This window comes from Phaethon aethereus, assembly GCF_964289735.1.
Source record: "Phaethon aethereus genome assembly, chromosome: 1".
Lineage (NCBI taxonomy): Eukaryota > Metazoa > Chordata > Aves > Phaethontiformes > Phaethontidae > Phaethon > Phaethon aethereus.
Window position 1 is genome coordinate 64,902,189 of NC_138575.1, and position 138,452 is coordinate 65,040,640.

At 41.5% G+C, this 138,452-nt stretch overlaps 4 protein-coding genes across 6 annotated transcripts; 2 read left to right on the forward strand and 2 right to left on the reverse strand.

Moving 5' to 3' along the window:
• Positions 1-2,632: 2,632 nt before the first annotated feature.
• Positions 2,633-12,632, forward strand: ADCK2 (aarF domain containing kinase 2; the record flags this gene model as incomplete). Its single annotated transcript, XM_081999163.1, has 8 exons — positions 2,633-3,630; positions 4,363-4,509; positions 6,040-6,168; positions 6,827-6,922; positions 8,949-9,200; positions 10,561-10,689; positions 11,210-11,263; positions 12,489-12,632. The coding sequence occupies exons 1-8, from the start codon at positions 2,731-2,733 to the stop codon at positions 12,630-12,632; spliced, it is 1,851 nt and encodes a 616-aa protein (XP_081855289.1). The 5' UTR covers positions 2,633-2,730.
• A 16,582-nt stretch (positions 12,633-29,214) lies between these two features.
• NDUFB2 (NADH:ubiquinone oxidoreductase subunit B2) lies at positions 29,215-30,597 on the forward strand. The gene is made up of 4 exons (XM_082006893.1): positions 29,215-29,393; positions 29,500-29,644; positions 29,720-29,814; positions 30,511-30,597. Exons 1-3 carry the CDS (start codon positions 29,323-29,325, stop codon positions 29,792-29,794), a joined length of 291 nt encoding a protein of 96 aa, XP_081863019.1. The 5' UTR covers positions 29,215-29,322; the 3' UTR covers positions 29,795-29,814; positions 30,511-30,597.
• Positions 30,598-35,879: 5,282 nt separating this feature from the next.
• BRAF (B-Raf proto-oncogene, serine/threonine kinase) lies at positions 35,880-119,289 on the reverse strand (the record flags this gene model as incomplete). Of its 3 annotated transcripts, none has more annotated exons than XM_082012920.1 (19): positions 35,880-36,112; positions 45,706-45,859; positions 46,719-46,853; positions 49,490-49,621; positions 50,400-50,518; positions 51,062-51,108; positions 52,597-52,773; positions 55,117-55,201; positions 55,942-56,059; positions 56,772-56,908; positions 61,153-61,189; positions 62,774-62,933; positions 71,138-71,257; positions 72,375-72,523; positions 73,822-73,924; positions 74,682-74,785; positions 92,596-92,859; positions 102,061-102,162; positions 119,146-119,289. In XM_082012920.1, the coding sequence occupies 19 exons, from the start codon at positions 119,287-119,289 to the stop codon at positions 36,060-36,062; spliced, it is 2,340 nt and encodes a 779-aa protein (XP_081869046.1). The 3 variants fall into 3 exon arrangements, with proteins under 3 accessions (XP_081869046.1, XP_081869045.1, XP_081869047.1); XM_082012919.1 differs by lacking the exon at positions 35,880-36,112 and adding an exon at positions 59,630-59,749 and having other exon boundaries at positions 45,686-45,859; XM_082012921.1 differs by lacking the exon at positions 35,880-36,112 and having other exon boundaries at positions 45,686-45,859; positions 56,772-56,842.
• A 13,866-nt stretch (positions 119,290-133,155) lies between these two features.
• Positions 133,156-135,466, reverse strand: MRPS33 (mitochondrial ribosomal protein S33; the record flags this gene model as incomplete). Its single annotated transcript, XM_082004100.1, has 2 exons — positions 133,156-133,491; positions 135,252-135,466. The coding sequence occupies 2 exons, from the start codon at positions 135,464-135,466 to the stop codon at positions 133,386-133,388; spliced, it is 321 nt and encodes a 106-aa protein (XP_081860226.1). The 3' UTR covers positions 133,156-133,385.
• Positions 135,467-138,452: the final 2,986 nt, after the last annotated feature.

Sequence of the window (138,452 nt, forward strand, 5' to 3'; positions counted from 1 at the left end):
CCGCGCCGCGTCCCACCGGCACCGGGCGGGAATGGAGGCAGCAGCACCGCTCCCCATCCCGGCGGGAAAGCGGCGGTGCCCTTTAGCGGCCAGGAGGGTGGGGGGTTTCGGCTCACGCCCCCCGGATTCCGTCTCTGCAGACCAACACGTTGCCGGGGAAGAAAAAGCCAGTTTGGGGGTGAATGGAAAAAAAGAACTAGCGATTTTTTTTGGAGCGGCACCGATTCCCCGCGCCCCGACCGCCGCCCCGACAGACGAGCGGTCTGCAGACGGCGGGGGCTGCCTCCCGACACCTCTGCCCGCTCTACCCTCGGTAACGCCCGCCGGCTGCCCCGGGCCCCTCCGCGCCCCCTTACCTTCCTCGGCGGGGGTGGGGGGCCATGCCCCGGCATGGCGGCGTGCGGACGCACGGCTGGGGGCTCCCCGCCCGCCGCGCCATGCAGGGCCGCGCAGCTACCACCGCCCCCCGCCCCGGCCCCGGCCGCTCTCCGGCGGGAGCCCCGCCCCGCCCCGCCCCCATGGCAGCCGCCCCGCCCCTCCATTCGGGGGAGTACGGCGTCCCCGCAGGGCCGGGGGCGCACGAAAGGGAGTGGGATGCGGGTGGCGAGGGCAGAAATTTAAAAAAAAGGGGATGAGGTGGGCAGGACGCCTTTCTGGTCGCAGAGAGAAATAGCCGAGGGAAGGCAGAAAGTCCATTCTTGCTATCGAAACGGCGCCCGTTACCCCCAACAGCTTCCCGCTGCGGAGGGCGCCTGTCGCGGCATCCAGTCAGCTCACAGAGACGGCAGGAGGCGGTGGCTGGCCGGGGGAGCCTCCCTGCCTGCCAAGCCGCCTCCGCCAGCTGGGCCGCTCACCTGCGCGGGGCCGAAATCGCGCTCCCGGCTGGCACAAGATTTCCGCTCGGTCGGACCGGAGCTACCCGTTAAAAGCGAGGGAGGGGTCTGAATTGGAAAGTGGATTAATTTTTCGTGCGGGTTTACGGTTCCCAGAGTACATTAAAAGTGGTGGGAAGGGGATTTTTTCCTCCAACTAGAAGTAAGCAGTAATGTACACTCAACACCAGGAACCAACCAATCTCCCAAGGGAAAGGCCACAGCTCTCAGCCCAAAGCCTCCCTGCACGAGGCAGTGGCTCTGCTGAACGACCATGGTGGCAACACGAGTTGCAGCATTGCCTCTGCGGTGGCCACCCCCTAAAACACACTCTTTGACGGGTCATGATCACATACGCAAAAGCTCCCGAGCGGGAGAGATGGATGATGTCGCTGCCAGTGGGCTCATTAGTTTCGATTTATAAAAGGCACATGTCCTTTGCGAAGGAAATGAGCAATCCTGTGTAGCCATGTAATTACAAATGAGGTTAATACGTTGCCAGTTCACTCGGGAACAAGCGGGAGACCCAGCACCGTTTAGAGCAAGCCTGGAAGATGAAACAACTTGGTAGCTCTACTGAAATACCATCATCCATCACCTCAGCAGGCTTTTCCTTTAATTTTAATTTCTTTTACCAACAGTCATGTGCCCTCAGATACTTCTATTACTCAAAGCACTGACTGTTTCATTAATACCCTGCTAAGGAAATCACTAGTAATCAACTGCCACAGGCAGGCTACCACTAGCAAGTCTCAGCTTTTACTTAAAAATAGCATGACCTGCTTCTCTCATCATGGGAAAAAAAGGAGAGGCAGCTGCCACCTTGCAATGGCTGAAGTACCCCCTGCACATGTCAGTCCCCTCATTTCACCTGTAGCTTGATCCACTGCACTGGTCCAAACCAAAGTAGGCCAAAACCAAGATAGCAAGAGCTCACCTCAACTATCAAAATGAATGGAGATGTGAAGGGTCCCAGCCCAAGCATGGGCCCCTTCACTCTTTCACCAGGTACCCACAGGGATGCATCCATGTCCCTGCAGGTGCCTGGTGACAAGAGGGAAGGGGGCCACTCGTCCTTTTCTAGTATAGCCTGAACCTGAGGGGACACCCCCACTCAGGAGGCTACAGCTCAGACACAGGTCTCAGGTGCCACCTGTAAGGCACGAACAATCACAGAATCATTAAGGTTGGAAAAGACCTTTAAGTTCATCAAGCCCAACCATCAACCCAACACCACCATGCCCACTAAACCATGTCCAGAAGTGCCACGTCCACATGTTTTTTGAACATCTCCAGTGATGGTGACTCCACCACCTCCCTGGGCAGCCTGTTCCAATGCTTGACCACTCTCTCAGTAAAGACATTTTTCCTAATATCTAGTCTAAACCTCCCCTGGTGCAACTTGAGGCCAATTTCTCTCATCCTATCGCTAGTCACTTGGGAGAAGAAACCAACACCCACATCGCCACAACCCCCTTTCAGGTAGTTGTAGAGAGTGATAAGGTCTCCCCTCAGCCTTTTCTTCTCCAGGCTGAACAACCGCAGTTCCCTTAGTCACTCCTCACAAGACTTGTTCTCTAGACCCCTCACCAGTCTCATTGCCCTTCTCTGGACACGCTCCAGCACCTCAATGTTCTTCTTGTAGTAAGAAGCCGCAAATTGTACACAGTATTCGAGGTATAACCTCACCAGTAGTGAGTACAGAAGTACAACCACCTCACAGTCCTTCCAGGCTCTCGCTCCTGTCCCTTTAAGGGGCGGGCCGCCACAGCCCGCTGGCGCTGATTGGCTGACTCCGCCCCCTTCCCCCCGCCCCCCGCCGTGGGCGGCCGTTAGCTGCTGTTAACGGCGGCGGGCGATGGTGGCGGTTGGCGCCGTGCGGTTGTTGCCGCTCCCGCGCCCCCTCCTCGGGCGGGCCGCTGGGGCGAGGGGGCTGCTGGCTGGGTGGGCGGTCGCGGGGCGCGGCGGGCTGTGTGCCGGGCGCTGGGTCGCGGTGGCCTTGGCGGTGCCCGCTGGGACCGTCTGGAAGGAGAGGCCGGGGCAGCGGGGGCCGGTGTGGGTAGGGGAGCGGAGCCCGGAGCGGCCGCCCCGGGGACTGCTGCGTCGTTTGGGTCTGGTGCTCCGATTGGGTCTGCGGGCCTGCGGGTTACTGCTGCGCTTCGGCCCCTTGCTGTTGCTCTACCCGCTGAGCCGCCTGTGGCCTGGCCTGGGCACCCTGTGGCTGCGGCTGCTGCGGAGGGCAGCCGAGGCTGCTGGCCCCACCTGCGTCAAGCTGGGCCAGTGGGCTAGCACCCGGAGGGACCTCTTCTCCGAGGCCTTCTGTGATGAGTTTTCCAAGCTGCACGTCGAGGTGAGCCCGCACCCGTGGGGCCACACCGATGAGCTCCTAAGGAAGGCCTTTGGTGAGGACTGGACGGGCATCCTCAAGTTCCAAAGCCGGGAGCCGGTTGGCTCAGGCTGCGTCGCCCAGGTGTATAAAGCCTATGCTGACCTCACAGCTATCGCTGGCTCCCAGGCCAAGGAGCTAGCGCGACGCTCGGAGTTACGGTCCGCTTTTGAAGCGTGGGAAGTGTCAGGCTTCAGAGGCCTCCTCAGGTGGCTGAGGAGAAGGAAAAGCGAGGAGATGTGGGATGAGAGGACCAGGGAGGATCTGAACCCAGCAGACTGCTGCCAGGGAAGTCCAGTGAGTGGACTGGCCAAACCACTCCTGAATGCAAATCCTTCATCAGCCAGACATCTCACGCCTGTAGCCATTAAAGTAAGTCATATATCTGGCTGGTAGATGTGTGAAAATGGTGTGTGCTGGACAAGGCTGGTCAGATTTTGATTCCCATGGAGGTGAGTGGCTGGCTAGGGCCAGGTAGAGCAAGAGAAGTGATGCTCGTCTCCCTCGGTGTCTTTTCTCAGCACTTTGGTTCCAGCCAGCTGCAATCCAGGCTTGTGGTGGCCCTAGCTTTTCCCAGTCCAGAGAGCTCCAATACGCATACTGCCTATGGCACCTTTGACGTGGCATGTGGATACCAGAAATGCCTGCAAGGGTCCAGTTTATATAAAAATAATATTAAGCTTGGTTTCACCTTTCAGAAAATGAAGCCCCGTCTCCCCTCACATGAATAAATCTGTAACAGATAAGTTCTTTCCAGCAAAAGTTTATTTAAACAAATCTTACATTTGAGCTGTTCCAAATACTAGTCAGTACTGCATGTCATGGAGAGGGCGGGAGTGCAAAAGCAGTGGAAAATGGTATTGGGTGAGACTATAGGTTCCAGCACAGATATATTCCATTTGAAGATTATAATGTGTTTCTTTGTAGTTTAATCCATGGCAGAATGTGAATTCTTCTGAGGACTAGCTGGGGAAGCCTTGTTAGCTCACAGTTTTATAGTCTGGGTTCTGTCTACTTGGAATGCATCACTTTAGCTGATCGAAATGGACCATCCTCTTTATAGCGTTTGGGGAGTTGATCTTTCCATCGGTCATTCTTGCGCAGGTCTTGCACCCTGGGCTAGTCCACCAAGTCCAGATGGATCTGTTTCTCATGAAGATGGGTAGCCACATCATTGGACTTCTTCCTGGATTCAAGTGGCTCAGTTTGACAGAGATTGTGGAGGAGTTTGAGAAGCTTATGATTCAGCAGGTGTGTGCCATGCCATGGTCCCCAAGTACTGAAACAAAAATGCCCTTTGTCTTGCTACTGGCTGGCTCAAACTCTGTTCATGCTGCTACTTTTTAAAAGGTTAGATGAAGGCTTGCTTGTTCTTTATTCTGATCAGTCACATAACGTTACTACAGGAAAGCTTACATGTTCTCAGAGTGAAAAAGCAAAGCAATGAAAAAAATTTAATGATCTTTATTAGATTTAAAAATCATTTATAGACTTTGAGTACATTTCCAGGTTTTCTAGTGAACAGCCTGAGCAGCTAGCCAGCCATAGTCACAGTCCTTTTTGCAGCATTGTGAAAGATGAATGCTGGTGAGAGATCTCTCCTTAGGAGAAGAATCTCTCCAAACAAGTGCTGACATGTATATTTTCACATTAATCCTACACATGTGTTTGCAATCTGTACTCACTGGTCATGTTTGTTAGCACTGAGGTACACAATGGCATAACTAATATACTTTCACATAAGTTAATAATACATTCTATATTGTATTGTCATCAGACTAACGGTATTGGTAAAGCTAAGCTTTGCAAATAGATCCTGATGTCCTGATTCACTAATGTCTTCTAAAGACACGGTCCTGAAACATCCTTACTACCAAACATATAAAGATTTCACTAGAGGCTTAACTAGGCTTGTGTTTCTATTAAAATGAACCATTATCTGCTACTTTCATTTCTGTGTCTAGATTGCAGAGTCTGAAGTCTGTTCTAAGTTTTTGAAAGACTTAATTCTTTTCTACTGTTGCGAAAAATCTACATGGTAAATCCATGTTGTAAACAGTTGACTGTATTCAGATGTGACTCGAAGTCATTAGTACCAGTTTAGTCTGGCAGAGCTTTGGGTGGATGCGCTGAAGACTGAGGATTAGGAGAGCATCCGATAGGCTTGTAATTTCCTTTAATTTCTCTTTGAAAGAACAAGAAGTATTCCTGGGATATTTCCCATTGCCAGATGAGGGAGGTGGGGTGAGGTTATCTTGTCTCCTCGAGTAGCAGCAGTGGGCAGGAGATAATGCCCTTGTGTCAAGGCAGTGAAGAAGTAGGGCCAGGACTTTGCATAGTGGATTATCTTGTATGTGTTACATTAAATTTCTTCCTGCTGTGGCTGCCTATCTGTAAAGTGAGGCTAGGCCTGCCATTCTTTTACCATGTCTGCGTGCCTTGCTATTTGGATGGTAAGCTTTGGTTCAGGATATGTCTTACCCTTGAAAATAATGCAGTCCTGGTCTTCTTTGGGACGCCATGCCTATATTAAGGGTAACCCATATTTCAAAGGTGCTGGGTTGTGGGCCATCTGTTACCCAGGCTGTTACTCTACTCTTCCATCAGAAAAGCTGTAAGCATGTAAGAAGCACCACTCTATTTTATTTTCATTCTGGCTTTCTGACTAGTTTTGTTGGTACTGCATATTGCACCATACAGTCATATCCTCATACAGGATCCTGAAGATCTAATTCTAATTTAAACTAATTTCCAACCTGCTTTTTCTTTTTCTCCCTTGAGATTGACTTACGTTACGAAGCCAGAAATCTGGAGCGCTTCCGACAAAATTTCTTGGATGTTGATTTTGTGAAGTTCCCAACTCCCCTTCGGCCTTTGGTAACAACAGATGTTCTAGTGGAAACGTTTGAGGTAAGAATTGCAGGGTCTGGGAGCGGTGGTAGCAGTGAGAAGGCCCTTAGGAGAACATGCCAAGGAGGTGTTTTTTTGAGAAGGAGCCATCAGAGGCAGAAGGATGCTTTTCTCTTATTTGCTTAGAGATTGGTGTCCTTCCTCAGTGTCTCTTCCACTCTCTTTGTTTGTAAACAGTGTATCCCAGAAGACAGGTGGCAGACAGCTCCATGTAGAAGTGAACACTTGGCCTGAAACCAAGCAGACCAGCAGTGTGTCCAGCTACCATGTGCTTGCCTGTGCTTTGCAAACCAACACCACGCTTCAGCTCTTCTCTGTGGTGGGTCAAAGCAAGGAGCTCAGCAATCTGACACTTTCTGATGCTTGCCTCACTTCCCTTGTGGATGTTTGGGTCACAGACCAAAGCTACTCTCAGCCTTAGTTTTTGTGCATGTGATCCTGGCAAGAATATTTCTGTCCCAGGCTATATCAAACCCTCTTTCCAAAGAACAAACCCTTGCTTCTCTCATGTTCTCCATCACATTAAGTACAGCCTCTCTTGAGCAGGTCCTTTCTAGGGTATTGTTATCACATTCCCTCAACTCTGGGCACCTAGGTAAGGGTGTGGTTGAAGATGGGACACAGGGTGTGTTTGACTCCAGTTCCATCTTTATTTCAGGAGAGCGAGCCTATTTCGCACTACCTGCACGCGGAGATTGCCACAGAGCTGAGGCAAAGACTTGCAAAGATGGGCATGGACATGCTGCTAAAGATGGTAGGCACTTGGCTGAGGCTGGAAGTGAAGGTTGTTTTCCTGCAGAAGCTATTCAGCTGGGGTAATGAGACAATATGGCTAAAGAGAGAACCTGTTTCCTTCCCACATCTCCTACCTTTCTCCCCATGGACTCAGAGCTGTGCCTTTTGGAGCCAGCTGGTGGATGCCAGGTATCTCGCAGTAACCCAGGACTGCTAGGGTGCTGTGTGGCTCCTTAGCAGGCAGAGGGAGGGTCTGTACCTCATGTGCAATGTAACACAAGGTCTGTGTAAAGCCTGGGCTAGATACACCACTGCTGTAGACTTCGACATGGAGCTTCTGCTGCTGCAGAAGGGCAATCTGCTTGTGCACAGTGGGGTCCTCCTATGCAACTTGATCAGTGCATTGCCTAGGAAACCCACTAATCCATTTAATGAATATTCACATATTGCCCAAATGCTATAAAGTGCAATGTAATTAGCAAATATCATGCTCTTGATGTGACTCACAGGGAACACAGCTAGCTAGTTTCTTCATTTATTGACCCCTCTCCAAAACTGCCTTTTTAAAGGAAGAACTAAACATGGAGTGAACAAAACAAACCTGGCCAGATTCAGCTGATGATTCAGCTTCTGGCTGTCTAGTTCTTTTGTGGTTGAAATAATAACAAATGATTTGGAAAGGAGTGTTGAGAGGTGACACAATTGGCTCGTGAGGAGCCATGAGAACTAGTGGGGAAGAGTTGCAAAAGAACCTCACAGTACTGAGTGTGTGGGCAGTAAGTGTCAGATGAGGTTCAGTTGATAGCTGCAACATCATGCTAGGGCGATGGCCAGGCCTGTAGTTCTGACTCCGTGTAGTATGACAGGCTCTGCAATCATTTTTTACCACCCAGAAGAGCAGTGGTAGAACTATAATAGATTTATGCTAACATGGGATTCAATGGTTAGAAGCAAAGCAAAAACCCCAAATTTTAGGAGTAGAAAGGAATTAAAGAGCAAAAAAACCAACATTATGGCTGTAAGTAAAACAAATACCTGTTTCTTGAATGCTCTGTGCAGTTCTAGTTCCTTGCTCTCCAGGACCTTCCATTTCAAGGGCTGTAATAGAACTAGAAGAGGTGCAGAAGGCAGCAGTCAGGGTGATTACTGGTGTGGAATGGCTTCCATACAGGAATGGTGAGATAATTTGGAATTTTAACTCTGGAAAGCAGAGAAATGAGTAGCTTGTGACAGAGATACATGCAGTCAGGAGTGCATGAGGGTGAATATGGATCTATTGTGTGTCGTTTCTCAAAACAGAACAATGAGGAGGGCATAACATTATCAGAGGTAATTTTTTTTCAGGCAACACCTAAAAAATTTCCTTTTCTCACACAGCTCTAATTATTTGTGTGGCAATTGGACAAATTTGTAGGAGAAATCCACGAAATACAAAGATAATCTCCTTGGGGCAGGAAGCCCTGCAGTCCCACACGGTCAGGAGGGTTAGTGGGGAAGTACTACCTTGCTCATGCCCTCTCGCTAGTACTTTCTGCTACGAACTGCTAGCAGAGGCAGAGAAGTGTTGCATACATTTATTTCCTCTTAACTTGTTTTCCTTACTTTTCAACACAGTTGTAAGGTGGGTTGATGTCCCATACTAGGCAGACTTAACCATTCACTAAAACCCATGCCACTGAACAGCAAATGGCCTATCCTTACTGCGTTACTCTGCCAAGGCCCACCAGTGTGCCTCCAGTTTAGGGTTAATTGCCAACGAGCACTACTGTTCCCTGCTGGGACTCCTGATTGTCCTACCTAACCTCTACCAAACACAGAGGACTGCTTCACACAGCACTGCTGACTCCCCTAGAGTGAGTAGCACCCATGACATTTTCAGCACAGCTTGTCTCCATCAGAAGCCATTTGCTGTGTTGCTGCCTAGAGTGATGAACATTAGTAATGACAGCGAACGAGCAGAAACAAACCTCAGCTATTTGCCTGGGAGTTTTGATGTGGGCAGGCTTGGTTGGAATGAGCTGCTCTAAGACTTGCCCGTCCTCTAGGTCTTTATTGACAACTTTGTTCATGCTGACCTGCACCCTGGGAACATCCTGGTTCAAGGCCCAGCCTATGGCAGCACTAGCTGCAAGGAGCAGACGGCCATCGTGGACCTGTGTGACACACTCGTGGTGGAAGTGCAGCCGCCCTTCAGGCGGCTCTGCCTGGTGCTGCTGGATGCTGGGATCGTGGCAGAGCTGCAGAGCGCTGACATGCAGAACTTCCGGGCAGTTTTCACAGCTGTGGTCCAAGGCCAGGTGAGGCCTCTGTCATGCGGCTGGGGATGGGAGACAGCTGGAGGGTCTGATGGCCGAAGTGATGGTTTTCTCTCTACTTCCCCTTACAATCCTCCCTAAGAGGGGAGAGGAGACTTGCTAGTGTGGAAGCTATACCAGACAAAGGGACAGCTAAAGCAGGGAGGCTGCCAGAGTGGAGCCATTTCACTGGCCCAGGAAACAGAAGGTGTCAAATGGGAAGCACTGATTGCCACTCCCTGGTTAGGAGCACTTCTGATGCGAGATAGGAGTGCCTGGGAGCCACTTGCATTTCAGAGACTGTTTCAGATTCTGCCAGATTTTACTAGAGAAGAGGAGGGAATGGATTAACTTCTTGGTCTTCCACACGTGTTGCCTTCTGCAGCCTTGCTGCTGGAAAGCCATTGTCCATTTGGCTGTTGTGTCAGTGTCTGTAGAGAAGAAGCAGCAAAACATGTGTGGGTGAGGGTGTCTGACCTCTGCCAGGCTCCTCTGTATAAGGGAAACTACTTTATCCTCCTGCCCACTTATTTTAAATATGCTCTTAGATGGATTAGAGAATCCAGTGCTGATGTCTCCTGTTTGTTCTGAGAACAAGGGTCTGTGCCCAAACTTGCTGTTTCTCAGCTGTGGGTTGGATGGCTTGCCAGCATATCTCAAGAGGGACATGTTTTAGCTTGGTCTGTTTAATCTGAAGCATACCAAGGAGTCAGCATTAAACCATATATTCAGGCCCATCCTGTGCTGCCAGACTTAATTCTCAACTACTAAGCAAAAACTGCAAACATTTGATTGCAAGTCCTTCATGGCTCAGGCTGGGTGTAATTCAATTCATGATCTACAGGTGAAAAACTTCTACACTTTCTCATTGCCAAATCTGGGGCCTCTGGCTCTGTACACTGCTGTCAGACGTGTCTTCCAAGAAGACCTTTAAAGCTTCTCTCAAGTCCAGCTTGGGTATGGCTCCCCCCCTTTCTCTTCAAGCATCTGCTGGTGTAGAATCAGCTTACAAATGGAAGGCTGGACTAAGCCCATAAGGATATGAGATATCTTTGTTGTGTTCTACCCTACAAGACCTGCAAGAAAAATAAGCAGGGTTTTACCAGATACCAGCTAAGACTTTTGGATCAGTTCTGCTCTTCCTGCACCTGCTTCTGTTGATCCGTTGGACCTCTGTTGCTGGAATGGGTAATGCATGGCCCTGGGGGTAGAATGGGTAAAGCATTCGGCATTCTCCCTGCTGTATGCCTCCTCCAGGGATTTTTGCAGCAGCGGCCTTCCAGGGACAACAACGTGCAGCTCCCTGTAGGCCTGCTGGCACCAGTGATCAAGTTCTGATTCTCCTTTTCAACTTCTTTCACAGGGGGAGAGAGTGGCAGAACTGATCCTTCATCATGCCCGTGCTAACCAGTGCCAGGATATTGAGCGATTCAAAGCTGAGATGGCAGAACTAGTGACCAAGGTCCGGGGGAACACCATTGCCCTTGGAAAGGCAAGTGCACAATGTCCCACCCTCACTCACGTAATTCAGTGCAGCTTGGCTTTCAGAATGATGCATGTGGAAAGGCCAGCTCTGATCTTATCAGCACCACCAACCAGTACCGGGTGCTTTTAGTCTCACAGGTGCAGCAAAAGTGCATAAAATTCTTTCTTATTTCCTTCTAATTAAAAAAGCGTGTGGTGGGTTGTTTGGTTTTTAATCTCTAACGTCTGCGGTTCCCCGTGAGGAGTTGCTGAGCTTAACTCCTGTTAGCTAAGGCCAGCCTGGGCACTTCAGAGAGTTTAGTATGGTGCTATTGAGGAAATTAATGCATGTTGTGTTCTGCTATCCCAGGCAGGGTGGGGAGGATCACACCTTGATGTTGGCTGTTGTCAGCCCAATAATCTTGTCCCACCACCAGAACCAAATGCTAACAAACACTTAGAAGAATCCTGCCTGTCACTCATGCAGCTCAGTCATCTTGACCACAGGTGTTTTTGATCAGTTGTTAACTTGTCCTTTTGTATTCCAGCTTCAGGTGGGAAGTCTCCTCTCGAATGTCTTTAAGCTATTGATGACCCATAAGGTAAGGCCCGGTCACTGCCTTCAACAGCTGGAAATTCATTTGGGGAGGGAGAACTGCTGAAGGGCTGACAAGGAGGGGGACTGACTTCTGAAATGAACTGCTAGGAGGGGACTGCAGGAATGCATCCAAGTGTTGCAGGCATGCTGTTTCTCAGGTCTTGATCCACACCCTACCAAGACCAATTTCTGTTTTGTTGGGTTTTGTCTTAATATGGCATTTAATGGTTGATATTATTTACTAAAATGGATGTTTCTGTAACACACAGCTTTTCCTATCTTTTTTGGTAGTCTGTTAGAAGCAGAAAATGAAATCTTATACATCACTGCATGGTTTCTTCCCTGAACCTCTTTCTGTATGTGGAGTGGTTATGTAACAGCACTAGGCCATTTTACCAGTTTGTGAGAGGCCTCAAAAGTGAGAAGTTTTTCACAGAACAGAGATTCCTTCTTGTAACTGATAGTGTTTGGGGGACAAGTTTCCATGGTTGCAAGCAACTTTGGAAATCAACAGAGATATGGTGGCTTGAACTAGAGGAGAGGAGACGGCTGTCAACCACAGGGCTGCCCAGCCTGCAAAGGGTCCCTCTAAACATTCTGTATTTAGAGGTTTTTGTTATTAAGCCTCATTAAGTTGGTTTCTAATAACATGGTATGTAATTTATGCTATTACAAATCAAGTCCCCCTCAACTCTAGGAATTCTTAATGCCCTGGTATGCCCTGAAACAATTCTGGTGCCTGGCTGGGAATTGGGGCGTGGTTTGTTCATGTGCAGAGCAGAGGATTGTTTCCTCTGTGATCTGTGGGGCTCTTTTGTGGCTGTTCAGAAGGTGAGCCCTCCCTTACACAAGTGCATGTGTTCAAGTATGTTGGATACTACCGCAGCTTATAACTACATTAGCAGTGGTGAGCACTCCTAAGCTCTTGCTATTCTGGTATGGAAGAAAAAAAAATCCCCTTCCCCTTCTTGGAACTGAAAAACACTTTCTGATTCCCTTAGGGCACACACTTACTCTGAAACTGTTGCTTTATTTTTGGGCCTGCTGCTGGATTTCAGTAAGTTCTGAAACTCCAGGTGATGGAGTTGCAGTATAGTTTCAGGTGTGCCTATGTTCTCCCCAGCCTCTTTCCTTCCCTCTCAGCTTAGCCAGTGTTGGTACCTCTGTGGAATGGACTCAGGAATTGAAAATAAGGTCTGCTGAGTCCATTTAGTCTCTTGTGGTTCTAGGTGAAGCTCGAGAGCAATTTTGCTTCCATCATCTTTGCCATCATGGTTCTGGAAGGTCTTGGTCGTTCACTGGACCCTGAACTGGACATCCTTGAGGCAGCTAAACCACTGCTCATCAGAACTGCAGCTTCTGTCCTTGAATAGACTCTTGTGGCTGCTGCCCTCTCCCTGTGCAGGGTCACTTACGCCATCCATGAGCAGACAGAGAAAGAAGCTGAAGGGGAGAAGTCGTGTATCGTGGGGCCATGCCATGCAGTGGTCACTCTCCATTAAAGTTGCCTTCAGTTGTTTCAGCCAAGCACCAGGCATGGGATGATTAGAAAGTCTATTCCAGAAACCAGGAAGACTTTGCACAATTGGAGAGTTCTGACTCATTATGCAGTTCTGTGAGCTAATATGCTCTGGTAGTTTTTAAACTGACATATCATGTAGTTTAGGTGCACAAGATCTCTGCAGCCTGATGAGAAAAGCAGTCTTACATGTCTAAAAGTCTTTAAAAAGATGTTCATTGATCAAGTCTCTCTTGAAATGTATCAGGTTAAATATTTAGTTTACTGACTTACCTGTTGCTGTAGTATGAGAAATTATATTCTAACACCTCCTAAGCAACTCAGTCAGGCTTAACAAAGCCAATAAGCCTATTTGTCTTTTGTACTTTTAACTCCTACTTTTATTGTAGAAGCGCCCTGAGTTTCTGCATGGAGTGGTCTTTTCTTAATCATTTTGGGTGGTAAAAACAGACCAGTCAATGTGTTCTGTTTGTTTTTAAACTTCTGTACCTGTAGCACTATACTGTAGGAGTCTGGATTATAAACAGCAAAAGAAAATATTTGCCTAGGCAGAAAATCCAATTCCATAATAAAAAACAACTTTTGGGAATATTTGTACTTGTCTCTTTTTTTTACTGAAGCCTAAAAAAAAGTCTTTTGTTTCTGTGTGCTTCCTTCCTACTACCTTCCCCATTGCTCCCTTGTCAACTCTCAAGCTTAACTAATATGCAAATTCTTGGGTTTTTTTTCTAGTAATTTGCAAAACCAGGAGTCCAATGGAAAACACATCGTGAATGTTTAAAATAAAATAAAGCCAGCAAAAAAAGCTAGGTCATACATGGCTTTTACAGTCAGTTATTTTAATAATGGTATTAAAATTATTTTATGGCTATACTTTAGTAGTGAGAAACACAGTTTATGAATTATTGGAAATGCCATAATACTAAATATATTCCCAGATATACCATATGTGAAATTGCAGTAGCACAGGGTGGCTGCAGTGGTGTGTTTTTGGAGAAAGTACATAAGCAGACAATCTGCTGGTTTATGGTGATTGTAAAGTAATGATTAATTGATATATAAATGAAGTCTGAAAAATAAGTTTAGACTCTGATCAACATATTTCATATACTTTAATCATTATGTATTCCATTTCCAAATGCTTAAGGATAAAAGCAGCAGAGTTTAACATCTTTTAAGTTTTAGACTTGTTTCAGTAAGTCCAGTTAGACTTGAACTCAATACTAGCTACAGTGTTATCTTAACTAGCACATAATTTTGCATAAAAGAGAACTCAAAAAAAGAAAAGCAAGCAAGCCTCAAACTTTGTGTTAAAGTTATGCTGCCAGCAGCCCTTTTCCCTCAGTAGTGTATATGCACCCTCCTACTCTCACCCAGCTGATGGGGTCGAGGTGCCAGGCACAGCACTCTGCAGTGTGAGGGGGCTGGGCAAATCTACCAGTTATGCAGGCCTTGGGCACAGCCACCCATGTTCTCGCTGAGCAAATTTCAGCCAACTTTTCCAGATGCTAAACAGAGCTTAAACCAAATGATAGAATCCCATGTCTAAAATGCAAAACTCTGCTTCACATCTCGTTTCCATATATGCAGAAAGTTATAATTTCTTTCAGGCCTTGATTTAAACAAAATGTCAAAGCCTTTACCTTATATATAGGTTGATCTTTCCTTTTCCCTGTTTTCAAAAACAAAACTCAGAATGGTTCATGCATATTATGAATCCTAAAATTAAAAATACCCGTTTTAGCTACTAAGGTCTTAAAGTCTCTCATCCAGATGTTCACAAACCATTCTGTCTTTTTGAGGGGAAGCAAAGCTGAAGGCATAGCCTCTTGGTTATCTCTGGAGGAACAGAGTCTGATACTTAATGCTAAGAAACTGCTGGCCATTCAAAAAATTTGGCAGAATTTCAAAGGGCCTCCCTTTTACAAGTTTTCTTCATTTTTGTTTGTTCGTTGAGTTTTTTTTTTAGAAGATGCTGCTATCACTGGTGCTGTGTTCCTGTGAAAGGGGTGAATTTTTGTAATACTTAGGCTTTTGCTGAGTGATGTACCAGAAAATGTGTAACATGGTTCTAAGCGTGCACAGAACGTCAGGCAACAACTTTTAAATTTTGTATCTAGTTTTGCTCTAGATATTAGTTAAGACAAGGTATTACAAATATTATATATATTTTAGCATAATTTTGTGTAAAATAAGAACATCTTTTGATATAGCTCTGAGTGTTCCAGCAAATAAATTGTGCCATGTCCATTCTCCTTTTCTAAATACCCACATGAAAAGAACAGTTGCATTTCTGGCTACCCAAAGCTGATAATAGCATTCTCTGTGACACAACTGCTGCATTTTGTGCCTCTGATGGTATGAGGAAGCGGGACACTTCAGGATGTGACAACCCTGACCTCCTCCTCTTCCTCACATTTGTGAATGAAGGCACCTCCACTCATTGGCCTATAATGCTTTAAAAAACCTCTTCTCTCCTGTTGCAGAAAACTGTCTTTTGATGTGCCTCAGTGTTTCCTTTCAGGGGAGGAGCCAGTAGCTTGCCAACGGGAGTGGCTGACACCGCATGCTTGGCTAAGGAAAGTCAGTAATGCACCTAGAATATCAGGGGAATCATGAGCAAGCTGCACTGTGGACTCCAGCTGGTAACTCCGTTTTAACCTATAGCCTGAATGGGGAACTTTTCTCCTCCTATAGCACTACTGGCTACCTTGGTTTCTTACCCAATTTGTTAAAACTATCAATTACCAATTCTTTTGTCATTGTAGCATTCTCCTCATTTATTCATGGTGAACAAGAAGTCTGTTTATTCTGAGCGGGCAACCTATCTGCAAAGATATCTGAGTAGGTTTCTGACATAAAATGTCCTGCTTTTGGAGACTGCTAGCATGAAAGTAAGATCGTAGGCAGAACAAACTCCCAAGCCCACCACTGGCTTTGGTGATCATCTAAAGACAGGTATGTCAGAGAACAGACATTTTTCTCATCACAATGCCTAGAAAAGGTGGCTTGTCACCAAAAAAAAAATCTTCCTTTTTTCATTTTGGATGTCTAAGAAGTCATTCCTCCTCTAGGATAGTGGCCTACGTATTCCAAGCAGTACATATGCCCCAACAGTAGAAGATCTACACTTAGCTGAAGCCCAAGCTGGAGGGTTCCAAGTTGTCTTACAAGGTTTTCTGAAGCACCTCTCATGTCACTGGATCCCTGCCCTGCACCCTACTATGGTTTTGTCAGGAAGTAGCACAAGTCATGTTTATGCGGACTTCTTCCCGATGGATGTCTGCAACTCACGTGCAATGGGACACTTGCAAGAGTCAGTTGTTAATAATGGAAACTGCAGGGGATAATTTACATTGTATTTTAGCATGTACATTTTCATTGCTGCTGTTTGGGTTTGTTTAACATCCAGCTGGTCTCTAGCTCTCCTTCTCCGTATTTCACGTAATGTAAACATAGCAAGGTAAGTCATATGATGACAGCATCGCATAACTACCCTTCCTATTTTATGTGGTCCCTGACCTTTAAGAAATATGCTCTTCTGGCGCTGCTCTGGAAGAAACACAGCAGGGCAGACAGAAAGTTCCGAGAATTCAGCAGTGGAAGCCTTTTCAGTCCTGTATTTAATTTCCCTGCAGGCTTGTATTAGCAGGGCGTAAGCTGCGCCTGTGCTTCCACCACTTCACTTGAGGGACTCATTCCCAGGGCCCTTCTCCTGACTTTCATTCTTGTTCTTCACCTCCTATTCTATTGTACAGCCCATGCCCTCCCTTAACTAATTCCTTTCTCTGTCATTGGCATCTCAAAAGCAGCTACAACCTGATGCCTCTCTGCCAGGCTCTAGGTCTTGTGCGCTTTGAATCACTTTTGTAACTCCCAGGTCCTCTGTTGCTCCACTCTAGATTGCCCCGCGACACTTTCACCAGCCTCAGACCACAACACTCAGCACTACAGGCACTGATTCCTTGAAGTCCTGCAGAAAAAGGCAGCCCCCTTCAGATGCCTTTGGGACAGAAACTCGGCACTATGGCTATGTTCCATATTAAATACCAAGGTAGCTCTTGGTTGCAAAGTCTGTCAGCAGGGTCACTGCACATGCGTAAGACAGAAGAACAGTTTGATAGAGATGGACTAGAGTAGCAACTCCAGAAAGAAAGGCATGTAAAGGACGGAGCAGTGAAAAATGCACTCTGCCTGCTATGGAGGGAGATTAAAGACTTCTCCAGGAATCATAATTCCACTTGTCACAACTACACTCAAGCACCCAAGCTCCAGCACACAGGCTCGCACCCACAAGATAGATACAGATTAGGTCTGTGAACTGCCCAAGGGCCTGCTTACCTGCTCTGCAGCTTCCTTATGCTATCAGTGATGCCCGGAGCACCAAAAGATTCTGTTCTCTGAGGTACTGCTGGAGGTCACAGAGCTTTTGGCCTTCTTTTTTCATCTTCTGGCGTGAACGGTCTCTGCTCTGGAATACTCTCCCTTTGGCAGCCTGCTGCTGTTTTTGTTGCCTGTCCTGCTCCTGTGATTCTTGTTTCAACGTTTCCTGCTGTGACTGCATTCTGCTCCTGAGAAAATTCTACTTAAAAATAAAGACATCTACAATTGTACTGCCAGCTTTCATACTGAATTTCATACACAGTTACCACTGGCAGAAGTCAGAAATGGGTATAAGCTATGGAAATTCATTCCTTGCATGCAGAAAGACTCCTTCTGCCACAGAGATGGAGAATTTTACTTCCCATCTTTCATCTTTTATACATGTGTTTAAAAAAAAGTTACCCTTAATTTATTAATCTCTAAATGATATAATTACATTGGATATAAAACAGGTGAAAGACAACTATTCTGGATATTGCCACTGCTGGAAACACGGTAGTACAGGAAAAACATTTCTGAAACTGCCCTTACCAGCCTGCTTTTCTCTTGTTCAGAGCTCCTTTCATTGCGTTCTGCCTGCAACTCTCTCTGCAAACGCTGCGTCTTTAAGAACTGCAGCCTCGGACTTGCCTTTCTCTTCTCCTCTGGCAAGAAGGATTCCTTCCTGCTCCTCTCTGCCCCAGCAGCCTGGAGCAGTGCCATGTGCTGCAAAGCTCTGTCTCTGTGCTCCAGCTGTTTCCCCAACCCTTGCAATGTTCTCTGATGCAACTGCTGCCTGTTTCCAAAATAAAATTTCTCAAATTTCTCAGAAAGAAGGACCAATAAAAGAACAAGTGCATAAAACACAAGGCAGGTATTCTGGCAATCTGTGCTCAGTTAATATTCCAGGACTCTTTGTTAGGTTATGAGGGTTAAACCTGTGTCCTAACAGGAGGTGGCAAAACCCCCAAATGGTGCCTGATGTTGTCAGCTAACTGCAGTCATCTGTTCACCAGACTACACAACCTGATGTGGCTATGTGTTCTTGGCCCTGAAGACCAGGAACCAAGGAAATGGATTGTGCGGACAGGGCTGTAGGACTAACCTGGCCAACTGGGTGGCCATGTGTATTGGTGGTGGAGCCACAGGGGCAACAGAAGAGGTGGAAGGAGGTGGGTCATGAGGGCAAGGACCTGCTAAGCTTAACTGGTGGGGCCAGGGACAAGGAACAGGGCTTTGGGAGGCAAAAGGACTTTGGGTCTGAGGATGAGATTGAAGGGGATTTGCCCTTGGAGGCAACGCTAAAAACGATGAGTCCATGCATACCCACTCGCCCGTACCTCAAGCATCGATTCATTCCCATTACTAAACCACCATGACCACTCTGCAGCAACTAGCGTAAGGCACAATGTGTGATGTTCACAGGCTGAACAAGAGCACCAGGGAGTGGACGTTACCAACCTTCCGACATTTACTACAAAAAACAGTTAGCTGCTAGGCTGTCCTCCATTACCTCTGGCTCTCCCTGCGCAGCTGGCGTCGGATGCCATCTGCCTCTTGCTGCTGTTCCCTCTTCAGCTGCTTCTGTTCCGCTTGCCACCTTTTGTGCCCAGTCTTGGCTGTGTCAAAGTCCATCTCTTTCCATCTCTTCTGAGATGCACTGTTAAGGGTTGATTTCTAAGAGAAAAAACCCAAAACAAACCCTTAACCTCATCAGTATATGTTTCTAATGCAAACTGTAAACCCACAAAGCCAGAGCAGCTTAGTCTTCTAATGTCACTTCCGAGCTCCGGAAGCTACACTGGCTCATTAATACTATAGTGCCACTTCCCATCCACAAAAACACAGAGTACGATGCTAAAACCCTAACAAAAGATTAGGCTTAACCAACAAAGGGGTGCCTGAAAAATCCAATTTTAAGAGTTCTTCATAGATCAGTAGGCTGTGCTGTTCTGGTTGTTCTGTTGCTGAGCCAATGCTTAAAACCGCCTAGTCTTGTGTGTCAGCTTCTGGATTGGTTGGCAAATACAGGTTCTGACCACAAATTGTGTTATAGATTATCAGATTTTATTAGAAAGAGAAATATCTGCCTCCCTCTGACCAAACACAAAATCTTCCTGGAGTTCCATGCAGGTTTACTGACTCTTCCCTTCCTCTTGCCTGAGATTTCTATCGGTGGTCAAACAGTCTTTGTGTTTTCTTCAGTAGCAGCTGCATTTCAATGCTGGACAGTGTTCCTAATTCGCATTTTTAAATGCACTGTGTGCTGTAAAGAGATGAAGTAGCACCTACAAGGCTTCCTTTCACAGGCATAGTGCAATATTTATTTCTTTTGTACTCCTTACAGAGCCCTGTATGAGGGAAGGAAACATCACCAAAACTTAGGCATGCATTCCAGTTTACCATTGCTAGAGCTATTTAGGGCTGGAACAGAGTTTCCACAAAGTATTTTCCTCTCTCAAATGCATTCTCCCTTCTCCTGTTCCCAGCTGCAATTAGCACATTCCTGCCATAAGCTGCTCCTCTGCAAACAGAACGTCTCCTTCCATTCTTTCCTGAGGACAACTCTAGTACCACAAGCTGGAAAACGCTACAGGACCTTCAAATAATGTCCCTGCCAGTGTCATGTAGCATTTTGACTGATTTCTCTTAACACATTGATCTGCATGTCTTCCTAGGGGCAGTAAACAACTTTTTGTTCTCCGGTGTATTGCTATTCTTTGCAAAAACTGTACCTTGTGGGTTGTTTGTGTTTAATGACAGACAGAGGAAGAGATCAAAGAAAGAATCAAAGGTGTTTTATAGGTGGGAGGTCAACAAATGGTGTTATCTAGCAGGTAAAGGCCTAAGGATTAGGAGACTTGAAGTTCCATCCCAGCCCTGACATGCACTCCCTGCTATGGGATTCAGCTGGCTACCTAGGCTTTCTTCTTTTTTGCTTTCAGTATCTGTAAAAGAGGAATTTTTTTGTTGTTGTTGTCTAGTAGAGCCGGCTGACAGGTTTATTTAGAAAAGATTAGATCTGAAATAAATGCGGAGTAAAAATACCAGAAGTGCCCTGTTCCTGTACAGCACTGATTCCCAAGTGGAAACCTTATGTTTCTATTTATGCATAGCCATTATTCTACACAGGCATAATTTTTGTTGCAGCAAAAACCTTTGAGAAAGGGATCAAAGAAGAGTATATTCTCACATGACATAAACAAATCACTTGATCCTAGTAGCTAAGTCTAGTTTGGACCAAGTACTTACTGTAAGGCTTTTGTCTTGTAGAAGAGTTAGAAGATTTGTGGATCTCCTAGCCCACACATTGAAGGAATGGTGTGGTCTCTGTACGCATAGAGCTGATTTGATGGTCAGGCTGTCTTTCTCTACTGATTGATTCACTCGGTCAAAGAAGCTTTGGCACCTGAAAGGAACCAAAGCACTGGTTCCTAGGGAACTGCTCCTTTGCAAATGCTGGATTGGAGCTTCTGCCACTCTGGACTCAGAAAGACCTTTCAAATAAATTACAGAATCACAGAATCACTAAGGTTGGAAAGGACCTTCAAGATCATCAAGTCCAATCATTAATCAAGCGCCACCATGTCCCCTAAACCATGTCCTGAAGCGCCACATCCACACGTTTTTTGAACACTTCTAGAGATGGTCACTCCACCACCTCCCTGGGCAGCCTGTTCCAATGCCTGACCACCCTCTCAGTGAAGAAATTTTTCCTCATATCCAGTCTAAACCTCCCCTGGTGCAACTTAAGGCCATTTCCTCTCGTCCTATCACTAGTTACTTGGAAGAAGAGACCAACACCAATTAGGGCAGGGACATATGAGGTTATAGGCAGCTTATAAAAAGAAAGCAATTTAAAAAAATTTAAAAAAGGAAGGTATTCTCATATAAAATATATTCAAGCAAGACTTTATAACTTAGTACCAACATTTTCCTCTGAGGAAGTAGGACTTTTTTTAGTCTCCACAAAACGGGTCCCAGCTTTCAGAAAAGAAGTTTGCCATTTAAATCAAGCAAGAGTTTTGCCTGGTAGCACAAGATCACTCACTGTACTTACAGCAACTCAGGCTAAGGGATTATTTACATGGTATTTTGCAGACAGGCATGAGCTGCTTCTGCCAATGCTCAGAGACAAGGAAAAATTATAAATTTCTTGATAGGGCAAAGCCTGAGCTATACATCCTGCTGAAAGACAGGAGAAATTAGCTTGGGCAACGCACTGTGCTAACACAGCTTTTGGGCAACTGAGAACATGAGCAGAGTTTGCTTGCACCTTTCTGCTAAAGACAGCGTGGACCTGAGTGGCAGTTGTTGCATGGAACGATGCTGGAACACCAGCTGGGAGGAAGTGTGTGCTCCTGTTTGACTTGTCATTCTCCTTCTAACTGCAGTGACAGAGAGCAAAGCAATAACACTTGGAGAAAGCTTTAGGCTTTCAGAATCCTCACTTAAATGCCTGCAGTTGTCACAAAACTAGCTTAAATGGGAACGGCAACAATTTGATTAAAATCATGATCCAGCCCCTTTTGGATGATAAGGGAAAAAAGTTTACTCAATAACATTATAAAGCAATCATTCTCAGCACAAATAAGAGGAGGAGGGTTTCCTGCAGAACAGACCTAAATAAATCTTTTTGCTATAGGCAGTCATAGTTAATGTTACAGATTAATTTTTGAAGTAAGGAATTTTTATGATAAACAATATTTATAGTGAGCATTATGATAAAAGTTAAGAAAACCCAAAAGCTCTTACTGCAGTATCTGTAAAAGCCCAAACCCCTCAACTTCCATCTGAGAATACTTTCACCTTGAGAAGTTTCTCAAGCCATACTACCATTAATACCTACATGATACTATGTTATGGTGGCTATAGTCAGCATGGCATTATGGCATTTTCTTTTGAAACATCAAGAACTATGGCAACAGATCTTAGACATGATGGCCTGCTGCACTGATACTGTGTGGCAAGTCTTATGTTTGGATAAAATGGCTACATTTCAATACCATGTTTGTGTTTAACATTAGACTCAGTTTCAGCATTCTGCTGTCTGCTGTCTGCTTCCTCCTTGTAGACTGTCTCCATTAACCATCTGTCTGTGTTGACAGCAGTATCAACCATAGCATGAACCAGCTCCCTCTGAGGACTCTAGAAATAACAAGAAATGCAATCATAATCCAAACCTGATAAGGAAAAGAATAGGTTAGTTTCATGAACTTACAGCGTAAGATCTTAAGTTGCAACTGAAGTTTGAGAAAGAATAAAAAAAAATACTGGGGGAGTTCTTTAGTAAGAAACAAAGTACTCTCAAGTAGAGTAATTTCTGATCACTTTGTGGGTTTCTCTACATCTTCAAATGACCTGAAAACTGGCAGTGCTTCTGCCTAGAAGGGTTCAAACTGGTACCATATAGATCAGGCCAGAGGAGTTCTGGCTGAAAAACAGCTGTGTTTCTGGCACATGCCAGAAATCAGGATTCTAACCCTTGCAAAGCAATGGAGAAAAGCTTGGCAGCAGCTGGTGGACATTAACCTTCTCCTTACTGATCCTCATCCAGTGCCCTGCTCACAAGTACCAAATCAACTACCCAGGGTCACAAAATTCTCTTTTGGTCTTTGACTGAGAGAGGTGATGCCTCTACCGTGGGTGGAGCAGTATCTTAATAGCATTATGGCAGGGACTGCCTTGGTATGGAGCAATCCTTACTGTTATCATTATCCAGTGTAATCCCTTCTGCTTGACACTTTTTCTTGCCTTTACCTCCTTCAGGCAGAGGCAGGATGTAGAGGAACTGGGCTATGTGATACTTTTCATATTCTGCATCCGTGGAAGAGATTCTAGGCGTCTGCTCCAGCCAGTGACAATGACAGCTTCTTGCTCTTTCCCAGGTTAAAGGATCAGGAAGATAGTGCAGAGCAAAGTCTCTCTGTTCTTTAGAGGGCATACATAAGGGCCAGGCCTAAAACCTCTAGTGATTTTTTGGTATCAAGAGCAGAAAACTTGATGTAACAAAGCAGATATTATACACATAGCAGACGACATGTTAACAGAAGAGCCAGAGTGAAGCATTTTTTACCTTCTTAGGTTCTATGACCCCATTGTCCTCTTCTAAACAAAACTGAACATCTTTTGGAATGTTTTCTTTCTTCAATCTCTTCTTTTCCTTTTTCTCTTCCTCTCTGGAAACACTTTCTGAAGATGAAATCCTCACTTCAGACAGTTGCTCTTCAATTTTCTTGCTGAGCTCTTCTTTAGTCAAGCTTGTTCCTGGGATGAAGGTGTCTTCCTGCTGTGCTTTGCACCCTGTAGGCTCTGTGGGTTCCCAGGCTGCAAGGCAGCAATGGGGAAGCAAGGTACACCTATAGCTGCACTTAGCACATGGCTGAGTCAAGTACAGACCCCTTGGCCAGTAGTCCAGGTCTGAGTGACCCTGCCTGTAATAGCCTGAGGCTCTATAACCCGGTGTCACAATGTATGGGTAATCCACGCTCGAATCCACCACCATCTGCCTGGCTGCTAAAGGCATCTGCAGTTCTAGGATGATGCGTTCACTTAAAGGCAGAGGGATCCGCAGAGCTTGGTCAGCAGACACCTCCTTAGTCTGCCCATTCCAGAAATTCACAAGCACTCCCCTTCTGTTGTGTGCTGTGCATATTAAAAAAAAAAAAACAAAAAAAACCAAAAAAAAAAGCAAAAAGCAAGGAAACAATGTTAGAAGCATGTCAACCTGTGCGATTTATCTCTTAGAATGCAGGAGGTAAAAGTAACAGCTTGTGTTTTAGGCAATTTTGTAACAAATTCCACTATATTGTCTTTATAGGTTTAAAATTTGACCTTCTTTTGAACTTCCTGTGAAGAAACAGCAGATAGCAAAATTCTCACTCATCACAGTGAGCCAGGATTTTATCCTGCAAAAGTTGGAAACTAGACTAACAGATGATCAGGTGAATACTCATGAGGGCCAGGAACATTTTTCTCCTTGTGTTGGAAGGGCATGCCCCCTACCTCCCAGGATTTAAGAAAGTTTCAACTCACAGAACAAAGCAAAGGCTAATTCTGGGAGCTGCATTAATCTTGGGGTGGAAAAAGAACAGGCTGCTTAGTGCCAACAACAACAACAAAGATAATGAAGAGAAACCAAGCAGCAAGTGGTGAATTCTCCATGGTTGAGACCATTCGCTTTTCTGTAGAGTGCCCAGCAACCATGGCAAGTTGAGCACTTTTAAGAAAGCCAATACCCCATACCTAAATGTGCCTCCTTGTTCTCCATAACCTTTAGCACAGTGCCTGGGCCAAAACGTCCAGTTCTAGCCTCCCATGGTGCCAAGACCCTGTCTCCTGGAGCAAGAGGCTGTTGCCTGGCATCTTCGTAGTGGAGAATGTCGTAGAGAGGCGTTTCCTGTATGCGAAGCTGTACCTTGCCTTTCAGAGCGAAACTTTTGTCAAACTCAATTAAAAAGCGTTCCCTGGACCCCTACAAGAGTAAAACATGCAGTTTGCAAGACAGACATCTGGGTCCAATTAACAGCCAAACATAAGTGCTAAGAGGGAAGTGGCAGAAATCCTAGGAAGTGAAACATGTGAACGTAGCTTTCCTATTCTACCAGGTTTTTGGGTTTTTTTACTTTTTTTTTTTTAATGTACTGTGTCCATATTGGACTGTAAAAGTAATTAAATAGCTGGGGCTTAATAGGCTGACAGCCTTTCTCTTCCTTTCATTTTAGACTTAGATTTTAGTAGGCTAATCTGGCTCAGAAGAGCACAATTAGCTTGCTAAGGCAGAACTTTACCAGGAAAACCTCCCATCAGAATAAGATTAGCCAAAAGAAACTGCTGTGTGTGATGCAGTTCATTACATAGTAATGAAAAGGATGACAAACCAGTGAAATGTCATAACTGTCATAAATCTAAATGCTTTAATGTAAGCCTTCAGCAGTGGGCGTGGGGAAGATCTATTACCAAAATCTCAGCCTCCTCTGCAGATCTGTGCGTTATTACACATATAATGCTGTCAGCTCCTACTCCAGCTAACGTCACTTGTGCCTTTAGCTGTCCCCATCTGTTCCACCCCACACGAGCTTACAGCCATCCTCCGCTATGCTAGCATCACTGTTTATTTAATTAACCTGTGAACTGAGAAATGAACCAGAATTTTAATGAAAGTGTGCAGGAGACATTTTCTCTCTGGCATCCAAAATCATCTCACAAATACCAGAAACACAGGAGGAAGAGAAGGATGAAAGCTCTCAGTTCAGTAGGGAGGAGGTGGTCCCTGGAGGCTGACATTTTGGATTACTAATACTAATGCTGTTTAGCTAATTGACTCTGCTCCTAGACTGGGTGGAAGCAAGCGATAGGGCTAAGGAACCTGTTCTGTTTGATTGTCTCTGAATAACAACTTATAACTACTATTTCCAGGCTGCTTTTCCTTGCAGGACTCCTCACAGTAAACAGCCAGTCACCATCAGAAAACAGATGAAAACAGGATGTGGGGAGAGAAAAGTGGTTATGAAGTGCACTGTATGACAGGAGAGCCGCCCCACAGCAAGGGCACGGGAAGAACAGGGAAAAGACACAGAGCTCCTCTCACGGCATAGGTCCCAATCTACCTTCACCTCTTGGGCAATGTGGCCCAGGTAGTAATAGCCATCAGCTTCTCTCCTTGCCAACACACGTGCCCCTCTCATGAAACTGGAAGCCTCTGGGGATGAATCAAGGAAATTCCTTTTTGCTGAAGATATCAAGGGCATACAAAGGGAACCTGGGTTCCATGCACAAAAAGGAAAGCTGTAGAAAACAAAAATACAAGAAGTAATGAAGACCTTGGCAACGGAACTTCTGCAACTTGCTGTAATGAAAAGTAACTAAATCCACATGGGACACCCACTCCACAATAACTCTGTTTCCTAGTTTTTTTCTTCTCTGCATTTCCAGTGACAAATCTATAGATTTTGAACTTACTATGTTACTGGACATCTTGGCAGCGGAGAGCCACAGGGATCTTTATTAGCTGTGTTACAACACTGGACGTGTGAGATGGGCATGGAGCTTACCTAGAGGGGAGAAGGAGGAGATGGAAGCAGAGAATGTAGGCATGATTTTTGAACACTTGAATCCTTAAACAGGAATATTATTTATAAAGCTGAAATTTACTTTCCAGTATATTACTTCTCTCTTTAATTGTTCCATCATATATTGTGGTGCTATTGTGTAAGCTCATCGCAAACAGCTTTAATTTTAAGAAATCAAGCTTGGAAAGAAGAAATATAAAAAAATAAAATGTAAGAACCATATGATAAAAAACCCTGGTGTTTCACCTGCCTTCTATTTAGCTGCTAGGTATGTAACAGGTGTATCAGTCTTCAATCATGATGAGATGTGTTCTTCAAAGCACAAAGTGTAATTTCAAGTACTCGCAAAGCTATAGTAGATATCCATCTTGGCCCATCTCAGATCCTATCATCATTTTATACTACTGTGAAGGAAGCACTAAGCGTACGATTTTAAAATCAGAACAGTTTTCATTTCTTACTAATTCTTATGCCTTTTAGTTAATTGATTTTAGTAAAGAGCTTTGAACCTGGAAAATACACTCATTTCTCAGGACAAGGCACAGCTTGGAGACAAGTGGCAGAACGGATGCAGGGTGGGGGTTCTGGAGCTGCCTCTCCCATTCCCAGGAGCAACGCAGGCCTATCAACCCTGCTGGCTTCCTCCCAGTTTGTCTGCCCCTGGCTCTCAAACAGTAGCTTACGGGCTGCCAGCAGTCACGTGTGCATTGCCTCCTCTTGTACCCTGCTTCTCATGCAGCTATCCAAGCAAGGAAGAGCTGTAAGGTCAATGGAAGAAGCTGAAGTCAAGGAAGAATAAAGAAGGTGGGGATTGAAACTAGGAGACAAAGTTGCCTTTGCAGGTCAGAGCCAGCGGTGGAGCCATTTGGTCTGAGCACGATGGAAAACATTAAACATTTGAGAACAATGACACATGGAACAATATGCCAGGGACTACGAGAAGGGAGAAAGACAAAATGCAAGGGAGTTGGGAGGTGGAGTTGACAACAAAACTATGAACCTTATATTAAATAATTCATCTTTTATGGAAAAAAAAGATAAACTCGTGTTGCATTAATCATGTGTTAAGTGAAAACAATGGTTTAATAGTCTTGCCCGCTATTCCCTGCAAACTGTTGCTGAAAATGCATTAGGGCTGTTAGGAGACTCAGAAGAGCAGGGAACTTAAAATGCCTTAACTAGAAGGACGTCCACAGCGTGGACATGCAAAACCTACACTGTTTCAGCTGAGGATGTCAGCTGTTTGGGATGTTAACAGATTTAGAAGATATCATTATTTATTTAAAATACAGTATTCAACCACCCCTGCCCAAGAGTAAAACAACACTGAAGTCTGTGAATCCTGATACCCTAGCTGTAGGCAAAGCTGTACAATCACCTAGCAAAGAAAATGTAAAATCAAAGCAAGGCATCTGTTCTTTCCTTCGGGATCTTCACCTTCACCTGCCAGAGACACCTCTTTTCAAGAGCTGGTCTGTAAAGTTCCTTGAAATCACTTTAAAGGGCAAGTCTTTCCCTGCAAAAGTAAATGGAACTAGACCAAGACATCCCCGAATTTGACTCTGTGCGTTGGCAACGATGCCTTTTGCTCAGGGGCTAAGTGAAGTGCTGTCTTTCCTCACAAGCAGAGATTTAAGGTACGAGTATTGTACAATTAGAAGGATGGATGTACCAGCTTGAGATGTCACATATGGCCTGCCACAGAGATGCCAAACCTCTTTTTTGTCCACCGACTGCTTTGTTCATAAGCTGCCAGGCAAAACAAGGTAACTCTTCCAGAAGGTCACAGAAGCTCCTCCCCAGTTCTACTTTGTGAAATGTCATCCAATAAATCTCCGGGAGGAACTAACTAGTATGCACTAATCTTATATTAGTGGCATACCTTTTCAGAAGCAGTAGCGGGGAGTCTGATCGCTTGAAAAGACCTCCCAGACTGTCTGGCTACTTTCCCCATGATTTTTTGCTTGCTCCTTTCACGATCATCTGAATCTCCCAGAAGGCACACAGCATGTACTGGATGCAACTTGTTCTCCATAAGAATCTAGCAGACTTCCTCTGACTCTTTGCTCAGCAAACAGACATGCCAACTGCCAGGCTGAGCCCTCAAATGATGTTCTCAAACTGTGGGGATCAAATCCAGGCTGCTGGTTCAGTGATGCTGCTGAGTAAACATCTGACTAGGCAGCTGCGCCATTTTAACACCTGTTAAAAAAGAAGAAAAAATAAGTAACAAAAGCCCACTCACACGGGCACGTCTTTGCTAACGTGGGACTGGCGCGAAATTCTTTATTGGGTATTTCTGTGCTGAGGCGCCCATAGCTCGCCCCTGCATTGCCGCCACAGCAGGCGGCCTACAGAGAGGGCCTTGCCTCGCCCTCGCCGCCTGCCCGCTCCCCGCCCGCCTCGCCGTGCTGGAGAACGCCACAACGTTGAAGAGGGCGCCGGTGGGGCCGCCGGCCAGCAGGAAGAGGCTCCGCGCCTGCCCCCGTCCCGGACACGGAGGCGAGAGACCCGAGGCCCAGCCCTGCCGCGGCTGAGAGGTGCAGCTGGAGCTGCCTGGCATCGCGCGCGTGTCCCGTTGCTACGCAACCGAACACCGTGGGCTGGATCACCTGGGCCACCTAGGGGGAAGAAGAGGGACGGGTTATTTCTTTAGCGCCTTCTTTAAAGAGCCGCAGCTGGCGTCGTTTTATTTCCCCTTCTCAGAGATGATGGTTTGGCTAGGGAGGTCACCCTGCTCCCTCTTCTGCGCCCTCTGTGGGAGACGGCAACTTTTGGGACTCACGAGGAACCCCCCTCTCCCATGCGTTGGTGCCGTCCCGCCGCTCCCAAGTGCTGGGGGAGGAGGGGAGACAGGGGTGCCTTCGCAGCCACAGCGGGCCCCCCGCGGGGAGGGGACAGCAGTGCAGAGACACCTCCGCACCACTGTGTCTCCGTAGCGCCGTGCACACGCCGCTGCTTGGGGCGGGGCGCTTTGCCTCGCTTCCGCCCCCTCTTCCCTCCGCGCCGGGAGTTGGTAGGCGCCGGGCGGCGGGGCGGGCCAATCGCCGCGGCTGTTGTTGGGACGCGGCAGGGGTGACATTGGGGGGGCGGGGCGGCGGAGCTGCCATCATGCTGGTGTCTCTGGGACGCTCGGCGGGGCGGCTGCTGCGTGCCGGGAGCGGCGCGACCGGGCTGCGGCAGTGAGTGGGGCGGGCGAGGGAAGCGGGGCGGGCGCGCCGGCGGGCGCGGTGCCCGCGGTGCGCCCGCGGGGCTGGGAGTGAGGCGGCGGCGGTGCGTTTGTTGCAGCGCGGGCGGCGAGGTGCACATCCCGCCGCGGTACCGGCAGTTCCCGGAGCTGACGCGGGCGCAGGTGATCCAGAGTGAGTTGCTCAGCGGCTTCATGTGGTTCTGGATCCTCTGGCACTTCTGGCACAGTTCGGACATGGTGCTGGTGAGGCCGGCGCGGCGGCGGGCGGGGACCGGGGACCGGGACCTCGACCGAGCTCTGACCGTACCTCTCTCCCAGGGCCACTTCCCGTACCCCGACCCTTCGGCTTGGACGGACGAGGAGCTCGGGATCCCTCCCGACGACGCAGAATAGGCGCTCCCGGCAGCACAGCGGTATGCTCTCCTGCCTCCCTGCCTCGCACAGGCCCGTTTATTGCTTCAACCGGCAATAAAGGCAGCCAGTAGTCCACACGCAGTCTGGGTTGTGCTTTAACTTCGCTTCAAAGCTCGCAGCTGTGATACAGTGCCAGGGCATTACGCCTGGCTCTACTTACTGGCCACCTTCTCGTGGTACTGCTAGAAGTACCATACTTGCAGCACTTCTGTGTGCACTTCCAAAGGTAAATGTGCCAAATCTCTTGCACAGAAGGCAGATGCTAGTTTGCACTGTTTTTTGCCTTCCCGCACTCTTCAGTACCTGAATGCTCATGTCCAGGTGGTCTAGTTTGGGCAATGTAAGCATGTAGTGTAACAACTGACCTTTTGACAAGTTGTAGCTTAACTGCTACCAGTTCAAAATCATTTTCTTTGCCATTCTGTAGACCCAGCATTGCCTAACCTTGAGGACGTGCTCTCTCTCTTTCTACAGAGAGACCTGTGCAATTCTCCCCTTAAAGGTTTGAGGCTTTTGCTTGTTTCTAGTTCTTTAATTATCTCTTAAGCTACTGTGTCACATTATGGCTCAAAAACTAACAGCTTCAACTACTGCTGAAGCAGTATGGGCACTGTCAAGGAGGTCCTTCCCCTGCTCTCAGCAGTGGGAAAAGGATGGGTGAAAAGGTTCTCAGGATTCTCTTTTGTTACTTGCAGGTCCCTGGAACTAGGGAGGCCCCTGGAACTAATGCTTTGGCTCCTCAGTCCTTATTTCAATAAAAGTTAACTGTAAACCACCTCTAAGCTGTACTGTACTGTAGTTTTGTGTGCTGTAGGATTTGTGGAGAACGAACATTACAGCTGTAGTGGCGGGGTCATTGAGTCGACATGAGCTTCTGTAATCTTTGCTCGATTATATGATGTGCTGCCCTCAAGAAATAAGGTGATATATCCAGAGTGATTTAAAACTTCCATGAATGCACAGTAGGTAAGAATCTTATGCTGAAAGCTCTGCCAAATAACTACTAAAAGGGTGGAGGGAAATAAAACTTGTCCCTGCTAGAACTGCAGAGAAGCTAACTTAAAGACATTTTCCTGAAATCTTGTCACCAAACAGCAGTTGCTGTAGAAGCAGGGGAGGTGACCCAGAAGAGAACCCCTGAAGAGAACCCAGACTGACTGGTGCCAAGCTTTCCCCAGGGTGAAAGGGGAATCACCCTTGGGTATTATCAAAGTGCAGAATAAACCTTGTGAAGTGAAACCCTCTACAAAGGTAAAAATGCCTTAGGGCTAAGCGCAGTCATCCAGCACAAGGAAGATCAAAGGAGTTGGGTTATTCTCTGTGTGCCCCTTGGTTGTTTTGTTTTTTTGTCCCCTCCAGATTTTACATTCTAAAGCAACATCAAAGCAGATTTTTCACTCCCCTTAAACCACCTCGGTTGCACCTCTGGAACTTCATGGAGAGGAAGAACTGTGCATTTCACGTTAAACCATCTCCTTCAGACTTTTCCATGCAGTCAATCTTTATTATAGCAGTATTCTCATATTCACATCAAGTACATAGAACTTTTTGCCTTTTATATAATACAGAGTTCTTTAAATAACTTTACACAGAAATAGTTTTCTTCAATCTGAATTCAGCTATCAAATTTTAATATGTTTTAAGTCTCCATGCTCTCTAACCAAACTGGACAATATTTCCCATTGTACAAATTTACATGAGAAAAACTCCAAAGTACAAATGAAGGGACAACAAAAGTAAAGTGGGAAGGAACAAACAAGAAAAATAAGTTGTATTGGCAATTACAGGGGAATCTTGAGAAGGAAAAAGAGGAGTTGCCATGACCTATGTAACAGGAAACTGAAAATAAACATTTTGTTACGATTTAAAAAATAAATACAAGTTTCAAAACAATTACTCCATTGTAGATTTTAAAAAGCAGCTATGGGAATCTACTAACACAATTGTTGTCTTTTTTAAAGTAACCAGACTGGACCTTCTACTTTGCAGTCATAAGCCCCCCACAAACCTCTGGTGGTCAAAAAAAAAAAACACAGCTGAAAGGAATGTTGTGTTAGCACAGAGTTTAAATCAGTGGGACATACATTTCATTGCACTAAGGAACACACAAAAAAATGAAATCTGTATACAAATTTCCCTTTCCTCTCCTTACTAGATACTTTGCCTCTCATAAACAAGCCTCTGTATTATGAGGTAATGCCATTGTCTTGACTACGTATAAAAATAATCAAGTTTAAAGGATATAGATCTGCTCATCTATAAACTTTAAACGAGCCAGTCCTCTCTTACTCCCCCATAGGGTCCAACTACTGAGTCCTACACCTTCTATCACGTTTTAATGAAACGTATGCATCATGCCTCTCATGGAAACCCCCCAAGAGACGGGTGCACCTTTCCTAATCTAGGAAAAGCAGCATGCGCTCAAGAAAGAAAGACAGACAGTGCAAGTAATGCACAACAGATTACAAACATGTATACCTGCTCCTTCAAAACAAGGCAGAGTCACAGAAGGCAACAGTGGCCAGCCTGCATGTGTGTTTTGACAAAGGGAAAAAGGGATCCAATTAGGCAGCTGATGACTGACTGATGACTTCCGCAGTTGCTTAAGAAAAAAAGTCGCCTGCCCAGCCCTACAGCTGGAACCAGCTGGGGAGGGAAGTTACAACTGAGGACAAGGGCCAGGAGGAGCAGCGTACTCACAGTCGGGTGGTGCGTGCTGCCCCAATCGCTGTAGACCCTGCTCTAGCAGAATGGGTCAGTGCTGGATCCCAAAGGGATTTCAAGGGTGGCGAGAAAGTAGGGGGCAAGATTTTCCCCAACCCCAACAGATGAGATCAGAAGAAAAGCAACATTAGTTTGGGTTTGCCAACACGTGCAAGTTGGACACTGTCAGGTTCTGTCAGCTGAGGAGAAGTGTGGAGAGGGGGGAGGAAGGGGAGGCAGGTAGGACACAAGGCTCAGGAAGGAATGATGTGCATTTTTTTTGTTGATTTTTTTTTTTTCTCCTAAAGGTTCACAGCTTTGAATAAAAAAGCACATTTATTGCACTTACATTTTATTGTAGACAGAGTTAATTTAAATTATGCCCACGGAACCCCCCACCATCCCAAAATAACCCAACACGCAAGTTTGGTCCATTTTGCCCCCTAGACCCAACATCCATACCCAGATGGTGGGCTTCATTTCTTCTCCTAACACTGAACTCCCAAACACACAGATTTTTCTTTTCAACTAGGGTGAATACACAAATGCAACACAATTACATTTATCAAAACAAAACCCAACCATTTCCAAACCCAAACAAAAAAGAAAACAGACTTGTTCTTTGTGTTTTACTTGCTTAAGAATAAATGTCACACAAGGCTTGTTCTAAAGCACAGCTGCTGCAGATGTGACAAACTAGGCAAAGTGACCCGACAGGCCACTGTTGGCTCTTAAGGAGGCTGGATGAGCTGAACACGCTGCTGCTGGGATAGGATGAAGTAAATGTCTAGGTAGTTTAGAAGTTTCTAATCACTCCCATCAGCTCCCTTCTCTTTGGGAAATAGTTTCTTTGTGGTTTTGCTTAAAAAAAAAAAAACACAAAACCAACAAAATGCCATCTTCTCACATGGACTTTCAGTGCAGAATTTGGAGTAGGTAGAACAATTCCAGATAGTTCCTAGAACATTAGTAAGACATTTTTACACTTTGCTTTCTAAAAGGAACAAAACCAAATTAAAATTGGTCTGATATTTCCTATGAACTGTGCATTTAGACAGAAGTTTCTAATTTACAATTATGGTCAAAGTCTTGCCCCAAAGAAGAAAAGGAAAAGATCTGAAAAAGCACTAATACCAAGCCCCATTATTTTGTCCTTTATGGACAAGTAGGTTAACTATGACACTGGTATGTAGGTACTGCCAGAAGTCTACGTAACTGGTTTGAAATTTGGACAAATCAAATTCAAACATACTGGTTGTTCCTCGGCTGACAAGACACCTACCATCTCCCACGGTTAATGTGCAGTAACAGTATGCAATCACTGGAGAGTAACTGCAAGAGGCCCGAGGAAGAACTAAGGAAACCTGCTGATATTCCAGAAAACAAAATGAATTGCACTTTCTGGGCCAGGGAATTGATTGCACGGCCTGATATATGTGGACTTTGATTACATGAGTATTAGCTATCAATGTCTCCTCATCTAGCTCTCATTTTTCATCTACTGTCTCATTCCAAGACACTAGGACAATGTAACTGGGCCTTTATGGAGCTTTATTACCCTTCTTTAACAAGATCTTTGTGTCTTTGGAGGAGGAGGATTTATTTACTTTTAAATTGATCTCATTTAACTTTCCATAGAGCAGATTTCAAGCAGCAGGCTTACTGTAACTGAATTAGGCATCCTTCGATTCCTAGCTTTGAAATGATCACATGTATTTTGGGGAATGCTCTCTGCCCTCCTTTACAGAAGTTCACCAACTCCAAATTACCTACCTATAGTAACAGCTATATACAAAACTGCTGCATCAGAAGTAAACCAAAGCCACTGCTCTGGTTACAAAGCACCTGGTTTACATTCTGTTGTACTTTTTAAGGTTGCGAAGGCACATGATCATTTGGCAAACTGCAAAGACTGTTTTGGGGGATCCGTATGTAAACCACTTAGCAGAAAGGGTCTTGGTAGCTCTTTTTTCTAAAGAAAAGAGATAAGCTAGTTTTTACCTGAATTCGCTCTTGGTGTACTCTATATTCTGCAGTTTCTAAAGTTTCCTCCTTCCACAGTTTTGTCGGTATTGACTGCTGTCATGGTGCCGACTTAGTAGCTTCTCTGCTAAGAAGAAGCTTGAACTTAAACATAAAGAAAAGGTTTTAACAACTTCGCTTTTCTGATAATTTTATTTTCTAGGTAAGAAGTAATGAAGCAATGAAGAAGTAACGAAGCAATTTAAAATGCCTGCCAAAACAAATATGAAGTGCAAACGGATATTAACAAGGCTGCAGTAAACAAAGTTTGTTTCATAAACCTCTGTGTAAAATGGTAACAGAAAACCAGAACACCCAGCACCTTCAAAGTGATGCCCTGACAGTCCACTCCTACAACTGCTTTTTAACTGAGCCTGACTCTGCCTGGAAGCTTTGCCTGTCGCATTATGCTACTGTTGATACTTTTTTCAACAGACAGCAGACATGTTGTCTGCGGTACTAGCAATAGTTTGTGCTGCACTCATAGCCAAAAAGGGAAGGAAATCTATAGGCTGCAAAGGTATGAAATGTCTACATGGTGCCTCCCTAAATTTAGCCCCTCCAACTATCAAAACTTCAACTTGTACTTGTTTGGGAGTTTCTGGGGATCCGGCTTCCCCAACTGTTCTGTAAAATGCTGGATGCATTTACATCACCAGGCAAACACAGAAGCAAACCTGTTTATGTGTGATCTTCAGTGTATTTTTTCCCCCCCAATATGGGCATTTGTAGAAAGATATGGTACTTCTCAACAGTCAGCATTTCATTCATTTTATGTCATGACAGCCAAATTCTGCCTCTGATGAGCACATACGAATCCAAGTGATGTTGAGAGGCCACGGTTAAGATGGCAGTACTTGGCCTCAAACATTCTGCAGCATCACCAGCTGCTAGAGCATTCAAGTACATGAAAATATGATTTTAGATAAACATAAAAAGCAGAAGCGGATTAATTTAATGGCCTGCATGAGTTTAGCAAAAAAGAAACGACCAGGCTAATTGTATCTAAGGTCATGTAGACTTAATTCATGCAGAAATTACTTTCAAAATATCCAGGTCTCTACATTCCTACCATATGGTTTAAGTTCCACTATAATGTTCCAGTTCCAGCAAATACGCCGCAGGAAACAATCACATACTGACAGGGAAGATGTAACAGGTATCAGGCCTCTTCTAACCATATAGAAAAGGAAAGGCAGAGGGGAAGGTGTATGCATGGTTAATAAAGATGTCAATAGTTGGGACTGGATACTGGTAGTTGTGAAAATAATATTAGATACTAGATGATGTAGAGCTAAAAGCAGTACGACTGTCTAGATGTTTGTCCCAACATGCGCACACAAAATATGCACTAACATTTCCGTACTATGTGCTCATGGTTGGGACACCACAGAGAAGCTTAAGAAATTTCATATAATGGACATGAATGTTATCGGTCATTTCAATTTACTTCCTTCATCCCACTGCTATACAGGGCACTCAATTCTCGTCTACTCTTACCTCCCCGTTCACTAAACATCTACAGGGCACCTTTAAGACTGATTCTGATGGCATGCAAGACATCTAGAAAAACTGAAGGAAAAGATGAAAAAAAATAATTCCCAATTATTTACAAACCAAACTTCTTCCAAAGTTTTGCATGAGTATTACATGGGGATTACATGGGACCTCTTACAGACAAACGCACATTACTACAGCTATCTGGAGGGAAACAAACAAACGTGAAAACCAGTAGAAATGCATCCTGAAAGGACTTCTCTAAACAGCAGCCAAACAACTTGCACATTCCTCAGGGAAAAAAAAAAACAACCCAAACCAGAAAAACAAAACTACAAACAAACCAACCCCAATAAAACCCCCCACAGATCACGTGTTACTTATAAAGTGCTTTGCATGGACAAGGATAGCAATTTTCCTTGTGCTTTTCCTACGGGCTCAAGAAGCATGTTGTAGACTAATGGGTAATGACTTCACAAAAAATAAGCTCATTTTAAGCAAAGATAGAATGAAATTCCTAACAGTTATATTTTAGCAGACAATCTTCTGCCAGCATGACCTGGTAGAAGGAAACTACAGCTTTTAACAAGCTCTGTGAAACAAATGACTGTTGAACCACCTGTACATACTCGCTCCGATAACAGTTTCTTTCGAGAGGATATTAAATTCCAGCATGCTCGACACGTACAAATTAGGCTGCAGCCGACAGAGGGGCTGGAGCAACGCACGGGGCGGAAGGAGAATGAGCAGCGACTACTTCACCCTCTGGGAGTCTGCACTGTAAATGCTCTCACCTGCCTGCTGGCCCCAGTGGCCCCAGGCTCCTTCCACCTCTTGGGTACTGACCTCAGATGATCACCAGGGAGCACACGGATTTCACTGTCTGCACACCACCGCTCACTCATTAGCTTCTCCATACTGGAAAGTGGCTATTGCTACTATTGAAATTCCTGCCAATCTCAATAAGGAAAAAAAAACCTTACGGCATCTGAAGAACCACAGCAGACAAGAAAAAAAATTGTGCTTTCTCTTTTTTTTGTGTTTTTTTTTTGTTTTGTTTTGTTTTTGTTTTTTAAAATGCATCCTGTACACAAAATCAATTCTATTCATGTACCAACATGAATCACTTCATTCTTGTAGTGACTATTAAGTCATTCACTATTGCTGTCTTGCTAATGTTTGTGGAATAAATATGAATACACAGTATTTCAGTTATAATTCCCACTTCAGATTGGTCCAGTCCCTATAACCCCAGTAAGTATTTGCTGACAACATAACAGATTACCAGCAACACTGCAGAACTCTGGGGTTTTAAAAGCACATTCCACCACTGATGTGCATTTCTCCCTTGCCTGGGAGCAACCTTCTGCAGACAGAAAACAGTCCAATTCTCCTAGGGAGAGAAGGACAATGTCCTCACCCAATAAACCCGTGTTTAGCACGGACACCACATTCATACACATTTAACTCCTTCATTTATTTGTCATGATTTTGTTTAACACCTCCCCCCGGCAAGAAACTCTCAGCCAGAGGGGGGAGTCAGTTCTCCTGCCTCACCTGGAGTGGTACAGGGCAGATAGGAATCAAATTCTGAAAATTCCTGTCTGAGCTTGAATTTCTTTCTAATGTGGTCTGACTTGCCTTCTGTACAAATAATTTACATGTAATACCACATACCAGAGAACTCTGCAAACAGATCACATCACAAGATATTCTACTAGAGGTAAACGATGTGCAGAACTTTATGAGTTGTTTTTTCCCTGACTAGGTAACTTGTCAAAAAGCTACCAACCATTTGAAAATCAGGATTGGAGGACAGGAAAACAAAGCACTCCAGTGGAGATAACCGCCACCTTCATCCTAGTTTGCAAAGTGTACAAAAGGGAATGACAAATGGAAGGGAAGAGATGACAGGGAAGAAAGCAATGAGAGGAGAAGTAGTCAGCGTGGATCCAGCAAGTACCGTTTTGTTTTGATCTAACAACTTGCCATTAGGACAAGATGCTCCACATTTACACACACACTTATCAGAGGACGTTTAGTTAACAGGATAAAAATCCTTTAAAAAAAGCTCCTGAAAGTACCAAAACATAATTTTCGGAATGTCTAATTCTAGGGGGTTCTGTATTTGTATTCAATTCAACCTGAGAACTTTTTTCCCCATTTATGAAAACATTACATATTGGTAAGGTACCTGGCATTAACCTGCACCCTAATTTAAAATAAAACTTTTAAAGTAGGTACATACACCATTCACCGTCTGTATCAGGAATTGTACAGACTCAGATGCTGTGGTAGCATCTTTGATAAATACATTGTATCACATGATACAAAAGAAAAAAATAAAAAAGAGGACAATCTCGCTACATTTTTTTTTTTTAAACTTCAGTTTGTTGCTGGACCAACAAAAGAAGGATCTACCTGATCCTTCTCAAAGACATTGTATATGCACACACCAAGAAAATACTGGAAAAGGTTAAGGTTGGTGGTTGTTTTTTGAAGAAGTGATAAAGTAAATCTGAAAAAAGGTGCAGCAGCATCCCCTTTTCCTTCAGGTTAACCTCTTTGCCTTTAGAGTAACATCTCCAGCTCCCATCACCCCCCACGTTTGATTTTACTGGAATAAAACCCAGTAATATAGACAGATTTAGGTGTTTGACATTGTAATACAGTGAAAAGGGGATACTGCATTGTCCATAAATCAGTGAGTACACCGGGAAAAAAAAGATCAGAACGGAGGATGATTCTCTTAAATTAGCACTCATCAGATATTCAGCGTCTGATGGTACGTTGTTAGAGGGAGAAAGCCGACCGGCAGACCATCCAAAGCAAGTCTCCTAAGTTGCAGCAGCAGTTCCATCCCCTCATGCCCGAGCACCACAGTCAAACCACGAGCGCTCTCTCCTCTCTCCTGGGAATGATGCCAATGGCACAGGCAGCCACTGCGGGTCTCCGAATGCACGTGGTGGTTTGTGTTGAAGGAGAAACACTGGCAGCAGAGGATTCTGGTTCCCAAAAAGGTACTTTTTCCCATTGTGTTGGACTGGCAGTTCCATTCTGCTCCACTTTTGAGCTTATGGATATCTTTTCTAAATTGCTTTAGGTTTTGCGGAGCAGAATAGAGTTTTGATGTTAAGAAACTGTAGGAACACAAGACTTAAATAACAGAGTGGGTGCTGCCATGGTGCTGTGGCTACTTGAACGCTGCAAATTCTCCTGTAGAGGGAGGACAAGAGCTTGGTTTAAATAGGTGATTTCAGTTACTAGGTAGTCAGATTTTCTCCAGACTAGTTGAACATTAGGCTGAATATAAAAGATGTTAAAAAATGCAAACTGTTAAAAATTAAAGCGCAAAAGAATATGTAGTGAAAGAACATTGAATACAGACCCAGCATATTTTACCGAAAAAGAATTTCTTGAAAGCAAGCTGTACCCATTCTTCCCAGGACAGAGGTCTAAAAGTTCAAGCAAAGTTTAATTCCATCATGCATTTGAAAATAAAATGCATCAGTTGAATTTCACTTTAAACTCCCTATTGCACATATATCCTCCTGAAAAACAACAATTGCAATAATGTGTCAGACTGCAAACTAATTTCTATTCTGCTGTAAAACTGGTTTAGTAATGAAGAACTACTTGACACACCCATTAACCTTTAAAGGCTATATACAGTAAAGTGCCTGAGTATTAAAACAGTATTAAAGAATGACAGAATCTGATTTAGAGACCAGCATGGCAACCTACTGTGAGAAAAATAAGAATAATGAGATTGTCTACTCACTCCCAGACCAGAAATTAGGCCTCGCTAATAAGGAGGACAACAAATAAAGTGACCCCATGCTTTCTTCAGAATTACTGAATAAACAATAATTCTATGCAGTGCTTTCACATGCAATGATCTCCTGAAATTCTGTCGGCATGCCACGAGGCAGACTGCTAGTCCCCTTTTTGCAGATGGTGAAACTGGCCCAGAGTAAAATCACTACCCAAAGTCTTAAGAAGTTTGCCAGAAAATTGAATAGAAGTTGAAACTAAGATACTCATCCTCTTAATCTTATACTTTAACCAAAAAAATCTCCCTGCCACCCACAAAGACATTGTATTCTACAGGATTTTTCAGGAGCGTCGTCCAACTATGCTTAACCAAAAGGACTCAGGAGCAAGAGAAAAAGAAATGTACATACATCTTCCCATTGTTGGTCTCCTCATGAATTTTGGGTTAGTTTCCTGAGAGCACTCCTCAGAGCTCTCCTAAAAATAAAGGACTGATAAGCAGACAGAAGAGACCTTTTGTTCTATTCAACAGGAGGGTGTGAATACCATTACATACAAACAATCGTTCCCTCTCTTGGTGTCCTTCCACCCTTTCAAAGACCAAGTATTCTGTTGGTTTTGGTTTTTCTTAAGATTCTTATTCTGAATATTGGAAACGAACCAGAAATATCCCTGTAAAAAGAATTTTAGGCCGATAGCATTAATTCCATGGAATGTCTTGCTCTGTAAAGAAGGGAACCAAGAAAATGATCAGCAGTCTGCATGGGGAGGGGGAAGAAAGGGCATCTACCAGGCCTGGTGGCAGCAGCTGACCTAAGGGAACATGAAGAACACAGGGAGAGGGGAGAGAGGGCTCTGTATGTCATAGGAAATGAGAAGGGAGTGCACCCAAGCGCTACAGTAAGGGTAGCTGGCACGGGGGCTATGACAGACCTCAAGCTCTATGTGTCCTGATAAGACTGCAGTGGCAGTTTTAAGTTGTAACAACAAAAGGATAAAAGCTTCACAAGGTATCTAATTGCCTGTTTACTGGTTCTACCAACAGATAAAACCGTCCCTCTAAAAGGCTCTGAATATTTGATAATTTTTCTTGCTTCTTTCTCTGGCACATTTCACTGATCTCCCACCTCTCTTCACAAGATCATCTAGAAACATCTCTATTTTTGTACTTTTCTCTCCCCCCAACTTTTTTTTCCTTTTAAGAGAAGGAGGACAAAAATGTCATCAAGTATTGCCGGTGAGGCTAATTTTTAAGAATGACATTCATGCTTAGCTACACTTTCAAAACATGCTCTACTAAATTTATTTTTCAGGCTGCTTTCCTAAACTGCTGATTAAAGATCAATTTATAAACAAGAGATTGCTCTCTCATTACTCATCTTGTCCTTCTGCCCATTTCTGGTAATAATTCAGCTTTTAATAGTTGTACAGGGATTTCAGAACATAAAAGATGAACCATTAATTGGGAAAGGGCAATGGAAAAACAGGATCAGAAGTCAAGAAGCATTTCAGATAGAATGGTAGCTATAAAAAGGTGATTTTCAGACTTTTCTGGCATTTAAATAAAACCTTAGCAAAGACATTTTCTTTGACAAGCTAATGCTAAATCTCCCCTTTCAAAATTCAGGTGTTAATCTGATCTCAAATCAATAGTAGACCAAAATAGGTAACATGTTCATCTAATAATGGGATTATGTCAATTGAATGCATTTAAAATGCGGTTACCAGTAACAGCTTTCCTTAGATGAAGAATGTAGATGGCTATACCTATCCATGTACAGGAATCCTCCATCCTGCTAGGTGTCGACAGGACTTTGAGGAGCAGCTAAAATGCTTTATGTCACTCTTTCTATTCTGAAGATATAAAATATCTGTAGTTGGTTCTTCTATCTTCTGAAAAAAACCCATCTGCAGGAGGAGAGAGAACACAGGCAACCTCCCCACTGAGACTCAGATGCATAGAGATAAATGGAGTAACCAGCACTGTGAATTCGCCATTTTCTAGCAGGACAGGAAGGTCTCGCCTGAGAGCAATGAATGGACAAAATGAAGACAGCTTTAGTAATTTGCCCTAATATGTCCTGCCCTGCAGGAACAGGATACTGATTCTGCCCTGCTAAGTCTCCGGATGCCATTCTGTAATGGCCCATGCTGATCTAAACTGGGACTACTGCAGTTCCACTCTCCCTCCTGATCTGAGCCGTAGAGCACTGACCTGCCCGTTGGGCCATACCGACACTATCTGGCCTTGAGGCAAGATGGCTCAAGGAGCTGACCTAGGAAATGCTAACTCAGGCTGTTGGGCAAGGAGAGTCTTCTAACCAGTTTTTGGAAGGCCGCTCTGTTGGTGGTGGGGGGAACCCACTAAACTGTGCAGAACAGACTGTGGATTAGAACATGTGCCAGTGCAAGGGTAAGGAGCTGGGCCATGGCTGCTCCACATGAGATCAGCTTACCATGAAGCTATGCAACCACATACTTAGCAATCTGGGATGTGAAAAAAAACCCAGACGTTTTTATTCACTGTGAGCCAGACATATGATGTGCTTTTTACCAAGCAGAACTTGAGATACTTGCTTTGACTGGTAACAAAGAAATTCCTTTCCAAAGGATGTAGAGCATTTGAAAATCTGCACTTCTCGCAGAGCCCCTGAGTCAGTTGCTACAGTCTTTTCATGCTCATCACATGCAAAGCAAGTGGAAACTATTATTTTAAATGCACGCTTTCAAAAATTCTGTACTAGAAAGATGATCAAGTTCTTCCATGTTGTGTCCAAATGATATATTGTAAGGGCACATTCTGAGCGAACCTGCTGCCCCTAATTCCTGGAAGGATTTAACATGCAGTTACCAATTTCCACTCTCACAAATTTATAAGTTATCTGAATTCATGAGGTTACAAAGGTATATGCACAATATCTTAACTGTATTCCTTATCGTGGGGTAGATGCCATGCTTCTCAGAAGAACTGTAAGGAGAAGAATGGGTCCCTTCCAGGCCTGTGCCAGCCTTGCCTACTGAAGTAGAGAGTAACTGACTTATCAAAGGGAAACACCAAAGTCCAACACCTTGCCTGGATTACATTCACAAAAAAGTACGACAAAGACACAGTTTTCTGTCGGATCTTGCACTGATCTTCTAGTATGGGTACCATCCACTGGCTAAATAAAAGTCTGGAACATACCCTGATGTAGATCATTAGTATCCGCAGAAGAATATACAGCAGCATGTATGAGGATCTGGTCCATCTAGAAGGTACCAAGACAGATTTTGTTTCTATACGGAGACACAGGAAGTAAAGCAAAAAGGAATCTCGCATCTCACTACCCATCCAAAAAGATCTTGTTTCCTACAAACCTATTTGCAGGACCTATAGGTATCTGTTTCTAAATATAGCCGAGTTGCATCTTTGAGAACACCAACCCACATCCACAACTGTATTTTGGCATCTTCATCCTACATAAGTTCACAAATCTTATTGGACCAGCAACTACAAACTACAGAAGTTAAACCCCTAAATGCCTTTACGTCAGATGAAGTTAATGATCCTCAAAAAACAGCCTCCTTTTAGTCTTCATAAAATGTTTAGTGAGAAGCTGAGATCACATTATGGCCATGGATCCCAAACCATGCTGCACATGTAAGAACAGGTGACACAGGAAGAATTCTAACACACTGACCATACAGCAGGAAACAGGGCCAAATATGTCTAGAGATGGCAGCATTTTGTCCCCCCCTACAGTTCCTATAGCACAGAAGAACAATCGTAACAAGGAGAATAACACTACTCCGAGGAATAACTTGTTGAACTGCTCTGGCAGACCTGAAAGAGAATGAGCCTGGGCAGGGCTGTGATGGTGGTTGTGCACTCTCTGTAACTCCCTGTGTGGTTAAGCCTTTTCTGCGTGGGATGCCACATTTCTAGATTCTGCAGGAGTCCCAGCAACATCCTCTTGCTCTTACTGAGATGGGCACTGTAGCCTGCACTGAATACCATACTCCAAAGCTTAAGAAGCATTCCTCCTCACTGTGTAGAATTAAAAAAAAAAAAAAAAGGAGGGTGGGACATCACTTAAATCCTGTTTTCATTTTAAGATAAGCCTGCCAAAATGAGGTGAACCTAGAGAAAGATAGGAAACAGATTTTCTAAAACAATAACAACTTCTGTCCTCCATAACTATTTCCATAGAGATAGATTTCAACAGCTGAATTTTCTTGACTAACAAAATGAGAAAAGCTAGTTCCCAAACTGTTGTAACAGCAGAAGCCAAAAAGACCATTAGAATCCAGACAGAAAATGTAGAAATTGCCTACATCTGGTCAAGCTCTCTAACTCCGCCTCCTGTTTTAAAAGGCTTAGCTGCCAGAGAGCAGAAAAGAAAACCTTTTTTGAATTCCTGATCTATTTCAAAAACCTATTGCTAGCAACATGCAAACTTCTCTAAATCAGAAGCCATTAAGAACAGTCCTGGCCCTTGAAGTCCTAACAAGAGCAGCAATAGCTTGTTTCCGATGCAGAAGAATCTGAAAATTAATAGCTTAGCAGTTTAAAACAAACAAAACTACATAACTCATTTCAACATATGCAAGAACACAGTCAATAACATTACTGTTTTCATATCTGACATCAAAGACTGATATAACCTGAACCACTACTCTGATTCACCTGTTCTAGAGGAATGCTCCAGAGAAAAATACAATCTTTAAAGTGAGCTGACAGGATCCTGGTAAGATGTCCAGCTTTCTCAGTTAGATATCTAGCCTAACTGATTCACTTCTAGTCAAACTAGCAGCTTTTCTACGGAAATTAAAAAAAACAATTTGTCACTGAACAGAAGCATGTTTAGTGGTATTCTTAACAATATTAAAGTAATTAAAACCTTTCATCTTAACAGAATTCACGGTATAATACTGATTTCCATGAAAACAGCTGCTTTTTCAAATCCTCTTTTCCTATTATGGGTGTTAGCAGCCTTTTTCTCTTAAAGTATTTGGTTATGCTCGAGATTTAAAGTGGTGGTGTTTTTTTTTAGATTTTGAAATCCGTGCTAATTGAAGGATACAGGCACCATTACCAGTAATATTTTTGCAGTTCAGCAAAAGCAGATTCAGAATTTTTTCCATGTTGCATTGTAGTAGAACATTTTCAGATGGTCTAAACTATAGCAGGTCAGAGTATTTAGGCAAAAATAAAAAGTAAAAAAAAACCTACACCACCACTCCTCTGCATGAAGAGATGTTTTCTAAACAGCACTATTTTAACCTTCAACTTTCAAAATAAGAGTCACAGGTCACTAAGGTCTTCCTTTGGATTCTGTGTTGTATCTGCTCACTTCTGCTGACCACAAGAAGTTTTGACTGTGCTCAGCCTTGAAGCTAAGTTTATTTTTCCAACTGAATTGTTTCCCACATATGAGTAGCATTACTGAGGAATCTAAAGCCTACTGCTCAAATATAACGACCTCAACTGAAGTGAAAAAAAACCCCAACAAAACACAAAACCCCAAAACCACCATAGTTTGAGTAGATTAAAATCAAATACACTCCTGAGTAACTAATTCCAATCAGTGAACTAGGCAAAAATTACACAAGCAAGCAAAAACAACACCCAATGACCTTAAGAGAATTGTTGCTTGTTTTGAAGTGACTTTTCCCATTTCTCTTATGTGACCTTATAATCCTTCTTGTGCCAGCTGTTCCCAGAGCATTCCTTGCCAACACAGACTTTGTGCTTGGGACATTCAATGCCCAGTGTTAGGAAGTGAGTCTTCATTCCCTCAGTAAACCTCAAAAACATAGCTGGTAGGCACTGAGAACATGTGTTGCACGCCCAGGAACACACCAGCACACAGACACACGCTTTCACATTTCTTTTCAGTGTACTGGAAACCCACCGTATCCCCCTGCTTGGATGGGTGTTTTTGGAGAAGCACAAGCATATAGACTAAAATCCTCTGTCTGGAAGCCAGCCCGGTTTAATGAGGGCTCAGATGCACTGCGGTGAATTTTTGGCAATGACCGGGCCAGAAGCTCAATGGAGGCAAGAATCTAAAACAAGTAGAAAATAAGTGATCAAATCTGTTGTTCCAAGGTTGTAACAGTCTCTTAAAACCAAAGGCAGAACATCAATTAACTAGAGAAAAATATTTATACACAAATTTAAACAGAAACTTTTAAAAATAGATGACTGCATTGCACTCTGATGTTTATATCCTCAAGAAGCTGAAAAGGATATTTTGGGAAGAAACTGTCTCATTTTCCCCTTTAACAGGGCATACTGATCTCCCTCTGCAAGCATAATGAATATAGTTGCCTTTTATTTGTCCCCTTGTTTATGCAGTAGTACCTATACCTACCATCGCTGCAAATAAACACAGCTTTGGCAGCAGTTTCATTAATACCATTTAGCATAATGCCAGCAGGGGGAGCTCCTTATTTTTTGAAAACGCTGTGGCTACATTCAAAACAAAAAAATAAGGTTTCCCTCCTGAAGCTTTTAGAATCCAAACCTTCCTCAGCAGGCATGATAAATCAGGTTTTGTGACAAAGCTCTCAGTTTCCCTTCATAAAGCCTGGGGAAGAGCAAGGAGGGGGGTAACAAAGATTCTGAGAACATACATGGCAAGTTCTAATTTATGTGTCTAATTGTGATTATTAATTTCAGTTGAAACTTTCTCCAACACATAAATGCTTTTCCAAACTATACAAATCATTCTAATACCTGCTTTTTGAATTGAAAGTGAGCATTTCTAATTAAACAGCACTAACCAGGTACTGAACCAGTACTCTTACGTGCTATAGCACTAAACAAAAAAATGTTGAACCGGCCAGTGAGTTCATAACTGATCTTTATTTTTAATATTTGAATTGTCAAGTCTACTGAGAACTGAAGAGGAACATTTCTCACCTGTGGAAAAAGGGGTCTCTCATCTCTCTTCTTTTTTAAGCATTCTGCCATTAGTCTCTTCATAGCTTTTGGACAATTGCTCCGTACTTTGCTGAGGTCTGGTGATAGGTATCCTCGTCCCACCATAAAAATTATCTTTAATTAAGGGGAAAAAAGATGAAAGGGGAAGAAGATGAGTCCATAGAACAAACAGTAACAAAAGATGAACGTTTTGCTAGACCATTTTTAGTACCAGCAGCAAGTTTTCTGCTCCTAGGAAACATTATGTGGTACTGAAATTGCCAAGATTATTATAGTAATGCTTGCTAATCTATTCAGTACAGAGAAAAAAAAATTAGATTTTTCCTCCTCCTCCTAAGAGAGATTTCTGCAAAATGTGAACACTAGTAAATGGTTACCATTTATAGAAATAACCACCTAAGGAACGTTTCTTCGGTGTCCAAAACTGTTACAAAAACAAGAATAAGCAACCCTGTGGCAGGAACAGAATGCTTAAAAATAAATATTCTGTTTTATAAGTCAACAGCAAGTTCACACTGAAAGGTATTTTAAGAAACGTGGACTTCAGATATTAAATACTCTTACCTTTTGAGCATAAATTCCTTCATATACTTTTCCACCACAGAAGCTTATTCTTGATATCTGACCACCTTCCCCACCCCTCAAAAAAAAACAAACCCAAAAAGAGAAACTGCCTCTACTCTGTAGGACACAGACAGACTTTGTATTTTTACAGTAATTCCTTTAACATGGAAGCCTTATATTTCACCTAAGGATAAAAATTAAGCATAAAACAAAGTAAACTAATAGAAGGCAGGAAAGCAAAGCATAACTATGGTTAATGTTCTCTTGGATACATAAAAAATATCAAACATCATCACGTCAAGCCAAGGTCAAATGCAGTGTGGTTTGAGTACTGCAGTTGCACTGACACTAAAAAGCTCTCTCAAACTATCTAATCAAAGATCCATTCATGCTGCAACAGATCATCACTACCTTTTCTGAATACTCAGACGGACCCTGCAGGTGTATCATATCTTGTATTTAATGAAGTATAACTATTTCATATCTTGACACTGGCAAAAAAAAAAAACCAACAGAAAAACCCCACATCTCAAGCAAGCTATACATGTTATTTATACTAACACAATCCTGGTCCTCTTTCAACTTTCTGCTTCAGTCGCATCTGTGTTGGCATCAAGAAGGTGTATAAAACTCCCATATGGTTTCTTTAGAAATCCCTTAAGACTTGTCTACCCCATCCCTCATCTCTGCTGCAATGAGACTTACCATCATCTAGAAGTTACTCTTTTTTACACTAAAGTTGAAATTATTCAAAATTCATTATTATTTATGTTTCCGATACTCTCATTAAAAAATAATATAGGGATTAAACTTTTATTTTAACTATAGAAAAGAGAATATTACTACAAGAACAGTCCTAGCCTGTCTAGAAACATCTTTTAAGGTGAGAGAAAATTTCTGGGGTGTAACAAGAACAATGCTTTGCTCACTAAGAATCTCAGTTGTGCCATAGTAGCTAATGCAGATGCGCCAACAGAGAGTGAGCAATATTTATGTCTTCTCAGACAACAGACTGAGACAAAACTCAAGACATTTCTTGACAAAACTCAAGACATTAGATCACACTTTACATGTTGGCTTCACTTGCAATCTCAAATTTGTTTCAGCACTCAATTGTGAGCACTCACAGCACTAGGTTCATCTTTCAAATCTCAAAAGGTAAAAACAAAACTATGCCCAAATACTGCTTTTAGAAGGCTATATCCATCTGGCCAGGAATCTGGACATTTCCCTTCTTTCAAAAGGCAAAACCAACTAAAAATAAAAATAATAATTTTTTTAAAAAAGGAGTCACTCCAGATTTGATGAATTGGGATGAAGTGTTCTTACAAATATGGATGCAGCCTTATAAAATGGCATTCACAGATGAACGTTGCTATGGTTGCAATTCTCAAGTACTGACAGTGAAAAAACAAGGGATGCGGACACAGAAACAACATAAATATATCACCGTCCAGACATTGAATAGTTTACACCAAAGATCTTGATGCACAGATACTATTTTCAGATTTGACAGAGAAATAATGAATCAGATATGCCTTCACAAATGCGCCTATCCTGTGAAGATATATTACACAGGTGTGGTATCATTAGACTCAAGGAATATTTGTTCACAATTAAGTAATCTTACACTTATTACACAGGATTCACACTCTGGAAAGCCATATACTCCATCATGCAGGATTTGAGAAATGCTAATATCCCGAAATTCAATTAGGTGGTGCATGCATTTCTCAAGACTGAAATGAATGTAAAACATTCAGCGAGATGACTGCTGCTCCGTTTTGTCAATCCTGTTGCTGAACTATTATTCAATGCAAGGGGAGGGTGGGGGGAGAGAGGAATAACTGAACATATGGAGGATTGTTTTGCCTTTGCAGAACTATTCTAAACTAGATTACTATTAAGTAACCTGCTCTCTCCCTAATAAGTATCCTGGCAACCAGCTCAGAAGCTTAAAATCTATACTTGAAGTAAAAAAGAACAACAAAAAAAACCACGTCGAGAAGTAAATTGGTGCTACGTGGCTGAGGCAGATCTAGAAAATGTAGAAATGTCACCTCCTAACATCAGAATCAGAAACACGAATGAAACACACAAAACATCAGAATGTGTACTTCACAAGGCTGAATCAATCTCTGTTTCAGGCCACGGCTGACTGAAGTCCATTCCTTCCCTTCCCTTACCTGGTCTCTGTTGTTGATGTTTGAGTATGGTAACTGTCCAGTCATCAATTCATAAAGAACAATCCCAAACGCATACACATCTGACTGAAAGCTATATGGGTTTTTATCTTGCATCCTAATAACTTCTGGTGCCTGTACCATAAAAGGAAAAAATTAGTTTTTATTTCACCACACCAGGCTGTACCTCACATACCAGGAACAAAACATGGACTTGTCCAGAGTATAACAGGTGCAAGGCCCACTCTTGCTTTCAGATGTTACTGGTCCTAATATAGAGTGGATGTTCACATCAATTTCAAAATCCATTCTTTGTGGCTTCGTGATCCCTTCCTTCCTCTACAACAGAACAAAATGACCTTGTCCAGGCCAAGAAGCTATTTTGAAACTAGAATTACAACAAAACTGAAAAGAATGCCAACTAACAGAGCCTTCATTTTTTTCAGGGAGAAAGGGAGAAAGCAGAGTTGCACAGGAGATTGTAACTATACTTCTTATTAAGCCTTAAGCAAGTTGTACGACCTCTTGAAAGTAACCATGCTTTAATCCTTAAAACTTAAGAGCATCTTTCTTTTGGCTGAGCTAGTTCCTCTGCTCCTTTGCAGGATGTTTTCCATGGCTTTTCTCATCTTCTCAACCCTGGATTAATCATACCCTTTTTCCTTAGCCACCATTTTCTTTTCAGTTTAAAACTCAGAATAAGGGATGCAGACACTAAAGTTCTTCTGCTGACTATTGGAAAACATATGCTTAAAGAACTGAAAAGCATTAATTTAGTACTTCATATTACCGCTTCTCTTCTCCAGCTTAAGACAGCTTGTATATGCCAGTGTGCTGGAGGGATAGTCTTAGAAACTTTGGCCAAAGGCAACTAAATTTATTGCAACAAACACACCCCTTCCCCCTTGCTTACCATCCATAGAATAGATCCAGACAACTGTTCAAACTGATGGGATCCGCTCCATCGCGATTTCACTGTAGCTAGACCGAAGTCACCTATTTTTACTGTGAGGTCTTCATGAAGAAAAATATCTAAGGGGAAATGTTAAGGGAAAACAAACAAGCAGTACCAGTCCTGTCCTACAAGAGTAATAAACAGCTTCAAATTTGCAACATTAGACGTAACAGTTTTAACTATCCACCACCACCGAGGAAGGTTTTCATATAATACAGGTTCTAAAGCAGCCAGCATGGTGAATTATGGTACTTAAGGGTTATGTAAGTAATGACTGGGCCAGTGCTGAACAGACTATGGCCTAGGTGGCTTTCTTGAAATGCCAGGTATGAGATGCTGAAAATATTCCATGAGTGAACTGGTATAATCTTTCATTACAGGTACAAAAATCTTTGCAATACCACAACAAAACTTGCTACGTTATTGCAATCACATCAATAGATACAGTGAGCATTCCTTACTTTGCTACTAGTGATAGTACCCCTTCTCAACAAGATTTCAACTCAGCAAATATTCACACATGAACAGCTCTTCACATCACTAAGTTCTTTTCTGGCAGAAAAAACCCCCCACCCAGGAATGCTGTCATGTTCCACAATCACATCTCTGGGGAAGGATACTATTACTCTTGAGGTCTCGGTGGATGATTGACTTGGCATGCAAATAACTGAAAAGGAACATCACAGATTAGGTGTGTTAGATGATATTTCACTAATCAACAACTCAAAATTCACTTTACTAAAACACAAATTCTGTAGATATTCAAACTGCACATATTTATCAAGGTGGTAAAACTTCACTTACCCATGACAATTCCTGCAACAGTCACCACAAAAAAACCCAAAAATAAAATAAGGCTTAGATTTCCAGTTCAAACCTGATGCTACTGAAGAATTAAATAACAATTACGCAACAACTTTTGCTTTTCAGTTATAACTCAATTTTATTCAGAATAAAACCAAAAGAACTTCAGTAGTGTTTGACATGCCATTCGGTGCTGAAGGTTCTGCCTCCCAGCCTTAATGGTGACTGTCAAGACACTTTGAGAGCTAGTCACAGCTTTAGGTAACATGTTTCTAAATTACGTGAGCTAAATGTGCTTCCCAGTCTCAATGTGTACTCAACTATGCCGACTGCTTTTTAGTATGGGTCTGGAAAAAAGATCCCCTGATTGCAGACTGGATAAACAGATTGCAGGGAACACAGAGGGTGTACTTGCCCCACAGCATAGATATAGCCTAAATTAGGCAACTAGTCTCCCATGGCTCTTTGTTTAGTCAATAAGATTGGCACAAACCTGCTGGAAAAGCCCCAATTTATGTCTCTGCTTTGAATCACACTCAGAAAACAGCTTCTGCATCTCCACTACCTACAGAGGGAGCCTGGGGAGATGAGCAGGCTAACAGAAGGCTGAGGCTGCTTGCTGTTAACACCTCCCCACCTCTGGACTGAAAATGTAATAGAATAGTTAGTAGAAAAATGGCACAATTAACTGCAATCATCATGGTGGTTTTCCAGCTGGAGGGCAATTTCTCTGATCTTACAACAGTGTTCTGATTTCGACACACAATACTGGGCTAGTTTTGTAAATTCTAACTCACTCAATTGCCCTCTCTGGGAGTAAGGATTACTTACAGTCCTTGGAACAAAATAGGCATGTTTTCTTCAAATGTTGAAAACTGTTATTTAGAAAGTTACAATACTTGTAAGAAAAGGGGAAAAAAATCGATTCTTTTTGCTAACAGGGGAGTCTGCTTTCTGTGTCATCTTAAAGGATTCTGTCCTTTCGTTCACAGGGTGTTTCTTTTTAAACTGTTTTACCCCTACCATAAGACTATCTGCACTATGAAGATTGTAAAGCCTGGAACATAAGTCTTTGTTCACAAGATTGAAAGTCTAACTACACTGTAATTATCTTTATTCTCCTATCTAAGACTATACTTTCTTGATGATTTGTATTTCCCTATGTTCTAAAAAAAGGACATGAATTCTATTTTACTAATCAAAATAATAAACACTTCACCAAATGCTTTGATCATGGGCTAAGTAAAGTGAGCAGACAGCTGGCCTTATTTGCCAAGGCCAGTCAGAGTGTGAGGGGGATAAGTAAACATTGCCCCAACGCTCATTTGCAAACAAGTAATACCATACTTACTCCATGCCTTGTGCAGTCTGTCGTGCAATATCAATTAGCTTGATCATTTCAAATTTGGTCTCAATGATGTGTAGATGGTGATATAAGCTGGACCCCTCACACCATTGTGTAACAATAGCCAACTGGGGTTTTGTTGAATAGCCCATGAAAAGCAGGATATTCACATGTCGTGTTTTCCTATTGGGAAAAAAAAAATCAGGAGGAAATCAGGAAAAACCCAGGCAGATCTATCACAGTCTAAATATATATTTTGAAACAGAAGTTGCTGGGTCAATCTCAACTTCTACTAAGATAACTTGATAACCTGTTGCTAGATTCAGTTTAATGAGTTATTCCAGCAGTTAGCCTTTCTTATCATAATTACATGGAATAGCTCTTCTGGGGTAAGCACCGCTCCTTCTTCCTTTTGCAAGCAACCCAGCACAGGACTGCTCAGAAGATGCTGTTACCACTAGGTCCCCATGGGACAGCGACAGTTTGCAGGCAGGTCTGCTTTTGTGTAACCCCAGTCCAGCTATGAGATCTTGCTGCCCCTAAGGAGGGCATCCAAAATGAAATTCCAGTCTCAGAGGCTTCCAGGAAGGCCAACCTTCTGTTCAGAAACCATCAACACACTGCCTTGACAAGGCTTCAGTTTTTCTTAGTGCTTTACTTGACAAGAATTTTGTACTCTCTCTAGAGCCAGCATACAAGAAAGGATGGAAACAGGTATGAAAACTGTACCTCAGTATGGTTATGATATGAGCTTATTTTCAAACAGCACTGGGAGAGACTGGAGTTCACTACAGAGATTTGTCCATATTAAATCAAATCTCTTTCAAAGATAGAGCAACTGCAGGTGGAAAAACTTAACAATGCACAACACAGGCAGGATTATCTCAGTAGATATCCCAGTAGATTCAAGGCTTGAAAGAGTCTACTGATACACTGTGAAATCTGAAAGATTCTCCTCATCCTCCAGGAAAAGTCAAACACATTCTTATTGTCATCAAATGGACATGAAGAACTAAATACCTCCAAACATAACAATGAGATATTACAAAGATGAGGCACCTAAGAATTCTGGAATGTTTCCTAGCTTTCCCAGAGGCTGAGGAAAAAGAAAGGCAATCTTCTTCCAACACAGCTCAGTACAGAAGGCAGTTAGCTCACTGTTGATGAAACCTGACAGACCAAGCTTAAAACCTGTGGTAGCTTCTTAAATCTATGCTGGTGCTGAAGATGGAAGACGTCTTTATCTTTTCTTATATTAAAAAACTAACATGGGAGCCTAGAGTGTGAACCCATTTGTCCTCTCAGCAATGCAGACTAGGACAGTTCTACACTACATGACTGTGCCTTTTTCAGGTTCAAGGATTTGTCAAGTGATGCTGAGAGTAACTGCTGAGTGAACAAAAAAAAAAGCAATTTCTTGCAAATCCTATCTCAAAGCTAAGAAAATAACGATAACACATAACAGAAAAGGCACAACTAGAGGTAAATCTGGCTCATCTGGGTCAAAGGATAGGACAACTGACTATTTACTGAGTGAAGTAAGTAAAGTAGTAAGTGCTGAAATGATCAACAACAGAGAAAGGCTGGACTCCAGCTATGGGACTGCCAGCAGAAATCTGGAGTAGGTATGAAATACTAGATTTTGGGTTTCATCAAGTTCTCCTGAGCAGGTCAAAAACATAGAGAGGTATCCAAAGTAGCATACCCCAGAAAGCCTCTACTTCCCCAACAATAGGCTTAGAGTTTTCAGAACTAACATTTCCTGGGGAAAGAGGCTGACCCTCCTCTTTTCACCTTGTATCTTACTGGGGACACTGCCCCAGTACAGATGCCCAGCTCAACACATCAATTTTCCAGAGGCAAAACCTTCCGTTTTATTTCTTAAAACAGAATTATGCTCGACACTGGTCAAGATTGTACTTGGATGCTAATGGTCTTCCACAATAAATATTCTATGGTATTATGTTGATGGATCCTCTTTTAAGAATTGAACCCAAGACAAATACTTCCTCTGAGAAAGTGCAAGCAATAGACATAAGAAAAAGAAATCAAGAAGTGACTTTATGAGAAATACATTTAAAAAAAAATTCTCTCTCAAAGAGAAGTCAGTGCTACTGAACAGAAACTATTAAACAACAGATATATGGTCAGTGCTGTAGCTCAAAACCAACAATTAGTCATGCTCTCCTTCAATCGCAAAAACGTGGATGAGAGGAAAGGCAGGCTTGCAGTTCATACCTAGTCTTGACTGTGCCCTGAGAATAGTACAATAGCAAAACACAGTCCTATCTTGAGTGTTTGGACATACACATATTCACAACATAGGTGTATAGACAAACATATATGGGGGAAGGAAGAACTAGCAGTGGCTACAAAGAAACATTTTAAAATGGCAAGTTATATTTTCTGCCCATGGTATCATCATGGAGGAATAAGACCAATGTGTTCTAATGGAAATCAAAAATTTAATAGTAAATGAAGCATAAATCTACACACATTATTTTATGCCATTAAAAATACTCTTACCTGAGCACTCCTACTTCATTTTTGAAAGCCTGTAACTGTTGAGGTGTGGGTGCCGTAACATTCAACATTTTCACTGCCACATCACCTTTAAAATAGCAATTTTTAGTAAGTGCCATTGATACATACTCCTCTATTCCATTGAAACATATTCCTCTATTGAGAAAATGCTCTATAGAGCATCAGAAATATTAAGATAGCCTATTTTCTAGCTTTGGTGAAATAAACCACTACAATATTAAAATAAGTATATATTCTGTAAAATGTATAAACACTATTCTTATTTTACTCTGAGAAACCCTAGTCAAGTCAAAGCTTTCCAAATACACATTTGCAATCCTCATTCATCAAGATGGAAACGTCAGCCTTTCTAGTAACTACGTTTCATCTTCACTCTAACAATTACTTAATTCAGGAGAATGTGCAAGAGTTGAGTTTCCAAACAGTTCGAAGTTCTGACATTACCTATTTAGCACACTACTTATTAATTTAAAAATCACCTTTATGGCCCTTCAGTGGACTCTCCCCGGTATGTCCATGTGTCTCTTGTACTGGGGAGCCCAGAACAGGACCCAGCACTGCAGGTGTGGCCTCACCAGTGCTGAGGGGAATGATCCCCTTCCTCACCAGCTGGCAATGCTTTGCCTAATGCAGCCCAAGATACCATTTGCCTTCTTTATGGCATGGTCACACTAATGGCTCATGTTCAACTTGATGTCCACCAGAATCCCCAGGTGCTTTTCTGTGACACTGCCTTCCAGCTGGGTGGCCCCCAGCAGGCAATGTTACTTTGCTTAAGAATAACTCTTTGTGATGACCGCCACATACCATGCCACTTTCCTTTGTAGACTGTTCCAAATGATCCAGATCCTATCCTTTGTCCAACTGTGATCTGTCCATCTGGTATCTCCCAGTCATCACTTGAATCCCTTCGACCAAGGGTTTTCTTTATATATATGCATAAACAATAAAAAGGAAGAAAGCAAGTGCATTAATGTCTGTGAAAACAGCTCCTTTGTTAAAGATTTGGTATCAGCATTTCATGTCATTAAAATCCTAAAAGAACTTTCTTTTTTGGATATTGCATTTGCTTTTCAAGCCAGCCATACACAAAACCTCAGCACACAGGTATCCTAAATTATTTCCTGGCATTAAATATTTGCAATAGGTTTCTGGCAGCGTTAAAACCAGTAAATATTAAGAAACTCCTACAAAAAAGAAAGTTTCCTTTATTTTTCAATTCTTACTCAATCATAATGCTAAACTGTGAATTATAAAAATGCAGCCATTTTTCTGTATTGTTACATTTGAGAATCACTAGAGAACTTTCAAAGTTCATGAATCACGGCAGGAAAAGTTAAGCTGTTATTTGAAGGACAACCGGCATTATAATATGAAGAATATGAAGCACACCAAGACATTTGGGTGCAATGGAGTAAAAGTGAGTATGGTCAATTATTTAAATGATTTATGTATCAATCCCACAATTTCAATATTCCATTATTTGTTGGTTTAAAGTTCATCATCATTACCATACTCATCTTCAAAATAATTCAGAAGGCTTTGATGAAAAAAAAGTGAGGGGAACACTGTTGTACAGTATTTCTATGCTACGAATATGCTATACTACGAATGAAAATACCTGATCCTTCCCTTACCATTCTATTTCTGTCTTCTGAGGATGAGGATGATTTCCTTTCCCGTTGAGGTCCTGGTGATTTCTGCAACGCTTTCACATTGGTGAGTGACCCAGGCAAAGAGGCAGGAGGTGTTGCAGACAAACCTGCAGTTGAGCCTAAATTTCAGAAACAGGATAATTTTATCTATAAGAAGCCAGCTTACAAGAATGTATTGATATTAGGTGCAAGAATTTTGTTTAAGATGCAGAATCTTCAAGCATCAATGTAAATGTTAAGAGAGAACAAACATATACTAGGAATACTGTCCTAATATTAGATTACTGTTCAAGTCTTAGATTTCAGGAAGGGACAAGTCTACAGCAAACATCCTTGTATACCAGATAGTCCTCAGTCTCCTGTTCATGAATTATCAGAAGAACAGTATCTCTTTAGATAGGGAAAAAACCTCCAACCCAAAACTTAAAAAAAAAAAAAAAAAAAATGTATTTTTTAAATTCTACCAGTTTGTTTGAGAAAAAAAAAAGCAGTAGCATTTTAGTTAGCAGCAGCTGCCTCTCAGATTTCTTGTAGCTAACCTTTTAGGGATCCGATAAATAGCTGAAATATTGTACTTTGGAATCAAAATAGATTAAATGCAAAAATTGAAATGTTTCCTAGTTGAGTCTCCAAGTGCCACCTGAAAACCATTTGGCTGTTTTAAAGCTGTTAAGCAGGGACCTCTTATTTAAAAGTAAATATAAGACTGTAGAAAGGATTTTAAAAGAGCAAGTACTTTAGTTAGTTATTTGAAGCATATTCAATTAAATACAAAAAGAACAGTACATCTGTAGCCTATATGTTATCTAAACAAATCTATGCAGGAAAATGTCACTAACAGAGCTTCGTTTCAGAGCCCCAGTGGCTCTTTACAAATAGAGCACTTCAACTAGACACTGCTTTTTAAAATACACCATAATTATTCGTAACAAGGTTATGCTGACCCTCCCAATGCAAAGGACATAAAATAGGGTCAACTGTTAATTAAATTCATGCTGCTCTGCTAAACAATGTATGTCATTGTACAAGACCTCCAACATTCCAGTGCCTTCTCTCTCACATCAGTGCTCTGGGAAGTGGTAGAAGACAATATACCTCCTCATATTCCTTCAGAAGCCCCCTTCTTGCCAAAAAAAGTGTCTCCTAATGCCAACCCGTGTTCAAAAATTGACTTTTTGACTTTTAAAACTGTTGCTAGAGTTCAGTCACCCAGTGCATGCTAATTTATCAGAGTATATATACATCCATCACTGTCCTCACCAAGCTAAATCCGTACATTTAGAAGTGGAAGCACAAAATAATGACATACCAACACATTAAAAATGGGACACAGCATCCATAAACTTTGTCCCGCATGCTAAAACAACAATAATGTTGCATACTGGGTATCCTAACTACATTTACAAATGGCTGGAAGCCAGTGACCTGAAGGATGGACTTCTGTTCATATTCATGTTGTGGTCACTGTACTGTCATATATTTATTATTTGTCTGAAATCACACATATATGGAATTAAATGGATGATGTTCCCAGAATACCAGCAATTTTCCAGAAGATTACTAGGTTACAGACTTTCTCTGTAATAGCAAAGCTCTAATAGAATGTGTTTTCTTTAGAGGTAGCTAAAGTCTCCTACTTAAATTTTAATACCAAGATAGAAACACTAGTACAATATTCACCCTTCACCAAAAATGCTTACAGCACATGGTAGAACAATATAGTTAATCTGTTCATAATAATACCAGATGGCCTGTTTTCCAAGTTATTAGAGTAGAATAATTCAGATAATGTTGGACTTAAGTCATTAGCTTGGACTCTGAAGCTGTACGTAACGTATTCCATTCTGTAGCCAGTTTGCTTGTTGGGAACACCTGTCTTCTTACAAAGATTTCGGGAAGAACTTTACAAGTTCATAAGGTGAACTGCTCTTGATGTATTCTGAAACACAAGTCTTTGAAACAGCCAAGATGGTAGCATTTGAAAACCACACTACATGCACTGAGCTACCCATTTCTACATGTATACATATAGACACAAATATTTACATTTCATGCTATTACTCAATAGCTGGTTTCTCCAGCATATGAAATCCCACCAAGTGTTTTGGGACTTTGTGCAATACAACAGATCCATTGACAGCTTTAGGCCAGAATTAGCCGCAGAGTCAATGACATGACAATGAAGAGTCTTATTTTACATGGTGCAGGACACAAATACCGTTTCACTGGAAATTTACTAAGTAAGTAACAACTACATGGTCTAAACCACCCAGGGCCCCAATGTGGTCTCAATAGCACATTCTCAAAATGAAGTACTTGTTGAAAGTTGGCATGACACATTACTTGAAAAGCTTAAGACCTAACAAGATATCAATGGAAATGTTTGTAATCCACATTTGATTTCCTAGATTTCTTTTCAAAACAAAGAATATTAAAAATAAAAAAACCCGTTCTACAGCATTGAACTGACTTAAACTGAACAGTCAAGGAAATTCTAAGTTAAGGACATCACTTTGTCTTAAAAATCACTGCAATGAAATCCAAGGACCTTTGTTCAGAAAAATTATGTTCAGGTCCACATAAAAACCTCAACTATGAAATTCCTTGCTTTTGAAGATTTAAGTCAGACTTTATTTATAGTCATTTTCAAGCGTGTAAAGGTGAAAGTGAGTATGTGTGAAAAGCACATTCAAAGCATTCCAGCCAGGCCAAGCAAAAAACAGAGGTGTTTTGATAAACTCACACACTTACATACACATGGTGTGAGGGTGAGGCACAAACAGCATCTGTGGTTTTACTTATTTTGTTTGGGTGAAAACAAGAAAGAAGAGCCCAACTACCTCTGAACACTGGGCCAGGCTCAAAATCAAACACTATTTCACTGGGGACAGAATGAAGGAGGGGACTGGGAGTCCGGGATTGGTATTTCCGAAGACAGCGCATCAGCTGGTTCAAAGGGGCTGTTAGAGAGAAAGAGACGGGCAGGCAGAGACAGAAAGACAGACACATAGAAGAAATGAAAGAAGTCATGGGAAATAACTAGGATGCTTTGACTCCTATTCATAGATTGCTTCTGTACTTTGAAGGAAAAAAAGTCAGTAACTAATAACACTGTTTCAGGACTGGGAACAGCCAATTGTTTTCAGATGCCAAGCAGACAGTTTATGATCAAAAGTTAAAACCAACATGACAGCACAACATTTAAATGCTGGACAAAATGGGCAAAACTGTGGAGAGCCACACCTATCAACACATACAAAAATAGCTAAAACTAGCAACTTTAAATTAGTAGGCTTGCAGGATTAAAGAAAATGTCTTTTTAAAAAGTATTCTATTGCTGGCATAAGAAAAATCAGCTCCAAACACAACACAGTAGACAGGTACCATCCTATCAACTACCAGATTTGGATGGGAGAAACAAAGTCAGTGACAGCCCAGAGTACAAAACCTTAGAGATCAGGATGGAGTGCACTAAGGTAATTTAGACTTTACTTATGGCTGAAGCAAGTTATAATTAGTAGGAGACAACTGTGTTAATGATTTGGAGCTGGAAAAACTGTCATACGCCTGCCCTACTTACTATTTCTTTATTTCTACATTATTATTATATTCATAGGAATAAATACAGCACATAAGAAGCCCTCTCAGGACCTTGACAGCCAGTGGGAAAAGTGACTTAACAGGCCCGTGCATAACGTATGAAGAAAAATAAATCTTCTGGCGCTAGTTCTGACTTAACTGTGAACTAGGGCTGTGTGTTACTGAAACATAAAAAGACCTGGCTTTAGTGTAAGGTCCTAACAACCTGGTTCCAAGAGTAGCACAGGCATGCAGTACAGCAAAGCAGCATCTTCAGCAGGGGTAGAGGGGGAGAAGAACTGGAGTATTTCATGCTGCTTTAGGATGCAGCAGTTCATACGGAAGGTCCATCTACCATGTTGACGGTTTTCAATGAAAACCCCTGTTGTTTCCATGGGTGGGAAGGTAACAACAGGCATAAAAAAATCTTTGAGAGAGAGTTGGGAAGTTGTAACAAATCTGTGTGCAGCCATGTGAGTGAATGCGTGTGTATGTGAGAGAGCAAAAAAATGACAGCACAAGATAGTTTTAAAACTAAAAAACTAGATACCACTTCAAAACTTTTTCTCCTTCCGTCTCCCCCACTCCCAGAATGACTGGCAAATGACTCAAACCTTTGTCAGATAAACACTAAGTTCATGGACAAGCAAATGCAAATTCATTTTTTGTTACAGTCATATTTTCCTTTGTGCCTGTGTTTTGTAGAAGGAAGCAGAACAAAAGGAAGGGACAAAGAGGTGGTGCAATTAAATACAGCACAGTAGCTAGTTTAAACACTACTTACCTCCCTCTCCTCGTAAACCCTGGTCTCTAATCAAGTCCTATAAATAAAAATAAATTGTGTTTAATTTAGGTATTATCGATTACATTCCAAAATCAATTGAGATTGATCAAATTAAGAATCTGTAACCTCATAGGTTGCCATGAAACAGAAGTTGTTTCCTACCCTGGCTTACTAACAGCAGCGACTCCAAAGAACTATTTATAACAACTACTAAACTTTTCAAAATTATTTGCTTTAGACCAGCATCTCACAGTATTAAAGTGAAATGTACACCACCCAGAATAGACACTGACATGAAAATATTGATTTAAACAAGCAGTTGGCCAAAATGCACAAAGAAATATCGAACTAAACATTCCGTGGCACAAATTATTTGAACTGTCAGATCAGAAGCTGGGACATCAATTTCCTGTACTGAGGTACATCAGTCAAATGAGTTCTGCTTCATTTTTTCTTGTAACAAAGCACCTAATTTGCCTAGGCAGGCACACCCTGCTCTTCTCAGAAATTACTAGCTGAAAAAGGTTTCCTTCACTTGCAATTCACTGCGAACTGAGAGTATCTTTTGCAACATATCCAGACTACAAGCAAACTACACTAAGGATTTTCTGAACACAAGAAAATTAGAAAATTCTAGCAGTCTCCTTCTGTAGGTCCATCTTCATCATCAAGATTATTTCCCCCACCACCACCCACAATTAGTTTATCCCTTTATACACCTGCACTGCTGCTGAAAGCACTGGTCCTGCCTCTCAGCTGCAGCACTGCCATATATCATATGCAAATATCTGTGGCCACACTCTTAATACTTAACTAACATTTCACCTTTCACTCAGCTCACATGCAAAATAGATTTGGTGCCTCAGTGTCCAGGCAGACTTCAAGACTGCTCACTTGACAAATGACTAATTTATAGAGAGTAGACTTAAGGGTAAAATGCAAGCTGTGTATGTTCGCAAAATTAGAAAGAGCTCGTTGTGACTGACATTCTGAAAGGTCCTAGCTGGCCTCATACCTAATATCAACCATTATTATTATTTACGATTCAGCATCCAGAAATTTAAAAAACGTGGAAAACAATTTAAGTGTAGCAGTTTCTGAACACTCCAAAATAAAGCTCACAACGATATATACTGGCCTCTTGAAATCCTAAGGAATACTCAGTTAACTCAGCTAACTGCAGTAATTTAATTTTCTTCAATGCCAGGAACATTATTTGGATTACAAATACTAAAAAAACCCCTATGTTACACATAAAGAAACACGCTTAACGCATAGAATAGTTTGCAAGATTGGTTACTGGCTGTTGTATCCTAACGCATGAGCCTTGGGACTAACAACAACAACAACAAAAGCAGTGGTTTGTATAGAATGCGTCTTTGAAAATGAAAGGACAGGACTGTCAAAAGGCTGTTTCTGCTTTTGGAGAATGGCTTATTTGCATTTTCACATCTGAACAGCAAAAACGTCTTATGTGGGATCTATGAAGATTCTGACAGACCACCAAGGATTAGCTTAGAGACACAGCATTCGTGTGTACACATGATAAATTTAACGCACTGATATTCATAAGGGAAACATCAAATCTACTATTCCTGATCCAAACATTATTAATACTTACATCAATATTGACTGGCTCGATTGTATTGATGTGAACATTGGGAGCTGAAGAGGATCGGTCGCGTTGCCCAAATTGATTCCGATGGTCTTCATCTGCTGGTCGGAAGGGCTGTGGGATTGGAATGGATTTTGAAGGAGAAGGACTAGGGAGAATTGGTGGTCTGAGAAACAAAGTCAAGGAAAAAGAGGATTTAGGTCTACAAATGGCTTCGAATACTGCATAGTGGGTGTGGTTAAGTCCTTTTCAACTATAGTAACATATATTAAAAATGTTAAAAAACCTGGTCTAGAGGCCTCCATAAAAACAATTTATAATGAACAATCTCTACTCCCCTATGATCAACTGCAACAACCCTCTGCTGCATCTACCTAATTACATGGCTGTAAAGTCTTTGGAGTTAAAACAAAACAAAAAACCCTAACACACCATACCAAACTAGTAATATTAAATCCTGACCTGAAAAATTCATGTAGTCCAACATGCACTGCAGATAGCAAGATACTCTTGCAGTTTCCTCACTCCAGATTTAATGCAATACACAATACACCCTTCTTAATGGCAACCCATTGAGAACTAAAAATGCTTAACATCTCACACCAACATTACAACCAAAAGATGTCACAAAACCAACTGCATGGATGGGATTATTGTTCAATGAAGAAAGACTGAAAATTACATACTGGTCACTCAACATAATTGATTAATACTATGTCCAATGTAATATGGATTATTGATACTAAAAATAAACGTATCTTTTAACCTCAACCTTTAAGAAATAACTTTAAATAGTGCAATATTTTAAACGTTATTTACAATGCTACAGGCAGGCAAAACAATAGATTTGACTTGAAAGATAAGTGCTGAGACTACACAAACAAGTTTTCTGAAGAAATGCAACTGCTGCTGGTCATAAATGTAGATAAAGTCTTTAATATATGGTATCATGAATCACATATTTAAAAGACAAAACTTCTGAACACTTGTTTTTTCATTTGTAAGAAGGCAGAATGACACTACTTTAGTTATCCTTTTATTCTGTTAAAGTATAACAAGCTGGTATTTATCTCTTACTCAAGTCAAGACCACCCACAGTTAAGTCTAATGATTCAATTCAATGGACATAAGGCAAAAGTTCAATGAGAAATGCTTGTCACCTTCTTCAAAGAAAACTTTACATTAAAATATACTTGATCTCTGACAACAAGGTTTTACAGAAAACACAACTAACAGAGGAGGAAAGTCCTTCAGATATTCAGTTACTCATGGGTTAGTTACCATGCCCGCAAAGGCAGTAACCCCAAGGGAGAACCTTCAGAAATAAAACCATACAGCAGCATATATATAGCAGCAGCAGGTCCTGGTGCCACCTCCTGTAAGGGAGGCTCCTTGGCCTCTCCAAAGATCTTTAGGGGCAACTAACATTTTCAACAGGATCTCCTGACATTTTTTCAGAAATGGGTCTGCTTTAAAGACAATTACTCTATCTTTCGTTGAAGAGTTTTATACAGTTTGGCACCAATCCCAGAACTCAGCGCTATCTGTATCCTAAGTACCTGTCGTCTTTTCTTTCCTGGCCAACAGTCTCACAATTGAGAAAGGGGAAACACACCACTTGTGAGTTAAATCAAGTAACAGTCTAGTAACTCTTGTAATAAAATACAAAAAACCTTGGGTTACTTTCGGGAAGGGGGAATAGGTAGGGAGTTTAACCATGCTTAACTTAAAAAAAAAAAAAAAATAGCTACCTATTGTCACATGACAGAATATACTGGGAAGATATTAGGAAGCAATGACCCAAAACTGCCAATAGACAAATCAGTCGGGGATTGGGAAAGCGCCTTGAACAACCCACCTTTTCAGAAGATGCTCAGAATTTCAGAAAATGCTCAGAATTTCAGAAACATTTTTTAAATGCAGTTGATGTACATATGCATAAGATAAAGTTTTCATTTGTTGCTAACAAGTGCCTTTGGGTAAAATATTTTCTATTGCAGATGAGGAATTTTTGAACTCCTGAACATTTTTGTAAGGAAATCATGCAACTAGAGCCCACATCAGGAGATGGCACACTGCACAGATACAAACGCAGGGCTTGGTTGACATTCTAAGGCACTGTATTTCTATGTTAAGGCAAGTGTGTCAGATGCTGCACTGAAGGATTTCAGAAGAAAAGCCCAAGAAGTGTCTCAGCCAGGCCAATACTATCATTGTCGGGATAACTAACTCCTGCTCAAATTTCCTGAGAGCTCTCAGTAGTAATGACATTAAGGGAAATGTGTAACAAACATCAGATCACTGCACTAAGAGTGACTGTGAGACAGCATCTGAGCTCTGCCACACAACGAGAACAGAAGCAATCAGATTTTCTGTGATCATGAGAAAGCCAAGGGAGAGAAAACCAAATTGCAGAAATATTGTTTCAACTGCATTCTCCTGTGAGTCATAAATGGTCATCTGCTAAGGGAATCTGCAAATACTTCTGTATTTCTGGTGACAGGTCATCATGCCCGTCATGCTGCTAGCACAGATAGCATGCTGTATCATACCATGTTTGAAAACAAATCTGAAAAGCTTTTTCTACTCATTAAATTCTAACTGTGAGAAGTTCAGATCTTTAGAAAACAATTACAGGCTGATGAAGAACTCTCTTTTTTGGAGTCTCTAAAGTATTCTTGGGAAGATCTCTGGGCTTTAGACACCAAAGAATCCAGAGATGGCAATCTTATAAGCAGTTAGCCATGTGCTCCATCTATACAATCAGAATTAACGGGTGTCCTTGGGACACTTACAAAAAAGTAGGTTATTTTTAATAAATGGGAAATTTGCTTGAAAAAGGTAACTAGTGAAGAGAAAGACACAAGCAGTTTGCTAGCCAAGATGGCCTATTGGGATCAGCTCAGAAGAGATTACCACCAGCCTCTGCTTGTGTGAGGCAAACGCTGTATCTTTATCTGCATCAAGATCTTGATCTAGAGAAAACACGTCACCACAAAGAATGCAGCAATCCTCTTAGCTATCAAAAGCCTGTTCTTATAGTATTCCTAAATTTGAATTGCTCCAGAAGGTTAGAAGGCACACTGGAGCAAAAAGCACCAGCCATCATCATTTGGAAGAGGGTGACATTGTCTATTCCAGAAGTTATAAAACTAGTTCTGTAGGCTATGCAAACATAGTGCCAGCAAACATATTGCCAAAAAATTAAAATAGATAAAACAAATAAAATCGAGAGGACCAGAACACAGCTGCTGCAAAGCACTGTTTACTGTGGCATACATGTATAGCAGGCTGGGGCTTAAAAGAAGCAGCAGTTTAATACCAGGATCTGAGTTTCTGTTGCTCCTGTGGCCTTTGTGAGCAGTTAACAGCCAACCTCCTAACTAGAAGAGACCTTCTACAATTAAGAAGGTCAATATTCTGACATATTAAGAGAGTTTATACCACCTCATCTTGCACACTTTCTTCCAGCCTCTAAGATGTGAGCATTCCTTTAACAAACGATCCTCAGCTTGCCAGGCAAGAAGCTGACGGAGTTGTCAAATCAAGATTTGACATGTTATAACCTTTCCTGGCAGTATGACAGAACATGCTTTTTCCTTGGACCTTGTATTTGGGATAAGCACATTGTTACCTCCCTTTTTATCAAGACAAAACAGAAAGAGGTTTTCACAGGCGACAAGAGTAATTGCAGACAAATGTAAATTTGTACCCTTTACTAATCACAGCAAGTGCCAACGTGTCCACAGATTTACTATTCTACAAAACTAGGTCCACAGGAAAGAGGAAGACAACTCAGAAAAGTGCCCACGCATGCTACTTTATATTTTAACAATTTTATAAAAATCATATACAGTACCTCCACTGGATCTTAGAACTTAGAATGATACAAGTTAGTTCACTTTACAAATATGAAAGAAAATTTTAATACAAATTTTCCCCCTCAATTTCGTTTAACTCACCAACATGATGTTTCATATATTTAAGAGCTGGTCTACTCAGGAAAGATTTTTCTTAAGAGGTTTGCTTGGGCTTCAAGATTTTTGTTTGGATTTGTATTTTGCTGTAGTTAGGCAAATACTTAAACTGAAAATTCACATTCACCTAGTTTCAGTTATAGGCTGTATCCCTCTTCCCTTTTAAAATGATGGCATCTCTACTGGACTGAGATTTTTCTTCTCCCCCTCCGAGCCTGAAGAGCATCTCAGTTTAGCCACAGGGCTCAGTGTAGTACACACTATTCACCTGGCAGACTGCATACTTATACCCAAGCCAAACCTACTGCAAGCTAATATGCATACCAAGTCTTTTTTTTTGTTGTTTTTGTTTACACCAGAGGACAATTGGCTTTGTTTTTTGTTACTGCTGTTAATGAAGAACACAGTGCACTCCAATTTTCAAGCAGTTCCTAAGAACTGCTAAGGATCTGGGATACAATGGTATTTCAGCTACACGAGCAAGCATGTAAACTGTAAATTTTGGAGGCCAAACATGTTCTAATTTAATTATTGTGGTACTCCATAGATATTGCCAGAAAACAGTTTTTTTCTTTCCCCACCTCTGCAGCCTGGAAATAGTCAATAACCCCAAATCAAACATTGATTTGGGGAAAAGGACAGCAGTACAAATTTCTAACTACAAGCTAGAGAAGATCACTCTTACAGCATCATGGGACAGATCTGTAACACTCATAACTTCATATGAATTAATGCATTTTTCTATACCATGATAACTGGTCTTCATCCATGTTGGCTTGTAGGTATAAAACAACTGCCAGGATTATCACAACTGTGTGTATTTATACTGGTCTTTGGGTGCAGATCAAAGCTTAGCAATCCTTTCCTGAAATTTTGGATAGCTTCATATACCAAGAGAACCCACACAGCTGTCTTTGTTTCCTTGGCTTTTCAGAAACTTTTCTAGACATTTACATATCTTCAGCTGAGGCAGAGCGATCAGTGAACATTTGGAAGACAGAAAGGAAAGCTGAGGTGTTTAATCACAGGCTGGAGCCTGCTCTAAGGCAGTGACTGGCAAGCTTCCAAGACTGGTGCACCAGACAGTCCCCCTTCCTGCCTCAAATGTAGAAGATTAAGCATGTTGGGAAGTGGTGTTTTTCAAAGAACCAAGATGTTGCCAACCTGCTTACTAGCAGTGTTCTACCTCAAGCAAAGCAGACAGTTTCTATCAAGTCCAACCTGCCTCTGTGCTAATCAAAGTCTGACCATGCACCCTCTTACCACCCACTCCACAGGTTACTTACCCTGCCATAACATCTGCCTCACAAGTTTGCTGAGTTTTGCCCCACATCACAACATCCGAGAGAACAGATGGAAGTTGAAAAAGACAACACTGGAATATTCTGAAAAGCTAATCTCTCCCCTTTTCAGATATCTCTAAGATCCAGGGGACTGTATTCACAGAAGTTCTGTTCTCATATTTTACAAGCAAAGATACAGAGGAAACTTTATGATAGTGCAATGAATGAAATGAATACAGTGTATTATATGCAGTTTGTGTACTTCAATTTTATTACAAATGGCTATTATTAGGGAGACCTACACTTTAGTAATTCTTTCCAGTTAAGTGCAGATTATAATTGACTGCTTTGGCACAACAGCATAGTGCAAACTCAAAGAACTAAAATGGGGCAAAAGATGTAATGTGGAGGCCAGACACATTTTTATAAGGGGTTCAGAAATGTGCAAATGGGACCATATGTGCTTCCTTCTCTTGGGAGGAACGTCTGGAGGGACTGCCTATGGCTTACAGTTGGAAGAATGAAAGGCTACAGGACTGGATTGCTTTAGGGTGTTACACATGAGCAAACTGCAACAAAAGTTCTCCAGCACGTTTAGCAGCTTTTGCATCATGTCCAATGGTCTTTTCCTTTATGTCCCTTTCTCTTTCCGACTTCTCCATTTGATCCCTTGACAATTTCTCAACATGTCACACATGCCTTTGCTCTTCAGCTTGTCTTGCAACACAAACTCTTCCTTCCTTTGGGCACTTTGCCTGCCGCTGGAATCCCTTCACGAGGCTAAAGATGAAGAAGTATGTTTGCCTTCTCTTTCCTCAGGTTACCAAACGATTAGCAACATCCCTTCCTCTGTGGGCTGCGCCATGTAAGATGCTAAGAGAACAGAGAAATCAAAGGAACAATTATTAAACTAGTAAGTATTAATAAAATGCTAGTTCCTCATATTTTCAATCACACTGCCCAGCTCTCAAATTTCAATCCCTTACTCTCTTCCCAGACAAGATAACCTCAAATGTCAGACTTTTTTTTTTATTCCAGTTGAGCTGTTGTCCCATATTGTAGCAGCACCCTTTAACAAAACTGTGGGTAAGTATACATTTTTATAGAAAAGGACAGCTTTTTTTTTTTTCACTAAAAAAAATCAGATAAATTAAAATTATGTCTTCAAAAAGCAGAGAAGTATTATTAAAGAAAGGCAAAAGAGTAACTGGAAAAAACTATGGACAGTGCTATATGCTCATACAACAGCATCTAAGCTGCTTCTGGAAAGCAAATACTACAAACACAGATGTTTGGGGAAAATTGCATGACTTTGTAACATCTTACAAACTTACTTACTTACAAACACCAGCTGATAATCATGAGCCATTTTCAAAATAAACAGAATTTTGAAGGCATGATGTATGCCTTTCTTGTTTAACAACAAAGTGTACAGCAAGGCAAAAAAGCAAAAAGTAGAAAGCTAGAAACCTTTCACAGCTCCTGCAACCATAAACATTTACAGATGCAATACTTCGGAAAAGCTCCTTAACCTCAACTGGCAAGATTATTTAAATGTTAAATTTTTTATATATGTGAAGTTAAAACTTTAAGGCATTACAACAGCTTTGGTCTCAGTTTGTCCTTTCAGTTTTTACTTCATAAAACTAAGACTGCCTGAAGTAGTGCATGTATTGATTAACATAAATTGTCCAGTTGCATCTTCATAAACTGGTAAGAAAGCACAAATGTGAGGCAGAGGCAATTGAAAAGTAGGAAAATTTAGCATATAGCAGTACTAGGATTGGGGCTATATAATGCTTTTGGCATCTGCAGGTGTTTAACGCAGTTCATACGAACAAGCTTCTTCACAGATTAATAGGTCTAGCCTGGTTATAATTTCAGCTGTACCGTGAGAAAGGCAGAGCCTGCTTCACTTGGAGAACCGCAACCGCAGCCTTGTCCACAATCTGCTGTACTACTGTCCACGGGATATAAATGCAACATCCACTACCTGGAAGAGGTACTTCCAAATTTACTTGGAACTGCACAAAAAAGTTTAAATAAGAACATCACTTCTCTTTGTACTTACCAAATGAGGTTCCCTTTGCAGGACTGTCAATCTATTTTCCTGGGTGGCATCGTATTTGATCTTTCATAAAACAGTCTTGGCTGTCCAGGGAATTTCTCTTCTAGTTAGAGTCCATAGGTGCCTGCGTAGCTTCCAGCTGTGTTTCTGCTTTAGTTTGGGCACACTTGCTTACTATTCCAAGAGAGAGCCTCTCTGACAAATACAGTTCATCTCCATGCAGCACACATGTCCTAGAAATGTTTTTTCTGAAGGCTTTTGTATTTGGTGTTCTTAATATATCTGCATCAGGTCTCTTGACTTTGATACACATCATTGAGTTAATCTTCCCCGGAGATTTGTTCAACTATCTAGTGCTGGGTGGTGTCAGTTCTCTCTTAGCTACTAGAAATATAATCTAAATATGATCACTTATCTCTTCACAGAGAGAGGGTCCAGAGTCAGTTTTAGAAGGCTAATTTTACAAAACCTGGATCTGCAGCAACCAGATGCTATTGATATATCCCAACATCTAAATAAAGGAGGAAGACGGCTGGTCTGGAGGATACTAAAGCAATGTGTATACGGAAAACCTATTAAAGCAATACTATGAACCTGGAATTGGCATCTGTTCACACCAACATTATAGTGGTGTGGCTCATCATGAAACACAGGTATGTCACTTCAAGGCAAATAAATTGTAATTTGATAACACAAACTAAAAGAATTTCTGAGGATACAGTTTTGGTTTGTATTAATTTTAAGTATAAAATCTTTCCAGTTTAGACCAGGTCTAAGCTACCATGCAGAAGAAATCCGTTTAACAGTTAAGGCCCCAATTCTACAGATATTTATGCACACGTTTAACTTAGGTTCATTACTAATTTATGTCATTCATGTGAATGAAAACATTCACTTCTTTGAAGTTAAGCATAGGTAGATATACTTGCATGACAAGCCAGATTACAAAATCGTAGAAAGAGTTGCAAAGCAGTATTTTGAGTGTTTCTAAGCATACAGTACTAAAATGTTATGTTATTAAACAGCAGGAATAAGGTCATACCCAACAGAATCTGAGGGGGCCACTGAGGGGTACGATCCAGATGCTGGGGTGGTCTCTCCTAAGGAGGCCTCCTCCTGTGGTATAGGGTGATGTTCAAAGAACTTGGAGACAAACAGCAAACTGTGAGGCAAGAACAAAACAAAAACAACCTAACTTGTGCAAAACCCAGAAGCTTCACAATATAACACTCAAAGATTGAAAAGAAAAAAAACACCCACACACTCAAAAAAACCCACCTCACTGATCAAATTCTAAATTTTAAAATAAAGACTAACACATTAATCTGCAAGTTTTGTTAAAAATATTATTTACTTGACAAGGGATCAAAAGATCATGCCTTAAACCTAATTTTGCAGAAAGTAATTTTTTAATCTTTTAATTGAAACTGCAAACATCTGGTTCCTCAAGAATACAGAACTTATACGGTACATGAACTTATTTTAATGTTTGCACTGATGCAATGCCAAAAACCAAATGTCAAATAGATAGAACTACGTTATCCATAATCCCTGAGCACAAACTCTTGAGATGCCCAAGGAAACAGTTACAAATACCAACATAAGCAGAAATTACATTTATTCTTTGGGGGAAAAACTAGCATTTTAAATTATTTCTGTTATAGATGTCTATTTAAAAGCCTTAACAGCCTCTGCTGAAACCGATCAAATAGAACACAGAGCCAGTTTACACCAGGTCCTTAACATACATCAAAGACTTAGACAAATAGATGAATAATTAAATTCAAGAACACATGACTGTTTGGGATGTTGTCTTTTATGCTTCCTACCTAGACAAACTCATTAATGGATTTATTTTCAATCACTGTAAAACCAACTGCAATTTCACCATATTAAACTAGTGTCTCAAAATTTTTTTCAGGTTGAAGAGAATAAACCCACATCTAACCCCACATCTAAACATCACGTAATAAAGAACCCGTTTTGCTTAAGAATAACAACTGTGAACAATGAGAAGTCTGTCTGATACAGTCAAGTGCTCAGCCACCCCATTCATGCTTCAAAGAAAGCATTTCATAGTCCAGAAAAAAAATATGAACTGGTTGTCTGAGCTAGCACAGAGAGAATATGAATTATGCAGTCTCCTGAGAACAGCTGAGCTCCTATATTTTTTCAGGCACCTCCTCTGACTTCCTGTATTACAGATTTAATATAAGAAATCACTGACAGCAGTAAGCTTAATAAAAGGCTCAACTTTAAAACCAGTTGTGATTACTTACTCAAGTTGGTCGTAATTAACACACATCAGTGGCACTTCCGTACTACAGCGCTGGTGAAATTTGTAGCCACATGTCTGGCACCGGAATCCCTGGAAAAGCAGCTTTCGACAAAAGTCGCAGAATGCTAACGTGAAGAATGTTTTTCGTACCTACATTGTCAAAAATAATAATAATTTAAAATAGAGTCCTTCTGTAAGCCTAAGATAAGCTATTTCCTTCTACCTCCCTCAAATAGACTTACAAGCCTCTTTTTTGATGCTGGATCTACAGTTTTATATATCAAACAGATTTACATAAAAGATTGTCTCCTTTTTGAAATAGTCTTTAGGCATTAAAAATTTCTTTCAACTATTTATTGGAATTAATGCCTCACTTCATTAGCAGCAAGAAAAACAGCAACAAATCTGAAGCAAAACAGTGCGCTATTATAATGCTAGAGACAAAAACATTCAGAATTTAATCGGATACAACCTACAAAAACAAAAGCTGCTGAAAGATTATCTCATCTTCTAATTTTTCCAGGAGCCAAATGACATTTCTATCCAACACTCACAGCACTGGAAATACACATATGGCTTCTGTGTATGGCTACATATATAGCTGTAATTTTGACCACTGAAACTCAGAAACATTTAAAACCACAGAAGGGTGAACATGAATTATCCCTGTATTATAGACGGGGGAAATTGTTTGGTTTCATTTTCAAATTTAGCAATACTTGGCATAAAAAATACATTCTAGTTGTATTACTACATGTAATAATCAAAATTTCAGAAGGATATAAAAAAAAAATGTTAAGCCTACTAGACTTTGATCTAACTAGCCATAGCCAAACTTTGAGTAAAATAGTTTAAGCAGCCTGAAAGTAGAATTTTGAGGTTTTTATTTAAATAAAAGGTCTGTGTTCTCAATGTGACAAACATTATTTCCAGGATTTTGTATGTAGCTGGAACTGTTTAGATGAATTCTGTTTAGCAGCTTGCATTTACTTGGTGCCTTATCAGGTCAAAACATATTTGTGCACTGGCATCACTGATGATGTCAGCACTGCTCTGGGAATAGTTAGTTCATTAGTTAATTGCTGCTGCAGAGCCAGCAGGGAGGCCCAGAATACATTTTATAGATACAGCAATACAAAAATAGTAGATTATTATTACAGCTCTGCAATGCAGTGCTGATTTAAATCCCCTACATTCAGAGATTTTTAGGGGGTGTATTCCATCCAAATGTGGAAGTTTTAAGGCCGATCAAGTACTTTAACATCACTTATTTCAATTACAATGATATCCAATTCACTTAAGCTCTTGTGATTAAAAACTTCTTTTGCAACCCCCACCACATCCCACAGATACAAAATATTTTTTAAAGTTGTTAATCTGAAAGTACAAAGTTGATTTAACCCTACTCAACATTTCAGGAAAAAAAAAAAAAAAAAAACAGTACATACAAAATTGTGTGTCGTGAGTGGCACATTCTCCAAGACTTCTACATGCAATTCCTCTCCCGTGAGCCAGGAAATGTCAGTGTCCCAGCCAATTGGCTTCTTCTCTCTAAAGCATAAATACGCCTTTCGTTAGCACCAGCGCACAAGCCCTTGCAGGTCTCCTGCTGAAGACAGGAGATCAGGTAGAAAGTTGCACTGTAGGGGTTTGCTACCCAGTCTCTGACTGCAGGAAACTTTAAAGGCAAGACATTAAGCTCAGCACATACCAAAGAAAGCACATCTTCCCTAGACAAACTGCATGAAAGAAATGCCTTTTTTCAAGCAGCTCCAGTACTGGCTGATTCCTTGTATCTGTATCTGGTTTCAAGGTGCCATATACCTTTCTGATCAAATAAAGTGCTTGTTAAAGTATCTGTTCCGTAACAGTTCCAAAGAGATGGCTAGTTTTGTACAGTAAGATAATCTACTTTAGATAAAGTTTTTCAGGCTGGAAGCTCAATATTTTTTTCCCCACAAGAACTCTATATTGAGAATGCACTATAACCAAGTCCAGTAAAACCAAAAAGTTATTGAAACCTATTTAATACTCGTTTGGGTAGCATGAGTTTGGTTAATGAGTGTTTTGCCAGCAGCCTACAAGCTCATTTTACTCTATTTATGCCTGTTCTTGAAGTGATTAAATCTTTTTCAAGGAGTCCGCCATTCTTTTTACACACGTCTTCAAGACACAAATTGCTTTAGTGCAAAGTATCATATCATTCTGAACTTTGGAAACAACTTCCACAATGTTGGAGAGAATTGGCCATTCTGGGTAACTCCAAGAAGAGATTCTAAGAGCAAAAGCCATCCCACAGAAACCATACCCATCTTGTATTCTGTAAACAGCACAGCATTCTGGAATAAGACCTCTCATCATCAGAGCCTTCTTTAGGCTGTCTCGGACTGTCACTCCACATCTTGCTGGAACCTAGAGGTTAAAATATAAAAAAAAAATAATTAAAACAAGTTCAAATGTATCCCCCCCAAACTGATGCAAACATTTTAACTCTCAAGTGCTAAACCCCACTTTTCACGATGCGTTACAGGATGCTAGGTAGGAGTTTTTCAAAATCTTTTTAGTACTGCAGAAAATGTTATTGGTAAGTAGTGTATAAGCAACCTAGCTCAGCTAGAAGAGAGAACAACCTCCACATTTCTATTAACATTTGGAATGAAATCTTGACCCAGCTGCAAAAAGTGACTTTCCGACTCTTTTCAACTTGAAGGAAGTGGAGACACAGCATACAGACAGCTAATAACTACATACAACTATAAAAAGTTCAGGCCAAGCTGTAAAATTAAGTGGGGCAACATGCCAAATGGAATTAAAATGAAAGAAATAACTTGGACTGCACTCAAAAAAACATTATGATAAAATGTAAACATTTTATTTTCTATTTCTAAAATAGAAGATAATAAGCATGCAAACAAGTAAAATGAAACAATCATCTGAGTCAGGCAGACCATCACCTCTCACTTTAACCTATATTTGCATCTCTACAGACACTCCTATTTGAAAAATATATCCCTTTCTTCTGTTTCACTATTTGAAAAGTTTAAATATCTAACAGGATGGGATGAATGGAGAAGGACACTGAACTTAGTCAAACAAAGAACTGCAAACTATGCAAAGTAAAGATATTTTTCTTGCCTCTACTTTATTTCTAGCTGCAGACCTATCTTAGGAATAAGTATATCATCTCTAGATATACCTGTGATTTAACAGCATAGTGTCAAGCCATAAAAAAAAAGAACAATATATAATCTAGTGATTAAGTGTAGTTAAAGTGTTGAGTATTACCCACTTACTATTTCTAGAACTAAATAGTGAAAATATGTGAACTTTAGGCGGTATACACACCAGGGCATCTCCTGTCATCACAGACAGCACCTCAAACATGAATCAAAAGAGAAACTCACAAAGTAACCAGAAAATTCCATCTGAACACTTGATACTCAAGACTAGTTTGCTAGTGGCCTAAGCCAGAGTCCTCAGTAGCCAAAAGCAGTCTCTTAATCAGATTCAACTGGCTTTAGATTGGAGCCTAGTTTTTGCTCCTTGCACTTACATTTCCATGGGTATTTAGGGGCCCTATGTCCTACTTAAGGCTGACAGTTAAAAGTAGCAGTCTATTTCAAGTATCTTTGTGAACACCACTTGAGGTTATGCTGCATATTGCATTTCTAGACCTCAAACATATGGTCTCTCAGAAGAGACAAATTAAAGGAATATTTTGCTTCACAATCTTCCTCCCATTAATATGAAACTGTTTCTTACAGGATACTCGTGCATTTCATCTGGTCAATGTAAACATTTAAAAAAAGACTTTCTACTAATTCCTTGGAAAAAACATCCTATAGCATACTGCTTTACAATCTCGATATTCAGCCTTAAGTGACTTCGTTTTATGCATTCCATTACTTCTTAATGAATCTTTTTATTAACTTCTTCCCATTCTAAAAGTTAACACCGTGGCTTTCAATCACTTGTAGGTCATTCCTCCAGCATAAAACATCCTTAATTGTTACTAATACGTGACACTGCTATTAAGAGGGAGCCTGGGAGCACCTATTGTCATCAGTATCACCAACAACCTTCCTTTGTAAAACTCAGCCCTCTGTTGCTTAAGTCTCTACCAAACTAACAGTTCACACCAAAACCAACTGTTCATAGGGTCGTTCTGTGCCCGGTACGCCCTGCTCCCCACCCCTGGCAATGTGGTTAGCATAACTAATGACATTTTATGAGGCAAGCAGCCATTCTCTGTGACCACACGGGTCACATATTCATTCTTTTCCCCCTCATTATCAGGCCCTGAAGGTCCTTGCGAACCAACTAGACCAAACAGATTTCGTCTTCCCGTCTCTACCACCCTCGAGGTTCCTGGGCACCAGGCTGATTACTCCCTCCCTTGCCCGCCTTGAAGGCCCCAGGCAGCCGGGACTACCAGGTGGTGGTGATGGCCCCCTCACAGAACAGGGAAGCATCACAGCACCCAGAGCACTGTCTGTAAGATCAAACAGTTTTAAGTCCTATAGGGGGGAGCTTGGAGCAGAGCTGCTGCTGGACAGTGAGACCCGGGGCCCACCATGGCCAGGGATGCCTCTACCCTCCTCTGCTTCCTCCCAGGATTGACTCGTAGTTTTTCGTATGAATTTAGAGTCTAGATCACAACTGTTACATTGATACGGCAAATCATGTATTAAGATTTGCCCCGATCTGCAGAGGGTCCTGGTGATTAGAAATTGTAAGTCAAGTTGTATTATAAATTCTGTACTACACTACTTATAAATCGTACTATACCAATTCTGCTTGTAGAAATCCTGTGCCATTCTAATCATAAATTATGCGCTATACTAATCATAATACCATGTTAAAAAAATAAAGTTTTAATTGTAACTACAATTCAGTGCCATCATCATTCTGCAAGGATCCCTAAAAGAATGTGTCTGTCCCCGCAGTGTCAGGTGACAAGTTCTCCCTGCCTGCAACATATATATTTACAAATACAGAGTAAATATTTTTTAAAATTTGACTAAAATCTAAGTATTTCAGAGGTGTGCTCCAACCTCCTACAGACATCAGGTCCAATCATAAGCCATTTCAATGGAGCAAGCAAGTGTTCTTCAGCTCAAGGCTACTTGTCCTGTAAGTACAGCTCCTGCCGGACTGAGGTAGAGCCCCCACAGACACTTCAGGTCTACCTTTCCAGCAACCTTGGTTACTTTACCACCGATATCCACAGTGGAAGAAGAAATTCAAATACTGAGAGGGTGACAGACAAGACTGGCAGGGTCGGGGAGAAGGAAGGGGAATGAAGAGAGCCAGGAAAGTGGTTGTGCATGAAGGAGAAATTGGAAGGAGAGAAGCATGAAGGAAGTAGCACAGGGAAGTGATCGTACCCCTGTACTTGGCACTGGTGAGGCCACACCTTGAATCCTGTGTTCAGTTTTCAGCCCCTCACTACAAGAAGAACGTTGAGGTGCTCGAGCGTGTCCAAAGAAGGGCAATGAAGCTGGTGAGGGGTCTGGAGAACAAGTCTTATGAGGAGCGGGTTGAGGGAACTGGGGTTGTTCGGTCTGGAGGAGGCTGAGGGGAGACCTTATCGCTCTCTACAACTACCTGAAAGGAGGTTGTAGTGAGGTGGGTGTTGGTGTCTTCTCCCAAGTAACTAGAGATGGGACAAGAGGAAATGGCCTCAAGTTGCACCAGGGGAGGCTTAGACTGGCTATTAGGAAAATTTTCTTTACTGAGCATTGGAACAGGCTGCCCAGAGAGGTGGTGGAGTCACCATCACTGGAAGTATTCAAAAAATGTGTAGACGTGGCACTTCAGGATATGCTTTAGTGGGCATGGTGGTGTTGGGTTGATGGTTGGACTTGATGATCTTAAAGGTCTTTTCCAACCTTAATGATTCCGTGCATGACAAATTTAAGAACTGACCAGGAAAAGCATGTGTATACAGGGAGAGGGGATCGCCATCAGCAGGTTGGTGGGAAACAACCAAGCAGGATGGAGAGAAGACTGAAGAACTAAACAAGGCAGAGGGCCCAAACCGAGGATATGATGAGCTACCGGGTAGGGGAGAACTGGTTGAAACAGTTGGGGAGGCAATGGAAGCACATCCTGAATAGAAAGCTTTCATACAGCGATTAGGTGAAAAGACAGCTCATTTTGGACAAGGAGCACCAGGGGGAAGGGACCACCGAAGAGAAGCGTTAAACTGAGCACAGAGAGGGAAGAGGTTCTAGCTTAGGCAGAAAACCTCAATGAAGTAAGTATTAAAAGAAACCAGGGTAGTAAAATCTAGACCTGGGTGAGGGGACAGAACAGGACAAGGAAGAAAAGTCAAGCAGTGGAAAGGTGACTAACATTAAGAGATGAAGAGAAAAAGAGAAGGAGCATTGTGCTCACTGGAGGACACTTTCTTCCTCCAGCACTGATCCTACATAATGGACAACAACATTCTCCGGTACCTCATGAAGCAATGGTCTACTTCAGGAACACAGGAGTTCCAAACTCCATTAATGTATTACACTGGCATAAATAATGCCACTTCAGGTTATTTTTTTTTTCTTTCCAATTCTGCTGAAAACAAGATCAATGAAGTTACAGGCTTCCTTCTAAGAGATTATGGTCAGAAAGCCATGCTCTCAAAACTTGGGAAGTATCAGAATGAAGGTTGCCGAGCAAGTGCAACAGGACTATGAGAAACATGCATTAAGCGTCTTGCTCACTTATCATTCACTGTTCCTCAATATTGCTTCCTCAAGTTGCCTCCGTTAAAATCCGAGACATATTTATGCAACTTGCAATTAGGAACATGGATAGAACATTTGTTCTCTTCACTGCCATTTGCAACAAGATCCAGCTTTAAAGCAGTTAGGGAACTGTTTTGATTTCTCTTAAGATCACCAGGATCCTGAATCAGCATCACATTTAGAACATTCTCTTACAGAACTCCTGAGCAGAGAAACAGAAGGCTAAATTAAAAGAACTGAATACAAGAACAAATCCCTATAGTATTGATTAATCATTTTCCCAGACTGGTACAATACGGTCTGTCACCATCTGTGCATGTAGCCCTTCAGCCCCTACTAGTGCCTGCTGTAAAGCATAAATCTCACCCTGCAAAGCATTCCCCTCTAAACCTCTCTTTTTCTTCCCCCTCCCATCTTCTCGCACCCAAATCATGGCAAAGAAAGAACAAACCTGCTCCAAGGAAGTGATTTGGAGAGCGACTCACTCTTAAGATAAAAAACAAAACAAATTGTTTTTTTACAGCTAACAGTCAGGCTCCCCCAAGTAGGAGTTTCAGAACAGCTTCCTACTCACCCCCCAGCCGGAGGGAGGGCGTGCAGCCCCACGCCCTGGGAGCGCAGGGAGCCCCAGCATAGAGCAGCCCCATGACCGCCTGCCAGGAGCCTGAGCTCCAGCCCGGCAGGCAAGAACCAAAGTGGGCTTATCAAATCCATCAAGAGTTTTGACAGGATTCCCAGAGCATTCTAACTGAATCACGTCAGTGTTTTTTGACAAAATCTGTTCCCCATGAGAAAATTTCTTATCTACTCCAATACGCACCCTTATCACTGTAATCCAGAAAATTGAACAAAGTTTGCATTTTACTGAAATAAAGAATGCTTAACACTATTTCAGACGCTTTTTGTCCACAACCATCCATTATCTTTTGATCCCTCTATTTTGTAATTAAAAGAACCTAAATGTTTCAACAACAGTTACCACCTAGAAATTCATGCTGCTCAATTAGGAGATCCGTTTCCAAATTCTAATTGCTAAGGGTTTTCTTTTTAAGTTACTTCTAGAGCTAAGATTTGTAGATCAGAAAAGGTTCATAGATTTGAAAAGGTTTAGATTTTTATAACAATTTGGATAGTTGATTCAGCAAACAGTTTTTCAAAACCGAAAAGCCTGGGCTGTACAACACTGAAGAACAGTATAGAAACTGCCAATACAGACTGCAGGATGTGTTCAGTGAATAGTTTACTAATATACCAGAGAAAGTAATTTACTCGTGCATCTTGAATTGGGCAAGTAGCGATTCAGGAAGACACCAAAACACATACTCAACTTTGCAAATGTGAAGTCTCAAGGAAACAAACAAATGAAAATTGGTTGAAATTGAAAATTCCAGTGCCTCCAAAAATTCTGACAGTAGAATCTTACTACCTAAACAGATTGAACAGAACTACAGCATTTAATTTCCTCACTTCTTTTACTCAAGTAAACTATTTCTGTGGACAGTAAGTATTCATAACAACATTGCTGATATGTATTTAGTACTGCAGCCACAGGCATTTAAGCAATGCATAATAAATCATTTATTTCTGTAAATCAGGTCATTCCTGATTCAGTAAGAAATTCAGGACTACATCCCTAAATAACTCTTACATCACTTTTCTAACATCAGAGCAGAAACTGGCATAGTCTCAGTAAGTTAAAAATGCTTCCTTACACCGGTACAGTTTCCAATACTTTATGGCAATAAAGAGACTGAAAAGCACTTCAAAAAATCAGTGTAAAGCTATTCTCTCAAAGTGGAGAGGCTGGATGGCTCTGAATATCTAGCATTATACTTCTCAAAACTAGTTAGCTGGTTCTGGTTTTTTCCCCTCAGCCTAGCACTGTAGCTCAGCTCACTTTAGACAAGTATTATGTATTTATGTATGTAAGGTGTGTGTAACATACCTTAGAGCTTCAGAAAAATTCTGAACAGTTATAGAGTAGTGCATACAATAGCGAGACTATTCCAAGTAGCATGGATTTTGAAATATCAAAGTACTGATTTACTTACCTCAACACATACAACTTGAAAGATTACAACTCCCCCCACCCTGGTACCTATATGACTAAAAAATGACAGCAACACAGTCACAGAATTTAACGTGTTGGGAGAAAAAAGCTAAGTTGTCTTATTGTCAAATAACTAGCTTTGCCTTCCCATATGTTAGGTGTTCTGGTAAATATCCAAACATGAGATCCACATTTAGTTGCTCATCTTGGGTATGAAGGACTAACTGTTTAACCAAATCAGTCAGCCACTTTTTACAGCACTAACAGATAAAATTAACCTCCACTGGGGCAAAGGGGACATACGATGATACTGAACGTCACATCCTCTATAAGATGAAGAACGTGGCTTTCAGGCTGTGGTGGGTTGACCCTGGCTGGATGCCAGGTGCCCACCAAAGCACCTCTATCATTGCCCCTAGTAAGGGAGACAGGGGAGAGAAAATGTAATGAGAACCTTGTGGGTCGAGGCAAGGACAGGGAGAGATCAGTCAGCAATTGCTGTCACAGGCAAAACAGATTTGACTTGGGGAAAAATTTAATTAATTTTTTACCAATCAGATCAGAGTAGAGATAATAAGAATTAAAACCAAATATTAAAACACCTTCCTCCCACCTCTCCCTTCTTCCCCGGCTCAACTTCACTCCCAACTTTCTCTATCTCTTGCCCCCACAGCAGCGCAGGGGGACAGGAATGGGGGTTGCAGTCAGCTCATCACACACTGTCTCATCCGCTCCTTTCCTCCTCAAGGGAAGGACTCCTCACACTTCTCCTGCTCCAGCGTGGGGTCCCTCCCATGGGAGACTGTCCTCCATGAATTTCTCCAACATGAGTCCTTCCCACAGGCTGCAGTTCTTCACAAACTGCTCCAGCCTGGGTCCCTGCCATGGGGTGGCATCCCTCAGGAACAGACTGCTCCAGCGTGGGTCCCCCGGGGGGGTCACAAGTCCTGCCAGCAAACTTGCTCCAGCCTGGGCTCCTCTCTCTACAGGTCCTGCCAGGAGCCTGCTCCAAATGGGGGCCTCCCACGGAGTCACAGCCTCCTTCAGGCATCCACCTGCTCTACCGTGGAGCTCCATAGGCTGCAGGGGGACAGCCTGCCTCACCATGGTCTTCATCACGGGCTGCAGGGGAATCTCTGCTCTGGTGCCTGGAACACCTCCTGCCCCTCCTTCTGCACTGACCTTGGTGTCCACAGAGTTATTTCTCTCACATATTCTTGCTCCTTTCTCCATCTGAAATTGCTGTTACCATTTTCTTTTTATTCCACTTTCTTAAATATGTTATCCCAGAGGTGCTACCACCCTCGCTGATGGGCTCGGCCTTGGCCAACGGCAGGTCTGTCTTGGAGCCAGCTGTCACTGGCTGGGTTGGACACAGGGGAAGCTTCTAGCAGCTTCTTACAGAAGCCACCCCTGCAGCCCCCCCGTTACCAAAACCTTGCCATGCAAACCCCACACACAGATGTAGCTGTTCTGGATTTCAGGACATGATGCTCTGACCAACTTCCAGGAGAAAACAGGATTTAAGAATGTATATTCTTAAATGGAGTACATTAGAAAGACAAATGGGAGACAATTCCATTGCGCTAAATCTTGTTTCCAAGGGAAGTTGAACAGAATTCAACCGTTTTACAAAGCTGTTACCATTCCATCAAATGCATCCCATTTAACTTGCAAAGACATTGGTTACCAGTACCTATTTGCACCTCCAATACAATGAAGGGGTACTCATCTGTAGGACACGACGGACTGATTTATGTCAATACAGAAATATTTGCTCAAGAGTATGCCATCACTAACCTGCACTGGATCAAACCTGCCGTGCCTAGTCAACAGTAGCCTCCATACTATCATTTTTCAAGTTTTTGAGGGACAGATCCCAAACTGTGTTCAGAAGAGCACTGATCACTTGTAAGGTTATAGTAGACAGTGGGATCACAGTCTTAAAATTTTAGTTAGGGTGAATACCAGTGCCAGAGTTGTGAAGGCTGACAGTGACCCACTAATAAAAAAAGTTTGGAAAATATGACTTCAGACTTGAGAGAAATGCTCATCTAGAAAAATATCTGTAGCCACTATATGGGAATCCAAACCCAAGACCTTGAGGTTTCTGTTCAAGTGACAAATGTCAGCCGGCTGCTCTCCAAACCAAAACCCAAACACATTAGAAATTTAAGTTACAAAATAGTTTAAATAAATCTTCCTAATAGGTCAGACCCAGAGTCCACTTGCATAGTATCCTGCCTCAGACGATCACACTCCAAATGCTTTAAAGGCAGGGGGACAAGAAACTGTACCACAGAAGGGCTAGGATTCACATCCCTCTCTAACATGTTGCAACTGATGCTAAAAACAAAAGGATACTTTCACCTCCAGGTATTATACACATTCTCTAAAAATAATAAAGCTTTGGTTGGTTAATTTACTTAAACACCACAAGCAACCATGAATTTAAGTATGACTTATTAGACATAGAATTAAAATATTTCTTCCGATTATATTCAGATTTGTGACCTGCATTCCATTTCATTAAGTGCCTGCCTACCACATCATAAGGTAAAAGAAACACACTCCAAACAATATCTTCCTCTATCATTCATTACTTCCTACAGACAGACTTTCCATCTCTTAAGGTAAAAAAAATCACTAAGCTCTCCTTACTTGAGGAATATTCTTAAAAAGCTGTGATGAGTGTGGCTTGAGGCATTTCAGATGACAAGCCATTGATTTTATAATGGCAAGTTTTCAATATTGTTTGACTTTGCAATCTAAGACTGTGTGTCAATAAAACTGAAGTAGATGAAATTATTCTCCTTTCAATACATACTACTTTGAATTTATCCAACACTGACTTTAGCCTGCGTGGTGGGTTAGCCCCAGCAGGTAGCTGAGCACCACCCAGCTGCTTGCTCACTTGGCCCTCCGTGGGATGGGGGAAGAAAATTGGAAGTACAAAAGCAAGAAAACTCCTGGGTCGAGATAAAGACAACGTAATAAGTGAATGAAAAAAAAAGAAGGGAAACAAGCTTCCTAGTCATGCAGAAGCAATCACGCACCAACAGACCGATGCCCAGCCAGTCCCTGAGCAATAGCAACTTTGGAAAAAACTGCCCTCCATTTTATTGCAGAGGATGATATTCTATGGCATGGAATATCCCTTTGGTCTGTTGGGGTCAGCTGTCCCCACTGTGCCCCCTCCTCAGCCTACTCACTGGGAGAAGCAGTAGAGAATGGGGAAGGCTTTGACCCTATGCAAGCACCGCTCAGCAATAGGTAACATAACCGCTGTGTTATCAGCACTGTTTTGGTCACCAGTCTAAAACACAGCACTATATGAGCACTGTGAAGGAAATTAACTCCACTCAAGCCAGATGCCAGTACAGCCTGCTGTAGCACAGCTGCTCACCTTGCTCCGCTAAACACCTCCCAAAGACATATTCTTCAGGCTTTCCTAGACATGAAGGATTTATGCATGGTAGCTGTAAAGTCTATTTCATTGTACAACTCCTGTGATTTAATACAATCTTGTTTGCTTATTGACAGCCTAAAAGAGGTCTTCCACATTAAATCTCTTCCCAATGAAAACGGGTAATTTAGTGTCTAATTTGATTTTGCCTTTCAGCAATAGGATAGGTAGGCCAACAGTTCTCCCTGACGATCCAAGTATTTAAGAAAAAAAAATTTAAAAAACCTGTCAAGTAAGTGTACTTGAAAGTAAGCTACCATTTACTTCACTCTACCAGTCTGTTCATATGGTGCATAAAACTCCAAAACATTCAGATACATTCAGCAAGCATCCTTTGGCATAGGCTACAAATAAACTTCATTTCTGCTACATGTTTGATATGACATGGGAATTTTAAATTCTTTTTGATTAGAAAAACCTACTCATGTTAAAACAGGTGTGTAATTAAAAGCAAGAAACTAGTTTATTCACCTGCCTGAAAATCCCTTCTCTGAATTTTCCTTGTACTTGGCAGGTGAAACTGGTAGGACAGCTTGAATCCCTATAGAAATCCAGTGCTTACTACTCGGTAAGCTTGAGGCACAAACTCACAACATAAACTCCATAAAGTAAGATGCAAATCTTAAGTCAAAAGAAATGCATCAAGTACCAGATTTAAAAACAGAACATTTGAAGGAGCCGAGTTGTGCATGCATGATGAGTTAATTTATGCTAAGAATTTAGGTAGGGTAAAAATATCTGATTCTTCCAGTCTTCATGACTGCAGAGAAGACCACATGATTGCTTGTCTAATTAAAAGGCAGATGTACTAATTAACCAAGGTGTGACAAGAGAAACTTGAAATAAGAGTTGTCCCCATGCACAGCATTCACAATCCTGTTTAGTTTCTGTAAGTCTTAAAAATACAAATTCTTCCTTTTAAAAACTCAGTCTCACATTTGCATTTGGAAAACTTGCATGAACTTTCTAGTACTTATATACCTAAGACACTTCTATAAAGCATACCAACACATACTAAAGTGGAAAAGAACTTTACTGGTTGTCCTAGTTTCAGCCAGGATAGAGCTGGTTTTCTTCACAGAAGCTAGAGTGAGGCTGTGTTTGGGATGAAAAAAATGCTGATAACATGCTGATGTTTTGAGTTGTTGCTGAGCAGTCACGGACAGTCCAGCTTCTTGTGCTGGCCTGCCAGCAAGGCGGCTGGGGGTGCACGGGGAGCTGGGAGGGGACACAGCCAGGACAGCTGACCCAGGCTGGCCAAAGGGATATTCCATACCATATGGCATCATGCCCAGCACATCAACTGGAGTTGGCTGGGGGCAGAAATCGCTGCTCGGGGACAGGCTATCGATCACCGGGTGGTGAGCAATTGCTGTATTTGGTATCACTTGTTCTTGTACATGCCTTTGTCAGTATTATTGTTGTTGTTATCATTGTTGTTTCCTTCTCTCTTGCTGTCCTATTAAACTGTTTTTATCTCAACCCACAAGTTTTTTCCCAATTCTCTCCTCCGTCCCACTGGGGGAGGAGGGAGTGAGCAAGCGGCTGCGTGGTGCTTAGTTGCCAGCTGGGGCTAAACCACAACACTGGTCCAAATTTATGCTGAGTTTTTACACAAATCACTTCTAATTACTCTTAAGCTTGGGGGGAAAAAAAAAAAGTTAAAACAAACAACACCCAAAACCCCCACAATCTTACATAGTTGAACATAGAAGAAAGGAAACTGTTTTTATCAAAGTATTATTTTTGCTTTAGACACTGCCATAGGAAGTTTTTAGACCCCACGCTGAGTGAAAACGCATAATGATTTGATCTTATCCAGAATCTGCAGAGAGATGACATACTTGCAGGCTGCTAAGCTTTCTCAAAGCAGGAACAGCATCTGCTCCTTCCCCCCCCAGTTTCACTGTCACTACTCAGACCACTACGGACAGAAGTGAAATTAAAAACTACCAAATCCACTCCTTGTTCATGCTCACAGAAAGGGAGCAGGTGCTGGAGCTGCGAGAAAGGACCCCCTATAACCTCACTGAGCAGGGCAGCAGAGACTCCTTACCAACCCTACAACAACCCACCAAGACGGCCAGAGGCCATGAAGCAACCATTTCCTCTGGAAGGTAGCATGCACGACAGACAACAACAGGTTACAAGCAAGAACCATCACCACCCGGTGCCTTTAAGCTGCCCATCTTGTCTTATACCTAAGCATCAATTTTTCTGAACTTTCCATTCTCCAGCATAACAACATTCAGGACTGCTCATTTGCTTTCAGATTATTTCTTCCCACACTATAAATACATGGCTGGAAGGGATTTCTTGGGTAATCAAAATCATTCAGGGCTGCTAACATAAGCAAGTTATATGACCTTGTTCATAAAGTACTTGAGTTAGAAGCTACTCCACTGCATTCTCTTCTTTCCTAATAGACTTCACTAAAACATCAGAAACCTCCTAATATTGTTCTTAATTTATGACTAGACTTAGCCATTTGTTGTCGTACCAGGCCTTGTATTAAATAGCTTTTCTCAGAAGCCTTTATTTCCTCCAGTGTGAAGTATAGAGAGCTAGCACACGGCAGATTTAAAGACCAACATGGAATATGACTATTCACACCACGTATAATCATGCCCATGGACTTCCTCACCACAAGATACACAACTTCTAGTATCCATAGCATGGGTTTAATGGAGACTGCATGGCGGATTATAAATAAACCACATATAAAACACTTAAACTCACAAAATTCCCGAGTGACAAATAGCTCAAATTTGGAAGGCAGCTCAGGGAAAATATCATGCATGTCTGCCCCATTCTTGTGCTCTTTCATGACAATAGAGATACACTCCAGATACGTCCACAAAATATTTGTTCCATCGAAGGTCTCAGAACGCTTTCCTGCAAGGGACCAGCCACAACTGATGTGTCACAGGAAACTTGTCTAAAACATCTTACTGATGTCTTAAGGTCTACAGTAGCCAAGCAATCTAATAGGTGAAATTCCTAAATAATTTCAACTGTGTTGTCAACTTTTACAGAGGAAGGCAAAAATTGCAACAGTCCTTGCAATGGGGAATGGGAATTTTTTTTCCTTATCCCAAGCCTACCAGTTTAAAATTGGCAGTCCCAAAGACACGCAAAAGATACTTTACCCAAATGAGATACTTTACCCCAAACAAACTTTAAACTAATTTTTCCCTACATTCTCCCCACCCACAGTTTGGATAAGCCTTGCTGCTTTGTTCTGCAAAATAAGTGATGATATCAGGTAGACTTTTACCATCTTGCACTTTTATTATTTCAACATCCTTCTCTGGCCTTGAACAAAACAAAACAAACCCACACAGACTTATTCTGGTCACATCTATGCAGAATGTTTCTCCAAAGGACATTTAACTTGCCAGTTGAACCATGCCACTGAGGAAAGAGGAAGTATATATTTCAAACATTTATCTCTCTGTATTATAGGAATAAACTTGGTTTTGCTTTCAAAAACAGTTATATTGTAACCCTCCTGTGTCACCAGCTGAATCAAGGTGCTGACTTCAACTGCTAATTGATCAGCAGTGGTAGGCTCCACCACTTACTGGCTAGGTTTTCAAGGAAGCACCTTCATACCTTTTCCTACATTAGGAAAAACTTTCTATCCAACACTCTGCTTTATCATGACATGTGCAAAAGAAACTTGACATCAACTGCACTACCTATGCACCGAAATAACTTACACTGATCAATGTAGTCTTATTTCTTTGTATTCCATCACTTTTCTCACATTGTATTTCTAATTGGAGCCAACTCAGATGTATTTGCTTGATCTTACACACAAACAACACTACCAATAAACAGAAAAAAATGTAGACAACTGTCAAGCAACAAGGCAGTTGCTAGTCAAAAATGTAAGCATCTCCCCCACCCTGACCGCCCCACCATTTCCTGCATTTTTAACAGCTCTAAACAAGTAGAACACTGTTGTAGTACTTTGGACTGCTTCAGAGCATGATCAAAGATAAACGAGAAGGTTGGTTCCCCATTACCAACTTAATTCCAGTCACTTTAAATTAAGTCAGTTTAAGAATCGTCATTGCATTCCCAGATAAAAATAAACAAAGACCCTGTAGTATCTGACAAGATTTCTCACCTTCTGAAGTGGGTCTGTAGTTGGAGGTAGAGACTGAAAATATTATTGCGATCTGAAAGAAATCTTTTTTTAATAAGTAGGTATTAACTGAAAGCAGTTAAGGCTGGGGTGGAGGGAAGCTTGTTGCAATGCTGCAACTTTAAGAGCATCTCTCCCCTCCTAGCTACACACTTGGTTGTAGAACACATTTTATCCTTATTTTAACAGCCATATGGAATGGGAATGTATTGGGCAGGGGAGAGGCCCTAACGGCAGGTACCATTCACAAGGAATCTTCTTCCTGCTTCAATCCACCACATCAGAAGCTATCCTGTGTACTTGAAAACCCTAAACTACCATCATGGCTACATACGCAAATGGCTCAGTTAATGGGCACAAATGAGACACAACAGGTCTGGTTTTAAAGCCAGATGTTATGAAGGAAGACTAAGATGTGTGCAACACTTCTCTACCCGCTAAGAAAATGAAGAAAGTATACTACTGCAAGTAATCTCAGAGTTCACTGAAAACTGCTGGGTGTTTTTTAGGCTAGTAGTCTATCATCTGACTACTTGCCATCAAAACTGCACTGTATACTGCAATTCTGACTGAATTGGGTATGCTTCTGGAGTTTCCTTAAGTTTTCAACAGACTACGTGTAGGATCAATAAGTATTAAAACCAGAGTAACTACATTAAGAGTTGCCATACAAGAAATTCACGTCTTTCTCAATAACATGAGCACTGTTTCAAGTTTCAGAGAAATGAACTTCAGCTCCAAGGCCAATAACCCCAGCACTTGGAGTTCCTATGAGCACCATTTCCCAGCTCTAAAACAGAGATAATGTACTAGGTCTATTAAAAAAAAAGTTCAACTTCGTAACGTAACTAGAAGCAAACAATGTGTAAAACAAGTAAAAAGAAGTCAGCGCTCTCCCTGAGCCAAAGCTGAACCATCCATTTGCAATATATGCTGAACAAACTTGAGTATGTATTTCCCATTGCTTATTTAGAATAATAGTTTCAACCAAAAATGTGTGTCTCCTAGCAGAACTGGAGCCGGTTTCCACCTTGCTATACAGCATATGAAGCTGAATCCTGTCAACCAGAGCTTCCAGCCAGCAATCCCATATGTGTAGCTCATGCCTCCCTGCATCTGCAGGCATCTGTCTGTTCCTTTATGTAAGTGCATCTACAGACACACTTATACCAGATTTGAGACTAAAAGGGACTTGCATCTTCCCCCCACCACTAGCCTGTCTCCTACTCTTTTGTCAGGTTTTTTTTGTTTGTTTGTTGAGGGTTTTTTTACAGCACAAGACTACAGATTTTCCTGAAGTTCTATGCTTAATGTCCCACATTTAGCAAGTTGGAAACAAACTACTGGTAAAGCAAATGGTGTTTAGACTCCAGTAGAGAGCTGGGGACAGGAACAAGAGCCACTCCCTGTCTACACCCAAGTTAAACCACATTTGCCTCCCATAGCCAGGAAGAGCATCTAGACTCAGTGCTGGAGAAAACTCCTATTGCCCTGCTGCCAGTCGCTGAGTGCTACAATTCCCTCACCAAATGACAGCATGTCCTCAGGCCAGAAAGTTAACTTTTAGTCAAGACATGCCAACAGACAAGCTGGCATTTCTGAACTTAACCTCTCTGGTTATAAATCTACAAGCTCCTATTGAGCATGACCAATACCACAGAATCACAGTATTCACCAAAAACCCCAAAGCTTAGGGATAAAAATGAAAAGAAATACTAGTCCAGGAAAGCACAGTCTCACACTTCTTTTTAGGCATACCAAGCTGATCTATTACTTAAGAACTTAGAGATGCACTGGTTGAAGACAACCTGTTTTATTTTGATTAGAATGGACCACCAACATGCACAAAACCACATCTCGATGCAAGACAGTTCTGTACTGGCCCAAAATTGTATCACCTGGTTCACACTGAAATTCATTTGCCTCTTTTTCCTAACTTGTTATCAGGTTTGCATATTCAGAAATAACTTAAAACTTGGTGAATACACACATCTGAACATCAAAAAAATTCAAGCTTGTCTACAAGTTTGATGTAGTGTATTTCATAAACTCTTCTTGATATAAAACGACTCCTTTAAAAGCCAAACAGTGCTCAGGCTTGAGAAAAGCCTTACCACACCTCTGATTAAAGGACTGAGGAGGAGGTGAAAAAGAGGAGAGGAAAAGGAACAGAGGAGGAATATTACAGATGAGGAAAAAAGACTAAGAATACCAATACACTATATGGCTTAGAGAAGAGGATGAGATAACACATAGGAGAGACAGAAAAGGAAACACACAGAACAATGCAGGAAGAGATACACTGTGACCCACTGTAAGAAAGAAACAAAAACAACTTGTGGGACAGCCCCATCACAGGGACTGAAGCTACAATAGCCAGACAGTGGGAAAGAATACATGAAGAAGCAGCCAGTCTCTCCAAAATCCCGTACCTTCTCCCCAAATTTTACAACATGGACCGCACTACATGCCTAGCCATTCCTCACAGGCAGACAATAAAGTCACCTTGCTTAATATTATGTATCTGCACAGTGGTCGTAGTTTACATCAAAACCCTGTTCTCCAGGTTGAAAACCAAATGTTACTTTCAAACTTTAGTGGTATCTTTAACAATTAAGTAATAATAAAAAAATTCTAGTGAAAAGAATTGCCCTTTGATCTGTCGTTCTCACTGTAAGTCTTATTAACTCTTTTGTTCAGTGGGGGCAAGGGAGGGGTCGAATGAAAGCAGCAGGAGAAGGGAGAGAACATCTTCCCAATGCCCAGAACTGCTCAATTTATGTTTTCTCCTCTTTGCCAGCAACTCAATTTTCATGGGCAGTTGCAGTCCAGTAACAGCCAATACATGACCTATTGCCATGAAAAGCACTGGTTTCATATGGAGACTGGCTGTGCTATTCATTCATTTCCCACTTTCTCTAGAATCTCAGCTCCTCTTCCAAGTGAGGAGTATGCACCACCTTGCAAAACAGACCCTAGACTATGGCTTGTCAGTAATTTCATGTATCAATTTGCAGTGTATTATTCTAAAGCACATATCAAGGCTCTTCAGTTGGCGGCTCTTAACAGATTAAAAAACCCCACCTACAAAGGACAATTAAATAGCCAGCAAAAAGTCAACTCTTCTTCCACGACTCCAGGAATCACTGTCAAAACTGATAAACACTAGTTTTTGAGCAGTTTGCAGGCAACATTTCTTGCCCCTCCTAATAGCAATTATGTCCCTCCCCTAGCCAGCTCTCTACACAGGGCCTGATGGCATCAGAGTCCCAACATGAAACACTCAGCATAGTGAGGGGGGAGGAAAACAAAAAAAAAACCCCCAAGACTCTGCACCGACCTCCTCAGCTGCAAGAGGCTGGTACTCGCTCTAAAGCATTCAGTGGTGCTTTGACAACATGGAAAACACTTACTTTCCCCAATCTTGCCCTAATAAACAAATCAATAATTTTGTATAACACAAGAAACAGAGCTTCTAGCCCCCTCCTAACCATTGTAAAATGTTAGATTACTATTTATCCAAGAAAACTGATGTGAAAAAATATTTCTTGAGGTATTTTCATTGTTACAACACTCCTGGAAGTGTTATATTCTGTATTATTGCTATGATGGACAACTTCGTGTTAACCCTGTAGGAAACATCCAACATCAAACCAACTGAATTTGGCAGTGCACAAATAGTGAACATGCCACCTCTCTGTCCTCCACAAAGGTACTTTTTCAGTTCCTAAATTAACCTTTGCATACAGAGGGAGAGAGATACAGGAAATATTGAGGTTAGAAGCATGTGAATAGAAACTGACTCACCACAGTCCTTTGCTTGTTGGGCAGGAAGACTCTAACAATAGGTTTCTGTGGAGACTTAGGGTTATTTCGTGACATATCAGCAGGATTTTGATAAACTGAAAGGGATGAAGGTGCTACAGAGAGGCTAGAGGAGGAAGATGATGCAACTGTGTCTGTTGAAGCTGAACTGGAGACAGAGAAATCCGTTCCATTCCCCATGGATTCCAATAACTGCTGTTCTCTCTGCTGTAGAGCATCTAGTTTGCTGGTGTACTCTTCATAGGCCTGTGAAGGAAGAGCAGCTGTTTTAATGGTGTAGCAGCCTCAGACAAAAACAAATCTAAATTCAGAATGAACATGAAACAAAATGCATTCAAAACTAATTTAAATTTCCCAGCATTCAGTAGTGCTGAATACTACATTTTACTATGAATTTCTCAGAGTTGTATGTGCAGGTTCACCTAATCCAGGCTGGTTTTATCAAGTAATAGTGGTTGGCCCCTCCCTTTTTATGAAAGTTTTGCATCCCCCAAGATAGACCTACGTTCAAAATTTGTTTCATCATCTCCACAGTGTTAACAAAGAGAAGGATAATTTGACAGTGAGAACTAAGAAAGAAAAAGCATTTTAAAAGAATGGTGGTGAACGTAACAATTTCAAATCCTAAATTTTACAGGTTCCATTTTTAATAAATGGACATAAGTTGCAGGAAACTGAGAACTACTTACTATGTCCTTTAAAAATGGAAGATATATAACATTTCACTATTAGACGCCAAACTCTGAGACTTAAAACCAAACATTTTCACTCTAGCCCAATTCTACTGTCAAAAGGAAATTGAAAGGTTACCCAGTTATAAATAATGGCATTTTTTGGCTGTACAGTAACACAAGTGTCTCTCTCCTACTTCCAGGATAAACTTTTAATGTAAATTCCAGCAAAAGCTCCATGTGTCAAGAATTATTTTCAGTAAACAAAAATCAAGAACCATAAACTGTTACCATTTCACCAATACTTTTCTAAATACTTACTTCCTTTTCTCATGAACATTGCAAAATATTATTTGAACACATGCAACATTACATTGCTTCCGGATACTTGTGGGTTTAGTTCCTTCACAAAATTACACACATCTTTCAAAATACTCAATCCTACAATGTTTACACTGGCAGCTTAATCTGTCACTAATGCAAACTCAAAGTCAAATGATTTATCTGCAGAGAATAAACAATGAGCATGGAAAGCTGGAAGCTGCTGCTGGTTTTGGGTTCTATACTATTAAATTCTGCATGAAAAGCTCTCTATTTTTTATGGAGAGAAAAGCTCTCAAGTATTATACTGTTACTCAATGTCATAGCAGAAGATCCCGTAATAAGTCATAACGGAACTAGAAATGTACCAGTAGACTTTAAATAAGTTTTCTCTTTAAAAAAAATAAATTCTTTTTATACAGAAGGAGCAACAGCATATGTAGCAGAAACAAAATAGCTCAAATAAAATCTCATTTTCACACAGATTAAGTACTTTGGTGAGACATTGGTTTCAGCTGATGACTAGCACCCATAGACCTTACACAGCAACAGCACCAAATCAAAAGCTAGAATTATTCCATGGAGTTAAATTGAAGGAGTTTTACAACAGCAAAGCTGTCCTATGCCAAGTATTTCCATCTAAAAGAAAGATTATGCCACAGAGTGGGCCTGTCTACCAGAGACCTGCAGCAGCACGGCCATATTAGCAGACAGGCATCAACAGCTACACAAACCTTCAAGTCGGTCAAGGCCGCCTGCATCAGCTATAAGGTTGATTTCTAACAGTGTTTTTCAAAAACAAGAAAATTAAAATTAGGTTTGTACAGCATCTACACCATGAGAAAGATTAAGCTGAACATTCAAGCAATTCATTAAATTAAGGATTTTAAAGGCATTTCATATGGAAAAGTTTATGAAATCTAGAATGAAATCCATTCCATTTACATATTACCATTAAGTAGTGAGTAATGTTCTACAAGAAAAGTTAAATCTTGCTTTCAGCTTGTTACAGAATCACAGGAGAAAAAAAAAGGTTGGAAAGTATCCGTGGAAGTTATCTAGTCCAAACACTTGTTTAATGCAGAGCTAATTTTTAAGTTCAGTCAGGTTGCTCAGGGCTTTGCCAAAGCAAGTTTTGAAAGTCTTGAAAGATGAAGACTCCACAACCTCTGGGCAACCAGCTCCAGGGCTCAAAAACCAGCCTCATGATGAAGAATTTTCTCTCATGAAACTCACTCGATGCTATCTGTGATATTGCCTGTTCCCCTTTTGCTGTGCATGTCTGAGTAGAGTCTGGCCCTCTCTTTAGGTTGCAAGAGCCTGCAGATTCCTCCTTAGACTTCTCTTCTCCACCCCAAACACCACCCCAGTGCAGCCACCCATGTAGTGCGTAGGTAGGTCCCCCTCTTCATGCTGGCTAACGCAACCCTGTCTGCAGTTTGCCGCTGTTACTGTGAGGGTGGGTTACTGACAGCTCAGCTTTTTGCCCACCAGCACTCCCGGGCACCTCTCCTGCAGAGCCGCTACCCGGCCAGCCGCCTGCCTGCGCCGACGGGCAGCCACCTCGTCCCAGGTGCAAGATGCTGCATTTGTCTTTGTTGTTGTGCTGCTCCTGGTCATAAGGCTTATGTTCTTCAACTCCTCCAGCTTGTTTACTGGTTGCTAAAACCAGACTGTCTTTAATAACATATATTATCCTCAACAATTGTATTTGTTTGCTGTGTCGCTACAGGGCTCCCAATTTAGCGTCAATTCACAGTATTTCGCAAAGTTAAAGGAAAATATGTATTTGAAAAGCTGAATATTAGATTCAGATTGGCACATCTTGTCCATCTACACATAATTCTATGGCTACCTAAAGTCGAACAGGGAGTTAATTTTAATTATATTCCATAACAGTACATATGTATCATATAATACAGTCTCATACATGTGAGAATACTCCTCAGACTTCAACTAAGAAAAATGCAAAAAGGCCTGGTAAACTGCCAAGTCGATCTAAAGCATTAGAAGTTGACATGTTTATATAAAATGTATACACATGCCATAATATAACTGCTGCACACTCAGGAGTGGCAGAGTTAAAAGTTACTTCTTAAATGTTGCAATCTATTGAATTTGCATGATGTTACACAGAGATGCCAAAAGGGTTCTGTTGACAAGATGATGACATGGGATTTTCTCACACACACACATATTTTTGTATTACATATTATTTACACTACATTTGAAATTTGCTTTCTTGAGCCATAGCCAGGCTATACATTCTAGTAGTAACATTTAAGGAAACAAAAAGCAACATGTTAAATATTTTTTTTTTTTAAATTAATCTGGCACAAAACCACATAGCAAAACATGGTTTCTCCTTCTGCCTGCCCCTTACCACATCTTGTTAGAAACATAGTCTGAACTCAAGCAGACCAACTGGTTTTACCATGCTCTCTCAACCAGTTTTAGATAATATCCACACATTGCAAGACTCTTAAAAGCCTAAACTACAGCTTTGTGGTCTTTGAAGCGGAGATTGTATTTCTATTTAAAAGATACCTGACCTTTAAGATGTTGATCAAATGCAAATCCCACGAAGTTAAATTGGAGCTGAAGATAGACAGTAACGTACGTCAGGATTTCTTCATTTAGTAAAGACTCCTAAATCTGTACTTATTCTAACTTTAGACATTCCAGTTTTGGTCCAACATACTCGATCAGCATCTGTTAGGATCCAGTTAAAAATTAATCTGAACTTCCCCAGAGAACTACCACGTTTCCCAGTGTCTGTACCCAGAGTTAGCATTTTCCTGGAAGCCCACAAACAGTCTGAAATAACCTGATATTCAGCACTAAGATCCATTTCAGACTGTATCTGCCTGCTGTTGCAATAAGCATACTTTAAATCAGCAAGGAGGTAATCTTCTTTAATTAATTAATTTGATCTCCTGTGTGGATTCTTCAGATATACAGGAATAAGGAATGAAGTTCAACAGCCAAACCCTCAAAAATGGCAACAGCAAGGCCTCTGAATAAAATACATTTAATAGCCCAGGAAAAGAGAAATCTCGGGGGGGGCGGGGGGGGGCAGGGGGGACACAAAGACAGTAGTTGAGGACAAATATACCTCTGCCCCCATGATTCTCATTTTAAATTTCTTCCAAGAGTAGGAGTAGGAAGGAGGATGATTCCTTCAGGACAATACTAGAAAGCTGTTTGAGTTTTAAAACTTACTTTGATACCACTATCATTCTATCTATGCATTTGTACACTGTTTTATTTTGTGTGGAGTCCAAATTAAAAAAAGGAGGCAGCTTACTCTTGTTAACTGAAGTAACCTACAGGTCCAGGATGCAATTTCACACCATACGAAGAACTATTTATATGCAAATGAGCTCATACTGTTCAATTAAGTGTCCATAGATAACACCGTACATATAACTACGAGGCAAGAAGGACACACAATGCATTTTGGAAGTTTAAATAGGTAAGGCCTCCCTGAATGATCATCAAGAGGGTACAAAGGCTAACAAATCTGATTAAGTCATTTAAGCATGATCTCTCCTTTCTAAGTTTGAGCTGACTGCTTTTGGTCAGTCTGGATCTGTACAACCTCACTTCAGTCTGTAAACAGCATTTGTTGCCAGTGCCAAGTTGAAATACACAGATTTTTATTCTCCTTTCCCTAACTTAGGTTATCCTTTTCATCAGTACTTTGTTGGTAGAGACAAAAAAAAAAAAAAATTGGTGGCCATTATAGAAGAAAACACAACTGCATATTTTAACCATTTTTGCTAACTGAATCCCAGTTTTTCCCAGTATCATATTACTAGACTTCTTTGTAGTAAAGATTTCCCATATTTACAATGCTTACACAAACCCTTAAGAAAAGGGTTTTTCCACAGTGAATCACAAACTCTGTATTTTGGGAAACAGCACTTCAAGGACAGATATAATGTACCAAGAAATCATGTGGGAAGACAAAAATCACTGATGTTTTCAGCTGCTGTGATACAGAGTGCTTCCAAAAAGTGTGGTAAAACCTACTGAGGATCTCCTGCAGCCTCTTTTCCAGATGAAAAGAAAAATGTTATTAGTGATATTTCTACATCTACTGAGTCAAGCAGTTACTTCAAATATTTGACAGTGATTTCCAGGAGTCTATTACATCCGAGAAACATGCTCACACACAGGGGATGGAAGAAGTTAAGAACTAGGATTACCTAAGAAAGAATTTTAGCTATAAGCCATTTTTAGATTTCAATACAGCCGTTGCTTACTACATTCATTATTTCTTCCAGCCAGAACAAACAGAAAAGTTTTTCTTGTATTCATATTAGAGAATATTGATTCCCAAAGCTATTACTAATTATAACAGTTAGAAGAAAATTGTGTGGTTAATGAAAAACATTCTTTTGTTTCTTCTGCTCATCTTGCTTCCTACCCCTGCGACACAGACACTCAGAAGTCTCTCTGCAGCTTTGGTCTCTCTCCTCAGCCTCTACATTCCTGCCCTGAGAGGAGAGAGACAAGCCACCTGCTGCCCTCCAGTTTCATGCTACATTTTCCACTCCTTGGCAGCTGTGCACAAAGTAGCCTGCCCAGGCTTGCAGGCCCTGCTCCCCACACTCTACAGTCACCTTTTTAAGACCGTCACTGAGAGATGAATCAAGGCAGGGAGATACCCTTGAATCAGAGTACCCGCTCTTGCAGGAATAATTAAATACATGCTGAATTCAACATAGCATGTGTCAATCACTTTTGATAGTTCAAGAAATCCATTCATCTTTCATAGTCAGTTGATGAATCCCGAAATGATGGCTGGGACAATAGCTGTCAGTTTTAAAGTTCTTTTGATGTAAAACATCTTGAACCCCCCAGAATCAAAAAAAAAGTCCGCCACACAAAAAAAAGGTTTTGTCTTCTCTCTCAGATGAGCACAGAAACAAAAGCTTGTTAGCCTCTATTTTCTTGAGCAACTGTAACTGAAGCATAAATTCATTTTCATTTTTAAATGAGGTGTATGTTTTATATTCAATGCACAAATAATTTTACTGCATCCTTTGAAAGCTCAATCTTCATTATTCCGTGTTCAATTCTTCAACTTTCCTTTGCACACTTCTGCCTTCCCAACCCCTTCCTTTCCATTTTTAATTTAAATGCAATTTTGTTACCAGGTTCAACCACAACTTTACCTGACAGGTCTACAGAGGCAACTCTAGCACAGGCCAGGAGCTAGCAGAAGGGGTGCTGCAAGTTCTGTGAATGCGAGCAGTTAGTAAGATGCATAAGAAATGAAGGATATAAAGCCTGACGGGAGTACAAAAGAACCGAACAAATCCTATTGTAATGAAACTCTACACACCAGAATATGGATGGATGGCCATCAAGCTTCTCATAGGTATACAAAAAGCCATGGTTTTGCAGAAGTGTTACAATAACAAATCAAATGTTTACAACAGTGACAGGCAATATGAGTGAAAGTAAAAGTGTTCATTTGCAGGTACTTATCTAGCAATTAGTTTTGGCTAATCCCAACTTTTGCTAAGAGAAGCAGACAACATGCTTGCTGACAGCACTCACGAGGTGGTCATCAGGCACAATCCACAGGTGGCCTTAAGAGTCACTCACATTTTATGGAAGACACAAAGAGATGAGAGCAATGGAATGAAACAAAGGGAAGCAGTCCAAGCAACAGACTAGCAAAATTTCCCATACAGATTTTGGGTAAAAGCAAAGCAATATTGCACTTCGCAGCCGGAAATGAGGCTTCAGCAAAACAATCAAAATATAAAAGTCAGAAAAGGATGGACAGAGCATACGTTACATTACCTTCCTGTTCAAGCATTTTGGAGATAGTACACAGACCACAGTGTTAAGACCTAGACATAGACCAGATGCGAAAGCTTGCGGGTAAAGAGGGGTCATGCATAGAAGTCAGCAATGATGTCCAGGTACGGAACCGAGCAATGGGCCCAATAGTGCGCAGCGGCTCTTGTACATAGGGAGCTTGCTACTTCTAACAGATGTCAGACAGACAAGTTACCTACTGAACCACTTAAGTACATATTCTACATATTCTCCTGTTCTTTTTATTCATATCAGAACTACTGTATTTTCTTAGTTCACATTTCCTAGAAGCAAACGTGTTCTTCCACACTTTATCACACTCCATTCAGAGCTCTTTACATAGAGCTTTGTCCTTTCACGCTGCAGACAGCATTGTTCTGTCCCTTTTTCTGACAGGTGGAGCAATACAGAAAGTCAAAACAGTAGCTCTAGCTGTGACAGATTAAACTCCTGCAAAGCAAATTCTGACAACAGAAAGCAACCCATGTTCTTGACCAAGCCAAAAGCAGCCAAAAAGGTGGGAAATGCACAAAAAGGAGGCACCAGACAACTGCTGCTGGGCTGAAATGAACAGTCAAGGGTAGGCAATAATCTTGCTTCTGACTGTATCAGGTTCTCTCCAATACATTTCTTTTTCTTTCCCTCACACTTTCGTTCTACCACAGGAAATCTACACAGATTCGTTTAGAATGACAGGTTTGCAGCATTTAATCCTATTCACTTCAATCCATCTGAGGATGATCTAATCTAAACCAATGACCATCCAAACAGAAAGTTCCTCTCCTCTCTCACCCCATTTTCTAGGTTCTTGGCTCACAGCTGCAAGTTCTTCCCCTTCTCCAACCTTAATCACAGCTTTGGGGGTCACTAAACTTCATCATGACCAAGTTCCATCTAGTAACTGGATGGCAAACTAATAGAGCAAAACCAGAATATTTTCATTCCAGGTTAATGATTGGAAGCAGCTTAGCCACTACTGGTACTGGAAGTACCTGATAGGTAGTGGAGGAACCACAGAGCAAAACGCTGGGAAAAGCAGGGCTTTTCATTTCAATGATGGTGAGCTCTTTTCACAGGACTCGCTGTCTCATGGGATAAATCACCTGAAAAAGCAGAATCCCAGTCACTGCCACCTTCCTCCCGATGGCTTACTGCTCCCTGCACTACTCATCACGAGACCGGTTTCATGATCCGGCAGACCTCAGCACAGCAGAGAAACACCCTGCTCCATCTTGCAGGGCTTCCCCACCATGTTGATGAGCCAGAGTTTCATCTCAGCAGCACATGGAACCATCAAACTTGCAAATCTACTTTAAGCTTCATGGTTTGTAGTCACCAACTATTTCAGACTTAGCATACTCTTTACACTATAGTAATAATTTCCTAGTATACATTTACAACCGTAAATGCCCTCTTCCCTACCAATGAGCTACAGAATAATCTAAAAGCTTCCAGCGCAGGGATCCGAGTTTTAATTTAGATACAAGCAAGTGACAAATGGCTATAATGATCTAAGGATTTCACTACCCGAAATCCAGACTTAGAACAGATTCAGCTCATTATTATTGCAATTTGATGCACAATCCAATGAAACCAACATACATGTGGCAATATTAAGTCCAGACATATGGAATGAACCGTTTCATGTGAAAACAGGGGTGTATTTATATACCATTGATTGATTAAAATAGTGGTTAGCATGCATTCCATACTTCCATTGTACATTAGCAATAAGTAAAGCAACTACAGAAGGTCTCATTTGACCATAACTGTTAAGCACGTTATATCAACATTTGTGTAAATAAGCTAGTGCCCTGCTCTGACATATTAAGATAAAAGCTAGAAGTACCTCAAATAACAAGATCTTTATTTTCAGTTACGCAGTGACTTCAGGCAGCAATTACAATTAAAAAGAGTACAAAAGAAATCTGGTTGACCTCCAGTTATTTCAATACTTGAGAGAACCGAGAAAAGGGCAGGGTTTGGAGCAAGTGATACTCATGCAATTCCTAACACATGGAACTTATGCATGCAGTACTTTTTTACGCTCTTAGTGGTCCTATGTCAATGCAACTTTATGAATCTGGAGTGATGAAAAAATACAGAAATTTAATTCTTAGTTAGTTTACAAATTAAACACAGCTTAAAAATATTACCCCACCCTACAATTGTATGTATTTCTTTAAGAAGTCCCCTTCTACTAATACCATTTTTTTGATTCTACATGATTATTTTCAACGAGAAAAAAGGGAAGTCAACTGCCTTAAAAGCAGTGCTAGTCTTATGTTTTCGTGTATATATTTGCTTTTAACAACACAGCATGCCTTTATTACAGACACACAATCTCCCCCCTCCTCCCCCACACCTAAAAAGGATGCTTTACATTTCAGTTGCACCCATATAACTATTAGGCCATGCCACTGATCTTCTCCTACTGATGCATATCAGGAATTCCATACAGTTCCTTTCCATCTCCAGGGAAACTGTTAAGTTTCTAATACACAAGAAAAATATTCTCTTTTGCTACAGATATTCTCAGTTTTAACATAAGATGCTTCATATAAGATTAAGATAACACATCATTAATCTAACCACACTCATTTGAATGTAAACTTACCTCTAAATATATCGATGGTGGGTTATGCTCCCCTCCAAATTTGTCTAGCAGTGCCTCTATATGTTCTTGTGTTAATTTAATCATCTGTTTGATATTCCACACCTAAAACAGAAAATTAAAAATTTTAGTAATCAAAAAGAGCCTAGAGAATCTGTCCTAAACAAACAAGTTACATGTTAATCACATTTAATAACAGAAGTCCATAATAAAAGTATTTTAATTATCAGTAAATGAGTGCACAAAGCTATCCCATTCATCCACTGTCAGTAAGACACAGCTTACTTCTGAGATAAACAGAGAAAAATTAAATTTCGTTTTAAAATTCAGGAACCATTGAATAAACAACTTTTACGAATGGTTTATTTTTCATGTTTATTAAAACCATATTAAGTATTTTCCTTGCAAGATTTGGCAACCCAATTTCTACAGTAGTACAGAGTTTAGTGAAGGAGTTCTTCTGTCAAACCTTAACTAATCTGTGTAAACAACATTCACAAAACCTAGACCTACTGTTCTATTTGCATGGGACTAGGACATCTTGATCTTAAAGAGCGCCTTCTATACCCTGACTTCTATACTGTCTACCCTGCAACTTTTCTTACAGACCTTGGACATGATCTGAAAAAGACATTTACTTCTAGTGCACAGAGAAAACTTACAGCACTGTACTATGGAACAACTCAGGTGGTCACTTATTCTTCACAAGATCTTGAAAGAGTTGATTTTAGGTCTTGGAGACTACTATAGGGGAATGGTATTAAGAATCCTAATTTATACCTAAAAAGGCAGCGAAGCACAAACCCAAACATTTAAAGCAATAATGCTATACTTGTTTAAGAAGCTATTTCAGTCCAATCAAAGTCAGAAATTTGCAGTGGGGAAAGAGAGAGGAAAAGAGGAGAATCTCTTCTTCATAGGTACTGTTATTCAGACAGTATCAGGAAAAAATGATTACATCAGAGTTATTAGACCCAGGATAGAAGAAATTGAGATAATATACACAGTGCTTCTTCCAAAGGGATTTTAAAGATTCCTGCTACCTTTTTCAGTTTAACTCTGTTTCACAGATTATAATATATGCAGCCTCAAGACCAGGTCTGGATTTACAAACTGACACAGCCTACCTCTTGCAAATAACTTCATATTGTAAAGCAGGCACTAATAATAGGATCCAATCCAAGTTGGATCAAAACAAGTTTTACAACCCAACTTGAAATGTTCACAAAGAAGCAAACTCTAAAATGCAGAACTCACGTTTTGCACACCACCTTATTTACCTCTTCTAATTCTAGACATCAGTTATTTGCCAGTAATTTTCTAAAGTAAACTAATAATTGATTCACTTCTAGCCCAAGTTTTAGAACTGATACCAGAATGAAGATTTCATCAAGAAGTCAAGCAAAAACAGTTTACTCGGGAACAAGCAACCCAAGCTACAAAGAGTAAGAGGAGTGAGGGGACACCAAACAGCACGTGCTATTCAAGTATTCTGTATGTAAATTCCCTTGAGGCGACTGTGGAAGTCAGCTTGCGTCTGAACTTGCAATCAATTTATCACGATGAAGCTAGGACTGCCGACCAGCAGAGAGAAGGATTTTTGTATTTTGCTAGTTTTTCCCCAAAATGGCAAAGGGCTAGTTGTATGGTTGGTGAAAAGAACACTCTTGAATTAATGTTCTTTCAATTAACCTGTTCAATATAAGAGTTTAGGATGTTTAGTTACTGTATAACTGGTAATATGCTGTTAACCTGTGTGTGTACACAGAAAATTCTTGGCAAACTAAGGAATGGTCTCAGGATTACCTTCAGAAACAGGTTTCTTTAGTATTTGACGCGACTGCTATTATTTGGTCATTCTGGAAGTTTTACCCATCAAAAAAAAAAACAAAAAACTTTCCTCAACATGTACTGTACCACAACCAGTATCAACAATTTACTATACTTAAATGCCTGGCAACAAGGGAGGTGGGGAGGGAAGATGCTTCACTGACAAAGTAACCCAAAATCACAGAAGGGTGGAGGTTGGAAGGGACCTTTGGAGGTCATCTGGTCCAACCCCTGCTCAAGCAGGGGTTTGAAGGTTGATAATTAATAACTTCCTTGCTTATATGTACGTTCTATTTGGTGCCATAACCACTACCTTGCTTCTCTCCTCTCTTACAGTAAAGATACAGAGCAACAGCAATATGCATAACAGAAGCAGGTTATTTAGGAGATGACGACAAGAGAATCGAACAGCCTCTAATGAGGGCAGAAATCTTCCTGCTAAGTTAATATCATGAGAAGAGCAAAAACTGAGTGACTGAAGGAAAAAAAAATTTTGAAACTTACTGCCAACTGCCAGGCTATGGCAAAAATGTCTTCACCTGAAGAAGGTGAAGTTAAAGTCTAATGGAAGACAGCATTGCTCAGAGGAGCTGAAAATGGTGCCCTGAATTACCTACTATACATCTCCGAACTAAACCAAGAGCCTTCCACAGGTGAATTTTACAAACTTAATACGGATTTCTATCACCTTAGAAAGGCTATTCACATAGTTAAAGTATGCTGAAGATAGAAGGAAATTTATCAAAGTCAACCATAGCAACAAATCATTACTTGTTGCTCACAGAAATGGAAAAACTATTTCGTGTGCCACATTCATCAAAAGTCTTCTGACAAGCTGAAAAAACTTTCGCAAATCTAGCATTGACTCGCACAATAATATCCCTAATCAAGTAGGCACAAGAACACATATGCCATGGCAAATTCCCAAGCTTCACAATTTCCCTTTAAGTGGCAACTTCTACTTATTTCTACTTAGAGGAAACTTACCTTCTGGCTTCCGTATTAGTGAATATGCTTATGCACAGCTTTTTGGGGGTCCAGAGCATCCCTTAACTAGATAGCTCCTTGAGAATCAACCCATATGCAAGTATATCACATCCTACTATGCAGGGTCTATGACTCCTTCAATGCAAGCAAAGGAACTCAAGCCTTTTCCTAACTGGAATTTCCACACTGGTACTCTCTCCAAGTGACCTCATGCAATTTGAAAACGTCTGCTTCTACACACAACAGTACCCCACAGCTTCCACCTCACAAAAAATACACCGTATTTGTTGCACTTACAGAGCCAGCAACTTCAGCCTGTCTTTTCTCCTCTCAAACTTGCTTGTTCAGGGAAGTCCTCTCAGCTAAGTGTGCATCCTGTGCACCAGCCCAGCCTAACAGATTTTGAGCCGAGACACATTCCCATCATCTCTGTGAAAAAATCTTAAACACTAGTTTCTTAAGAATTAAATCTCTTGAGTTCAGTAGCACTCACAGACATACGGGTTTCTTTCAACTGTCCAAATACAACCTAAGTGTACAAAAATTGCCTAGGATTTAATAAGTGTCTCATTCCCCGTACGCACGTGCATTCCAGGACAGCAACAAAGAACCAGCTAACAACAGAGGCAGCAAAAGCATGAATATAGAATCCTTTTAGCAATCAGTTCTGGACCAAAGAGCTTGTTCCTAGACAACAGAATAAAACCAAGTTTTTCAAGCTAAACCCGTACACATTAATACCATTCCTTCATCGAGATCTCACAGTAATCCTTTTATCCATGCTTTTTTCACACTTTCTCTAGAAGTAAGAGAACTGCAGCAGCCTGCTCGTCATTAAGAACGAACAGACCTATTTTTTGTTACTCTTAGGAGCATTCCACTCCATTTATGAAACTTCACACCTGTAGGAATCCATAAAACCACAACTTCCAAGTATCTCACAGAAATACAAAAACTAATGCCAGCCTAAGAGGCAGTTGCTAGAAATTTTAATGTATGCTGAAGTAAATCTACAACGCACCTAGTACTCTCCACATGCAAGTCCAGTCCCTTCCCAGAGGAAGCAACATAGTTATTTGAGACATGCTGTTTCATTGTAGTTCCACAAAAAAGCAATGAATCCTTTACAGCTCGGATAACCTTATAATTTTTCCAAAAAAAGCCTCAAATAAATTTTTCTGTCTTATCTCATAGCATTAGGTTAAGGTTATTCTCCATCACAAGAGATTAGATTTGATTCTCCTTTTAGTGCTGCTGACACAAGGAAGCTGACGCAGGCTAACATGGACACAGGCCTAACTCCCTTCTGTCAGGGAAAACTATGGCTCCACAGATGTGAGGCTATAAGCCACAAAGATATTTGTGCATCCTTTGCTGCTTGTCAAAATATACAGAGCCTGGCACAGCACAAAGCAAACTACCTTTTATTCTCTTTGCACCTGGCATCAGTACTCAAATCGTGCAGCACACCCCAACTCTAACCTCTATGATTCACATTTGGTAGAAGACACCTGAGAGTTCAAATCTATTTTGTAAAGAAAAAAAGCCATTATTTGTCCAGGAACAATATGTCCCACATTTGGATTATCACACTTGGTGATGATGGAGAATACTTTGATAGAACCAACTAGGTAATTAAAAAAAAAAGAATTAAGCATTTGATTTGGAAACTGTTTTATAAGAAGGACAAAATCATCAACACCTACCCCATACTATTCTAATAGGTCCCTTCAGGCTTCTTTCTTACAGAATCAATTCAATTGGTCCACTGAGCTAGGATTCACTTTGTCAGAAAATGCTTTAGAAAGCTGTCATGTATGAGGTAGTTCTTAGCTGGATTAATGTCTTAACTAACTTGAAAATGAAGTGTTAGGGTGAAAGAGAGGCAAGAGGACGTATGAATGGGGTTAATAAGTCAGAACCCCATCTCAGCATTTGCATATCAAGATGCAGAGTTCGCATTTTCCCAGTTTCTTTGCTGAAAAATCACTGTTACCTCTTTCTCACATTTTGATATCTTTTCCTGAGATACTTCCCCCCCAGCATCAACCATGAATGGTGCTGGTTCTCTTCTTGCCTCTTACAAAGCTTTTCATTTTCTGCAGTCATCTGCTGCAACATGCACACTCCTTTCCTTCATCCTATACTTTAAGCTCTAGCTCTTCTCCATCTCTCAGTGGAAACTTCTCTCAACTTGCACATCCACTGTGTTAATTTTTGCATTTTTCCTACTCCCTGCTGGCTCTTCATGCATTTTCAACAGGGTAGTTAAACTTTTTATTAAAAACAAGTATGAAAACTACTAACAGCTGAAACACTTTACTGAACTGAAAACCAGCTGGCAATGGGTTTCATGTAGGAGTTTACATAAGTGACATGAACATCAGCATTGAGGCTGCCTTTTATAGAATCACAGAATGGTTTCAGTTGGAAAGGACCTTAAAGATCATCTAGTTCCAAGCGCCCTTCCACTAGACCAGGTTGCTCAGAGCCCCATCCAACCTGGCCTTTAACAATTCCAGGGATGGGGCATCCACAACTTGACTGGGCAACCTGTTCCAGTGCCTCACAACCCTCATAGTGAAGAATTTCTCCCTTAGATCTAGTCTAAATCCACCCTCTCTCAGTTTAAAACCATTACCCCTTGTCCTATTGCAACAGGCCCTGCTAAAAAGTCTGTCCCCATCTTTCTTAGAAGCCCCCTTTCAGTACTGGAATGCTGCAATAAGGTCTCCCCAGAGCCTTCTCTTCTCAAAGCTGAACAACCTCAACTCTCTCAGCCTGTCCTCATAGGAGAGGTGTTCCATCCCTCCAATCATCTTCATGGCCCTCCTTAGGACCCGCTCCAACACAACCCTGTCTTTCCTGTGCTGAGGGTTCCACACCTGAATGCAGTACTTCACGTGGGGTCTCACCAGAGTGGAATAGAGAAGCGACAGAATCACCTCCCTCAACCTGCTGGCCATGCTTCTTTTGATGCAGCCCAGGATACAGTTGGCTTTCTGGGCTGCAAGTGCACATTGAAAGGTCATGTTGAGCTTCTCATCAACCAACACCCCCAAGTCCTTCTTCTCAGGGCTGCTCTCAATCCATTCTCCGCTCAGCCTGTATTTGTGCTTGGGATTGTCTGGACCCATGTGCAGGACCTTGCAATTGGCCTTGCTGAACTTCATGAAGTTCACAGAGATGCACCTCTCAAGCCTGCCACGGTCCCTCTGAATGGTATCTCTTCCCTCCAGTGTGTCAACTGTACCACACACCACTGGTGTTGTCAGCAAACTTGCTGAGGGTGCGCTCAATCTCACAGTCCATGTCACTGACAAAGATGTTAAACAGCGCCAATCCCAGCACCGACCCCTGAGGAATGCCACTCGTCACTGGTCTCCACTTGGACATTGAGCTGTTGACTGCAACTCTGAGTGTGACCATCCAGACAATTCTGTATCCACCAAGTGGTCCATCCATCAAATCCATGTCTCTTCAATTTAGGGACGAGGTTGTAATGCAGGACAGTGTCAAATGCTTCGCCTTCTGCGACTTGGATAGCGTGGCTCGAGCACCTGCCGGTGAAGACTGAAGCAAAAAAGTCATTGAGTACCTCAGCCTTCTCCATAACCCGGGTAACCAGGTCTCCTGTTTCCTTCCAGAGAGGGTCCACATTTTCCCTAGTCTTCCTTTTATCACCAGCGTACACATAGAAGCTTTCCTAGTTTATCTTCCCCAACTTTTTATTAATGTTGTTGAATCAGTTTTATTGCAGCTCCTTTACAATGTCTGACATACAAGCTTTGACAGTGTCTTTTCATTGTTGGCTAGCTAGGTAGTTCAGAATGAGTCTGGTAAAATTTACAATGACAGAATAGCAAATAAGTTATGGACAACAATATCTAGAGAAGTTACTGTAGCCAAGAGAAAAAGGATCCAGTACCTCTTTTTCCACAAAACTCTATGAATGTATTTTTCTAGAGTGATGAAGAATGGCATTGGTGAAGATGTATAATAGTAGGTTCAAGAAAGAAAATCATCAAGAAGAGGTACAACATATTTTTTACCATCCTGTCTGATGACTAGGTTCATAACTAGGTCAGCTAATACAGTAATGTGATCAGCAGGCATCTGCTGTAAGCACAGCAGTCAGTAAAATATTAAATAGGCTTCAAGATGAAAACTATTTTCCATTTAAAAGGTAACATGTTTTAGGAAGGAAAGGCCAATTCTTAACCCCTTATAACCAGCAATGTAGGTTTTCAACTGTGTCTGTTGTGACACTGTTCCCGTTAAGCAAAAACACCCCACCAAAACCAAACACCCAACAACTCCCTCCCTACTCCACAAAACTAGGAAACATCTGACCAAGTTAACACTCAAGTATCAGAGTATCATCTTTGATGAGTTAGCTGCAGAAAAGCTATTGAAAAAAATCTGTGGCAGACTAACTGCAATTCTAAGACAAACACATTCAATAAAAACTTGCTTTCTTTACCAGAAGACTTCCACCACACAAAATCCTGGTATTACTAACACTTAGTTTTTACTTAATATTCTTGTGTCTTTCATTTATTTGCAAACCATCAGTTGCAACTGAGAGTAATCTATGTCTTTGCATTTGTTGAATTCTAAACAAATTTAATTGCTCATCATTCAGCTCTACTCTTAAAGCTGAATAAGTAGCCTTTCAGTCTGTTGTGCCTTTGCTTCTTAATTGCCTCCTCTTTAACAAAAGGAATTCAGGCTTCAAATGTTCCTTACTTCTTGTAAGTGTTTAAAAATAATTTTTTTAATACTATGATAAATTGTAAAGGATAGAGCTCAATAAAGTCTATCCTTGTAACATAACCAAGCAGTTTCTCTGTAAGAACAAAGTCACCAAGAGCCTTAGGCAGTGGTTGCTTTGCAGCTTACAGCAACCTAGAAGGGTATGGGTATCATATTGTCCTTGGCTATTTACCTCTGCTCCCTTCCTTTCTCTTTCTCCAGAACTTAAACCTTTGGCTGAACCATTTCATTAAGCTAAACAAGTGGAAAATTTTTCTCTTTGGCGAGGTTAGTTTTCTGCCAGTCTAGTGTGCTGAAACAGCTTGGCAGAGGACCCAGTAACCACCTGAGCTGGTGCAAAAAGCCACTTTTCCTCTCTATAGTCCACAATTAGATGGATTCAGGCTACCATGAAGCAGCAGCCTTCCTGGTCAAGTTTCAATTCTCTTTCATTCCCCCACTTTTTCCATCACCTGCCATCTTTGCTGCTTGCTGCTAAGTAGAATTTGCCTCCAAGCACTATAAAAAGGAAAGTTAACACGTTTTCTACCACAGTAGAACAGCAGAGTGTGAAAAATAAGAGGTGTCTGCATCCTTCATTTAAATCATTAACCACCAGTTGTACGTCTGTCTTTGATCTAACTAAATCTTTAATTCCATATTCCTCGAGGCTTTTGTGTTGCATTACTACTAGTCCCTTTTATTCACTTTGGTACCAATTCAGTAGTCACAAGGATCATACACAGATTAAGTTCTGGTACAATTCACTGTATTTACATTTATGAATTTAAAAACTTCTCCCTAGAGTGTTGTAGGAGAAAAAAAAACCTATCCAAATTTCCTACCTTATTTAAGAATGCAATTTTACCACAGACTCTCAACAAGTGTTAAATCCACACAGAGGTGAAATTTAAAAGACTACAATAAGGCATACACCAGACTATTTCTCTGCACACCTTATGCTTAAGACATGTTGTATTTGTGATGGAAAGCAAGCAGCCAACCAGCTAATCATGATAATTGCCTATAAGAAACGAACACTAGTTGAGCACGGCTCTTAAACAGCTTGGGTCACATTAATTAAAATGACAAAACAAACTCAGTCTCAGCTGAACTACAGAACTTATTCTGCTCTCTCCTTGCCAAAGCACACAATTAATTAGACTATCCAGAAAAGATAATCAGCACCTATTCGAAAGTTCATGTTATCAATGCATAAAATAATTTGTTATACACTTTGCAATATTCCACCACTAAACTGTTACTACACTGTGCATGTATTTCCTATCAATTGGTTAGAAAATGTAAAAGACAGCTGGAGTTGTTAGTCAAGTACAACTATATTCTGTTTGTTTAGAAATATCTGTGATCCAATAAAGTAACTAAGGTTTCCCATTTTTATCACAAACAGGTCTCAAAACCTGAAACAGGGCAAATGTACTTTTTTTAAACCACAAATAATTTGCTCCCAATCACAGAAAACAGTCACAAATAGAAATTGCCACAGAAACCATATTCTCCTAAATGGCTTTCTGTGTTCCACTCAGCAGACCATGCTGCCTTAGTAACCTTAGTACTAACATGAAAAATGTAGTAATTTAAAAGACAGAATTGGCTCCTTGCCACTCATTGTAGAGTTAGAAGATTAAAAAAAAAAAAAAAAAATTAAAATCCAAACCAAGATACAACAGCTACCATGGCAGGATGGTGAAAAGAACAACCTAGTTCAGAAAACTTAAAAATAAATGCTGAAAAAGATATTTTCATTTGACTCAGTCAAACTTTAGCTGATCAAATTGGAGAACTATTTAGTATATAAAACCTGCTGCAAGACTTATAACCTATAACTACCAAACCTAGAGGCTGGAGAAAGTTACATCAATTTTCAACAATGTGCATAAGCTTTAAAATGTCACAAGGGGGTTTACTAGCACTTAAAAACTGTATTGCAGCAAAATTATGAGAATGCTTAAAGAAATCCTTTCTGAAAGCTATCGCAGATGATGCTAAAGACTCACATTTAAATCTACATTACTTACAACTAATTAGAGAGAATGTTTGACCTATTAAGCTTTAATGAATAAATTTACAAAACCAATTCAAAGATTGAGGCACCAATATATAACCACCCAGTTCCAAACACGTAGATACTACCAACTTCTTAGTCATAATGATGTATTTTATTTCATGTTGATTTTATGTTTTTCAAACACCATTAGAGAATAACTTGTACTAGAGATTAAAAAAAGACACACTACTCAGACTTCAGAAATGTCTACCCTCAAAACAAACCCTTTATCTGAGGTTAAAAAAAAAAAATTTAAAAAGTTACCAAGTCTGTGCTCCAAGTGTCAGAAAATGTTAACTGAACACAACGTAACTGCATTTGAAAAATATTTACTACTTATCAGTGCATTTAACAACTTTACTAATAACTATACTGTTTAAGAAGCTTCACTATGTAACAGATGAAGATATTAGAGCTGGTATCCCCATTTTTGTGGAAAAAAAATCCTAGCCACTTAGTTATGCAATACGTTTTTAAAAAGTACGTACATTTTGTTCCTTAACAACCTTACTTGCTTGCCTCCTAGATGAAAGATTTTGAAGAAAGTTGGTACCCTTCATGTAGAAATTTAACTGCCTTTTCATAATAAAGTTTGTGTGGGTATACTGGGAGAACCCACAAAAATATTTCACTTGATCAGAACCTTAGAAAAATAAAGGCTTCCTTCAGTGCCCAAATACACTCCTACGATCTCCTGAATTCAATATTGATAGTGTGGAGAATCCATTTGATTCTCAATGACAAACATCATTTTCAAAAGAACACAGGTTCTGTTTTCTGATCTTTAATGTTCAGGTTGGTTGGGTGTGTTAAGGTGGTAATGATAGCTGGCAGCGCTGTTCCCCAAAAACTCCTGCCTGAGCCAACAGCACCTTCGGACAACAGGAATGGTTAAAAATTAGATCTTTGCCCGTTTCACCCTTTTTTGCTAGAGTCCACATTCATTAAATGTTATCAGAAACAAAATAAAGAAAGGCACTGTTGGAGCTCCTTCAAAACGTACAAATGCTAAAAAGGTGGAGCAACAAGCCAAACACTTGCAGCAAGTAGTTTTAGCAGGAAAAAAGAAGAAAAGGCATGTAATTCTGCACCAAGTTTAAAACTTCAGCACTGGTCACAGAAGAGGAAATCAGTTGCATAAAAACGTATTTCATAATTTTGGAAAGAAGCTGTGTGCAGGAGAGAAGATTAGGAGGACTCCATTGTACACCCAAAAAGCTCAAGAGCAACTGGAATAAAAAAACTGAAGCAAAGAAACACATATATTGCATACAGACTTCTGTATCCTGCACTAGCTATGAGAAAGTAGCTCTGTTCACACACACAGATGTGTGAACAGTTGAAAATTATGAAAATCACCTCACACCTCAGAAAACTAAGTATTGTACCTAGAACTCTCACATGGTCAAACCTGTTGGAAAAGTATGCTTACTATACAAGAAGCTCATAGAGGACTTTCACATCCCTGGCACACTGGCAAAACTATGGCACGTAACCATGCTTCTGTCAAAGGTACGCTCAGCAGCAATCCAGAGAGACCAAGCAAGATTGTTACAACCTAGCGTGGGAAGCTCAAGGCCACAAAGATCTAACGTGTCACGATCTAAACCTAGTAAGTTCAGCTAAGGAAGCCTCAGCTGAACAAGACCTCTCATACCAATATAAAAAAAAGGCGGCCAGTGCAGTTTCACAAGACAAAGATGATCTTAAAAAAAAGAAAAAAAAAGGGGGGGGAAAAGGAAATGAAACCCCACCATACTACCGCTACTCTCCCTAGTGACATTCCTTCCATCTCGTACCTCACAAGAATTTTGGAGCTCATCAGGTGCCATGTTGAGGAGATTCAGTTCACCCCGCCTGCGGAAAACTAACTCGGAAAAAATGACACCCATTTTCTTCACCGTTTGTGAGTTGAATCAACTTAGGGAAGGACCTGCGTGGTACTAAGTTGGCACAAGAGAGCAGACCTGGCTGAGTGGCCAGGTCCACGTATGGAAAGCAGCAAAACCCTCTGCTCTGCACGGCAGAGCACCATCTGATTGACTTCAGTGAAACTGCAGTGGTGGGAGCAGCATCAACCACTGGCGACTACGGTCATGACAGAGCACTTCTACCACGCTGTACATTACACCACCCTTCAAAAGCGAGTGGTTCAAACTGAAAATAAAACTTGCACAAAAAATTTACACTCGGCCAAAAAGTGTCTCAAAAAAAACCTCTTAAACCTGTCTGAAACAGTTTCTATGTAAGGCTGGATTGGAAGAAAATTAGCGATCGTGTGATCATTTGAAACCTTCCTTTGTTTCCTTTGGAAGAACAAATAAAATTAATTTCCTTCTAATTGAAATTCCCTCCAAAATATTTCATGCAGTCAAATTTCCCATAGATAAACCAATTAATAAAACCGAACTATAGATTTGTTACAAATAACATAACAAAGTGGAATATTGGAGCTTTAAGGAAATCCATGTTTCTTCAGTTTGTTTTAAAAAAAATAGCTACTATCAAAAGATATCCTCAAAAAAAACAAATCTCATTTGGTCTACAGTATTTTTAACTGCATGTAACAAAAGAATTGTCAAGAAGGATATTATTAGAACAGCTTTAAAAATAAGATTGAGTTTAACAACTACAAAAAAATACAAATGGGAACAGCATTAGCAGCTGAAGTAACAACACAAATTAACAAAAAATCAGTACCAAACACTTCATATACAACCAGTTTGTGGATATCCACAGAGACAAGAAACAAGCCTCCTGAGACATCAAAACTTTTCAGAAGAAGCTACTACTCTATTGAGCAAGTTTTGTGTAATCAAACAAGCTACCACAGGACAGAGCTGTTAATCCTATTGCCTTTTGGGAAAAACTTCATAGGCAGAAATCTCTTTAATATCCCCACTAAACTCAAGTATTTCAAGGTTGTGTTTTAATGTCTGAACTACCTTGCCACAAATAAATCATAAAAAGCCTAAGGAAAAGACGACAAAAGTCATCGTCTTTTCTACACCTGGATCAACTTTCACCCATTACTCCTGACATATGTTGGCCTGTGGGAAGTGATGGAATCTATTAATGGACATTTTATAAATAAGTTAAAAAAGTCTATTTTCACACTTCACTATCCTTAGCCACAAAGAAAAAGGTCTAATAGTAATGTGAAACCATCTCCTCTGCTACAATTTAAACTCGCTACTTCTGGTAGTAATTGACATGAACCTTGAGAACAAGTTATTTGCATTCTTTTTTGCATCAGATTCGACAATTTCCATTCCTTTTTTAAATACCTCAATTTTTTTTCAGTCTTTTCTCAAAGCTCTGACCTTCTAGACGTCAGATGACCCTTATTATTCTTCTCTAGACTCTCCCCTGCTAGACCATGTATTTCTTGAAGCTGTGACCCGAATTCAGACGTGGTGTTCAGCTAAGGCCTTTCCTTTGCTGTGTAAATCAAAATAATTATTTTACTTATCTTTTGAGATATACTCCTGCAGAATATTAGCTCGATATGAAGCACCTTGTAGCTAAAGTTTAACTTGTCCTCACAATTAAATAGGATGTAACTCACAGACTACAGCATTAGCTCAATCACTGAACGCAAATGCAATGAAACATAATTGAGATTCAACATAAAACATATTCCCAAAACTACAAAAGCAATGAAGTAAAAAAATGCTTATATCATTTTAACTTTCCAAATAAGTAGCACGTTTAATTCTAAACTCTTCAGAGAAATAGGAACTTAAAAGGAAAGTCATTCTAATTCCCAGTATGATAGGTTCCCTAAGTGTTATTGCAACAAAAACAACCCGTTTTTCTTGGTGTACCTACATCACTTTATGAGAACCCACCACTTCATGTTATAAGGTTAGGGGCGCCTTTCCATTCTATGCATTTTATTCTCCTTCTCAAATCTGTTTTATAAGATTAAGGTTTCCAAATATATAACTAATATTCATGCAGGATAAATTCCAGCATTGCCGCCTAGAAAACAATTGACCGTCCAACAGCTCAGGCCCTCACTTTACAACCTTCAAAGTAATTTCTGTCTTCCAAAGAGCAGGTCAGGGCACAAAGCTCCAAGTACAGAAAATCCCATTTGAATTATTTAATATTGGTGTAAATAATCTCCAGCAACAGGAACAGAGCCTTTCCTCCCAGCTGTCACACACTCCTTACTATATCAACAACTCTGTAATACTCTGAAAAACCTTTCATCCAAACAATCTCTTGTCCTGAGAATTCATCCTGGAGAAGCAGCCAACCTACGTGCCTCCAGACGCCAGCACTCATCCTACGCGTCCCAACACCAGCAACTGAACCATGAGCAGAAAAGGAAAACGTCTACTAAATTCACTTGCCCCTACCTTTTCCAAATCCTTATGCCCCCAAGAAGTACCTATTTCCTAAGTGTACTATATGAGTGTATGTGCAGCTACTCTTACTGATCTTGAATTGTAACACAGAAAAAAATGCTTTAGCAATTATTATGCTCTTCTGTCATGACTTCATTATTAGACGAAGATTTTCAGCACCAGCAGTTAGGCTACTGAGGCAACTTCTGAAGAACTAAATGCATTATTTGATTAAAAACTGGCCATGAGTTGAACGATGTGGCTTAAACTTGTTTTCCAAAACCCCAACCTCTGAGTTCGTAAGCAATGCTGATGTAGTTTCAACTGACACAGAAGCACTCAATTACGATCTTCATACAGACCACCTCCTTTAGCAGAGCTCCAACTCAAAAGTTTGCGTAAGACTACTTCAAGGTCTGTCAGAGATTCTTGTTGTCCACCTCTCTTTTAAAACTAGAAACTGAGTATAGAACTGCAGGTTTTCCTTCTGGAAATCGGGACGGCAGTTCCCGAAAGATTACAGGGAACTAAAATCTTTCCAGGTATCTCCTCAAAATAAGCGAGGTTACGCTCCTTGACCATCTTCCACAGCAAGGTTACCTCTAAAGCTTAGATTTACCTTGATTTGAAGGAATGAAACAAAACACTAGAACATGTACTTCCATTAAAGCCATGAGTCAGTCAGAAGCACCTGAGTATTTTTCTGACTTATGTCACTTTGAATTTGCATTACACTTCAGGTTGGCTTGTATTAGTATTAAGGATAGTTTCCATTTTAACTGTATCAGCAATTTTTTTGGTCTTGAACTTTATTAAAACTTCAAGTTTAGATGAAGTAATAGGTGTAGTTACACAGTAAACAAAATTTAATTACTTACAATCCGAGGAAGAACTAAAGAACAAAACCACATCAGAAAATAAAAATTATAACACCAGCTCTACCTTAGACCTGTGTGTTTCAGTATAAGAATTTTGCTTTTAAATAATACAAAAATACCCCCACACACTTCCTAACCTTGAATATATGCACCCATACTTGCAATGTAACAAGCTCTCAGGCTGGCAGGTGTTGCGGATACCAGACTGCTTCTCTATCTCCCTCTCTCTCATATAGGGATGTAAGACATACAGGGTAGGGGGAGAAGCAGCAACACTATGTAATTTAGCATTTGGAGTCAAATCTAATGACTTGACAGAGGCTAAAACACTTCTGAAGTTCAAGTGACTTACAGCAGTTTCACAAACACCCACCCTTCGTAGGAAAAAGGATTTTTTTTAAAAATTCTTGCCTCCTAACACTGCTTTCCCCTCTCCTCTCTTACACTGCAGATTATTTACCCAACTCAGCTGTACTGATATTATTGTTTCTAGGGCCACAAGATAAACCAATTATTGAATTAATTCCACAGAGATTTTGGGTTTTCTATGGTAGAAAAAACTGAGAAATTCAGTTGCACCAGCAAAATCTGAGCAATAAAAGTCTGCAAGAAGCTTTTTAACCTCATTTTGCTGCTGAAAGAAAGCATTTGTTAAACCCCACTCTTCAGGTGTTTAAGTTTCTCAACCAGTTGAGTTTCTCCTTACTCAGGAAAGTTAGGACTGGACTTGCATTACTCAAAGCATTTAATCACTCTGCCGGGTAGGTGTAAAATACATGTGTACTGCTGTGTTTTGCCTGCCTTTGGCAAGTAAGCCAGTAGCTCCTTAAGATGAAGGAATCAGTCTTGCCTCTCACTAGCATCAATAGGGGCAGACTCTTTCCCTATTTCTCCTTTCTGGCTGTCCACTCAGCATGAGCTGGTACTTGTCAAACTTCTCAACCCATTAATTTCATTATAATCTACTACGCTATTAATAAATGAAATGGATAAAAAGGTAGTCTTTTTCTGACGAGTTGGGAGTCAAACTGGATCCCCCTGTGAGCTGATGATCGAAGTCAGGTCATTTTCCCTGCCGGAGGCTCTCCCCCAGGAGCAGCAAGGAGCCGTTACCTGGTGGGCTCGGCACCTCACAGGGCCACAAGACTCTGCTCACAGAGAGGTCCTGTACCAATTACACAGCCACACTGGGGAAAGCTGATCCAAAATAATCTTCAGCAACTAACGCTGGGAACAAGAAGGCAGAGCTTCTGGCATCTGTGTTTACCTCCAGAACAGACTTGATGCATGGCATTTGGCAATTCGTTCCGACTGCGATGCCTACGGTATCCGAATCTGCAAAATACCTTGCATTGTTACGGCATGTTTTCTTCCAGCTTCTGAAAACGTTTCAGAAGCGCTAGCAACTTACACGTTAACCCTAGCAAAACAGGTAGTACCGCCCGCTCGCTGTGGGATTGGGAAGTTAAGTAATATGCCCCCAAACACAGGAAGTATGTAAGAGAGACCCAAACCAGAGGCCTGACATCCTCACTGCCTGCGCGCTGCCCTGGCCGTTAACGTTTCCTCAGACTCCTCCTGCAGAAACGGCGAGCCAGGCCACAAAAGGAACCGTACCCAACCCTGTTTTATAAAATACATTTCGAGCCTTCCAAAGCCACCGGAGGAAACCGATTACAAAACCCCCACGCAAAAGCGTTGCCGGCCACAACCGCCAGGTAACAGCACGCGTGACAGCCGGGGCACAAGAGGTGGGCACGGAGGTGGGCCCGTCCGAAACCGGCCCGTGACCGCCACCCCCTCAGGCGGAGCGCGGCGGAGCGGGGGAGGCCGCGGCCCCCGCGGGTCCGGCCGCCTCCGCACAGGGCACAGGCCGCCCCACGGGCAGAGCGGACCCGATCGCCGGGCACTGCCTGCGCGCCGGGCGGCGGGAGCGGGGCCGCGACGAGGCGCGGAGCCTCACCGCCCCGACGCTACATCAGCGGCGGCTGGACCCAGCGGCGCCCCTGCCGCCGGAGGGGGGAGGAGGCCGGGGCCTCCCCATAGCGGGGATCCCCGCCGCCGCCACCCCCCCGCCTCGCGAGGCCCCGGCTAGCACCGCGCCTCCGCCGCCGCCCCAGCCGGGCCCGCCGGCGGCCCCCGGGTGCGGGCCAGGCGGAGGGGGCGGGGGCACGATGGGCAGCGGGGGGCGGCCACAGCCGCCGTCTGGCCTCACCTCCTCCGGGATGGCCGGGTCGCCGCTGCCGCCGCTGCCCCCCGCGTAGCAGGCGCCGAGCGCGGGCGGCGGCGGCTCGGGCTCCATGTCCCCGTTGAAAAGCGAGGCCCCCTCCGCGCTGCTGCCGCTGCTCAGCGCCGCCATCTTGGATCGAAGCGCTGGGGCGAGGGAGGGGGAGGGGGGAGCCGTGTCCCCGCCGCCGGGACGCCCCCAGCCGCGACCCGTAGTGGGAGGGGGGAGGGGGGCAAGCGCAGATCCCGGACAGCTCCCAGCGGCCCGCGCCACCGGCACGTCACGCCCGCTCCGTGACGTCACCCAGAATCGCCACCGCGGCCACTGCGCATGAGCTGCCTGATGTCACCGGGAAACACCCTGACGTCACGGCGCGACCACCCGTCGCCCTGGGAACTCAGACGTGAGCTCGGGCCCCGCCCCCTCTCGCCGCGGCCCCGCCCCCCGCCACCGCCTCTGCCGCGCCCCCTGGCGGCACGGAAGCGCAGCCGGCGGCGCAGCGCGGGCCGGGCGCCGGCGGGGCGCGAGGGCGGGGGGAGCCCCGCCCAGGCGCGGCGGGAGGGGGAGGGGGCCGGGCACCGAGCCGTCCCGACGCCGTGGCGGGACCTTCCCGGCGGCGACCTCGGCCACCGGCCACGGCACGTGGAGTCCCGCGGGTGGAATAAAAGCAGGAGGGATTAAACCGCGAGACAGCGGGGGCCGAGCGCACCGCGTGCGCTAGCCGTGTGGCGGGACCGGGGCGCGATGGGTAGGGAGCAGCGGCACTGCCAGGCCCCAGGGCCGGCCTGGCGTCCTTTGGCGAAGAACAGCGGCGCGGGACTGGGGGAAAGCTTTACCGACATGTACTCTGCGACAGCGGCGGAGATACTTCCAGAAATCCCGTTTTCATCTGAAAACGTGGTGCCTACCTTAGTTATAACCAGAGTAAGGATTGATGAAACATCCTTATTTTTTCCATTAACAGCATTTAGGCCTCAAGCTGTCAGAAGCTGGTGCTTTATGTACGTAGGGCACTTGAAGCGCGGAAGGGGGCTGGTGGTGAGCTCCTCAGAAACCAGGGGCCCTTCCTTCTCCTTGCCAACGCCTCTCATCCTCCGGCCATCTTTCTCCTACCTGGAGGTCTGGGAGCAGATCCCAGTTTCTGAATATGAGCGTCCATCCTGTCTGCACCTTGGCTGCTCGACAGGACATGCAGCACTGTACCCAATTCCTTTGCCAAGGGAAAAAAGGTGGGCTCACACAGCGGGAGCTGCAGCGGGCTTCGGTCCTCTGGTACGAGCGACAGAGACAGGATGGTGGGTAGAGTACGCTGGAAACACCGCTTCTTCCAGCTCAGAAACGAGGAGGAGCTGGCAGCCACCACCACTGCCCCCCAAAGCCTGCTCCCCCCCCGTCCCCAGTGCCCATGGCCATCTTCCCCAAAAGTGGCACAGTGCTTCCATTTAAAGTAAAAAATTGACACGTGTCATATCCCTGTATGCCACACGCATTGAAATGCTGCTTACAGACATAAAACATTCACTAAATCAGGTGTTTTCCATTGCTTTCTTGCTGAAAAGATCTTTATGATAATTACCAAATTGGTAACAATACTTAAATGCATTGCAAAGAACACCTAACATGTCAGAACGGCGACAGCAGTAGGTAAAGGCTGTTCTATCACAACCTGACATATTTTATGGTAGTCAGTTAAAATACTAAGTTGAAACATGCAAGTGCAAACATCCTTACCTTTGTTTCACTGCAGCTGTGGACCTGTAACCATACACAACCTCTCAATCTAATATCCCTGATGATAGATTTGAGATTTATAGTTCACCTTTCACACTGGGGACATCAGTGTGTAAAAGCGTTTCAAATTCAATTCAGTACCGGCAGTGCTGTAACTGGTAAATAAATGCAACATCCACTTACTGCACGGACACAGCAAAAAGACGATGGAGTCGGGAATAACAGATTCCATGGTATGGAGGGAAGGAACTTTGGGCATGAATTTACCTGAGGGTCTTTCCTGTAGAGAGCTATGCAATATTAAACACCTCCTGAACACTAATGAGAAATAAGCAAAATGATCTTGTTAATATTTAAGTGGATTTTAATTGATTATCTGACAGGCTATGCTTTCCTAGATAGGAGTCTAGGTTTTTGTACGACTGGTGGCCTGCAGTGCAGTCAACAAAAGAGCTGCACAAATATATAAGAATCGAATGTACAAACTAAGCAGCTCACCAAGTTTAGAAATTTCTCTCTTAATAGCCACATTAATGAAAAGGATAACTATCAGCAATTCCTGCTATGTGATGAGAATGTGTACCAGTAGCGAAAAACACACGCAGACTCTGAAAAACAACACACATGCTGAGGACTAAGTGCTGGGACAAATTTCCCTGATCTTTGAAGGAAAAGGCAGCAAGAGGTAATATGAGATGGCTCTCGCAGCACACAGCCTGTCGACGTTAATGGCAAAAAGCCAACAGAGGAATATGGGTTAACTAACAGAGCAAGTCCGTTCGTTTCAATGCAATTTATACCACGGGATAATTTAGTCTCAATGTACAGAACATAGTCATAGCCCTTGTTTTATTCCCCAAGCAATTTATGTCCAGGTTATAACTCCAGCAGTGGAATTAGTAAACTACTATCAATCTATAACTTGTAATACCTTTCCCAATGATTTTAGTAATTATTTTAGTAATCTTGCGTGCCTTTGTTCCTGAGCTTCTGATTTTTTCAGAAGATTTGCATTCATGTAAAATAGTTGCTAGACTTTGTTGTTACATTTGATGTACCACCTGAAGAGTTGCAGTTGTAAACCCTGATATTGACAGCTGATGACCGAAACTGGGAACACAGTAGACCTACCACCCGAAATATGTGAGATAGGTGGCACACTGGTTTTTGGGTTTTTTAAAATAAAGAACAGAATACTATTTAAAAAGTCATTTGTGTAGGAGGGAGACAGAAATCTACTATTTATGCTATTTTTTTCCTTTTGTTTGAGGGAATCCATGCCTAGGGATAAATGGAATTCCTTACTCCTTCACATGGTGGCATCTTTGGTCTCTCTGCTTAATCTAATCATGATGGAAGATAAAACATTACTAACTGTAACTATCTCTTGGTGATATGACATCCTATCTACTAAGAATTGATACCATTAACATTTTTTACAGAGAGTAGCATTCATTGTAAACATAGGTCAAAATCAAACTTACAACCTGGATGTGAAAGGCTGGTTTCTGCTATCAAATCCATAGGCTACTCGGGGCACTGGCTGGTGGATTTCTACAATGCAGCACAGCCAGTTTATCTGGTATTGCAGCAGGTGATGCTTACTTGTAAATACAAAACCTGCCACCTCCCATCAAACTTAGTTATGCACTGGGGTTTGATCCTCCTTAGTATTTCTTAATTTTAATTCAGACCAGAAAACAAGTCCAGCCATTAAAGACTTTTCAGCTAGATTGCCCACCACCAGAACATTTGTCTGACCTAATCAACATGTGAACTTCCAGAAGATGTTTTCATAAGTCAGTAAAAAAAATTATATGGTTATCTGACAGGAACCCTCTTGTTGTGAGCATGTTAGGAAAAATTTCATTATTGAGAGAGTGGTCAAGCATTGGAACAGGCTGCCCAGGGAGGTGGTGGAGTCACCATCACCAGAGGTGTTCAAAAAACATGTAGACGTGGCACTTTGGGACATGGTTTAGTGGGCATGGTGGTGTTGGGTTGACAGTTCGACTTGATGATCTTAAAGGTCTTTTCCAACTTTAATGATTCTATGATTCTATGATTTGAGCACATCTTTATCCTTTCCCCCTAAAAATCTTAATGGGATACTCCAAAATAAGAATGTCCAAAAGAGATATTACATGAAACTTACTATTGGTCTCATTTATGATATTCTTTCAATAGAATACAGTATCTCAAAAAAACCCAGCTTTTCAGTTTCTTAGGCAAAAAAATTATATAATTTGCATATTGGTATGATAATAGAACTGATTGTTTAAAGTGATGTGAAAACTCGACACATCTTAAACTCTGGATATCTAAAGTGCCCTTAGAATTTGTGTAAATTTCAGAAAAGTGCTTAGCCTTTTCACACACTGAAAAGACAGTATTTGTCCCATACATTGTAGCATATGCGCTTGGCCCATGTACATTTGAAAATGCTGGATTAAAATCTGTACCATGAGAAAATAATTACAGATCTTCTAAAGTATGTTAAAATATACACGTTACTTTTCAGTGCTGTAGTGTGAAGTGAAAGTGCACAACTTCACGTATCTAAGGCAATGGTACTGTTTACATATCAGATTAATCCTCAATCTTAACAGCGGAAATATAGATGTTGATGGAACACAGATACTAAGGACAACCAACAATCATGTTCCCTGTAATCTTGGCCGGAAAATGTGAAGCAGAACAAAAATTGGGCTGTTGTCCAGAGGTCAGTCGTTTTCTGATTACTAGTCAGAATAATACATACTTAAGAAAATTACTGTACTCTCCAGGAAAAGACTGTTGAAGATATTTTTTGAGCAAAGAACCCAGATTTTTTTTTTCAGTTCTTTTTAGCACCTGTATAGGTGTATTATCCCACTCACTTTAAGTTAGACTGTACATCTTTTCATATCTCCAGGGATTGCTGTCTGATTGCTCCAATGTGAGGCAATAGAGAAAGCAAGGCTGCTTTTTTGTTTGTTTGTTTTCTTTAAACTCTTCCTGTACAGATCATATGTATTTTTTCCTTTTTCCTTTTTCCTTTCCTGAATACCTGCTGTCATTTGATTCTCCAGCACTTTACAGATGAGTTCCTAACTCTCTACATCTCTGACCTAATAACAATTTAGTTAGTAACTGCACCTTTTGGTTTCTAGCCTCTTCACTGAGCCGAAAAAGTCCATTATGGTTGGTATTGGCCTGGAGTAAGGAAACTTTAAGAGTCCAAAAAGGCTACCATTCTGTGACACTGCTGAACCTCAAACATTCATACCTCCAGTGAGAAATTAGGTAATATTCAGGTGATGATTTGAACTTGGCAGCTGAACAATCGCATCCATTTTTTTTTTTTCAGTTTATGGAGACTTCATAGCTCTTTGCCTTTGAGATAAATATATGAGCAGAAGTGATGAGGATGGGTAGAGACTAGGAGAAAAAAGGAGGTAGGGAAAAAAGAAGAAAATGTGAATCCACCAGGTTCTTAACTCAGTTTTCATTCTACCATTAAAAGCAATGTCTATCTAGCAAGCTTCCTTTTATATATAAATAATCATGTATTCTGGATGTTCCTGTAATGATATTGGAAATACTTACATAGTTTTAATTTGATTCAAGTGTAATTTATTTTAGAGTCATTATTTATGAAACTGTTGCTCTTCTCTCCCTAAACCACAGCCTAGACCTTCAGAAAGTAAAAAGCAAAACATTTTCCTTTTTGCAACATGTGGGAGGTGGGGAGCAGGAAAGGTGCTGGGACTGGGATGTGGGAGTGACTTAGCATATAGGTGCCCTCTGTAGCCTGCACATTGTTCAGCATCGCAAGAACAAAATGCTAACCTGTTTCCTTCCTTATCCTAGTAGTGACCTCGTGGTGCAGTGATGCATGTGCTGCATCACGGTGCTCTGCTTCTCTCTCTGGTGGCTTCCTGCCTTCACTCGTGTACGAGCATGAGAAGCTGAGAAAACTACACGTTTTATTGAACAGTAGGGTAACTACTGACAAGTGTTGCATATAAGGAGCCATCAAGAGAGAGCATGAGCCCTGAAACGACTATTAAGAGAATAGGAGCAGCAACCTGTGGACAAGGAGGGGGAGAGATGGGACAAAAGATTAGATGGAGAGAGAAACCAATGGAGGAGAAGGTGCAGCTCTCCTAGGAAACAAGAAGCAGATGAAAATAGGGAAACAAAGGAGTAAGGAGCATTGATTTTCATGCCTGATGTGCTTGACTGAAACCGGGACCAAATCTCACATTTGAGAGGATTAGTCAAAACCCTCCTGTTAGCTTAGCATCCCTTGTCATTGCTTTAATGCATTCAGCTCTGATTTCCATGTCCTTTGTGTTGGATAGTGATGAGCTGATCAGCTTTAAGGACTAAGTAGTTTTAGGTTCCTCGCATTATTATTCCATTGTGAACAATCACATTTCATAACTCAAAAACCCATCCCATTTAGGCACCAAAAAAGTGCTAACACAATTGAGTGAGTTCCAAGAAAGGGCAGGAAAGGATTCCACCTAAAACAAGTTATCTTGCTGTTCAGAAAATGACTGTTCAATTATGTTCCAGTCTTGGGATTTTCCTTTACAACATCCAGGCTAGCTGATCTCCCCCCGACCTGAATACCTGCTGTCATTTGATTCTCCAGCACTTTACAGATGAGTTCTTAACTCTCTACATCTCTGACCTAATAACAATTTAGTTAGTAACTGCGCCTTTTGGTTTCTAGCCTCTTCACTGAGCCGAAAAAGTCCATTATGGTTGGTATTGGCCTGGAGTAAGGAAACTTTAAGAGTCCAAAGAGGCTAAATCAATAATCTGACTGAAATACGGAAACTGCAGCTTTGACATGAGACAGAGAGAACGTGGTGACTGATCATGGCTTTTCAGGGCAATACCCCACATTGCTGGAGTTTTAAGAGTTATTGTTCTTCAGTGATAGGTCAAATAGGATGGATAACCTTTTTAAATGAATGCTTGTATTGTAACAGACATAGGCACATCTTATGTATTTAAACATCAGTATCTTTTGCTGCCAGAGTCAGTATCATAGTTCATAATCCATCCAATCTTTTAATCCTCACTACCACCGAGACAACGCAAGCCTTGCAGACATTTAGTCTATCCAACACAAAGTTTAGACATCAACGCAAGCTGCCTGCCAAGCATGTGGGAATTAGGACAGTGTCTGAACCACGTTGCTATACTTTCATCAGTCCTTCGAGTATGCATTTGGCCAAAGGCAAAATTCCTGGTGCAGTGGTCAATGGCCTTTCAACGTGTTTGATGCCATGGGTTGCTTGAAGTTTGCAGTCATGTTTATGTCCCTCAGACATGGTTTTTCCGTTTTAATATGATATGACATCTCTCTCCAGAAGACACATTTGTTTTGGTAAACGAACACCATTTCTGTTACCCTTCTCTGGTGGAATTCTGCAATGCTCCAGCTTTGATCTTTGTTTTATCTTGTTTTTAAGTGGTTTGCATGTCTAGTCAATAACCTACTGTCCTCAGAGGGCATTAATGTTTATTAATAAACTTGATGATATTATCAAAGAACTTGAGTTTGAAAATCCAGAGATACATCACACTATTGGCTGTATTGGTGTCAGGCAACGGAGCAGTATTTTGGCAAACATCGCAGCATAATAAGCAGAATGACTAAGTCCAAAAGAGGAAAAATAAAGAGGCTGCAGTGTTACTTTCCAGTTGTCAGTAACAACTCTGATATTTCCTAGCCTAATGAATACCTTTTGGTTTGCGCTGTTCATTCAAAAAGCATTTGTGAAGTTTAGAGCTTGTGAACAACACCTACCTGCACATCAGTTGCACCAAAAGAGAGACCCAGGAGAGACCGCCAAGAAATAACACATGCTGCCTCACATGCAGCCTGCGTGTCTGTCACCTCCTATCTGCTCAGGCAAGAAATGTCATCTCTCCAGGTGACATCTGCACTGCCTCGTTTCATGGGCTCCTCTCTGATATAAATGTGCCAGTTTGGACAAGCCAGCTGAACGCTGCTTCAGGTTGGAGTCTAGTAAATGCTCCTCCGGCTACAAACCAAACACAATACTAAGTAACATCAGCTGAAGCAGCAGCCGTATCTCTTTTACTTAAATAAAAAGCCAGCATAAGTTCTGACATCTCAGAAATAATAATAAAACCCCACAAAATATATAACAAGTCTTTGTAAACTAGCCAGCTTGATACTGAATGCATATCCTCACACCTTCCGGACGATCTCTGTCATTGCCTGCTGGTCCCCTAGAAATATTCTGAGCAGCAGTTTGATGCTGCTGGTCACACACAGCCTCCTTCACATGCAAGTGTAGAAAATAGAAATATTGCACCTTGTCCATAACAGCTGCTGGCTGTAAATAAGACAGTGTCACCCGGGTGTCAGCACAGCACACTTCAGCTGATGAAGCTTTCCTTAAGCCATCTTGCAGCTCGCTTCTCCGTGGAATCCAATACATGGTACCCAGACAGCCTGATATTATTCTGATCAACACTGAATATCACTGGGGAAGCAGCTATTGCACGCATAGGCATGACAGAGTCTCTAGAGAGATGTTGTTTCATCAGTCCTGTCCTGAAGAGACCACTGTCAGTCAAAGGCTAAAAGGGGACTACAACTCCCTATGCTGGCGGAGGATTTACCTAGCCATTATTCTGAGGTAAGTCCCATTGATACCATTGAGTTGGAGATATTCAATATTCACACAGCTTCTAAAGTTAGACCACTTCTGTAGGTGCTTGAATCTGAAATCACGTTTTAGACATCCACTTTTGAAAGTCTGGTGCCAAGTGACCTCATTCATTTTTATCCAGACAAGGCTGTAGTGGAAATTGAGGAATATGATGCATTTACAATTACGCAGTTGCAGAGACACACCATTGCATGTGGCAGTAGAATGGTTTTTAGACTTTCTGGAGCTCAGGTGGTTTTTGCTCCTAATACCATTAAAAAGCCTATTTACTGAAACAGCCCATAAGGCAAACATCAGACCCACAGAAACAGCAACTGAAGTGGGAGAGACCCTCTGAACTCCATGAAATATTTACAAATAGCTTTAGGAGCCCTGGGATGAAGTAAAGTACTTTCAAGCATAAACAGAAAACCTAATGGATATAAAAATCCTTTTTTAGCCCTTGGTGAGATTTGTTTTCACAGTCTTAGCTATGATATGAGAAAATGTATGAGGTCATCCAGTCTGCCTCCTCCTCTTCCAGGAGAGAAGTGGTCCCAGGGCTGTAACATTTGGCTCAGTCTAGCTCTGCCTGACTCAGACAACAGAAGCCGAACCCACTTCTTGGGAATCTTCTCAATTTTTCTAAATATTTTGCCATGTAGAATTTTCCCCAGTATTCCACCCAGAACAATTCAACGCAGTATGTGTAAAGATAATTCGGTGTTATGATCACTATCCTGTTTATTTCATATTTATTCCCTTAGACAACCCGAAATAATTTCTCAGCCAGTGTGGTGGTGATGTCCCTCCAATATCTGTCTACAGTCATGCTCCTCACCATTTGGACACACTATAGCTGTGCTCTGCTGTGACTGAGCCTTCACAAGCATATTCTTTCAAATGTTTTCACATCTGTTCCTTCCTCTCCGTACTCAAGACATATTATTATTACATGTGAGGAAAAGAACAAGGAAAAGTGAGGAGGAGAAGGAAGTGAAAAGGGAAAAATTCCTTTCTTCATGCTACCCCAGCTGTGCCGGCACAGAAAGATCCATTCTAAATATCTGGCCCACACACATCATTTAAGTTTTACGTCTAGGATTTACAAGGGTATTGTTTTCATTTCTGCTTCCTCTTATATGCCTAATAAATCTTTTTTTTAATTATTATTAGAACCTTTGAGTTTTCCATTGTTATTTGGACAGTTTAGAGAAATGATGCTGCCCCTATTAGAGATTAAACAGGAAGAGTTTCTGCTCTCGCACATCTCAATACCAAGATGACAAAGAGAGAACATCCCCTTGAAGGATTTTGTTTCTGGGATCTGCTCCCAAGGGATTGTACAAGAAGTGTCACAATCAAACAGTTACAGAGACCTGAGTTTAAAGGAGTCAATCTGAAATCCCCATAGCATTTGTTTTCTTTGCGTATTATTCTTTGTGCTTTAAAAGAAAGAAAAAACATACAAAACACAGTCTTTCCCTCATCAAAGCAGCCCTTCAGATTCATGAAGCTTTTCTGAAACATATAGACTTTGTTGATTGTTGTTTTTTAAAATGATCCTAAAATGGCCTTCGAAGTCAAAGTGGTAGAGGAATATGTACACAGATGCTTTAAAATTTCAAAAATATTTTTAGATTAAGAAACATCTATGATTTTTTTTTTTATTTTTACTTTCTGACCAAATCAAGATTTTTTTTCAGCATTTGAAGCCTCTAACATCTAAAGCAGAACAGTGAACACAGTAACTTACCACATTAAGTTAAAAATGTCATCAACTATTGCATGAAAGCAGCTCTCTGAAATACAGAGGTACAAGTCCTACCATAGCCAGACTAAGCCGTTCTTTACACAAGGTTCTCTTGGGGTAAATTCCCATCCTAGAAGCAGCTTACCCTCATGACACTATTCACTAAGTGATTGCTATTCTAATTTTACTCTTGAGGAAATGCAGGTAAGTAATTCAAAGCTTTTGACTGAAACCATAGAATAACTCGGGTGCATTTCGCTGATCTGTGTAAACTCAGCGCTTTGCTTTAATAAGTAGAATAAACTCTTTACGTATTAGGAGAAACCTCTTTCAAGTCAATGCTTTCCTGAGCAGAGCACATGTATCTATACTTTAACACATTGGTACCTTTGCCGGAAAGCAACACTGCCTTTTTTTTTTTTTTTCCTCCTTCCACCATTAAAACATATGGTCATATGCAAGTGAACTTCTGCCTGTCTGCAGGACTTCCAATATTAAGAGGTTATAGCAATAGCTGCACTCCCTATAGGATATATACAGCAACTGGGTCAGCCTGTTTACAAAATAACTTGTAAGTTACTTCAAGGCAGTACTCAGCAACTATGACTATATTATACCAGTGTATAATTAAAGACAGACATAGTTAAAGCACTGTAAAATAAGGAAGCAGTAGCACTCATTAAAGCTGTTCAGCATTGGGAAGAGGTTAGGGTTTTGACTCTTCCTCGGAGATCAGCTAACCAGGCTTATTCCGATCAAGAATTAAAACACCCATCTAAACCCCTGCTAAGGTCAGCTCGCAGCCTCAGGAAGAGAGTGAATTTTGTAATGAAAACACACCAGAGTTTGAATGGTGAAATGAATCAATGTGAAGGCAAAGCCCAAAATAAAAATCTAATTGAACTGGATTATTTATACATAAAATGGATACACCACTATACCGATAGCTGCAAAAAGCATCGGTATATCCCATCCTTATCCCTCAGAATATGCTTGAACCTCTCCTTCCCCTCCTAAAGGCACATACTGCGCCAATACCTGGCATGACGTCTCAGGATTGACTTCCAATTTGCCTAGACCCTGTGATTCACAAAACGCAGCTGTCTTCAGGCAATGTCTACTCCTAAGTGACAGAGCACGGGTTAGAAGGGAGGTAGAAAGTGCTTATTTCTGTCCCAGCTGTGAGTGGAGAAAGCTATATTTTCTGGAACAAAATAGTTACACTAACACTCAACAGATTATCCCAATACTAGGATAAAGTAAAAAAGTGGCTGAATCATCATTATTTTATGGTGAAGTCTCAGGGGAGGGGAAACAGACTTTTTTGAGAAGACCTAATTCTAGCGAATGAGTACTACAGAAGAAAGAACATGAAAAATTAGGCAGGGGAACTTTTCTTGAAATTATACTGCCCCTTTTCAAAGTTATCATTTTTCATTCCATCCACTTTGCTTTTGTAAACACTGTGGAGAAAAGATGAAAATCAACAATTCAGTCCATTTGTTTCACATCTGCTTAGTTCACAGGCACTTCCATCAGTTTCTCTTCCTTTTTGGATATGCTGCTGTACGCATCTTCCCAGAGTGATGCTTTGGTTCTAGAGCAGGTTTGCCCTGGTAGGTTGCAGACAAAAGGTGATCATTATAGACCACTAGCCAAACGAGCCCTTCGCTTTCCTGCTTATGATGGGAACTTCTCAAAATCCATAAATAGCTAGGTGGCTTGGAGTAGACAAGGAAGAATAGATCTGATCCCCAAGCCTAGTTATCTAATAGAACACTGCTGAGACTGTAACTGTGTCTAGCAAGGTGGCATGCTAAGATACAGAACACCTGTAGCATTCACTGCCCTCAGTAGGCTCTGTAGATGCCCAGTCCTTAAGCAGGCTAAATGTGGATTCAGAAGCATAACCATGGCCAATCATGCTGTGTAAGTATTTTCTATATTGTTATTTGTATACTCATAACCAGATCTCCCCCCCGCCACAAAGTTTAAGGCCACGCATATTTACTTTACTGCAGCAGGACCATAATACACTTTCTCTCTCTGGCATGTTTATACTGTTAAAAGCTTTAGGTGTTTCACAGGAACAAAAAAGCTGCTGTTGATTTTTCATCTTGAATTGCAGGGAAAACATTTTTATTGATCTTTGGTTTAATTTTAGAAGATATGAAGTTCTTGCTGACAAAGCTGCCAAATGTACAATCGCTGGCTGTCCAAAACGGCCACAGTAATTCTGCTGAAGTGCTTCAGAACTGGTCTTCCTCTCCACCAAAGCAACTGAGGAACTTCACCCCTCACAGCCAGAAACACAGTGTCAGGCAGCAGCAGCCTTCCTACTTGGGCAACTCCCTCTCCTACCTAGTATGTGGTTCCATGCTGTTGTTCTTCCTGAGGAGGAATTCAAGGGAACCAGACTGCTTCCCCTCGGCTGCACGCACGTGTCCCAGGAACAAAGTACTTCTCAGAGGGCCCGTCACAGGCTCTGTATACTTCAGTACCAGACAAGCCACAAGCCATAGACAACACATAGAACACGAAAATGCCATAGGCATGTTAGAGTTGAGCAGAAGTTATAAGCTACTAAAAGGATTTTAAATTAGAATAAGAGAGAAACTTACTGCTACAGTATGGAACAGATAAATATTTTACTTCTACAGTAAAATATTTTACCTCTACTTTACATTTTGTTGCCTGTGCTAAGAACTCAGGTGCTTCTCCCACAACACTGCAGATGTCCTAAAATCAGCTTCTCCAAGCTTAGAAAACCAGGTAACACTCAGTGAAGATACTGAACAAGAACTACAGAGCTCACCAGAAACACCTTTAATATAACCAGCACTTATTCAATTAATAACCTGGGTCAAGTACAGTCTTTAAGCTGTTACAAATTTATGTAGATCCATTGATTTCAGTGATCAGACAGATCCTGTCAAATACACCTAAATTTGAACAAGCTTGGTTTAGAAATGCCAGTCAGTTAGTACTGCTCCCTCCTTCAAAATGCCCCTGCATGCAAAATCAATCATACCCCAAGCTACTTGTGCAAATACTTTCTGCTCCACTCTACATTTTTAATAGCTCTCCTTTACTACCTCAAGGTTGTTCCTCTAAGCTTACATGGTCTGGAAATTAAAAAGATGCCGTTTCAGGGCACACACAGGCAAGAAACACAAGTGGCCAGGCAGAGCAGCACAGCCGCATTCTGCACTTTCTGTTCCCTGACAGGGACTGACAAATAAGAATGGTAGATGTATGCAATCATTAATATTAGCAATACTGAAGGAGCTTTGTGATACAACCACATATTGAATAGCAGTAAAAATTTTCGTCACTTTATGAAGTACTTCATACATGTACTCCAGGCAATCAAAATAAATTAAAAATCCTTTTATTACAGTAAACAAATATTGTATTTTAATTAGTAAGGGGTCTCAAACTGGAAAATAGTTTGAACCTTCACATTTCAGGCTTTCTGTTGAAGTATCTAAGTATTCAGGGTACAATGAGAGTGCTGCGGGCAGGCAACGGACCATGAAGTATTGTCCAGTGCAAAATCCAGAACAATAGATTCTCAAAGCAACTTAAAAAAAACCCTGAAGTGAAATTCATTATAGTAGGCAAGATGACAAGCAGCAGAAGCAGGAAACCTTATTTTTTATGGCCACGTGCAAAAGAATGTTGATATTAATCCAAGAAAGTAAAACAGACACTGAAAACCAAACAATTTTCCAGACCCAGAAAAATGGAAATAGCTCAAGGTGTTTGCAAGAAAAACCCTGAGCACTTAGGTTTTTTTACTATTGTTTTTACTACTTAGGTATGAGAGGACTGACAAACTGATAGGCTACAATATACAGTATATTTAAACTACAGCAATTCAAAACGAATTAAACCAAAGACCCAAGTGCAATCCCAAGGTGGACTCCAGTATTTCAGTGTGTTTCTTGTGCCCCACACACAGCTCACATGCCAAGCCCCCTCCAACTGGGAACAGAAGGTCTGTGTTACAGCTGTTACCCAGCATTTCCACAGTAGTTCACTATATTATCCAAGTGGCCCTATTTCTTCTTGAGAGCTCTCTTTCCTTCCCCCTTCTTCGGTTTTTCCTTCCCACGGAGCTTTTTCAATCGCCTCATCTCCTCCTTAAAGTCCTGATGCTCATCCCTAGATGGGGGAGAAAAGAAAACAGTTTACTCTATTTCTTGGAATACCTCGATATGAAAGGTTCTTTGACCTGTATGATAATAAAAAAAACCCTCAAAACTTTTTTTAACAGTGAAGTCCATACTAAAACTCACTGCAAAATATTCAGTGTTACTGCTAGCAGTAATTTTGGATGGAGTAACATGAAAGATTTCCTCTGGTAGTTTCAGAGCTAACAAGGTTGCCCTTTTCAGCAACAAATGGTGTGTGCATATATATATTATTCCCATTGCATTTATTGATCTGCTATGTTTAAATGAGCAGCAAAATATAAAAATCAGCAAGAGACAAGAATGAGAATTTCCCCCTTCTCATCTAGCTCAGCAGTCTAGCAACAGCACATTGTGCTTCTGTGCTAGATACTAATTTCAGGTCATTAGCTTCTAAGAAAACAGGGGCATGCTGAGCAGTAATTACAGTACATGACAATGCTCTCAGGTGACTTCCAGAATGAGTTATGAAGAAAGCATCAGCTACTGGTAGAATCTTAATAGGAGAATAAAACAGGAAGGAGGATAAAGGGGCTGGCAGAGATAATGAATCCTCAATAATGTTCTAATAAATTCTACTTAATCTCTGTCCCTGTCCTTTTCAGTGTGAAGGTATTTTTCAAAAGTCACAACTGCATCCTACGTGGCCTAAGATTGCTGCACTGCTATTTTTAAATACAACTTTTCTAAAAAAGAAACAAAAAGCTTGTGAGTTATTATCAGGCCCTTTTACTCTACGATTCTTCATTACGTATTTCTGACCAGCAAACCTGATCCTCTACAAGGTCTCTGTACACAGAACAGCTAGAGAAGAAACTTGAGATTAGGAGGAGAAGAAGAGTAAAGAACATGTCGTTGAGGCTTTCTGTGTCAGCAAACAGCTATTCTAGAAACCATTTGCATGCCCACCTAAATCAAGAGTATCCTGGACGCAATCCTTGATGGCTAGTATTGTGATACTAGCAATATAAATTAATCTGTTTTGCCTTTACAGGGTTAGCAGCCTCACTTCTAAGGGATTTTTTTAGTGCTACCTGACTGAAGTCAAAGGACTGCATTTGACTCCTGCTGATGTTCTTTAGCAGTGTAGTTTTTTCTACTCGAGACTGTGGAAATTAATTTAGAAATTAGACAACTGGTTTGGATGCAGCTGGAATTAACAAGGCTATTTAAACCACATTTGAATTTAATTTAACTTAATTTATTTTAAAGGATAAAAAGCCCCTCCAGCCTAACACAGACTTTCCTTCTCTTCTAAATTTCACTTCTTAGCTGTTGAATGATTGAGGAATGTATGGTAAGAGTGCCTTAGTGCAATTTTTGTGTTAAGGTAATATCACCTTTTTGCAGCACATTTATTTGTCATATTCAGAACTATAGACCCACCTTGTCTATGAAAAAGCCCTCTTCCCTTCCCCACAAAGCCAAAGCAACAACTATTTCTTAAATAACTTGTTGCCCGTAACTACACCTAAAGTCTACACCTAAAGCCTACATAACTACAACAAAAGGTTCTAATTATGGGAAAAGTTACTTAGACAGTAGTCACTTATTTTAGTCTCCTTTCTCTCAGTCCAACAATCAAGTGTGTACTTCCATACGCACCATATTCTGAACTAAACCTTTTTCTATGTTCCTCTTTTCCCTGAGGAAAAATTCACTGTAACAAAACTCACACCCACCCATTTCCCATCTCCAGTCCTGCTCCCACCCCATAAGCACGGAGATTACCTGTAGAGACCAAAGTAACGGAGCTTCTTCATGAGGGCATAGTAGGTGTTATGAGGAGGATACCAGTTGTAGACCTCCTTCCGCTTGGCCAAAGGCTGCTCACTGAATAACGTCACTACTTTCATAGATTTTGAGTCAGTTGGCCTGACAACGTCACCAAATATCTGAGCACTCAGCCGGGCCATTCGAAGGGCATAACTGGATACATTGGACATCTCCCGAGGAAGAGTGGGCACACATAGACAGATGGACCTTCCTGCAAAAGGAAACACAAGAGAGCCACAACAATAAGATGACAGAGTATTGCAAGCTATCTCTAAACTAAGGCAACCAAAACAACTCATCGTACACTGATCGTGCATTTGAAGTCATGCATTTGTTGCATTGTCAGTCTAATTCTTAATACATAATCCCACATATGAAGACTATACTGTCGTGGTTTAGCCCCAGCCGGCAACTAAGCACCAGGCAGCCGCTCTCTCACTCCCTCTCCTGAAGTGGGACGGGGGAGAGAATTAGGAAAAAAACCTCGTGGGTTGAGATAAACACAGTTTAATAGGACAGAAAGAGAGAACGAAACAACAATGATAATACCAACAAAGGAATGTACAAGAACAAGTGATGCCCAATATAGCAATTGCTCACCACCCAGTGATCGATAGCCGGTCCCCGAGCAGCGATTTCCACCCCCCTGCCAACTCCAGTTTATGTACTGGGCATGACGTCGTATGGTAGGGAATATCTCTTTGGCCAGGCTGGGTCAGCTGTCCCGGCTGTGTCCCCTCCCAGCTTCCCGTGATCCCCAGCCTGCTTGCTGGCAGGCCAGCACAAGAAGCTGGACTGTCCTTGACTGCTCAGCAACAACCCAAAACATCAGCACATTATCAACAGTTTCTCATCCCAAATCCAAAACACAGTCTCACACTAGCTTCTGTGAAGAAAACCAGCTCTATCCTGGCTGAAACCAGGACATATACCTACACTAATTCAGGAACAATTAGCAGCCTAACTAGGGCACTACAGACAGCAATAAGGACTATAAAAGTATCTATGCTGAACCACAATTTACCATGGCTAGTTTATTAGCAGATCCCACTCAGCTTGCTTAAGGCTACCTTTAAACTCCAGTAATGGGAAAAATTACTGCGTAACCTCTGCTAGAAATGGTGCCCACTGTGATACCTTCTCCTTGTGTAGAAGGCAGAGGCAAGACACCACTTAAACATGTCAAGGAAGCAACCCGGAAATTTTTCTCATGAAAATTTCTCACCCCATTTAAAACAGTATGAATGTTGTTACAGTCCATCTAGCAAAAATGGCCTATTAACTTTGTAAATAAATAAAATAAACCATGTTTCTCTATATGACTCACACAAATGCTTTCCTGTATTAACTCCCTTCCCTTGATCACTGCCATCAGCTTTTTCTCCATTCTCTTTTCAGTCTCCCAATATCTGTTCTTCTTAAGAGAGGAAAGAAATCATTTCCCCACACCAGATTCTTTTCTCCAAGAAAATCCCACATCACCAGCTTCTCATTCACCTTCAGCCATCTCCCACCTAAAAACACCTCTGTAACAAAAACACTCTGAGGGCAAAACCGTGATTATTAGGCCACCGGAGACACCATCCACACTCTCTGAAAGGAGTGTGGAGAAGGGTTTTCGCTCAACTTTCCTACCCCTCCCCATTTTTTTCCTCTTCTTTGCATCTTTTCTTTACTCTTTCTTTGCAGAATGGGATGTAACGAACAAGATTAAGAGTTCCATGATCTGTACTTGAAGCTGTATGCTGCCTGTACTGCACCTGTTTGAGTAAGTGATGACATGTCTCCAGAGAAATTAAGCAGGGTTCATTCAAATGCACTACACTTACTTTAAAGTTATTGTTTGAAGAAGTATTGCACAGCTGATTCCAGAAGATTAACATAAAAAAATTAAAAAGCATGAAGCAGGGACAAGAGTAATTAGCAGGACAGGGCTGAGTCAATTTTAGTACGATAACAGGGAGCCTGTTGTTTAATAACATGATACTTAAGTATTCATAACCTCACTTACATACATTTGCCCACCAGAGGACCTGAAGTACAACCATCTACTCTGATATACTCCTGTTAGGAAAGCACTAGAGAAGAAGCAGGAAGGAAATTCAAGCATGAAAATAATATAAGTAAGCTGAGTCAAAAAGAATAATGGAAAGAGCAACAAAAGAGAAGGCAAAGTGTCAGAGGTCTCCAATTAAGGCAGTAGGCCTGGTGTGAGAAGATGGAAGCTCTTAAATGATCACAGAGCGGCACTTCAATTTGAGCATCTATTACATGGGGCAATGATCACCAAGTCTTGCTAAATCATGCACTTCAGAACAGCTAGTCCCAATTCCTACATTCTGAGATAAAGCAACAAATTGTCCCCTAAACTCTTCATCACATCATCACTCTGAAGTATCACCAGACTCAACTCAAACACAAAGTTTGCTTAATCTCTTCCAACTGCAGTCACCATCACTGGAAGTGTTCAAAAAACGTGTAGATGTGGCACTTCAAGATATGGTTTAGTGGGCATGGTGGTGTTGGGTTGATGGTTGGACTTGATGATCTTAAAGGTCTATTCCAACCTTAATGATTCTGTGAAAATATCTTTGGCTCCTAAACGATGCAAACCAGTGGTCTGAGGGACCTGCTTTCCACTTCAGAATCGCTAAAGGAATCTAAATAGCCCAAGCCAAGTTAACCCTCGCCAGTCTAAGAATGTTTGAGAGGTGAGAAAACGAAGGCTACAAACACCCAAGAGCCAGTGCTATCCAAAGCCTGTTTCAAGGTGACCTCAGATACTGTGAGATGCTATCAGAACAGTTTTGCTCGTGCCACTTACAGCGACGATGCTGTCAGGGTCACCTACTGGTAATCAACACACCTAAACCAAAAGCAAAACCACCACACAGTGCTGCTGCTTCACCTGCTCCCACTCCTTATTGCCACTCAAAGCCATGCTTTCCCATCCTAGGTCGGGGTGTTTTCCTCCCCATCCGCTAGTTTATCTCAGACCCGTCCTTCTCACTTCACACAGGCCAGGAGGACGTTCTGTTTCCAGAACTTCTGATCGTCCCGTGACCACACAGGGAAGAGACGGCGGCCCCGGGCCCTCGCCCCGCAGAGGCGCAACCCGAGCCAGGCACGACCCAGCGCGGCCCCCCAGCAAGCCCT

Coding starts and splice junctions, on each gene's coding strand:
- NDUFB2 (XM_082006893.1), top strand. CDS start 29,323: ATGCTGGTGTCTCTGGGACGCTCGGCGGGGCGGCTGCTGCGTGCCGGG. Junction 29,394..29,499: donor GGCGCGACCGGGCTGCGGCA/GTGAGTGGGGCG, acceptor CGTTTGTTGCAG/CGCGGGCGGCGAGGTGCACA. Junction 29,645..29,719: donor ACAGTTCGGACATGGTGCTG/GTGAGGCCGGCG, acceptor CCTCTCTCCCAG/GGCCACTTCCCGTACCCCGA.